This window comes from Hesperophylax consimilis, chromosome 19 (assembly GCF_061612785.1).
Source record: "Hesperophylax consimilis isolate HC1 chromosome 19, BYU_Hcon_1.0, whole genome shotgun sequence".
Classification (NCBI taxonomy): domain Eukaryota; kingdom Metazoa; phylum Arthropoda; class Insecta; order Trichoptera; family Limnephilidae; genus Hesperophylax; species Hesperophylax consimilis.
The window spans coordinates 6,701,470-6,823,365 of record NC_142854.1 but is presented as its reverse complement, the minus strand read 5'-3'; the positions used below and the strand labels follow the sequence as shown (position 1 = coordinate 6,823,365).

Below are 121,896 nucleotides of genomic sequence, written 5' to 3'. Positions count from 1 at the left end.
ATTTTCAATTCATACAATCTTAGATGGATTAATTTGGTCTTAATAAATTACATATACATTACATACAAAAACATATCAACAAAATGCTTGGATTTGTTATTCGTAATTCGAGATCGTTTACTAACGGAATCCTAGAATATTAACTTCATTATTTGGGCCCCTTCTGAACAAACCATAGAAAAGTACAAAGTTTATGCAAAAGTACAAAGTTTATGAGAAAATATATGTACTATCCATTCCATCAGATATATCTATGGATATATCCTTATACAGGGTGTCCGGAAACTCGTAGTACAAGCGGGAAACTGGTGAATCTACATCACATTTGGAGTCGATTTTGTAATATATTTTTTTTTATTTGAGCTTTCGTTATCGAGTAAATCGAGTTTGAAGTTGATTTTTTTTTTTTTTTTTTTAATCAAATTCTTATAAATTATTACTGAAGATCAAAGTACCCAACTAATTAAAACTATTTGAAAGTAAAACAAATGAAGAAACTCGGATTTGAAGCATTATTTTGAAATCACCCTTCATTTAACCCGGTGTAATCATAAAATATTTCTGCTCTGCAGGGTTAAAACATCTGTTATTCAACCCTAAACACCAGAAAAAACTTTAACTCTAAAATAGCCGAAAAATATTTTTTTTTGGTTTTTTTTTTTTTTTTTTGAAAATGCTCAAATCTAAAAAAATTATGTTTTTTTGGGTTCCCCATGTGGTGTAGATTCTCCAGTTTCCCGCTTGTACTACGAGTTTCCGGACACCGTGTATACAGAGTTTTCCAATAAGAGGTGTTATTTTGATATTCAAAGAAACTTTTCCCGTAAAAGATCAATGGTTTCGTTGCTTGTATGGCACGTAGGCCACGTAGCGCCGTCTTGTTGAAAGTAAACGTTGTCCAGATTAATACCATCCAATTCCGGCCATAAAAAATCATTAATCATCTCTCGATAGCGCAATCCATTCACCGTAACTGTTGCTCCAGCCTCATTTTCGAAAAAGTAAGGTCCAATGACTCCGCCGGACCATAAACTGCACCAAACAGTCACACGTTAAGGATAGAGAGGCTTTTCAACAATAACTCTTGGGTTTTCCGAGCCCCAGATGCGACAATTGATGCGATTTATGCATCCCATAAATCAACTATATCTATCCTTGTTCTGGTTTTTCTATATTTATGCTTGTTCTTAACAGGAATGATCGGTTTCAATACCTTGGAACAACACGCCGAAAAATATTATTTTGCAAATATTAAATTTAATTAAATTAAAATTATTTTAAACTATATCGTATTAATCCACTATTAAGAGGTTAACTTACATGTCCCTAACAAGTATAATAGTGGGAGATCCTATGCACTTTTTCATACTCCGAAAGCCAGGACTTCTGCCTATCAGAACGCGGCAATCAACAGAGCGACTCAACTCTGCATTGATGTCACAAAATAGTAAAACTACCCTTTTATACTTCAATTTACCTCAAATTTGTGATCTTCTCCATAATACATTGGTGCATAACCATTTTATTGAGAACATAAATAAATAAATATACCTAAGAGGAATTATTACGATGTAGGTACATGCAAGATGAAGTTATATCGAGAGTTTGTTGAGAGCGCCTCCACTTCAGCCATATCGGGTAATATACAATATACATGTCTACATACGATGTAGGTGTGGATGTATGTGGGCATACTATCATTATCATATCACTGGACGTACACATGTCAAGTCTGCCTGTCAACAGAGAGCTGAGCCATACCAGTTCTGCGGGGTCACCATATCAGCTCAGACAAGCCTTATCACGGGCCCCCGTGATCTCAAAAAATCGCTAACCGGTTTTCACCAGAACTTATTGACTGGATCTTTGCTTCGGGCTGATAAGAGCTACGGCAAACACAAACCCAAACGTCGGATCTCACGCGGCGTCTGCGAACAATATTCACGCGAATCCAACGCAAAAACCGAGCAAATTAATCACATTTTCGCATGCACTTGCAGCAAGTTGATAAGCCTTTATTAGGAAAATATTTGCTTTTGATAGAATCCCAGGGATTTTATTAAACGTATTCGGTTTAGACAAGGATAGATATAACACAGGATTGGTTTAAAAACATCTTCCGGGAAAGCTGTCATTTTGACATTTCAAACGTCAAAAAAGCACCAATTTCCCGGGTTTAATTCGTTACTTTTGCATAAATATATATAGCCGTTGCGAAAGAGATTTTCTAGCCAGCCAAATGGATTCAGAGCGAGACGGGTGCGCGCCCATAGGGGGGCTAAAGCGGTTTTTGTTGTTATCGCGTATCAAAGTCGACATGATTTCGAACAAATAAAAGCTAACAGTGTCGATCCAAACACGTTCATTTGTGAATAAACTTCAGATAAACAACATTAAATAACCGCTTGAAATTGTCAAACCGGTCGAGATACATTTGGAAGTAAATTGAGGACTTATGTAGTGTTTTTGTTTTGGTGTTTTTAATACGATGTTGATGTTCCATGACGGCAGAATGGGGCTGGCGCCGGCTGCAGTTTGTAGGGCCCCCTTGTGGCCCGCCCCGGAGCCCCACTGGTTTGCCCCGCTGCGTCCCCTTGGTCCCGCCATGACGGAGGTCATTGAAGATGTAGCCAGCATCCAACCCAGTTCTCCACAGGTACTTAATAAAATATTATTATAAACCTACTTTAAAAATATTATTTCAATTGCAGAGAGCCCTGTCGAATTAAATAACTATGTCGACAATAAAATAATTTATAATAATTATATATTTATAAATAATAAAATTTAAAAAAAATACAATTAACTAGATTTTTTTTTAAAATGGTTTACTGATTAATATTATTAAAATTATAATGAACAAAAATAATATGCAATATATTTAAAATTAGCATTCAAGTAAACCGGTAGGATCACTCATTAAAAACAATACATCATAATTATTGGATATTTAAAAACTGCCATCTATTGGCATAATACAAAACACTTGGTTATATTTTTAAAAATGACCTAACTATTTTTTTGCCTTGGTAAATTATTTTTTAATTATGTCGTGGTTAATATACATATTAATATTTTGTCTTTTTTATAGAGCGACACCGATTCTTCCCGGTCCAGCTACTACTCGGGTTACCATGTGACGGTGACCAGTTCAGTGGGCCAAGCAGACACAACGCCGTGTTTCCCCTGCAGATGGCGCCAGTGCAGCGGCACCTTCGGCTCCTTGGACGCGCTGTCCAGCCACGTGGCGTCTAACCACGCCGACGTCACCGGAGGACTGTTCTATTGTGGATGGGAGGGGTGTACGCGGGGACATAGGGGATTCAACGCTAGGTAATTATCACACAAACATACAATATCTTCCCCTTGTCTTATTGAACATTAAAAATACGTCCAAACTTTGAACTCCAGTTTTATTAACTTTGTTTCTAAACTTATCAGCATACTTTCCCTTTCAAATTTAATATTAGTACATGGCCACCTGCACAGGTAACTTTGTAAATCTGTATATATTCTCAGAGACAACACGGTGGGGGGCATATAATCATGACAGTGGGAGACGCATTAAAATAACTCACAGTCTTCCAAAGTTGCTTTCCCCCCCGGTGTTACATACAACACATATATTTAAATATAGTTCGTTTTGGTTGCATCTTCATCCCAGGCAACACATGGAAACAATATTTTGAATTTATTTAATCATTTTACTAATGTATATTGTTTTCTCTTGCCCACAGGTATAAGATGCTGGTACATGTACGCACGCACACCAATGAGCGGCCCCACAAGTGTACGCAGTGCGAAAAGTCCTTCTCGCGAGCGGAAAACTTAAAGATTCACACTCGGTCACACTCTGGAGAGAAACCATACATTTGCCCAGTTCAGGTAACCATCTTTCTATCGTTAATAATACTGCTAGATTTATTTTCATAAATTACATTATTTAAAAAGTGTTTATTACAACAGTTACTAATTGTTATTTATCATTTTGTCAACAGGGCTGCAGTAAGGCGTACTCCAACTCTAGCGATCGTTTCAAGCACACCCGGACGCACTCCGTAGACAAACCTTACTGCTGTAAAATCAGTGGCTGCCAGAAGCGATACACGGACCCGTCAAGTTTACGCAAACACGTCAAGACTTACAAACACGCGAACTTACCGGAGATCCACGCAACAGAGAAAAAAACCGACCAGAATGAAATCACCACATCTTTAAACAATCTCCAGCAATTGGAAGCGAGAACTGGGACAACAACCACCGTTCGTCCCAATGCAAGTTTATCAGAAAGCGATAGCTCCGAACACAACATCAAACATTTTCAACGCAAATATTCGTATTCGGAAAGCGATAGAACTCTACAAGTGACAGGTCATGCATTTAAAATCCAATATAGTCCAACACCTTTGTTATTCAATGAAAATTTACAAGACGAAAGCGACAAACTCTGTTTTTGTAAAGATCTTCCTTGCATTCACACCAGTAGATATGTTAACCCTGAATATATCAGGGTGGATTCATTGCCTTATACGTGCCACATCCAATCGCCAGAGATATCATTTACGAGGGAATCCTCGGTAGAAGTCGAAGATAGGAATGAAAGGTTTTTTAGAAGCGCGCCGCTGAATTTGAAACGGACAAATGATTCCCGTTTTGAAGAGATATATGAAAATGGTGTCCTCAATTTAGAAAAGAAAGCCAAGACTGAATTTATCGATAGAGCTATTTCTTTAGAATCACCGTTAGACTTGAGCAAAAAGACTTGTTAATTGAGTAATTTAATTTAAAACACTGATCTCAAATAAATAGTGCTATATATTTCATAGTATGGACCAATAATGCTGAGATTATGATACAATATCCTTTCTTTAACTAATTTGTATGTTTCTGTATATGGAAAGGTATGTATTATATATGTACTCGTTTTTAGTCAAGATTTGATCTCAAATGTTAATAGTTTCCCATAGAGATTTGTGCCAATGACTGGCTGTTAGGTATTATTGAATATAAATTATAATGCTTCAAAAATGTTACAAAGATTGTTAAGTTTTTACAATGAAACTAAACATTGTTATATCTTGAAAAAATATATAAACTTAACTGGAAATAAAATAATATACAAAAGAAATACTATTTCATTATTTCAAATCACGAATCGAAACCTGAATTAATCAATAAAGGAAAATGGAGAAGTTACACCAAGCTACCAGCAGAAAGTCCGTAGTAAACTTTTTAATAAATAACATTAATGTGAGGTTAAAACAACACTCTAGTTGTGACCCCCCTACAACATACAACAGGTTCCCTCCTTCCTTTCCTTAAAAAGTTCCCCACACAGCACCCCCTTTGATGACATAGGCCCTGAGGGAAAAGATTTCCATTGCAACCTCCAATCCTGTGAAAATCTAAGAACGGCACTTTGACAATAAAACACTTATAATAATAACACTCATAGCTCAGAAATGCACAAAAATAATTTGCAAGGCAGATAGAAACATTACACCTTTAAATTTATACGACGAGAATGCCAACATTTTTATAAATCCCAACCAGAAATTATTAGATTCTTGGTCAAATAAAATTTTACACGCAAAACACTTCAATTATCTCAACCAAACGTATGTTGACAAACTTTCGTCAAACAAATGGTTGAGTATTGGAGAGTTGAACGCAGAAATAGAAGGATTTATGCTTGCCATTCAGGATAGAGTCATTAATATTAAAAATTATAGGAAACATGTAATCAAACATACAAATCAAATTGATGATTTATGTTGAAAATTTTTGGCTTTTCCGGAAACTATAGAACATATTATATCAGGATGTTCTGTATTAGCACCGTCCGAGTATACATTTAGGCACAATCAAGTTTTAAAAATAATTCACCAAAGTTTGGTAATTAAACATAACTCAATTGACTCCGTAATATAATACCATATTATGAATACGAACCAAATTCATTTTTAGAAATGGAATTTTATAAAATATATTGTGATAAAACTATACTAACAGACCGAATGATTAGTCATAATAGACCCGATATAGTTTTACCTGACAAAATTAAAAAAATAACTTCATCATTGATGTCGCTATTCCAAATTCCTGTAATATTCAAAAATCTGTTAATGATAAAATAAGAAAATACACAGATTTAGGAAATGAGATAAAAAGAATTTGGCACCATAACTCAGACCATAAAAATATTACCATTTGTTATTTCGGCTACTACCTAGCTCTCTCATTAAAAATTTAGGCGTATTAGATCTATCAAAAAATTTACATATAAAAATGCAAAAATCAGTCATTTTGAATACATGTAGGATAACGAAAGATTTTTGAAATATTTATGTTGAGGGATCAGTAGGATTTATAGGCCCTGTTAGGAGTTCTACCGAGCCGAACCCTCTGATATGAAAATATCTGGAGTCGGTGAATTATTTTCCCATTTGATCTCTGGTGAGTTGATGTGTTGTTCTTGTATTGTTTTGTATTTATTTTGCTTATATAATGCACTTGCATAATGTTGATTGACTAGATCAGAGGTTCCCAAAGTGGTCTATATGGACCCCCAGGGGTCGATATCAGCTTGCTGGGGGTCTATGTCAGCGAGAAAAAAAATTGGGAGTTCACGAGATTCAAATGGGGGTACATACGAGCGGACCCCCATTTACCTCAAGTCAACATTTAGGAGTTCCTTAATGACACAATAGACCTAACACAAATATAATAGACTGAGAAATTACTTATTTGATATTTGCATTTTTATATTTCGTAAAGTTGTTAATTGAGGTATATAAATAGAGTCTACGTTCCTTTTCTCGTCAGAATTGATATATTCAAGCGAAACATTGCACATTGGAAGCTGCGAATTTTCCTAGTTCCCCAACTTGTTTTTGAAAAACGTCCAGGGTAATAATGACGTTCAACATTTAAATGTACTTCACACAGACTTCAAAACTATGTTTGAGGACATTTTGACTATCGAAATGGCATATTGAAGAATCGGAAAACATGTGACAAGAAGAAATGACCGGAATAAGCACTGACAAAGAACTTAAGGGGCAGTTCTGTAGGGCCAGCTACAGAAAGAAATTCACATTGCTTATCCTGCTTCATTTTCATTTGGTGTAATTCTTGTTGTAAAGATAGAGCAACTATACCGCCACCCACAGTTGGGCAGGCAAGGGAAGGGAATATTTTTACTAAAAAAATAAATGATTATCACATGGGACGTTATAGTTTTAGGAAAATTCAATATTCGGCAGGCCGGGGGTCTACGGAAAAAAAATATTTGGCAAGTGGTCTACGGGGAAAAAAAGTTTGGGAACCTCTGGACTAGATGATCATTTGTGGAAAAGTGTGTGGAAGGGTTTAGTTTTTCCTATGGGGAAGATTTAACCCGGACATAAAATGGGAAAATTAAATATTGGACAATTTGTATAGCGCCACTTTTGTGAGATATCACCTCGGGGGCGCAAGGGAAGATTAACCTGAGCAAATAGGTAGCTAAACATAAAACACCGCTGAGTGAATAAGTGGATAAGTGATATAATGTTTCATTTATCTGTTTTATTAGTTCATTAAACTAATATTTTTTTTAATAAAATATTCTTTGGTAATGTGAGCCTCATGGGTACCTCAAGAAAAAGTTTTGTGTTGCCTCTATGTATTTAGTGCACAAAATGTTTATTGTATGCTGAGATGCACAATAGATGGCATTGTAGTGTCCGTGGAGGAAAAACTAGAATAATGTCACAATGTACGTTCAAAAGTTCAAAATCTGCTGCTTATCGTAAATTCGTTTCCGACAGAACTAGTTCGAGATTCAAATTACTTACTAAGATGCCTAATTTTTCTGATAGATGTTTGATCTACTTGGAGTAACCACAGCCTATAACTATCGCAGGAAGGCTTTGCTTTTCAGGTTCTACTATTACACGCCCGAACAGGCCGTCTTGTCGGTGACACTGATAGAGTGATAGTCTTAATGTAAAGACACTCTGGGCCCACATACACATTGTACGCACTGCATTATGATATCTGGACAACTTATAATCCATTCATTTTATATGAAAATAGATGCTTCAGAAACATACTTGTCACACGCAATGCAATCCGACACTCCAATCCAATGCCGATCTGCGCTGTCCAGGTCAGCGTGGGACGTATGAAAGAAAGATGGCGTTAGTGGAAGGCCTTCCAACGAGTTGATTTAGGACCTTTAAGGTTATGTTTGTTTTGGCGTTTACTGACATTTGTTGAGATAAACAATAGATTTGGTAAGATGTTACAAGATGATTTATAAATTACAAAATCAATTAGACATCGCAATGCTTCAATTCAAATTTGCGTAGCGTGCTTAGGACGAGTGTGGATGTTAGACTGGGAACGTAGTAATGCACACGTTAAGTACGTGAGCCCAGTTCATCCTTTAGTGGTTACTCAGTTTTATAGGTGAAAGTGGTTGAAATATATTATTAATTAGAAAGAAAACAATAATATTATAAAAATAAAGGAGAAATTTATTAACAGGTAGTCAACAAATAACAATTTAGTGGCCATTAATAAAAATATTTAATAAACACGTGGAAAGTAGTAGTCTGTAATTTGTTAACATTACATTAGATTTTATAGAAGGATGCAAGTACAATATCTTGTCAAAACTCTTTATAAAAATGGTCCCATGTCAACTCAACACAATGAAAATTCAACACACCTTAAAAAGTCATTAAAAGCAAAGAAAAAACTAACATATAAACCTAACATACGTAACCTATTTAACCTAGTTTTTGTTTCATAACTTTTCACAACTTTATCACTTTTTAAAGGTGTGTTGAATTGTCATTTTGATGAGTAATCCGGTCACCATAAAAAAATAATAACATTTTAAATTTCTGACTAAAAAATAATTTTTTCACTTTACAAAATGTTATATTGAATGAAAATTATAAGTTTTACAAAATATACAAAAGCATGAATTATGATAATGGTAATCTTTGAAAATATTAGTAAGAGATTTATTTCATTTTAATATAATGTTTCTTGACCTTTCAACTGAGATCAACTACTATGTATGTAGTTGGAATAAAAATGGTGTGTACTGAAGTACAAATCTCTTTTCAGTATTGAAAAAAATATATATATATATGGCGTTTGATTTTATTAGTAAAATGGATAATTCAAAGTCACAACGGTAAAGACTCTGCGATATAAAAGTAGTTGTGTTGACCTATAAAATGCCAGACAGATAAAGTTCTGCAAATTTCATGAAATAAAAGCTCACTATTTCTAGAGATTTCAGTGGAACAAACCTTTTCTGCTTTATGATTGAATTAAATTACAAACTTATACTAGTCCCAGCGACAGCTAGTATGTAGGACATTCTCAACCTTCTCACACTCTTATGAAAACAAAAAGACAGTATATGACGTCGCGTACGATCTCTCGCTTGGACTGGTATACAAATTTTTTTTTAGTGATCATATTTACACTCTAACATGTGTGAGGTTCCTATGCAATATCTACATAAACATTAGATTGCTTAGAAGCTATTGGAAAGTATGCTCTTAGCAGTTGTTTTCTGTCATGCTTTAGAAAAAAAAGTTAATCATTGAAAACAATACTAACCACCCTTAAATGAAGAATGTTAAACAGAAAAAGATTCGGTCGCATCTGGGAATTGAATCCAGAATCATTGCCTTGCCGAGAGGCTTTGCTCTCACCACTGAGCTAATTCGACCATATCATTTTCCGTAATTTTTAATTGTATCATAATTTGACTAAGAACAAAACTATATAACAACGAATATTTTTTGGCTGCTATCTTTATGAATGATTGCAAGATTAAACGGCAATCAAAGGCAATGGTCCCGGGATCAATTCCCAGATGCGACCAAATTTTTTTGTCTTTTCTGTTTCACATTTTTTGTTTGAGAATTGTTAATATTTGGTTTTACTCAATAAGTTATTCCATTATTAAAGAAATAACTTTAAAGAAATCTAAAAGTTTAATGAATGTATCATGTGCGCTTTACAGTACCAAGAGTAAGACAATGACTTGTAACCTAAACATTTGCAGTAGCAACACCCCCAACTGCACATACACAATATCAACCAGATTTTCTGATCTTTCATCTCAACCCACAATTTGTTTCAGTGAGCAAATTGAGCATTGTCTATACAGGGTGTATCGGCACGTACCCGACAAACTGTAACCAGCTATTCCTTAGCACATTTGGAGTAAAAAATGTTATGGGCGCTTTGCTGTCCGGTAACATTTTTTTTCCATTAAAAACAAAAAATAAATAAAAAAATCCACACTCCGTCACTGTCATTTGCATTGTTTCTCGAGTTCAACAGCTGTTATTAGCAAGTGTGTCAAAAAGTGTCCTCGCTCTTTCGTACACACTAAATAATAATAGCTAAAAATGAGACGAATGGTGCCGTGCTATTTCGTTGTGATTGTAAAAGCGCGCCAACGTAGGTACGTACGTACATTATTCAACGAAACTCGAACAAAATATTGCCAGATGGGTTTACAAACTTTGACAAAGGATAAAACATTGGTGACATGTGGTGAAAATATGAATAGTAAATTTATTAAAAAAAATGTTACCAGACAGCAAAGTGCCCATAACATTTTTTACTCCAAATGTGCTAAGGAAAAGCTGGTTAAAGTTTGTCGGGTACGTGCCGATACACCCTGTATATAGTCTTCATATATCTGTATATATGTTCAATTCACTTACTGGAACAAATTGTGGGTCGAGATGAAAGATCGGAAAATCTAGTTCAGAACGGATGTTTTTTAATAATGATCGCTTAACTCAGAACAAATCTAAAAAAGAGAAAATGTGAAAATTATCCGACCCTCATTAACCTTTTCTAAGGAGCTATCGCATATATTTACTAAAACATATACATTGTATCAAAAGTGCCGCATGATGGGATAGATTGCGTTAAAAAGGTTTGGAGCAGTTAAAAGGTCTGCATTAAGCGCCGATTTTAGGTCTTAAAAGCACAACTGTTACCTTTTTCAGCTAATCACAACTTTGCTAGAACTAAGAATCAGCATTTTAAATGTAAACAAAATGGCGCTTGTGGTATCCTAGATATTAGTTTGAGGTGCTATTCATAGATGACACTTATAGCAGTAAGGTAGAGTTGTCGATAATACAGAGATTACGAAGGTCGGGACTGCACTGGACTGGCTGTCCAAGCTCAATTAAAACTCTCACAAATAAAATTCCACAGTGAATTGTTTGATCCCAGAGTTTTATTGAAGAGTGATTAGACACTGGAAGTCAAGAAAGCGCTGATTAGCCATTATTTGAATTGATTTAAAACAACCTAACCTGACAAAACATAGTTTGTTTCAGTGCTTTACAGCCCACTCGTCATTAGCACTGTGTATTTGGGATAAATAGAAATGGTTCACACAATTATCCACCTATAGTTATATAGGTTTGTAACACACTATCACTGGGAGCCGTGCACCACTCTGGCCATGCCTTCCTGCACGATGTTCAGGTGCTGCAGGTCTTTGTGCACCGTCTCTATCAGGTGCGTCATGCCCTTCTGCTGCATCCACAGGAACTGTTTGATGTCATCCTGCGAACCTGCCACAACAACATATCATTTTATTAACTTTACATAATTAACAAAAAATTTTACACGCTGCTAATAGTAAGGACCCTATTTCACCAGCACACTATTATTGACACTAGTTGCCAACCAGTAAAATGTATATTTATTTGATTTATATATTGTGAAATAAAGTGAATCCAATAACATTTCACAAAACACAGATCATCATAATATTACATTAATAACATCAGTTGAGACGCAGCCTTGTGTTAAAAAAAAAAATTATGGTCATCTTGAAGTAAATGAAAACTGTCTACTTCAGAAGAAAGGTGGCTTAAGAGTGTAGTCATTCTTCCCAAAGGCATACTCATTGGTAGCTTGGTCCTGCCTCTGTGCTGCCTAGCTCTGGTGACGTTATTGGGGACATAAAGTGTAATCTATTCCAGAACATCAGAATTGCAAATGTGCCTGTTAAGAAGCTTATATGTCTTGACGATCTTATCCTAGCAATCCAACGAGAAAATCCGATGGATGCAAGATATGGCGCTGTATGACAGTTCACTCACTCGGACACAATAGCAGCCCAACTGAGGTACATGTAAAAAGGCATACTCATTGGTAGCTTGGTCCTGCCTCTGTGCTGCCTAGCTCTGGTGACGTTATTGGGGACATAAAGTGTAATCTATTCCAGAACATCAGAATTGCAAATGTGCCTGTTAAGAAGCTTATATGTCTTGACGATCTTATCCTAGCAATCCAACGAGAAAATCCGATGGATGCAAGATATGGCGCTGTATGACAGTTCACTCACTCGGACACAATAGCAGCCCAACTGAGGTACATGTAAAAAGATGCCGAAAATGAAGACTGTGCGGGTGCTCAGTCCGAGGAAGAGGGGGATAGAATGCGTGGAAGAGGATTTGAGCAGGTCGGAAAGGATGTAGGACTAGTGGTGAATGGTGAGGGACCGCGGCCAGTGAAGGAAGCCTAATTCCACTCTGAGATGGAGCGCCGTGATGATGCCAATATCCCACCTCGACGGGAAGAGGGTTCAGATACCTCCGAGAAGTTGAATTAAGTTGTTGAACTACGAGACTTGGTCAAATCCAAAGAATAGATAAAACATAATGAATGCGAACAATGCATACCTTTATCCATAGTGTATCTATCAGAGGATTGTGTGGTTGCTTGACATCTCTGCATTCTCAACTGTGACAGGAGTTCACTAAGGCGGCCCTGTGAATGCACAAAAAAAACGTTGATTTCAGGGATAGTTTATTTATATCTCCGCGCGCCTACGCATATTAAGACTCATAAGCATAAAAGCGAATAGTTATTGTTGCGACTCACGTTGAAATGCGTGGGGGCCGCCAGCTGCGAGTGCAGTCCCTCCAGGCGCCCCTTCAGCCCCTCCTCCTCGGGGGACATGGCCGCCCCCGCTCTTCGGGAGCTCTCCAGTCTCACCACCACCTGTACACAAATTGCAATGTTATTTATTTAGATACAAATACTTCCTTTTACGATTCTGCCAAAATATGTAATAATAAAAACAAAATTGTAATAGAATAAAATAAAATTAATTAAATTTTACAAAAAATGAACAAAAAAATCACTAATGAACATTTTCACAATCACAATGAAATATTTAAAATCTGCACGATGACATTTGCATAGTGTCACAAGTCTAGAAATTTAGAAAAAGTCGAAAGATCCCGGACAGGAACTTAGTACCTACATAGATAGTTACATGTTAAATTTCTACCTCATCGTGTGCAAATTTTATTACCACCCAGTGCTTATTTTTACAACCGGCAAATACCATTAAAGTACGAAAGAAACCTAATAAGATGATAACCTCAGGCCTAGACATTCTGAGGTGTGAGGTATACTAACGGATAGCAGGCGGTGGTGCAGGTGCATCTGCCTGCGTGTTTGGACCTCGGAGGCGGCGAGCAGGGCGGCGTGTTTGGCCTTCAGCTCCGTGATTTCTGCGGCAGCTTTGGTCAGGAAGGCCACGTGCAGCTGGGACTCGTCGCTCTGGCATTGAATGCGGCGCTTTATCTGCAGGCACACACATACAATAATAAATATATCATTTTTAAATCATTTTTTTAAGACAAACATAAAAAGTTTAAAAATGGCTAATCTTAAGTTTTTCGTCTAAACACTGAACTAAAATTGTCACCTCACTTGTTCGTATATATCTTTCATATAAAAATAATTACCTAGAAAATATCACACAAAGTACCAAATTTTTTCTTAAATAGCGCTAGGAACCTTTGGTTTCATGAAAGTGTACATTTTAATTTATTATTCTGTGGTTAACTCCTAGAATTGAATATAAGGCATGGTGTTTTCTCTTTCTAAGACCATTTAGATAATATTTCTTACTATGAGTAAAGGAGACACGATGATTACTAAGATTCCATATGAGCTTCTCCCAAAAACAAACACACTGACTCTAAGGGTAATAGCTATTTATTAGTTTTTTTTCTGCTGTAAGCTACTGTGAAATTTAGATTTACATTAGGAATATGTCAAGAGGTTAAAAATAGATTAGAGCAGTGATTCAAAGGTGAAATAACCTAACAATTCGTAATTTTAACAGTTTAACAGCTGTAATTGAGTGTAGCGTGACGATTTGAAGAGGAATGAAGTGGCAATGCTTGATGCAAGCCCGCAGCTTTGGATGTTTTGTCAACTTACTTCACTAAATCCGACCATGGGCACCGGGAGATATTTCTCCGGATTGGGGTTGTCCGCTTGCGCCTGTTTCCACAGTCGGGGGTCGATTCCTGCAAATAAATTCAATACCATTTAGAAACATTCATTATTTTTATTATCCATTATGAAACATTCACACATTTAAATTACATTTCTAGTAAAGTCCCTTTGTACAATACCTCCAAAGATAACACGATGTTTGAAGTATAAATATATATATTTATTTTTTATATACCTATTGAGTAAATTATTTTCATGTTTTCAGTCTTACTGGTTTGCAACAAACATGAATAATTGTATGAATATACAATGTACTTACTTTGTTTTTGAAACATAGCTTCATTTACAATATCAGGTGTTATTTGGATTTGATGTTAATCTTAGTATTAGCATTTGATTTTTATTTTTTTTGTATATAGTTATGCTATTATCCATGTGTTTTTTCAATTCCTCTGTAAAAGCCCGATAGGGCGTTAATGAATAATAAATAACAATAATAATAAATAAATTTCTGACATTGCAATATGAATAATATGATAATCTGTGTGCGGTTTCAACTAATGGATGCCATCCAAATTTAATTTAAGTCCTCACCAGGTGGCGGAGTTTCCAGGTACTCCTGCATCTGCCTGGAGTCGGGCTTGGTGTGCGCTGTGGCGGCCAGCACGCCGAGGGACGCCAGCTGCTGGCGCTGCAGCGGACCAGCCAGGAAGGCCGCCACCTCCGAGGCCGGCAGCCGGGTGCCCGCCGCGCCGCTTCCCGCCTTCTCCGTCACCGACAGCATGGCCTGCGCTGTCGTTCCAGACAAGGCCTTCACCGACTCCAGGCAAATTGTAAGGTTAGGTTTGTTGCCGAACAGGGCGTTCAGCGAAGTCTGGAGCTGGGCTTGCTGACTCCTGAAATTGAGCAATATCAATATAGCAACATGATGATAAAAGTAAATAACCCCTTGGTTTTGAATTTTGTCTTATTTAAAAATATTCCCGGTTGATATTCATTTTCAAATAGATTCGCTGTTATTTTATCATATCCCAAAATGAATTCAGATTCGTGAATCAAATGTTACATTCGTTCATAAATTGGTGTTACTCGGTGTTGCCATAGTAATGAAAATAATATTATTAAATTTGTAAATTATGCATTTTGACACGCTGAAGTGGTATAGATTCTGCTTAGTTGTGGATAGGGCAATGTTAGAGATATTCGATTGCAAGGCCACTTACTTGAGTTCCTCCTCGGTCTTGTTGAAGTGCAGCTGAACCAGTCCGTCCTTGTTGGAGAGTGTGGGCAGGCGGCTGTAGCCGATGGCCTTGAACCTGCACAGCGGGTTGTGCTCCGTCAGCTCCAGGGGCGGCTGGTTGTTGGTCCGTGTTAGAGATATGCGAGTGCAAGGCCACTTACTTGAGTTCCTCCTCGGTCTTGTTGAAGTGCAGCTGAACCAGTCCGTCCTTGTTGGAGAGTGTGGGCAGGCGGCTGTAGCCGATGGCCTTGAACCTGCACAGCGGGTTGTGCTCCGTCAGCTCCAGGGGCGGCTGGTTGTTGGTCCGTGTTAGAGATATGCGAGTGCAAGGCCACTTACTTGAGTTCCTCCTCGGTCTTGTTGAAGTGCAGCTGAACCAGTCCGTCCTTGTTGGAGAGTGTGGGCAGGCGGCTGTAGCCGATGGCCTTGAACCTGCACAGCGGGTTGTGCTCCGTCAGCTCCAGGGGCGGCTGGTTGTTGGTCCGTGTTAGAGATATGCGAGTGCAAGGCCACTTACTTGAGTTCCTCCTCGGTCTTGTTGAAGTGCAGCTGAACCAGTCCGTCCTTGTTGGAGAGTGTGGGCAGGCGGCTGTAGCCGATGGCCTTGAACCTGCACAGCGGGTTGTGCTCCGTCAGCTCCAGGGGCGGCTGGTTGTTGGTCCGTGTTAGAGATATGCGAGTGCAAGGCCACTTACTTGAGTTCCTCCTCGGTCTTGTTGAAGTGCAGCTGAACCAGTCCGTCCTTGTTGGAGAGTGTGGGCAGGCGGCTGTAGCCGATGGCCTTGAACCTGCACAGCGGGTTGTGCTCCGTCAGCTCCAGGGGCGGCTGGTTGTTGGTCCGTGTTAGAGATATGCGAGTGCAAGGCCACTTACTTGAGTTCCTCCTCGGTCTTGTTGAAGTGCAGCTGAACCAGTCCGTCCTTGTTGGAGAGTGTGGGCAGGCGGCTGTAGCCGATGGCCTTGAACCTGCACAGCGGGTTGTGCTCCGTCAGCTCCAGGGGCGGCTGGTTGTTGGTCCGTGTTAGAGATATGCGAGTGCAAGGCCACTTACTTGAGTTCCTCCTCGGTCTTGTTGAAGTGCAGCTGAACCAGTCCGTCCTTGTTGGAGAGTGTGGGCAGGCGGCTGTAGCCGATGGCCTTGAACCTGCACAGCGGGTTGTGCTCCGTCAGCTCCAGGGACGGCTGGTTGTTGGTCCGTGTTAGAGATATGCGAGTGCAAGGCCACTTACTTGAGTTCCTCCTCGATCTTGTTGAAGTGCAGCTGAACCAGTCCGTCCTTGTTGGAGAGTGTGGGCAGGCGGCTGTAGCCGATGGCCTTGAACCTGCACAGCGGGTTGTGCTCCGTCAGCTCCAGGGGCGGCTGGTTGTTGGTCCGTGTTAGAGATATGCGAGTGCAAGGCCACTTACTTGAGTTCCTCCTCGGTCTTGTTGAAGTGCAGCTGAACCAGTCCGTCCTTGTTGGAGAGTGTGGGCAGGCGGCTGTAGCCGATGGCCTTGAACCTGCACAGCGGGTTGTGCTCCGTCAGCTCCAGGGGCGGCTGGTTGTTGGCGTAGTACACCTTGCCTGGAAATATACTTCATTATGCACTATAAGCCGGAAGAAGTATTTAGCGTAGATATATAAAATTCTATAAGTCTGAAAACAACTGAGGTAATGCCTTATATAGCATTAAATCGTTGCCACTCTACCGCGATTGCTGAAGATTGACCTCCATTCAAGTCTACTGCTGCGTCAGCGATTTTGGAAATTTCTTCATATTTCAGAAGAACCATGAGCGATTTGGTACTTATATATAAATTAGTTAATAGCTTAATGGATAGTACCAAATCGAAACACGAGACTTCCAGGGTTGTTCTTTGTTTATTCGTTGAAAACAAACTACATATTTCATTCATTCCCATGTCCAAAGACTATAAAGGCTTGGAAATAAATTCAGTTGATATTTTGAAATTTTAATAAGAAATTTCTAACATTTTGTTTCATTAATAATCTGTAGTTAACTTTTTATGTGGATTATTTTCTATCTACTGTAGGCAGGTATACAATCTTCTCTTCTTTATTTCCTGTACTTAATTATGTTGATCCATTTTTTTCCTATCTTATTTTTTTTAATTCTATTGTTTGCTATAGTTCCGTTATATAGTAGCATGGATAAATTGAATTACATATCCCATTCATGTAGCGGGCGATAAAACTATTATTGTTAATTTCATACTCTAATGTAATTGTATAATATGTAATAACATAGCATTTATATAGAGCACTGTAGTGTCATTTCACTTCAAGTGCGCTGTCCAGAATTATATCAACATTTTCAAATTAAATTGATATTTACGTAAAATTGAGAGGGCGTAGCTAAACACCCGACTACGAAATCTTTAGTTACCGTGTCGCCGACACATAAAAGATATTTATTTAAATTAACTCTATCTAATACAAAGCCATATGTAATTGGTGAAGAGTATTAAGTGCTGATATAATAACAGATTCTGAAAAACATCTATCTCTTCACCCGGAGCCACCAGACGAGAGAATGACCACCGCTAAAGAACTGCCTCAGTATTTACGTTGTCCCCCCTCCACTACTCAGCGGAAGAAATGTGAACTCTCAATGGCCGAAACCTACAGCCAATCACAGCCAAGGAGCATAATTACGAGATGACATAAATATTGAAAAAAATTCTAAAAAGAGAGTCCAAATAAACACAAGATTTCATTTGAAAAGGAATCTTTACTGTACCATTAAAATGGCCAAAATATATACGGATATATCTTACCAATCCCCCACTTGGCAAGTATGAAGTTCCATTTGGCCAGTATCTGATCTCGTTCGTCCCCAAACACGTTGACGTTGAATACGGCGCTGAGCAGGGCTTCATTTGGATTGGGGGCCTGGGGCTGCGAGACAATACAGATTAACTCTACAGACGTTTGCAGATTATTAGAATCAAACGATTTTTTCTTTAGTTTTCAAACTTTAATAATATATAATTACTTTAATTACAATAGTGGTTTATATCTAGTGTTTGGTGAGTTCCTTTGTTATTAAGAAGCAATTTAATCCTAGTTGGCATGCTTGTACCAAATTAATGTGGTTATCTTGACTGCACCAATTTATGGTGGACCGGTTCCTCTTTGTTATACTTTGTGTGTTCTTCTAGAGGATTAGTGGATGATCTTTCGTAGTATAATAGATGGGTATGTCTATAAAAATAAAAACCCTAAATCTCCCAAAGTTCTTTACCGATTGCTTTGAAACTTTGACACAACATTGCATTCATATACGTGTGTTTTTAAATCTATGACAATGTAAAAACATGCCTTTTTACGCCGACAGGTAAAAATGTGCTGTTTTGAAAAACAGCGCCATATGTTGAACAAACATGCTTTTTTAAAAACAGTGCCAACTGTTGGACGTAAAAGCAACATGCGCTATCGTTTCTCTGTCTGCAGAGCGAGTCTGAGCCACAGCAACGCGTGGCGGGGTACAACTAGTATACGATAATACTAAAGTAATACTGGTACAAGTTAACTGAAGGAAGCTTGCTGGTAAAAAGACACAAAACAAACGCAGACAAAGCCATTTATACGAGTTGGCACAATCATGCTATCTCTATCATACATTTAGGTATACGTTCATTACAAGTTGTTTTTGTTAGTTGCAGCTGTTTTTTTATTTCTTGGTTGTGATGCCATACTTGAATGAGTTCTTCGATGAGAATTTTGCTTGGTGGTTATCTTTTTTTCCTTCACAATCGACCATAGATGTTCTATAGCAGGGGTCACCAAATAACGGACAGCGGTCTGAATCCGAACCGCCGACCTATTTTGTGTGGACCTTGTATTAGAAACACAAAATATTTTGTATTGTTAACACATGGAGCAATGAAACTGCAAATATTTTCGGGAGTAATAAAGCTGCTCTCCAGATGGAAATGATCGAAGTTTCTTGTCATGAGTTTTGTATAAAATTTGTTTGTGGTAATAAATATGTACCCAGAATTAAAAGAAATAGCCTTGAAACTTCTCACTTTGTTTCGGTAAACGTATGTTTGTGAATCAGCATTTTCCGGGGCAGACTTACCGATGAACATCTCCAAGATTTAATGACAATAGCCTACACAAACTTTAATCCAAGCTTCAGACGAATAGTCCAAAGCAAAAAATGACATTTTTCTCATTAAACTTTGTTGTCTTTGGGGTTGTTAGGCTTTTTACTTTCCGGACCGCGACAGTCATGTATTTAAAAAAAACGGACCCCTAATGTGGACAACTTTGGCACTGTGGAGACACAGCCTTGCAGTGCATGAATTTTAGATGATGAAACGGAGGTAAAACTTACCTCCTAAGATGAAAAACCATGCTTTTGGGTGTAATATTCTGCAAATGTCCGTACATACATATTTTATACACACACGCATTAGACCCGTAAGCAAGTGAAAGGAAGCGGATAGACGTCTTCAAGCCAGGCGCACTAGAATAACTGTCCTAAGACACTAACATATCCAGTTGCTCGCCAAACTGAAAACTTAAACCTGGAGAAACGCAGTCACTGGAATAGTGTTTTGCGAGAGAATGCGTTGGAGTGACCAAATACCATCTATATTCAGAACTAGTGTAGGAGCCTTATCCACCAGGGAAATTGGAGTGGGGTCACAATCCTCACCAATGAGGAAACAATTAAAGAGTTAAATAATGGAGCGTTAAGCTTTAAAAAGTTAATTTAAATAAATACCTGTTGAGGTTGCTGCGGTTGCGCGAACATATTAGCGCCAAACCCAGCAAAGCCGGTCGTAGCGGCCGGAGCACCCAGCGGCTTTCCACCGAAGTTGGTACCGAACCCCCCTGTCCCGCCAAACCCAGTGTTTGCTCCCCCCAAGCTACTTCCGCCGCCAAACGACGCACCGAAGCCAGTGTTTTGTGTGCCAAAGCCTGTGTTGGGAGCGCCAAAACTAGTGTTGGGCGCTCCAAATCCGGTGGTGGCGGCGCCAAAGCCGGTGTTTGTCGCGCCAAAGCCGGTGGCTGGCGCACCGAAACCAGTGTTCTGGCCGAAACCAGTAGTGGCAGGTGCTCCAAAGGCACCTATTCGAAATAAGAAATAATATCAATCAAATCTATAATGTTAAATAACATACACAGAATGTCCGGAAATGTAGTACAAGCGGAAAACTGATGAATCTACATCACATTTAAAGTCGATTTTGTGGGATAACTTATTGATTTGAGCTTTTTTTTCGAGTAAATTGAGTCTGAAGATGAAAATTTTCAGGTTAAAATTGAAAAAAGCTGTTTAATTTTTTTTTTAAATGCGTGGAAGCACAAAAACAAAATTCTCAGATCGAAAAATTTTATTCTCTGTAATGTAGGTTCACCAGTTATTCGTTTGTACTACGAGTTTTCAGACACCATGTTATTGTATTACACTCATTTGAGAAACTGTTTTATTCTTTCAGTGACATTTTAAATCTGGGGAAATTTTTATCCAGAAAAAAAAAGTAGGGTATTCTTAATCTCAGTATCTAATAATTATTCTTAGTAAAATATTTACCAGTAGTGTTTGTGCCAAAGCCGGAGAAGGCGGATGTGGTAGCTGCCGGGGCTCCAAAGCCCCCAAACAGAGAGGGTGCTGACGTGGCTTGAGGGGCTCCAAACCCTCCAAACGTCGGGTTGGCTGTGGAAAAGTAACATGTAGGATTCTCTGATAATCTAAGCTTGGGGTGTTCCAAACGCCATTTCAATACCTTTAATTCCACAATGCGAATTAACCCCTCCGACTTTTCGCGAACTTGAAGCTAAAATGTCTTAATAATATCGTTATCGTTTATCGGTAATAAAACGTTGTGTTATTACCGCCTCACAATCAAAGCTCTATAAATGAAACATTACTGAACGGAGCCGAATAGTAAAAACTGTTTTAGAAAGGTTACAAAATAGGCTTTCAAATTGTTGTATCATAAATAAATATTAACATTTGTAAATATTTAAATTTAGAATGGAAACATGAAAAAATTGTAAAAATGACTCACCTGTAATGTTTTATGTAAAAACGATACTAAAATCACGGATAATGTAAAAAAAAAACACTTATTTCATCGTACAAATGTACAATAAACAATTCTGTCACTTCACTTTTTGACCATTTCATACAAAATATATTTTTAAAAAAATAATTAAACTTGCGAGGCGGGTCGGCACGTCAAACGGCTTTCTTGGCGTCGTTTTACGATTTGGCGGGTAAAATTTGCTTCCACTGAGTAGGTCTTTTTACGGGTTTCTATGGATAACTTTGAATAGAGATGTGAAGCTTCATTCAATACGAATATTCTACTTTTTGTTTTAGGGATGTCACTAGAAGAATAACGGAGTTATGACGATTTTTGTGGAAACACACGCGTTGACGTGTAAACACGCTTACTGTACTTGACTGCTATCGTTATTTTATCGTGTATATCTGCTTACGTTGCTGACCGGTTAATTACATTTGAACGTTCCCCGTTAAACTTTATACGGGTTGTTTTGCAGAATTTGAACAGTTCATCAAATTTCAAAGTTGATTTTGAAGTTCTATTCAAGTTCTGTTATTATATCATTATTGGCCAGTTGTGTCACAAAGCTGAAATGAAGAACTTGAATAGAACCTCCACAAAACTTAAAAATCAACTTTGAAATTTAATGAATTGTTCAAATTCTGTGAAACAAAGCGTCCTTAGTGTTAATTCTCAGCCCGTTTTAGGTTTTGTTCAAATCAGATCACCTGTCAAGCATAAGGTCAAGTTGTTATGCTTTTCAAATGAACTGGATGGAGGGGAAGATACAGGACGATCAAGAGAACCAAATACTTGAGTTGGGGCATGTAGATAGTCAGAAGGGTATGTATGAGACGATGTACGAACGTGAACGAAGGAAGGAGTGTGTGCCAAGACCGACCAAACAGATCACCTGTCAAGCATAAGGTCAAGTTGTTATGCTTTTCAAATGAACTGGATGGAGGGGAAGATACAGGACGATCAAGAGAACCAAATACTTGAGTTGGGGCATGTAGATAGTCAGAAGGGTATGTATGAGACGATGTACGAAGGAAGGAGTGTGTGCCAAGACCGACCAAACAAGCCGACCGGACCAAAATGAGTTATTGGCAGTTCATCCTCTCTGCCTACCCTTGCGGAGAAATGCCATGATGATTTTTTACCCATGTGACCATCATATGTCCATTAGCTTTGATGATATAATTTTTAGGCCGGGTTGTTTCACAGAATTTGAGCAATATATCAAATTTCAAAGTTAAAATTCAAGTTCAGTGAAAGTCCTATTCAAGTTCTAGTGTTATCCAAGAATTGTGAAACAATAGACCCATGGTGAAATAATAACAGAACTTGAATTTAAACTTAAATTCTGTGAAACAACCCGTCCTTAATCTCCTCTGAAAAATAAATAAATATGTTTACCTGCGCTGGACACGGCCGTTGTGCCAAATCCTCCGAAGCCCGTGTTGGTGGTGGCGGGGACGGCCCCGAAGCCCCCAAAGCCTCCGGGGGCCGCCGAGGTGGCAGCATTAGAACCAAACGAGAAGGACGTGTTTCCAAAAGCTGCTGCCAAAAATGGAAAAAAAACTATTATTAAAATAGATATCTTCTACGTTTGGTTTTAGTTAGGTGACAATCTCTGCTTACAAACAGAAAGATTTAAAATATATATATATATATATATATATATATATATATATATATATATATATATAGGTCCCACAACATTTATTGCGTCCGTGCGTAAATCCGTCTTTGGGCGTCCAGCACTTCTAGTTCTTTTTTTAGATTGTTTTTGTGAATATTGCACTATGTTTTACTCACGATAATCGCTGATATCATATTTTTTTAATATTCATAATAATGCAGGTTTTGATGTTTATTACACTTTCATACATTTCTAGCGTCACGTACATACTCACGTCCGGGTGTATATTTTTTGTATATTGAAGGTTCCTTTTAATATAGGTTTCACGTCCGTTCACTCTAATTTAATTGTTACGTCTTCCATATATTGCTGACTATTCTAATAAAGGTGTCACGTCCATACTGAATATTTTATTCTGGCGTCCGAGTGTATATTATTTGTTTGTTACATGGCGTTTTGAAGGTCGATTTCATTTTTACGTCTTCCGTATATAAGGCCCTTAAAACTCTTGGATTTGTTTTGAGAGTTTCAAAAGGTCGATTTAGGCCGTTGTTATGCCCCTTATATTATAAAAACCCTTAGAATTGCATGACTTATTCTGATATGGGAGATATATTTCACCTTAAAAATAATCAATTTAAATATTGTTTATTTTAATTCTTTTATGTATGGAGACAAATAGACATCTTTAATTTTTGCAATCTTTTGTTTATTTTGAATATCTACTTATGTGAGACTTCTTATCATTTTTACCAACGTATCTTATTTTATTTTACGCTTTCGTTGTAACATTTTTTTTTCAATCTATTTTGTTTTCTCTATTGTTTTAATTTTGAAGAATTTATAATAACTGCGATACTCAACTATTAAACTAGAATGTAAAAGTCTATTAGGTGTAATAAATAAATTAACAAATAAATAAACAACACAAAATATTTCTTACTCTTCTAGTGAAGTTTTCACGTTCATAGTGAATTAATTAATTAATTACAGCATCTGTGGTTGAGAGGTAAGACTCGCAATCCGAATCCCGTAATCTGACGGTCAAACCCGGCGTGCCCAAATAAATTTTTATTTGTTCGTGTTATTTCACAATTAATACATTAAACACAATTTAAAGTGTTTTTGCAACACGTTCCAGAGTGAAATATACTCTCAGTATCGCCCTGGTGTGAGACAACCATTCCGAATGGAAACGTTATTTCTAAGCTTTTGCCGTGTTTGGTGACCAGATATTAATATCCAGGTACTTTTCTACATTTCTATTCCCCATCTTCTTTCCCTCGCCAATACCTTCACCCTAGTACTCAGATTGGGGATGCCAGTCTCGCTGTTTCAGACGGGAGCGGTTGAGACTCTTGTGCGGTATATAAAAAATATATGTATTTATATATGTGTTTTATTTTTTGGCATCCAGAAACACACCAGACCTGACAACAAACTGTCTATTGATAGTGAGAAGTTTGAATGAATATCTTGTTGCATCTTGTAGATGTGGCATCGTTGTAAATAAACTAAATGTTGCCAAATCTAGCGTTTTGCTTCACCAAGGGCTCAAACAATACATAAAAATGTACAAATTCGCAAACGGCCATGGGGACGCAATACTATCGACGTAATGCGTGGACGCAGCACGGCCGTCGTTATGTATACAAAATAATATCTACTCGTGATCGGTCACGAGGATACAATACCATCGACGCAGCACTTCCGTCGTTACGTATTTAATATAATAATATCTGTTTTTATATTTAACTTAATTAGTTTAACCTCAAATTGTAATATTTTAATTAATGAGCTTAACTTATTATTATCATTATGTTAAAAATAAAAATATTTTTATTTATATTTCTTAACATCTTTAGTGTTACAATATTTACAACATAATATTTCAATCACTTTTCTGATAAATCAGATGCTTGTGCTAAGGAAAAGACAACTATATATTTTTAGATATATTTATATTGCAAATATTATTACAAAAACTATTAATAACCTTACAAGAAAATACAATAAAAGTAATAAAACAGGTTATTTATAAATAATACCTAGGAATGATAAGCAGAAACATAATATGTGGAGTTTATTAAAAATAATTGAAAAGTACCTACACGGCACACACGCTCATGTAATCGATTTACATAAAGAAAAACACTGTAAAACCATTTCAAATAAAAATTCTTGTCTTAGAAGAATATGTTCAACATATGTATAATAACATTCTCTCTGATTCTATCTTCAATGTAACCAAAATAAATATAAAAACTCAATTAATAATGTATTAAACGTGTACTAAACTGCATAAAATGTAATGACATATATTATGTAGTATTATGTTATAATAATCTTCTGTTTTAATAATCTCCTGTTATAATAATCTCATGTTATAATAATTTCCCTCTTGAATAACTTTACATTTTTTACAAAAAAACGAAACAATACTTCTTTTTAAACCACTTTACATTTATTTAACACAATATTTGGGTTCAATCCAAACCGGTCGACGAAATATAAATTAAAATAAAGTGGTTTAAAACAAAGTATTTGTTTCATTTGTATAATGTCAAGCCACAAAGTGTTTGCTTTCTTCGATAAATTTAATATTTTTTAGATAAATTTAAGTATAGTGTTTAAATTTTTAGATGCATTATAGAATAGTATATTGAGGTAATCTGTAATTAGTTTTTCAGTTAGGTAAATTACACATGTATAAATGAACCACATTGTAAACTGTTGAATTCTCTGAAATAAAATAAATAAATAAATAATATCAAACAATAAGAAAAGTTATGAGGTGGTATTAGAGATTTTTAAATTGATTTTTTTTGTAACTGTTATAATTTTTCTCAGATATATCTAGGAGTAATTTATTAAAAAAAATTATACCGTTAAATAGTGATGTTGTGCTGTTGTAGTTCAAACTAGTGGTACGGTTAGTCCTCCAATATAAATAATTATTTTGCTTAAAATTAATTGTGGAATATTATTTTTTCAATGAAATCTTTATGTAATTGAAGTACTTCCAATATACCAATCCTAAGAGAAAGTCCAGTTATATTCAATTTTTCAATGAAGTCCTAAATCCTGTATCTAAATTTCGCCAATAAACAATTAGATAATGTTAATTAAGTGTTAATCTCAAGTGACCTACCAGGTAAGTATTGTACTGTATATTTTCTCCATATATAGTTAAGTAATAACATAGATCACTGTAGAAATGTATTATAAGTTTGTACAGCGCCCTTGAGGTGTTTTTGCACAAAAACGGCGCTATACAAGTCATCCAAGTATTATCATTATTATTTATTATTACTTAATGTAGGAGTATTTTTTTCTTAAATTTTTTTGAGAGGGGGAACTGGGAAACCTTGGAAAACATGTATTGTTGGATAGTAATATGGCTTGTTTAAGATAATTTTTATTAATATTTTTTGAATTGTCGCAAATGGAAGTAGGCATGATTTATATGCACCCCCCCCCCACCACAAGCCACGATTCCATATATTGTAGTAGTGTAGAATATGCAAGTGCAAAATAAATATCTTTATGTATTTTTAATGATACAGTATTTCTAAGTCGAAAAAATATAAAGATGAGTTTTCTCATTCTGTCTACTGTGGAGTTTATTTGACTTTTCCATTTGATGTTATTATCGATAATTATTCCAAGATGTTCACACCCTAAGCACCCTGATCAAGTTTCTGAAGGAATCGCTTAGGTACCTGCTCACGCATTTAGTTCGAGTTGAATCCTGCAATCATACATAAAGATAGCAGTCAATAAAGATACGCGTTAAGAAAATTAAGATTACGTTTTATTTTTATAGTGAATTCCTCACAAGAGTCCCAACTGCTCCAGTCTGGAGCCAGTGAGACTATAGCATCCCCAATTGGGGTATATTGTGAGGCTGTAGGTAAGTGGGGAAGTGGAAGCGATGGGCAAGAGAAAGGTGGGGAAGACAAAGGTGGGAAAGTACCTGACTATTCAGATATAGTCACTAAACACGGCTAAAGCCACTTGGAGCAAAGTTTCAATTCTGAATGGTGGTCTTACACCCGGGCGATACTGGGAGTAACTTCCACTCTGTTGATAATTCTCAGTCGAAGTATATTACAGTAAATATTACCGAATCGGATAGGGACACATTATATCAGTTGGTAGAGTCATGGCCTGGAAAACCAAAGGTCCTGGGTTCGAGTCCCAAATTTGACAGTGCCTTTTTCAGATTCTCGATTGAGTTTCGCTAATATTGTCTTCATTAATTAAAAATAATACCTAATCTAGATCGGCCACGGGTTCGCAATACTATCGATGTAATGCGTGGATACAGTACTACCATCGATATGTATTAAAAATAATATCTATTCGTGAACGGACGCAATACTACCATCGTAATGCGTACACGCAGCACGATCGTCGTTACGCATTAAAAACCACGCAGGATGCTTCTTAGTTCTGAGTGTCAAGCGGCATCGTTGTAAATTAACCCAATGTTGCCAAATCTGATGATTTACTCAACCAAACGCTCAAATAATATACAACAATGTACTCGCGAATGGGCACGGGGACGCAGTACTATCGAAGTAATGCGTGGACGCAGCACGATCGTAGTTATGCATTAAAAACCACGCAGGACGCTTCTTAGTTTTGAGTGTCAAGCGGCACCGTTGTAAATTTACACAATGTTGCCAAATCTGATGATTTACTCAACCACCACGGGGACGCAGTACTATCGAAGTAATGCGTGGACGCAGCAAAATCGTCGTTATGTATTCATAATAATATTTCAGCGTGATGGGCCATGGGGACGCACTACTATCGACGTAATGTGTGGATGCAGTACGACCGTCGATATGGATATAAAATAATATCTACTCGTAATCGGTCTCGAGGACGCAATACTATCGACGTAATGCGTAGACGCAGCACGATCTTCGTTATGTATCGAAAATTGTATTACTTCGTGGACGCGGCAAGATCGTAGAAATGAATAAAAACATACACTGCTCGATATATACATCGTGTAGCGAACCTGTCGGCAAAATGTCAAACGTTCAATATTCGTTTCCAGACATTCTGAGAGATTTTTTGCTTCCACAAAAATTTTTGCCATACGATTCTACATGGGGTAAGCATCGTTCTGGCCAATTTTGAGCTCAAAACATTGTAGCGTCCGTATATCGGACGCTGTAAGTCGGTGGACGCTGCAATGCTATGGAGTTTTTAGGGGTCGGACGCAACAAATGTAGCGGGATATATATATATATATATATATATATATATATATATATTTATTTTTTTTATTATTAGTAAAAAAAAAGATACATGATTTACATTACACAATATTGAATATAGTACAGTTATTAATTACATAATATATGTATTTGATGTACCCCCATAAATAAGCAGGGCTTGTGTGTATGGGGGTGTTGTTATATTGTTTTATATTTGATATGATTCAGTTCAACTGTTCAGAATACTTTTTAAGGTGGCTTTTGAATTCGTTTATATTTGTATTTATGTTTCTAATTTTTTCTGGTAATGAGTTAAAAAATTTAACTCCGAGATATTCATGGTTGAACTGTCCTATTGTTTATTTACATTTAGGAGTAGGAAGTATTGACGTTTGTCTAAGATTTCTGTTATTTTTAAAGGGTGCAATTTTATTTTGAATATTGTTTTTATAAATTTGTAATGTTGCATGGTAGAAGTATAATGCACTTAATTTTCTGACCTTAAATTGTTTGAATAAAAGTTCGGACGAATATGAATAGGGTTTTTTTAATATGGTTTTTATTATTAGTTTTTGTGATACGTAAAATGTTTGTGTTTGATTTTTATATGTACCGCCCCAGCCTATAATGCCGTATTGTATAATTGATTGACAGAAAGCGAAGTATGTGGTTCTAAGTAATTTTTCGTTTAAAATATCTCTTAAACATCTAAATATCTATGATAGTTTCCTTATTCTGTTGTTCAGAATATTTATATTTATTTATTTATATATAATTTGTACATTTATTTATAACAATTACAGGTAATAAAGCCTAAGACGTTATAATTGTACCATTTATGCAGTGTATATGCAATGCCAAAAATCTCGCAAATGCGCTATAGGACACAAAAAATAAATCTAATTTCTTATCTACCGCATTCAAAAAGCACGTAGCTCTCCCTACAGGTGAGTTCATAAATAAATTAGTGCGGCTTGCTCTACTATATAGAAGATTGTGATGACGTCCTCGAGAGTGAGACTCTGGTACTCTGATATGTGGGGACCATTTTAAACGCTGGTCTATTGTTATGCCTAGGTACTTAATATCGGTCTTGCTTTCTATGTTTGTGCATAACATTTAGCATTTGTGGTTTTCTGTATTTTTCACAGAGTGGATAATTATGTTTATTTCTTTAGGTGTTACTTGTTTTTTAATGAAAAATGGTAAATAATAAGAGAATTTAAAGTCAACAGGTTTTCATGAAACCATAATTTTAGTTAATTAATATCTGTATTTGCCATGTTATTTAATATACAATGGAACCTCTCATGACTCTCATAATGGGTGATCACACGCAACACTAACCTGCTAGCGGAAACTTATTAGTCTAACAACAGTTAAATTTAATAGGTCATTCACAGAGAGAGGGTGAGTATATATTGTTAAAACACGGAACAGGAAGGAGTTAATGAATAATAAAATGTTCAATTTAGGCACAATAAGAATACAGTTGTTCGGGTAAAACTTTACCTTTCCCGAATAATTGCCTAAATGGGTAAAGTTAAAATAATATTGGTAAATATTCGGAATCGCTGGACACGGATAATACGAAATATTTTGAAATAAAATCTTCTGATTTACCTTAATTACTATAAAAGGAATCTGACAGCATTTGGGAAATTTTTAATTATAGCATTTTAATTTTTAATTACGTAAAATGAAAATTCGTTGTACTTCTTTTTTTGTTACCTGGCAAAATGATTGTTTTATTAACATATAATTATTTTACATATAAGTACATGTCAGATTAGACATTTGTTGGCTAATTTTACAATCAATGAAGCGTTTCTAGCTTCCGATTGTGTTTCATGTTATTTTCTTGGGTTGGCAGTGCCTATACTTTCTACAAATACATGCGTATTATGCGTGAACTTCACATCCGTGTTCTGTCAAAATGGTGCGAAATTATTATTTACGTAAATAATAATTTATATGCATTTACAGAGCGATATACAAATACGTACAATTTCATTTATTCAAACAACAGTAATTATTTACGTACGTTGAATCAAATGCTTGTTTTATTTGCAAATGCGTATTCAAACGGTAGTTTTACGTAAATAATTACCATTGTTTGAATAAATGAAATTGTACATTTTTGTAAATCGCTCTTATGCGCTCTGTCGGCCAATAGGGAAACTACTCCAGCGACCGGTAAAGGAGGGATTGACATTTTCAAGGAACCTTAGAATGTTTGATTCTTGATGAACGTCAAATATATAAAATGTAATTGTGGATAATTTTTACTGTAATGTAATTAATCCAATGGATTTAACTTTCTAAAACATATTTTCTTCGATATTATCCAAAAATTATATGAGCAGAAACGATGCTTTTGAAGAAATCTCGTATTACATGAGGCGATCTTATTTTAGTATGAAATCGGGTCTTAATTTTCAAGTTAGCGGAATTTACCCGAAACATATGATTTGAATTCAACCAATCAGAGGGTCTAGACCAGTGTTTCCCAGCCTTCTTTATGCCATGCCCCACCGTAGTCTTTTCAAAAGTCAGATGCCCCACAGGCATCTTTTTTAATTAAACAGCAGGTAAATTTTCAAATCATATTGTAATATGTTTGTAAACATACGAACCAATCATGAAATTAAAGAAAACCTATTCTATTACATATATTATAACGCTTGCTACAAATAAATTTTATGTACGGATCTAACTTGGTTAATTTCAGTCTTAGGTCCCCTTTATTAGTTATATTCAATCGATTTCGTTTTTTAGTGAGTAAATCGCTTATGGCGCTAAAATCACATTCCACCAAATAAGTTGAAGGAAACGGTAATAATAATTTTCTGGCATGCAAAGTAATATTAGGATATTTTGTGTTAGTTTCTTCGCAAATCCTTAGTGTAAGTTTCTTCTTTAAGTCTTAATGTCACATTCGCACTCACACTGACCAAAAACCGTTCTCATGTTCTTACTGTAACTATTCATGCTCACAAAAGACAAATTTAATGACTCACATTCGCATTCACACTAAGGATAAACCATTTTCATGTTCTTACTGCGATAATTCATGTTCACAGAAGTCACGTTTAATGATACACAATAGCACTCATACTTAAGAAAAACCATTATTTCTGTAATTATTCATGTTTATGGAAGTCAAATTTAACCATACACATTATCACTCATATTTAGGATAAACCATTCTCATTTTCTTAATGTAACTATTCATGTTCACAAAAGTCAAGCTTAAGAAGGCACATTCGCACTCATACTAAGCAAAATCCATTCTCATGTTCTTACTGTGATCATTCATGTTCACGGATATCCAGCTGAATGTTACAAATTCGCACTCATGCTCAGGAAAAATTATTTATCATGTTCTTATTGTAATTATATATTTTAATTTAGGAAAATTAACAGTTACTTGGTTGGTTTATACATGTGCAATTTACTTATCTGAGTAACAAATTATAGATTTCCTCCTTATACTTATACAATATGTATAAAACAATTGGGCAGTATATTGTAGATGTTGTATTGTACCAATACAATATCTACAGCAATATCCTGCACAGTTTTTTGTGTTTTTAGATAATTATTGAAATTGTAACGGGTTTCATTCTATTTTAAGTACAATTTGGCGTATATTTCAATTTTGTACATCTCAGGCATTTTTTTTTGTATGACTGATGAGTATTCCACTTTATATGTGGAATGCCTACGTGTCTCATCTCTGAAGTGTGGTGCCCCACCTCTGAGGCGTTGTACCCCACCGGTGGGGCGTACGCCCCACCGTGGGAAACACTGGTCTAGACCGTCCAAACACTAGCATTATAATACTATCAGATAGCATAACGTTAAATAAATATATATATATATATAGACAGTGGAAGACACTGAGGGAACTGGTAGGACTACTAATGGAGACACATGCAGCTGTTGGGAGTGGAAAACACCAATAGATGCAGGAAATGTGAAAAAGATGAAGAGACTCCAATTCACCTGTGGTGCCAATGTCCCGCCCTAATGGGAACAGGTTCGGATACCTAGGAAGACACATTGCGAAACCTGGAGACATTTCCAAATACTCAATGTCAACCCTGGTGAACTTTATCAAAGATACCGGGTTACTGTTAAAGGAATGAGGTGAAATGGGAGACAGCACAATAGGCCCATGGCCTGAGTGCTCACGGGAACCATCCGTAACCACCGTAAACCATCTCAGCTTTAATAAATAATAAGCACATAACGATGACGCAACATTGATGGTTGTATGTCCACGGATTTTGATAAAGTCAACGGTAAAAACCGACACTCACGTCTACTAATCACAACAGGATATTCTGAAACCACAAGGAGAGATTACGCACTGAGACATTGTTAATTGAAAACTGATTATTTAAAAAAAACTTCTAGCAGATTTGTTGTATGTTAAATGTCCAAAGAAGTGAAGCTAGCAGTCCACAATGGAGTCCTGATAGCAGCCATAATGTATGGCACTGAGGAATGGAACCGACAGAGGAAGGATTAAACACTTTGTATGACCATGTTAAAAATGAGAAGTTCCGGAAAGAATGCGAATATTTGGACATGAATGAATGAAGAAAGGAGTTCAAGGAGAATATATGAAGCGGAAGTTAATGTCAGAAGAAGTCGGGGATGCCCGAGGAAGACATGGCACAATCAATTGAATGAAATACTTGAGTCGGGTCATGTCCAAGAGTCAGAATAACAGAAGAGCGTGTATGAAGGAAGGAGTGTGTGCCAAGACAGAGTTGTTTGACGACCCATCTTCTCTGCCACCTATGGGGAAATGACGTGATGGTGAGTCAGTTAACCTTAGTAAAATGTGGCGCTCATCAAGCTAGAAGCATGTGTAAAAATGCATAACTTAGACCATTAATTTTTTTAATTATATTTGGTTTAGTTAATTTATGTCTCCTGCAAAACAATGAATTTGTAAAAACAAGTTATTTGTAAATATGTATTATAATTATTTTCCACTCTCATAACTAAAAAATATCATAAGGTTGACCGCAGTTCTTCTTGGAGAAAAATTCAGTCATTCGTATCAAATTTTCTTTGTATTAATATTTAATTTAATACTATCAATTTTATGTATTGTGAGAACATCTATGATAAGATGTAATATTTATAATAGTTCACTTTAAGGAAATGGCACCGATGTGTCTTCACAGGAAGTACACACTTTGTGGTTTGACATTATACCCAAAGAATCAAGAAAACTAAGGATATTAATAAAAAGTATAGGTAATGTACTAACCAAAGTTACATATTCTACAGTGGGTTGCCATATTAATAGGGACACCTATGGAAAATGTCTTTTTCACACATTGTGTTCATTAAACAAAGATGTTTATAATTTTAGGTGCGGTTATTATTATTTATTAACAAGGAAATTGAATTTTGAAAATTATATACACCGTATTTGACCTTAATCTGCGATTATTTTATTTTTTTTATTATTTTTAAACATTATCGAACAAAAAGTTAATATTTCATAATTTCGCCTTTAGCCGCAATAACAGCTTGTACACGCCGTGGTATACTATCAATGCACAATTTTGCAGTAATCTTTAGTTCAGGAGAATGATGCCACACCTGGATGAGGGTTTCGATGAGCTGCTGCTTCGTTGTGACCACCTCCTTGGCAATCTCCCTCTTGGTGAGCTCCTACAGGTTTTCAATAGGGTTCATGTTAGGGGAATTCCCCGGCAAAGGTAAAACCGGCACATTTTTTCAGCCAGGAGTGCAGTGACAGTCCTGGCTTTATGACAGGGTGCGGTGTTGTGCATATAAACGTATTTCTGGCCACCAGGGAACCATTCTCCGACTTGAGGCAGTAATCGATTTTCCAGTATTTGTCTGTACAGATCCTGCCTCATAGTCCCTTGCATGATGTGGAGGCGCCCCATCCCTTTGGAAGAGATGACTGACCACACCATGATACTGGTAGGGTGTTTGATCGTCTCTAGAAGGCAGTCCGGATGAAATTTCTCTCCTGGGCGTCGTCGGACGAACGATGATTTATCCAACAAAATTTGGAATATGGACTCGTCAGAGAAGCACACCTAAAAAAAGGCCATAATCAAGCTAATGGGATTATTTTAAAGTTTGATAACCACAAAATTGTTAATTACCATATTCCAGTTCTCTATAGTCATGTTTTGGTGTGCGTTGGCCCATTCCAGTAGTTTTTTCCTCATATCTACTGTGAGGCGAGGTTTTTTAGCTGGCCGATGACCAATGAGGTTCTCCTCAGCCAATCTCCTCTAGACTCTCCTTTGGGAGACTTTGATATCATCTTCGTTGATCATCAAGGTCAGGCGAGCCACACTCTTTTTGCGGTTTTGAAGACCACACTTTAAAATACCTGTAATGATTGCTATTTCCCTTTAGGAATGTCGAGTGTTTAACAATAGTGTCTTCACTTCCGCACATTTTCTTGGGGACGTGTCTGAAGACCTACCCATACTGAAAAAACAGTAATTGGACTCAATATGGAAAAACTATTCACTGAAATAAGATATGAAAAAAAAAATTACAAAATTAATAGATAATTAATATTTACTTACATTTTTGTACAGCTAAACCGTTAAAACTCTTAAATATAATTATTATGTATATTTATTTACCAGAACTTCAATCACGAATTTTCACAAAAATGCTGGCCACATGGAAAAAACCTTATATTTTCGAGGGATGTGGCACTTTGCGAGTGTTGCCACTTCTTAAAAGTGTCAGTGGTGATACCAGCAACAAAAATAACGAAGGAATGGCCATCATATCCAAGTTATTTAGAAGTAGAGACAACGTAAACATAAAAATTAGGAAATATTGGAACTGTCCCTATTAATATGGCAACCCACTGTAACTTACATGGGAACTAACTTAACAACAGAAATCTTTAAGCCGCTCAAAGTCCCAAATATACTAAAAAAAACACAACACATAATCCTAAAAGCAGAGGTGCTGCTCGTGCCAGTGACGGCCAACAGGGAAACTACTCCAGCTGCTGCGGTCGGCAAGGAAGGGATTGATTGGACCTACTCGAACGGGGAACTACTTAGCATTTTATTATTGCTAATAGTTTTAAATTAAATTTTGTTGATAAGCATACTTCAATAGAAATTAAGCAATAGCATTACCATAATTTTTTAAAATGTAAATACCGCAAGAGTCTCAAATGCGCTCAACCATCTGGAGCCAGTGAGACTATGGCACCCCCAATTGGGGTACGTTGTGAGGTTGAAGGTAGCAGGGAAGGGAAGGAGATAGGGAAGAGAAAGGAGGGAAAGTACGCATCTATTAAAATCTGGTCGCCAAACACGGCTAAAGCCATTTCAAGCAAGGTTTCTATTCTGGCTGGTTCCAAAACGTGCCACAGGTATACTATATATTATTTTTAATGAATTAATTGTGAAGCAACAAAAAATTAATTGAATAAAAATGTTTAAAATAAAACATAAACAAAATACAGAAATTATGAAATTTTTTGTATTTTGCATTTTAACACATTGTCGTCGGACACGGCATTTGCCGTTTTAGGCGGACTGTCGGTCAACTGCGGGACACGGCAAATGCCGTTTTTGTCGACTGTCGGTTTTTGGCGGGAAACGGCATTATACGGGTTTGTTATCAGCGTGAAATAAAACGTCTTGAAGGGTAATTTGCTACCTGGGTGCTAGGCTACAGTCTGTCCACGTTATTTGATATGCCTTGTCCGGATTCGCTAGTGTGCCGCTTGTAAAGGCGTCGCAACAAATCTAGAGCTTTTATGCAATCTCAATCTCCAGTTTAGTTTGAGTCATTTCACGTATTGGACTATTTTTCATACTGCTCACACTGTTTGGTATTTTATTATTTGAATATATTATCATTGTATAGGACTTTATCCCTACAAAAATGTCTTTACAAGCCAATGATACATGCACTTATGGTGTGTGATGGATTATCAACATATGAAGTGTACTGATTCCTTGAAAGAATAAATACTATCATTCATAAGTGGAACGGGCTCTTCAATTAGGCGAGGCAACCGCAAAAGACTCTTTTTTGACAAGAAGCAATTAGACTTATGAGTTATTGAGTGTTCGCCTTCGGCCTTAGGCGACACTGTTCAATATTTACGCGATCAGATTTCACACATCCAGCGATTGTAAAATTGCGGGCATGGCAAATATATATTATTATTTAACTATATGATATAAATAAACATGTTATCTTTTACATGAAATTTTCAAATATTGAATATTGAATGCTATTTACTGAATTAATATCAGGTTTTTATATTCAGATTTGAAATGTGGTGAAATTATGATGTAATCAAAGCTATTATAATTTATTTTTGATGATCAAATGTCATATCTGATTTCTTTGAAAAGTTCAATCGAAAATATTATTTTGTTTAGAAATTTTGTCAATTTTAAGAAAAGGATATATTTTAGCGCTAATCGCGAAAAACACCCGCTATAGGCTAGAGTCTATTGTTTGAAGCGCCCAACTACAATGTGTTAAGATGTTTTTTTATTTATAATTTTGTTTGTTCAATCTGGTCCGCCACCAAAAACAGTTGGAGACCCCTGATCTATTACATTAATGATAAATTGTTTCATATGTCAAGGGCATTTACAGAAACATTTTTATAATTCCTTATAAGGAAGTATTGTGACTGTGTTCCCAGAAGCTATGCTTAACACCACTTCTGAACATATTTAACTTCCTGAAAGAAAGCGCATAGATTAAATACATCCTACATAGTACAATAATCTTAATGCCTACGTATGTTAAACTCGAAAAGTAGTAAATCAATATCGCTGAAAATTTCAAAGTTTGTTCTTATTAGTGACAGGAGTGTTTAGAGAGTGGTTTTAAGGGTACAAGAAGTCGGGGACGCCCGAGGAATACTTAACGCAATATCTCTGCACCAGAATGAGATACGGAGTCAAATTAAATTCAATGTAATGTAGTTTTTTAACAGTAACATTGTGGTATACAGTAGTGAATGGTGGAAGAAGTCGGAGACGCCCGAGAAAGACATTGCGGGGTCCACTAGTAGATGACCGGATAAATCATCAAAATGATAATTCATCACATCTTTAAAAAATTATATAAAGTCATGGAAAGTGATGAAACAAAAACTTTATTAACTGGGTTAAGTAGGTTAAGTTAAGTTAGGTTAGGTTTAAATTTTTATTTTTTTTTATCGTTTTTAGTGACTTTAAATCACTTTTTAAAGGTGTATTGAATAGTCACTGTGTTGAGTTATCATGAAACCTCACTAGTAATAGATGAAGTACCAACATAATAATTTGTTCTAGCACCTAACTATGTAGTAATCTTAGTTAATATTTGCAAATCCAAATTTAAGTTTTGTATGAAAAAGGCGGCACAGCCATTCTTCTTAAGCAAACTGTCAAAATTACAAATATTCAAAATGTGAATGAAAAACAAAAAATGCTAAATGTCGATTCATAGGATAATTTCAAATTTTTCTGGAGTTTCGTTCCGTGGTATTCTTTCTTTCTAACACTGCTTAAGGCGATGCACTACGTAGTAATGCAAAATCATGTGTTTTTGGTTTGAAAATTTGGTCGCCTAGAAATGTTTCAGATGCTTTAATTAAATAATGCGAGTAGAATACATCTTGGCCTTTGAAATAATCGAGTATTTTTTAAACAAGTCTTTTTATAAGCCCAGAAAAAAATAATGTATAAGGCCTATGAAAACTGCTTTAAAGTTCAAAATTTCCTAATTACGAACCCATTTTCGGTTATGATTTTATTGTATAATGTGGCAAATTAAGTTATTTATAAAATTATCGGAAAAAAATTAAATATAAATGCCTGAACATCCACAAAATAAAATGAAAGGCACTTTTTGGTCATGTTTTTTTCTTGCATAAATCAAAACAGGCGGATGGTGTTAAACGGGAATTTAAACCTTATCGCCATCTACGTAAGGGGTGCTATTGATACCGGCTCGATTTAAAATATTACACGACGTAGTGCATCGCCTTAAATCATTTATCTTACCATTGTACAAAATGGGATAGCACGAATTTTATGAGTCCGTAACAGGCTGGGAGAAATATCTTACAAAAAGGCTCTTTGGGTATTTGACATCTGAGAGAAATATCTCTCAAAGTTTATACAAGTTTGTTGGAGTAGGAGATCTTATTCATTATGGCAATTTTGACAGGCAATAATAGGTCATTTTTCTTACTCATTATTAGCACCTATACATACAGAGCTGAAGATGTTATTATATGGTATCTCTGTCTGGTGACCGAGAGGGAAAAATAATTTTTCAATGTGGTCATCTGGAAACGTGAATATAATAAGTGGAAGGCAACGTCAGTGCAATGTTTGCCTACTGGGAACTGGTAGCTCCCGGCATACTTTGTCAATGTGGGCAATGGTGCACCCATAATATATTCCAGGGGGGGCCCGCCCGAGATCAAAATATATAACAAATGAAAATATGTATTATTCAATTTTTCGCAATGGTCGAGTGGATAAAGATGTTGTCCCGGTAATACATAGATCTTGGGTTCGATTCCCGTTGAGACGGTTATCTTTTTATTTTCTGTGTCTTGTTCTGTTTCATGTTTAGTTTAGATTCTTCAATGATATATTACATTGATGGGTATAGCCATCAAAAGTTAAAGAAAATTTATTCTAATAAAAATTGAAATATTATATCCACGGGATAGGAATATTGACTGTTTCTAAATATTATATTTAAAAAAATGTTACTTTGAAATAGTATGTATGTATGTATTCCTGTTTATTTATTTTTATTTAAGTACATAAAACAGGCATGGTGCCCAAGAATTTACATACATGGATGTTTAAATACATAATACTAACAAAAATAGTAACAAAATGAATAAGCTAAATATGTAGAAGTAAATAACAAATAAGAATGGGTAAAAGGTAAGTACAAATATTATGTTCATAAACGATTTGTTATTGTCACACCTGTACTGGTGAGACACTGATTAGGTAGGTACAATATTACTTCCTTTGAATAAAGGGCTTCATCACAATATCAGCTTAATATGATTATGTATAATGTTATAATTTCTTAATGTTCGCGGTACAGGGGAAAAATATCCTGTATTTGTGTGGTAGGCTTTAATATAGAAAATGTCTTTCATCCTCCTTGTTGCTTTTCTTGATGGAATATTGATGTTAATTTGGGATAAAATGTTTGGTGTATCAACTGATGCATGTATAATTTTGTGTAGGAGCAGTACGTCAGAAAGTTTACGTCTGACCGTCAGTGAGTGTAGTTTGTAGTGCAAAATTCGGTCATTATATGTTCCAAATTGACCAGATAAACCTTCACGATAAGCAATTACACGGGTTAGTTTCCTTTGTATGGATTCAATCCTATAATTATGAATCTCATAACTGGGAGACCAAATTGTTGATGCGTATTCGAGAATACTTCGCACAATTGATTTATATAATGTTAAAGTTAATTCTGTACTTTTAAAACAATTTGTGATTCTTAATCTGTTCTTCTTTATTGTCAAAAAATACTTTGGTCCTCGCAAGGCGCAGTCCAATTCCCTAATTTTCCCACTGTGGGGTGCAACATAATGTAAAAATATAGACAAAATACTTTGGTCCTCGCAAGGCGCAGTCCAATTCCCTAATTTTCCCACTGTGGGGTGCAACATAATGTAAAAATATAGACAAAATACTTTGGTCCTCGCAAGGCGCAGTCCAATTCCCTAATTTTCCCACTGTGGGGTGCAACATAATGTAAAAATATAGACAAAATACTTTGGTCCTCGCAAGGCGCAGTCCAATTCCCTAATTTTCCCACTGTGGGGTGCAACATAATGTAAAAATATAGACAAAATACTTTGGTCCTCACAAGGCGCAGTCCAATTCCCTAATTTTCCCACTGTGGGGTGCAACGTATGTCCATAAAAGTTGTGAGAAAAAGATTGCTCTTGAATTACACTCCCATAATGCACTGCAATTGAGTCAGTAGAAGTAAATAAAAACTAATGCAAGCATTATACGCACATACGCTGCACTTCTTCTATAGTTATTTTGTTGTTTATTAGTTTAGTTGTTGGAGCCAGGCCTACTGGTGGTTGCGCCGCTGCAATGTGGTCATGTAATCCATTTGACTGAAACGCAACGTTGGGGCAAGGTTCACCCGGTGGGGACTTTGTGGGAAGGAAGTTGTGGTTTGGGATGAATCACGGTGATTAAAATGGAAAACCCACTAGGATACCGAATACCAGCATTCCTAATATAGAAGCCCGGGGAATTGCAGAGCCACATTCAGTCGGTGCGTTATTGCAGACAGTGCAGGTTCTCTGGATTAACTCTCAAAACTTCAAGTGAGTACTTTCAACATTTATTATTAAGCCCTATCTCAACAAATGGATTGTAATCTTAGCATAGGCGTCGGGTGGGAATGCTACCTTTGTTCTACCGGTATTTCAATGGGGGATGCTCCTAGGAACTAGCGTCATTGATCCCTTTGGCATCGGTGCACAGTTGCTATGCCAAATGCACGCCTAATATTTGTACACGAGAATGAGTCATTTTTGAATGATTTGCCAGCCTCTGCGTTTCCTCCCTCCTACGAAATAACCCAAATTCAGTTATTCTTTCTAATTCGTCTAAAAGTAAAGTCGATTCTGTTTTTACACGGTTTCAATAGAACACAGTCAATACAAAATGTAAATAATCATTCTTATTAGAATTCTCGTATATTCCAATACATAATGTTACTATAATCAATACCTAGGAGGTATTGCTATAATGCACCGTTCACGAAGGTTATCTTTTTGACAGGCCCCCTTCCACCTATGATATCCGAACAGCTCGGGAAGTTTTGAAGCAAAAAATTGACCACCACCTCGAGATAGTTCGTGCCTGGGGTAAGGCCAACTTCGTCAGTTTCAACGTCTCAAAAACCCAAGCGTGTCTGATTTCGGCAAAGAGGGAGATCAATGACTGTCTGGTGCAATTTGATGGGAGCACTCTCCCCAATAAAGACTCCATTGAAATGCTTGGAGTTACTATATCAGACCAGCTCAAGTATCGGGGATCCATAGAAGCCAGAGTAAATCAGGCCTCCAAAAAGTTGGGCGTCTTGTACAGGGCTAGGAGATTCTTCAACAGTGACCAGCTGCTGACCCTGTACAAGTCTCAAGTCCGCCCAACTATTGAATTTGGGAGCCACCTTTGGGCTGGTGCCCCAAAATACTTAATAAACCTGCTTGAATCTGTGCAAAGGAGAGCGATCCGTCTGATTGACAATCCGTTGTTAACAGACCGATTGCCTTCTCTAATGCATAAACGCAATGTAGGCATGCTGTGTCTGTTCTACAGGTATTTCAATGGAGCCTGCTCCAAGGAGCTAGCAGCATTGATTCCTGATGCACCGGTGCACGTGCGCGAAACTCGACGGACACGAACTGAACACCCGTTCACGGTTGACGTTGGCTTCATGAGAACGGGCCGTTTTTACGACTCGTTTTTGTGTAAGTCGGCTCGTATGTGGAACGAGCTACCGGTATCTGTTTTTCCTCCCTCCTATAATCCGAGCCTCTTCAAGGCCCGTATTAACAAATCCCTTCCTACAGCCCCTACCTTATTCCGCCTCACAACGCCGCCCAACCGGGTGGTGACATAGTTCCCCTGTCTGTACACTGCACAGGCAGGGACACTCTTGTGAGGTGTCACATAAAAACTTGTGTTCTTGGTAACAACCTTAAAGGTACCCGGTGTTGCTGGAGGTTATCCTTAGGAGATAGACATATACCATGGTGGATTTTTCTGTAGGCCTTTTTAAGATATACAATTCCGTAGTACATTATTTTGAGGTATCTCATAAGGTTTAGCCGTTAGGTCAGGTTAATGTAATTTAAAGTATTTCTTTTACGACTTAATTACAAAACATTGATTTTTATCTATTTTCTATAAATATATAAACTTTCCGGAAGAAATTTTCTAAATGATAGTGAAAACCCCATCAAAACCCGTTGTGTAGTTTATAAGAACTAAGCGCACAAACAGACAGACATGGATACCCACTTTATTTTATACTATTTAGATTGCAGGCTAATGCATCTGGTGATTCTTAATGATTATCAGGAATTCCAGGCACTTCGAATTAGTTAGCCTACTTTTACATTCCGTGCAATTATTAATGGTTATGATCATTCATACGTAATATGGGAATAATTATGTCTCAAGTCCACATTTCATAAAAGTGGAATACATTATTCCAGAGGGTGGTTAAAACAGTTTCTACTAAGTTTGTTGATAATACAACTAGTAAATGTCTCCATAGTTTGAAATATTTTTTTAAATCACGGAATAACAATGAATTTTTGTCAAAAATGTGATTTATTTACTATATACCAGTTATTATTAATTAACTTTTTTTGTCATTTTTTTTAATATTAATTATCCTTTTGCCTCACATAATGTTGTCATTCTTTGCCTCTGTTTTAAATTGCAAAATTAATATATTATCATTCTAATATTTCATATTCTTTAACCTTTAGAGGTCGGTGTCCTGCATTTGCAGTGTTGAAGAATCGTGGCCATGCACGGTACGAAGCACTGCAATTGCAGTGTCGACCTTATAAATTCAATTTGCCTTCGGATATTGCCACTAGGTTAGTTAAGGCATAAAGAGGTCGGTGTCCTGCATTTGCAGTGTTGAAGAATCGTGGCCATGCACGGTACGAAGCACTGCAATTGCAGTGTCGACCTTATAAATTCAATTTGCCTTCGGATATTGCCACTAGGTTAGTTAAGGCATAAAGAGGTCGGTGTCCTGCATTTGCAGTGTTGAAGAATCGTGGCCATGCACGGTACGAAGCACTGCAATTGCAGTGTCGACCTTATAAATTCAATTTGCCTTCGGATATTGCCACTAGGTTAGTTAAGGCATAAAGAGGTTGGTGTCCTGCATTTGCAGTGTTGAAGAATCGTGGCCATGCACGGTACGAAGCACTGCAATTGCAGTGTCGACCTTATAAATTCAATTTGCCCTCGGATATTGCCACTAGGTTAGTTAAGGCATAAAGAGGTCGGTGTCCTGCATTTGCAGTGTTGAAGAATCGTGGCCATGCACGGTACGAAGCACTGCAATTGCAGTGTCGACCTTATAAATTCAATTTGCCTTCGGATATTGCCACTAGGTTAGTTAAGGCATAAATAAAAATGTCACTTCATCAAGTCGGTATTGTCTACATGTTGGCTTTAATGAAAAAATCTTTTTATTTATTGAAGTTTCTTGCCGTTCTCCTACAGGTTAAAAGGTATTCCTTTATGTAGGATTTCACTTCTAAGATTCTCGATATTTATTTATTTATTAATGACCTTTTTATTGGCATTTTATAAACGAATTTGTTTATTATACATAACTAAACTGCCTCAGTAACAATCTTTTGTATTTGTCAAGTGATAAATTAAAGATATCCAGTGATTCGGTATAATGATTTCCCTCCATAAGTATTCTGGACAATGAGGAATACATATGGTAGTTAGTCCCAGAATTTCTGCATTGAAATAAATCCTGACTTCTAGCATTATGCAGTGGAATACCAAAGCATATCAATGCAAGCAATTACTGGAGTAGATTGATGATCATCAATATTGTCACTCTCATTAGAGAGTTTATTTGTAATACACTTCATTAACGCATGTTCGACATCTTCAATTTAATCAAATGTCAACCACAATGGAAAATCAGAGAGGCCTTTCAAACACAATATTCTTCCTATTAGAGCATGTCAGGTTTTTAATTTAAAAATGATTCTCATTTCCGATCTTTTCAGATTAACTTCAGTGAACCATGGTGTTTTAAATGGTTCCTTTTTTTTAATTTATTTTATATTTTCACCATTTAATTAAGTTCATTCATGTCTTTTAAAAATATGTTTTGACTACAGTATAAACATCCACAAATACAATGTTTATTTATGTATATTATCAAAAATAATGTCCACATAATGTTGAATATAAACATCTATTACTAAGAAAGGGTAAATATTTAATCATTGTGGTTTCCTCGATAGGTAGCTTGCAAAATGCAATCTACATCATTGGGCTCACCTCAATATATAATGCCATGTACAGGATATGACGGTTTACGTACCATTACTATTATTTACATAATGTATTTCACAAGTCCGCGAAATCTAGAATAATTGCGTATCCGTTGTAAGTCCGAAAATGCCATTTCTCAGGACAGTTTAAAAGTCCGTGGTGTTGGTGAATCCTTTGTGCGTATGATATAATTATCATTACAAGAAGATATACAATGAAAGCGTGTTCTCTATATAAAATTAGGTTAGGTCTATAAAGAGGCGATCACTCATACGATGAACTTGAAATAAAATTAAATGTTTCTTCATTAGAAAAACGTAGGAAAGACTTTGATCTCATCTGCATTTTCAAAATTATTAACAGTATGATTGACTCACCTACTTTGTTTCATCTCATCCCCTTCAATATCCCTTCCCGTAAACTCAGATTTGTTTTTCCTCAATCAACATTCCACAAATTATGGATACCATTCACCAATGTCCAGAATGTCTAGACTGGTCAACTCAAGTCACCTTGAATTTTTTGGTGTAAGCCTAAATGATTTTAGTCAGTCTACGTGAGTAATATTTTGTATTGATATGGCTGAAGTCGTGAACTCCATCAAAACCTTGATCCTGTCTTGACTTGACATTATCTCTATTGTTTTTGTGTCCTATTTTTGTCATGGCATATATTATTGTACCATTTCTGTTGAATTAACTTTGTGTAATATGTAATGTGCTAATTGGACTTGGTCCGTTAGTAAATAAATAAAATAGTGAAATGGAATACGTTTTCACAAAACTACCGTTTTCGTTACAATAAAGTTTGACTTTTTTAATTACAGCAATCAAGATCCAAGATGGCTCCATACAACAGTCACAATCAATACCAGTTTAATGAAGACGCCCAACAGACCCACCAGCCGTTCGCCTTTCCCGGAATCTCAAAACCAGTCACGGTAGAGTCACCGATAACCGAAGAGATCATCAACAAAGTCACCCAGATCGTAAACGAATTCATCCCCAACACGACATCCGTTTACGACAATATCGATGAGGCCGCAAATGCCATGGGAGTGGACGGGAACTCAAACAGCGCAGGTGGTGCCGTCACGGATAGTTTGTTACCGGATATCATCAACCAGGCAGGGAACGGAATCGGAGAAGCGGTCACGGAAGTCAAGGAGCTGACGACTAACTTCAACGGAGATTCCGTATTCGGTGAGCGATTTCTTGAATTAATTTAACCCATATGGGGCCCGTCCCTTGAATTTGCAGTGTTAAAGAATCATCCCCACACACTTTACGAATTACAGAGTCCACCTTGTACATTCATTTTGCCTTAGGATATTAACTCTACAAGGTTGGTTAAAGATAAAAACTAAAATGCCACATTATAAGTATGGAATTGTCTATGTGTTGCCAGTAAAAAATATATATTTTTAGCATAAGTACAGTTTGATGCTTTGTCTTAATGCAGAAGAAGCATATACTTTCAGAACCCGCAAAGTAGATTTCCCACATAACAAGTTTTCATTAATTTAAATTTACCCTTATGTAAGTTTAGTGCCCCACATCTGGTGAGACTCGTTTTCCCAACCTTCGTTCTGCTATTATAATGTAAAAACACTATCACCGAGTGACAATCAACTTATAAATATTTGTCTTCTTCCGACGCAGAAACCATCACCTCTACCGTCCGCAGTTACCTCAGCGGCAAGGAGGAGGACCATGACTACCACGACAGCATAAACGGGGGAAGTATGGAGCACCACGATGCCAAGGGCAACCCCTACCTGTACCTGGTCATCGTGCTGGCCGTGCTAGTGGTGCTGGCCACCGTGGCGCTGCTGCTCTACATCCGCCACAAGCGCAGCGCATCCGCCAAGATCAGCCCCGGAGTCAGCATCGTGGGCAAGAACTTCGAGCCACATACCTTCGGCGACAAGACCCTGGCCGGACAGAGCACACGAGGTGAACAATACGGCGCTTGCGATGACCCGGCACAAGCCCCCAAACCGAGCAAGAAATGATTGATAAACGGACGATGATTATTATTGTTTAACTATAATGTGTATTATTCCTATAGTATATTAATTATGTAATTTTAATATAAGATGCTATAAACTGACAGTGTAATTAGTTCTTAGTGTATTACTGATCATCATCACGGAGCTACATTCCGAAAAGCAACTTGCATAATATATTATAACCCACCTTGATCGCCAAAAAATCGTAACTGAAAAAAACTAAATTTTACAGGAGATTTATTTTCATCTCTTTTTAAGAAATATACGAGTACCAAACTTTATAGAGAATACTGTTTATATTTATTTTATTTATCCTGAGTATGCTGAAAAACTGGACGTTCGAAGGACTCCATATATTTCAAGACTTAATATTCCACAGTTATTCTGTGATTTTAAATAAACAGAAGCTAACATATAAATAGTTTTATTTATTGTTATCAAGAATATTAGCAGAACTGTTTATAAATAAACTATTTTCATATAAACATTTTTATATAATAATTGGATAATTTGTATAGCGCCGTTTTTGTGAAATGTTCATATTATGTTTATCTTTTCCTAATGTTAGATATTACAAATCATTGAACATTTTATAAAACACACAGTAGCTTATAATTTAAAGGGAATTTTACAAAATGGCCAGCCAGAGATTTTAAAGAAGAATAAACCTAAAGTATTGTATTTAAAATAATAAATTCGCAAACTGAAAATGTAGTATTTTATTCGCCGGAACAATTTGGTTTACGTCAGATTTGCGGTAAGAAATGTAAATAATAATGGGTAATGAGACGAACGACATAATATTGCCTTTCATATTATGTAGAAAGATGTTTTATAAAGTTGCCCTGGACTAATAAACACCATATACCAAATATATATACACTTTTAACACAACAAAAATAATATTCTCCAGTGAACACACTTTTATAAAATTTAAAAAAAACATCTATGTTGTAATGTGTGGTGCTTACTGTCAAAAGGTTCAGAGTAAAAGAGGTGACAGATTACATTATAAGTTCAAAGCGTTTTATATAAATCTATATTGCTCGTCAAGGTGACAGATCCCATACAAAGAAATGATATTCCGCGGCAGTCCCCCAATTTATTTATTTATCTATTCACTTATACATACAGTTTATAGGTATACATATTGACATTGGGTGCAAGTAATACAGATAGCTGTTCCATATATAAAACGTGGTAGTAGAATGAAATGTGATATGCAACTGTATATACATGATTGAAGCTTAGGTAGTAATGTTCTGTGAACACCTCACTAGGAGAACCTGTGCTGAGGTGTTCGCATGGGTGTTATTCTGCCTTCATAGGTGGAAACACAATTTCCTCCTTGGAAGTCTCCACCGTAGTTCCACCCATGGTGGCTGTATTTTACATTATTATGTTAAAAGTTATCTGACCCCCTCTCCAGGGGAAGATTATAGCGTAGTGTGTCAGCCCAATATATAATATATACATGCCACTCCCAATTTATGCGTGTGCAATAAAGCGTAATGTGTCTAAGGCTTAAAATGCACTTGGGGTGAAATTTCACAAATATGCATTGTAAAAGTGTTATATCATTATTTAAAACGGGTTGCTGGAATAACATTAACATGATTAGACCTGGGATTATCGAGACATCTATAAGTTGCGTAAAGAGATAACTGATTTCCACAGTAAAATTGGATAATTTGGTAGCGTTGTTCGTACATAGGTCTTTTTATAATGATTTGCCAGACTATACTGATCATAAATTAATGTAAAAAATTGAATTAAGGTAAATCAAAAGGTTTTTTTTAAATCTTATTAAGTGTGGCCAGAAATCCCGAATAATTATCAACTATTTAATCATATTCATATGTACGGGCGCAAACAAATAATTTGTCTTAATATTTTAAAGCATAGCTTGCAAAAAGTGTACTTTAATATAATCTTACATTCGCACAGAGCGCACGCAAAAATATAGCTCCACAAAGATCATCTGAATTTATAGCCTATAATATGTAAAAATCAAAAAATATCGGTAAACATTTTCATGAAGTCAGTGCAGTGAAATATCTACAAACTGTGAACTCTGCGTAGTCTCATTAATGATTTCAAGTGAACAAACAAAAGATTATATAAAATGAAAAATTTACAAAACAATACATTTATAGCCATGGAGAGAGGTTGTAGATATAAATCAAATCATAATAGAGATATAAACAATAGAGATATAAACAATAGAGACATAAACATTATTCACAAACCATCAGAGAAATATTCTTTTATGGACTGATCTGCCTTTTATCAACTATTCCAAAATTGTTTGAGAAACTTCTTTTAAATAAAATCATTCACTGTATCAAGCCAGTAATTTCACCTAACCAACATGGTTTCACTTCAGGAAAATCTCCTTTGTCCAATCTTTTAATTTACCAAAACTATATATATCCGAATCCATGTCTAAAAAGTTACAAGTTGATTCAGTCTATACTGATTTTAGCAAAGCATTCGACAAAGTTAATCACGATCTGTTGTTAAAAAAGCTTCATAAATTAGGAATAGCAGGGTATTTATACATGTGGTTTAACAGTTATTTAAGTAACAGGCAATTGGCTGTTAAAATTGATGGCTTTATTTCTTATAAATTTACTGCAACCAGCGGTGTCCCCCAAGGGTCACATTTGGGACCAATTTTATTTTTGATATTTGTGAACGATGTGCTCACTATATTCAACGATGTCGAAGTTTCAATGTTTGCGGACGATATGAAAATATACAAAGCTATAAGAAAATCGAATGACCGTCAAACATTGTCAAATAACTTGTTTGGTGGCAAGAGAATTATCTACAACTAAATATAAACAAATGTCTAATTATGAGATTTCATAGAATAAAAAATCCAATTATTTATGATTACTCCATCAATGATGTAGTTATAACCGAGGTGAATGATTTAGGTGTAAACTTTGACCAAAAAATGAATTTTATAAACCATTTTGAAATTATATAAAATAAAGCTTTGAAAATGTTGGGTTTTGTTTTAAGAATTTGCAGTCAATTTAAAAATATTCAAACCTATAAAAATTTGTATATGTCATTGGTTAGGAGTCAAATTGAGTACAGCTCGACAGTGTGGGCACCTAGTTACGCTAGTCATTCACTCACGATAGAAAGAATTCAGAAAAAATTCTAAGATTTATTAATTTCAGAATGGGTATTACAAGGGAATGCGTCAACTATGATTTGCTACTATGTCAACTCAATTGATTAAAATTATCTGAACGTAGAATAGTTAACTCTTTGCACGCAGCCGTATCAACTGTTGTTACGGCAAAAAGTCTATACTCACACGCGGCTGTATCAACAGTTGATACGGAAACTTTGATGGCCGATATTCCAGTGCTCTTTCGTCATAAATGTATTTCTTGCTCACTTGGACATTCGTAGAACTATCACGATGCTGACATCTACAAGAATTTCTCAAAAATAAAATTGTATTTCATAAAAAAAGATCGATAATCAAGTGCGCCTCTTCGCGCCTTTTAGTCATTTAGTTTACATTTTTGTTAACGGATGGCGTTAGTACTAGTTTGTCATTCACAACTTTTCATAACTAAAAATGATAAGTGATCATGGTATCCCACTTGTGTCTATCAACGCAGTGGCCTAAGTACACACACGCCGAGTGAATGGCGGGACCACATTCAAAAGATACGGTACGTCTTTGTATGAAATTTTATGTTTTTGTTTTTATAAACATCTAAGAGTGTTGACACACGAGGATTATAATACTGTGGAGAATAATCTGTTCTGTCTATATAGTCCAATAAATCATGCCAGAATGCTATAATTTGGCATTTAATTGCGTGCATAGGTATATTAAAATATGTACCGCGTACGGGTATAGATAAAACGGAGCAAATTAACGCGTTCAAAAGGTTAATGACCTAAAATGTTTATATAAAATCTTAAATTCAATAATTGACTGAACTATTATACTTGATTTCTTTATATATACCTCGCAAACCAAGATCGAGGCATTATCTACCGTTCTATTTTGATAACTCCAACACAGAATCTCAATTCTATACCCCCGTTCGCCGTATACAAAATTTGGGTAGTGACTATAAAGATGTTGTTGATATATTCAACACATCATTCACCAAATATAAACAAGTCATTACCCAATTTATTTCAGAAAGAAGTATATCAAATATAATATAATTTAATTATAGAAACTACGTAGCTCTGTTTATCTTACCAAATTTCCTAGTATTGTATTTTTCCATCTTGCATGGTGCAGTGTCTAGTTTCCACTTTATTTCGTTTTGACATTGTTTTTGTTTAAGAGGTTGTGTTTTATTATGTCTTCTATTTTCTTTTTGATTTTGTTTTTTGATTTTACTTTGATTTTGTTTTTTTTTTGTTTTATTTTGTTGTGTTTATTTAGATATTCTTTGTAAAAAAATAACGGAACATGCTGTCTATCAGTGCCCTCACTGTTTTTTGCGCTAAAATTGTCAAATTAAGCCAAATCTCGACGGTGTGAGAAGTAATTATGAACTTACCTTGGGGCAAACGTATTATGCTTCATTTTAGTTGAAATAATAAAGGAAAAACATGGAAAAAAACAGAAAATAGTTTGAGAAACAAATTATAAGCGGCCATGTTGATTTCGCTATATGCACAGCGACTAGTCGACAGGGGGCGTGGCCAACATATCCGAGCATACCCGAGGTGTTCCGAGTTGCAAAATCAGTGAAACGCGGTGGGCGGTGAAACGAAACGTCAGAAATGGCGTTGTAATAATATAATGTAAACAAACCTTTTTAGAACTACGCTAGGTTTGTGATACAAAAGAAAGTGCCCCCTTTATAGCGCCTGCTCGCGTCAAGGCAAGAAAAACATCCCAGTTTTCAAGTAGTTTAGCGGCTACGCTAGGTTTGTGTAACATGGTTTGTGATTCAAAAGAAAGTGTCCCCTTCATACCGCCTGCTCGCGTCAAGGAAAGAAAAACATCCCAGTTTTCAATTAGTTTAGCGGCTACGCTAGGTTTGTGTAACATGGTTTGTGATTCAAAAGAAAGTGTCCCCTTAATACCGCCTGCTCGCGTCAAGGCAAGAAAAACATCCCAGTTTTCAATTAGTTTAGCGGCTACGCTAGGTTTGTGTAACATGGTTTGTGATTCAAAAGAAAGTGTCCCCTTAATACCGCCTGCTCGCGTCCAGGCAAGAAAAACATCCCAGTTTTCAATTAGTTTAGCGGCTACGCTAGGTTTGTGTAACATGGTTTGTGATTCAAAAGAAGTGTCCCTTTTATACCTATACTTCACTTCGGGTATGCTCGGATATGTTGGCCACGCCCCCTGTCGATTAGTCGCTGTGCATATAGCGACTCCCATCAAGTTCCCGGCCAAAAGTACGATGTAAAATGGCCGTGAAGTGGGATATTTTTATAAATATGTCATATTTATTTTGAGTGTAAAAATGAAACGAAGTGAAATTTGTTCTAAGTGAAAGCTTTGCGCCTGAGAACAATACCACGGGCACAGTTTGAGATCATCAGGAATTAGTAATTATGTCGGGAAAGTGTTAAATTTTACTGGGCACACGTAGTCAGCATATACCAAAATAACATGTAAAAGCCCAGCCGGGCGTGAATTTAGAAATAAATAAATAATAATTAAATTAGCGCCATCTATGAACGTGAATATTGTGATGTACGCTACGTTTACCTTTAAGATAGATCAACTCAGGAACTTCTAATTTTCTTGATGGTAATGATGACATGTTGTGCAAAATAATATATAATTATGGTGTGATACGTTATATTTAATACCTACAATGACGACAAAAGCGTCGATTTATAATTTTAGAAATGTTGCGACCATATCAAATCAAAGATTTAATAGTAATTTATGTATGTGGGCACTCTTCCTTTGAGGAAAATCATCAATGATTTAAACAATACAATGAACAAGGATAGCTCAAATATAATATTTTTTTAAACACAGTTGACCAAGACGTCTTGGGAATTCAAAGGATATTCACATTCATTTACAGATGTGTCAATATTTACAAGGAATTTCGGATAACGAGTTTCTAACCTAAAACATAATTAAATAGTTGAATACTAACGTTTTGCCGCACTGCCGAAACCCATTTGTGGCGTGGACGTATTGGGGGTGCCGAAATTGAAAGCCATGTCGCTTTTACTAAGCTGACTTTTAAAATGTTAAAATAAACCAAACACAAAAAAACTCGAACTTCAAACGCTTCACAAAATTGACAAATTTAACCATAGACTAATTGGAAAGAAACGTCAAAGGACAAATTCCTAAGAGAAATCATTTCCGCTTACCATAGACTACTAAATGCTAAATATGCTGCTAATAATATTTTAAAGAGGGGTATATCTGAACACGTTTAACATAATATTATTTTGTTATCGTCATATTATATATTCATTTGGCCTATAGCAAAAATAAATCTTTTAGTCAAAAGAGTTTCTTGAATAATATTACTAAAATCAAATCGTATTCGACAAACATTTCGCACAAAAATAAACGCTATAGTATTCCCAGGCAGAGTCATGATCCATTCAAAAGGAACGTACGTCGGAATTTAACGGGTATCAATTCTGTCTAGACCGATGAATAAAATACATAATATTTTAGGCGGTTTTCATGGAATCGAAAAAAACGCGAGTTGGTACTATTTTCATTTACATACGCGCACAAGTTTATTTGTTAAAATAAATTATTTACATTTTAAAAATAATTAACCAAAAAATCGTCAAATGACATTTTCAAAAAAGAAAGCAATAAATATATTTTTTATCAAAAAAAATGTCAAGCTTTCTAAAAATTTCGATATTCAAAATTGGGTGGTCAAATTACCTTTTCATTACGGATCACCTTCGAATTCGAAGTGTTAGAAATCTAGAAATAAGTTGTCCCGGACCGAAACTTAGATAAACTTTATTACGATAATATATTCCTTAACTATTAGTTTTAGGGTATAGTTATTAACGAATAAGAAAGTAATTAATGTTCAATATCTACCTCACCCCTTGCGAATTTTATTACCATTGTGTGTGTTTTATGAAATGGCTTCATCGATGACGTACGTACGATAACAAAACAGTATTTTAACTTATCTATCTGTTTTGTAATAATTTGAGCACTACTTAAAAGTTTATTTACAGTGAAAATATTATTATTTTAAAATTGCCCATTCAAATGAAATATTTCATAACACATAAATAATTGTCACAAATTAATGCCATGTAAATTTTAAGTGTAATGCTAAAAATAATATATGTAATGAGAGTATCTACAATCAAAATTAAATACTTCGGGGAAATAAAAATGTTTACAGTTAAAATACGTCTTTAAACTTTAAAGGGCCCTTAACCTGTTGAAACACGTTTTGCTGTTCGCAACTGACGAAGTTTAATCAATCACTAAAGGCTTTACATTCTTATACCTAGATGGCGTTAGTAATCTACAGTAGTACTATATATTAATTTTGATACAGATATTGATAAATAGTATTAATAATTCATTGGTATTGACATAAAAAATCGGTAATATTATCTTATGCAACTAATTTCTATTATTTATTATTTTCGTCATGAGAATGTTTCATCATCGGTAAGCAGGTACCTACATCCATAAAGTACTTACCCGAGAGGAAATAATTATATTTTATTTTGATTATTTTATGAATGGAATGCATTTGAAATGTTTGAATTCCCGCACCTCTCATCTGTTTGCAGTATTCCATCTTTCATTGCAGATTTTTGCCGCCGAGAAAACAGTGTCTTTTTTCAGTTTTCACCGGATAGATTTATTGATTAAATTAAATAATCATAATATGTCGCTGAGATCCTTCCCACCTTCCTCGACCTTCATTCGCATTTCCCACCACCAATCTAAACGAAGTAAGACCACAATGATTACTAATGTAATGATATTTATTAATTTTCAAAATTTTCAGTAGTTAGCCATTTTATTTAGAACGATTATTTTTCGCAAGTCATATTTTCAATTGATTTTTATTTGTAACTTCATTTTTTAATATATGTTTTGAGATGGTTGCGGGCTCGATACCCGCTACAAGCACAGGAGCGACGTGCATATAATATTTATATTGGTAGGTATATGAGTGGTTGAAAATCAAAAGGTACTTAACCACCATTTTGACTTTTTTTGAGATTTAAATGCCAACACGTTCTCCTGGATCATAGCCATGTTTGAAATATTATTTCAGTGCCAAAACATGGTTAAATCCTTAGTTATAGCTTGTTAAAAATCGTCTTCAATTTCAAAACGTACTTAAATCCAAAATCGTTTGTTTTCAAAACGTACTCAAATCCAACAACCAATAAGGGCCATGGAATTGGCAGCCATATTGGTTTTTTAACCAATCAATGGGCTACTTTCTGTGCAACGGACACCATAACAAGAAACACGTTTTTGGTGAGTGGTTTTGAAGTTGATTTGGTCGTGATTTTTTTGAGTTATTAACGGTAATTTTGAAAATTAAACAAAAATGAGAGAATCAATTTGTTCTCCAGTTGTACCAGCACGCACTGGAAAAGGCAGAAAGCGTTTAAGGCGACCGGAAGAGTAGACAATCAATAAACAAAAAGTTATAAGATGAGTTCCATCATAAATAAACCAATCAAGTTCCATCATGCTACTAAGTAAGACATCTGTGGTGTATTCAAAATTTTATGGTTTTTGTCAAAAAAAAAATTGTTTATATAATAATTACCTATCTTTTCTATATTTTATACTTCAGTGGAGTATTTTTGTACTACCGAAGTAGGAATATTTCCTGTAGGAATATTTTCCGTGCCATATATATTTTCCTTCATTTGTGTCACTTGAAAGTACTAGTTTTTTTGGCGGTATTTTTATTATAAGCTTGAAAATCAGTAAATATGTTTATAATGATCCATTTATACCATAGTGTTATCATAATGTAAATACATTAGTGGATGTTTGATCATTACAAAAAGGCAATTATCTATCTACAACACTTGAATTAGGATCTAAAGTCAATGATTTATTTACTAATTTGAAATTTATGCAGAGTTTCCTTTCTCTTAGGACCATATATTGGGTTCAAACAAATATTTTCTGTACACATATTTCTAAATAATATCCTTCTCTTATTTTTATATATTCTGCTACTGAGCCTCCTAGATATCCGTTACTCTGCAATCATCAGACAAAAGCACTCAACTGTCGCGCTTTGAGAATGGTGAATCTCAAGTAGAAGTATCAGGATTTAATGTATGAATCAATTTACAGTCATTTTGCATGCAAGGATTTCTGCATTGCATTGTTGAAGTGAAACTTCTTTACGCGCGTCATGCAATTTCGAGGAGTAAAACCAACTCATGACCGAAACGAAAATGCGGGACCGATTAAAGTTCATTTGATGTAGTAAAAGTTTTGAAGTAAAATATAAATGCTTCTTAGCTCATCTCGACAACTGGCGTTGGTGGTGTAATGGTCAGCATAGTTGCTTTCGAAGCAGTTGATCCGAGTTCGATTCTCGGCCATGGAATATTATTTTTTTGTTTTTAAGGAATTTTTTTTTTTTAATGGTTGACCATAATATCAATCCACTAAGTAATATTTTAGGCCTGTAGCATAATTGAAAAGTTAAAGAATGATATAAAATTTTTTATGATGTTAACGATAAAAAAATGAAAAAAAACATAAAATTAAAATAAAAAATGGGCCAACGGCACGCGGTGTTCCCAAGCGGTCACCCATCCAAGTACTGACCGCGCCCAATGTTGCTTAACTTCGGTGATCGGACGAGAACCGGTGTGTTCAAAATGGTATGGTCGTTGGCAAAAGTTAAACAATATTAATTTCTATTCTACCTGCCAATAAATATATGAAAATTAGTATAAAAAAGCCCTAATAATATTGAAAAAATTAGCAAGGTGTGTGCGAGGTTGATAAAAATAATCATTACATACGCGCTTGAAAAAGATCGTAATTACATTAATAAGTTTGTAGGAATTTTTTTTTTCAATGGTTGACCATAATATCAATCCACTAAGTAATATTTTAGGCCTGTAGCATACTTGAAAAGTTAAAGAATTTTATGATATTATTAATTATAGTAATGATAAAAAAATAAAAAAAACATGAAATTAAAATAAAAAATAGGCCAACGGCACGCGGTGTTCCCAAGCGGTCACCCATCCAAGTACTGACCGCGCCCAATGTTGCTTAACTTCGGTGATCGGACGAGAACCGGTGTGTTCAACATGGTATGGTCGTTGGCAAACGCTAAACAATATTAATTTCTACTCTACCTGCCAATAAATATATGAAAATTAGTATAAAAAAGCCCTAATAATACTGAAAACATTAGCAAGGTGTAAATATTATATACCTAGTTTAACTCACTCTCCTAACTCATCTTCGCTGTCTACAGGCAGAGCGCACGACTGTGGTCGTGAAGAACCGAGGTTCGATCCCCGCTTTAACTAATTTTTTTTTTCTTTTTTTATAACTTTTAATTTTTTTTATCACATGCTACTTATAAATATGTCAATAGACAGAAAAAAAGAGAGAATGAAATGAAAAGAGAGAGAGAGAAGAATACTAGAAGTTTCACTTCTGTCTTGCGTAGGCTTGACACACCCATTTTTTATTTTTTAAATATAGTGCTTTCCATTTCATAGAATCTAAAATTTGTTTTTGTTTAATGTATACACGTTAATCTAACCTTTATAATATTATCATTTATTAAACCTTTTTGCAAAAGTTTTTTACCCACATTTAAGGTATTCGCTTGCAAGGATTTCTGCATTGCGTTTTTTTTTAAATGTAGTGGTCTCCATTATATAGAATCTAAAAATTGGGATATTATCTTTTTCTATTTTCCTGTGTCTTGTTCTCTTTCATATTTTCGTTTAGATTATTATTATTATCTTCTTCTTCAATGATAGACAAATTGGTCTATTTTTATTATCCGCAGGTAATACTCTATTTTAAAATAAATAATGTTTGGCTTTAAAAAGACATTTATTTTTTTGTTAATATGAATATTTCATCTATGCATATACAAATGATGTAATTTCTTCACTACACCCCTGGCAGAGAAGTATTATCAAACACAGTTTATGAGTTTCAAAGACTTCACTTTCAAAATGTATCTAAATCCATGGTTCAATATCAAAATGTATCTAAGTCCATTTTTAAATATTAAATAAGTAATTAATTATCTATCAGATTTTTATTTCAAAAACAGATTTAAAATGTTTTATTTTACCTTCATTTTTACAAAACATTTAATTTTACTTTATTATACTTAAATGCTATGAAACAGTTTTCTTGCTTTTGCCAAAAATTTGGTTCGTGGAGATAAGTACGTTTTGATATTATACTACTCATATAATGTTATTTCCATCTGTATTATTAATCTATTGGGATTGGTTGTTCTATAAACCCACGAAAATATCCTTGTAGCTGTCATACGAGACGAGACGTGACGTAGTTCAATTTGTAATAAACTACACTCTAAAATATGTTTTTATTTCTTTCTCAACGACGCGCAATGGGAAAAAGAATGTAAGAAACTTGAGATAGGATATTGTTTTCGCTCTAGCGACGGGAAACAAAAACTGATTACTATTAGTTTGAGTGCGCGCTACTAGATGGGGACTACTGTAATTTAACTGGTTTGATTTTCTTCTTTTACCAAAATAACAAAAATAAAGCATTGTTAATCGCATTATTACAAAATGTTAAAAATATATTTTTGCATGTACTTACTTACCTAGATTCTTATTATATAAATGTTATACGTCGGTCCATTTGTAGAGGTTGTTAATTCATATTTATAGCAAATGTATTCATTTGATTTCGAGTCGAGAGGTTCATGGATTGATTTCGCTCTCAGATCATTATTGATCCGTGATTTCGCCATTCCAATATTCTGTTTGGTATTGAAGTGGATTTTTCTACGTATTTTTAAACCCTTTTGGCCTGGGTTGTGAAATGTTGGAAATTATGTTTTACTTACAGTATTACTTAAAGTATTACTTTTAAGATAAAAAATGCAAAGATTTTTTGATGTGAAACATTTTTTGGCGCGCCTAGGGGGGTAAAATCGACTCTTGCGTAGCAAGACGGGACGGCGCTCTTGCACGGAATCAAGCTTCATTCGGCCAGACTCGTGACTCATCGGCTCTTTCCGCCCGGCCGCCAAGACACTGTGCGGGGTAGACTCATCGAATAACTTTCTAAGCTCATCTCAAAGATTTTTCTTCATTCCAAAGTAAAGGATGGTATAACGCATTGTTTTAATGTACAATACTTTTTAAATTTTTAATATATTTCACATCTGCCAGGCGTACCGTGAAGCCTATTTTTTTAAATGGAATATTGGTGATCCATGAAATAAAAAAATATACATTGCTATCAAAAACATGTTTTTAATGATTATTTTTTTTGTGTGTCCCCAGTCAAGTACCCCTTCTTCCTCGGGCTTGACGACCAAGGGCTTCAGGGTTGCGGGGGTGGGGGGGACCCTGCCTCTGGAGAGCTGACCAATTCAGGTAAACCTTTCTATATCTTCTTCTGACTTACAACTTACATGACTCCTTGACCAAGTACATATCAGATACAGACCTGAGTGGTAGATATAATCATTATCGCCCTGGTGAAAGACCGCCATTCGGAAACGAAACATTGCTGGATCAGATCTGAATAGCCGGGTAATTAATTCCCAACTGTCCTTTACCAAAGGCGGCTCATGACTTTTGAGTGTGATAGAGTGGCTAAGTTTGAAAAATTCGACATTACAATGTTGTTTAGTCCAAAATGATTTTTTTTTTTAGAAAAAATTCTTTTCTCGATGAAGATTTTCAGGTAATCGGTGCGGCGCACTGCCAAACTGAAATTTCCTGTAAATCTTTGTGCATTTTTTTTCAGGAAAAAAAAGTTTTTGGCTACAACAACATCTACAATGCCATTTCTTTATTTTTATATTAGTACTCTTTTTTTTATTTTTTTTTTTTATTTATTTTTTTTTACAGTATTACCGCACAAGAGTCCCAACTGCTCCCGTCTGAAGCCAGTGAGACTATGGCATCCCCAATTGGGGTATGTTGTGAGGCTTAGGGTATTGGGGAGGGGAGGGAGATGGGGAAGAAGAAGGTGGGGAAGTACCTGGCTATTCAGATCTGGTCACCAAACACGGCTAAAGCCATTTCAAGCAACGTTTCAATTCTGAATGGTGGTCTTACACCAGGGCGATACTGAGAGTATCTTCCACTCTGGAACGTGCCGCAAATATACTATATATTATTTTTAATTAATTAATTGTGAAATAACACAAATTAATCAAATAAAATTTATTTGCGCACGCCGGGTTCGAACCCGCGACCTTCGGATCTGTAGTCAAAAGCGTATACCACTAGACCACGCCGGCACGGGTGTAAACTGTGCACCCTAAAGTTTAAGTTTAGACTTACGGAATTCAATACTTCGTTTGTGTGAAAGCACTATGAAACTCTAGTATACCCAAGTCACCAGCCGCCACCACCTCTTTCCCCTTTTCTTTCCCTTCCCACTCCTTTCAGTCTTACTCCATACCAGTGGCGGCTCGTGACTTGTGATGGTACTAGAGTGCTAATATTACAAAAATGGCATATTGATGTTCTTGTAGCTGAAAACAATTTTTTTTTTGAAAATTCGATTTTTTGTAAGAAGATTTTCAGGAAATCCGTCAAACTGGCCAAACTGAAATTTCCTGAAACTCTAAATAAAAAAAAAATCGAATTTGAGAAAAAAAAAGTTTTCAGGTACAACAACATCAATAATGTTATTTTTTGTAATATTAGCAATCGAGAAAACACAAAAGTCGTACAATTCAAGTCAATGATGCGCTGTACATTATTAGTTTGAAAAACGTTAAGTAGCCCAAGATCCGTTGGCAACACTGCTTCCCGCTATTTCATTTCACTGTAAACAAAGGAAACCGACGCCATTATTTAAAACGTGTTGTGTGAAACGATGTACGGACAGTGATATTCGACACAAGTTTCCAACCATAACTAGATAGAGAGTCCATTTCGAGAATAGTGCTGGAGATTGTAAAAATTTGAATACATAAACTTTCCTTCATATGCATCAGTTTGTGGTTGTCATTTTAATATCAGCAGCCGGCCAGAAAGTTGATTTATGGAGCACATGTTCAATGTTTATTTACGCTTCGTAAGTTGATATTTTGCCTGAGAGCGTTGACAATCTCCCGATGCACAGGTAAATACTAAAATACAAATAGATTAAAATCTGTAGCAGTTAAAATGTAACATTATTGTAGAAATAAAGTAAATACAGGATAATTTCAGGTAAATATTTCTTCTTTCTACGGCCTGGACAGTTCGCTGCCTTAGTTCTTGTATGTTCAATAGACCATTTAGCAAATTTTACAGGAGACGTTTTTTTGTTTTTACAGGCAAATTCTAAAAAATTCTCGATTTTGGTCATTTCGTTTAATACATATGTGTAACAGGAAATTATTAACGATCATTTTTCGAAGAATGAAGCTATAATATGCCCATATTATGACTTTAAAGGTGGACGTTGAACATGGCTTGAAAATGATGAATGATTATTTTGGATATTGAACATATCGTCTGGAGATTGAACAATTCAGTTCCCATAAGTTTGAGGTATTTTTTGTTCAATTAGCCAATTAGTGGTAAATTGTATATACAGGATGATTTTCAGATTTCAAATACTTTACTTTTATCTTAGTTAGCAGTTGACTTAAAGTATTACTTTAAAATATGCAAACAGAGTCCTTGAGTTGATTTTTCACAAAAACTGCTGTATATAAATCATCCAATATTTTGGAAGTTTGAAAACAATGCACAAGTACAAAGGTACCTACCGCTAATATACTACTATCGGTTGTCAGTGCATGCGTGATGTGAAATATTCTTACATCGTACGTATTACGGCCTCCGTGGTCTAGGGGTACTCTTGACTAGAAATCCGGAGGTCGCGGATTCGAATCCCGGCGTGCGCAAGTAAATTTTATTTGACTCATTTATGTTATTTTCACAAATTATTCATTTAAAATAACATATAGTCTATTTGCGGCATGTTCCAGAGAGGAAGATATGGTGTAAAGACCACCATAAGAATTGAAATGGCTTTAGCCGTGTTTGGTGATCAGATCTGAATAGATACTCACATACCATCTCTTTTCTCCTTCATCCTCCTTCCTCTCTTTCTCCTCTCCATCTCCTTCCCCTCCACATTACCTTCAGCCTCACAATATACTAATATACCCCAATTGGGGATTCCATAGTCTCACTGGCTCCAGATGGTTGGGAGCAGTTGAGACTGTGTGTGGTATTCCATAAAAAAAATCCCGAGTGATGCGTAAAACTATTGAAGTTCAATTTTCAGTTGAAAATTTGTTTTATTTTTATTGTTTCGTTACCTACATTTGATAAATGTAATTTTTAAAGTTTACTTACTTTAGAAAGATTTTTTTTCTTTCTTAACCTTCCAGCGGGCGCGTTGAGAAATTTCCCTTGAGCGGGCGCTTGTCGTAAATTTTACGTCATCAAGTTTTCTCCGTGTTAGTGGTGTTTTCTTTATACAAACGTTAGGGAATTTCTTTAAGGATATGAAAAATCATAATAGGCAGTACTTTAAAAAAAAATATTTGACTTTCTTAAAAAAAACGAAGCAACACTCTAAACATGTTAATATTTCAAAACAAAATATTTTATCGACCTATTTAGTCAGAATCAATATTCTCATCCTTACAATTGTTACAAACCACCTCAACTGAAGAATGGTTCTTGCATGTAAAGGACTGGCAACGGCAACACTTCATTGATGCTGAGGATCTTTTCTTATCCAGTGCACATAACCGACAAACACCGCATTTTGGAAAGCTTCTGTTTTATTCTTCTGTTATCGGTTCAACTGCCCTACCGTAATTCACTTTGAGAAAAGCATTTATATTTTGCGGTAAATGTTTGACATTTGATTTGACTCTAGCATAGCTCGAAGCTCGATGCTTACAACTAAGTCGCAAGAGTGGGGGAAGCGATAAGGCGCGTTTGTCGTAAATTTTACGACAGCGCGCACGCTGGAAGGTTAAGGTCTTATTTGCCGTGAGCTTATTATTTTATTCGACTTTTTTCACATTTCCATGTCCTGGGTCTTTTGTTGTATTTCTTGAATAAAAATAAGTTTTAATGCACTAATATAATTTATTATTACTCATTTTAGGTAAAAGTCCTAAGTTTGTAAATAAATAATTGAATAAATAAATAATAAATGAAGCATCCTGTATATTTGCATAGCAAATTCAAGAAGTACATGTAAAATACGGTGAAAAAGCCTATAAATGACATAATTTTAAGACTTACCTTTCTATTTGAGCTACTGTTCTAAGGTTTATTGATTCTGGAGTCGGTGAAGTCATTTTTTAGTTCAATAACAGTATATATTCGCAATTAAACGTATTTTTAGTGGAACAATTTAGTTGTTAGAAAACAACTAAAAATCAACATGGCCGCACATTTTAACTAGCCGGCTCCTGATTGGTTGACAGTGGAGATTGAACATTCAAGACCTCAACGTTCGGCGGGATGTTGAACAAATATCTATGAACTTTTAAAAAATATTGTATTCATAACTTTGAGTGTTTGAATGTTCAATATCCAGGAGATTGAACAAATAAGAACTGAAACATTATTCCGCGAGTGGATATTGGCACTCGAAAAATGCTTAAAATGTCACTTAAAAACCAAAAAATATGGTTTTTTTGAGCTTCATTAATGCGCAATATGCTAATGAACATATTGGCATTCATAACTCAGTTTTGCAAAAAAAGGTCTATTGAACATACAAGAACTAGGACAGCGAGTTGTTGTTTGATTTCATCCTGCGTCTCGCAGCTCTTGTGATCCGCTGTATAATAATTAGACATCGGATTATATGCATTTGCATATTTGCATATGCAAATGCATATAACTCTCTAATTACGACGTTAATGCATATTTCAGCCTTTTTTCCCAAATCGTGCATATTTCGTTTAGTAGCGGGAGGTATCATCTACGTATAGGGAGCTAGGTGACTTGGTTGCCTGTAAAATCCTAGTAAAAACAAATCATTCAACTGTTGCTCGTTTCATAAATGATTCCATAAGATCTTTGTTTCCCGATTGTTCTGTGGATGAAAAAATCTACATGTTTGTTTCTGATGCTGCGCCATACATGGTGAAAGCTGGCCAAGCCTTTTTATCCAATTTTACTACACATTACCTGCTTAGCTCACGGGTTTCATCGCCTTGCAGAAGAGATACGGCAACAGTATGGGAATGTTAATAAATTGATTTCCTCTCCGTCGCGTGTGCAGTCTTATAAAGAGCAATTGCCAAATCTAGCGTTGCCGCCAGAACCCATAATTACTCGATGGGGTACTTGGGGCTAAAGGCAGTATTATTCTATGCTGAAAATTTTGAGGCCGTAAAACAAGTAGTTGGGCAATTTGACAGTTCTGAGGCCATTGCAATTCATTCAAGCAAGCTAGCATTTGAAGACGCATCCATTAAACAGAATATCGCCCTCATCTCAACACATTTCCACAAGTTACCAGATACCATAAAAATTTTTGAAACAAAAAACCTTCCTCTAATTAAAGCAATAGAAATACTGGAAACAATAATCGAACTCGCCAACGCCCTTCCTAATTCAATATCAGAAAAGATTCGTAAGAAGTTAGACTCTATTTTGCTTAAAAACCCGAGTCTTGAAGATATGAAGAACATTAATGCCTACATCAACGGCACAGGTCACACCCTGCCTAAACAGATATCTCCAGAAATGGCGCCAAATTTTAAATTTTGTCCAATGACGTCAGTTGACGTAGAGAGGTCGTTTTCGGCGTACAAATTAATACTGGGTGACAAACGTCACAAATTAGAGCTCGAAAATTTGGAAAAATACTTAGTTGTATATTGTCACAAAAACTATGCATAATTTTAAGAATATATCGCTGTTTTTGTACGGTCTTTAATTAAAATATATTAAAAAATAAATGGTTTTTGATTTTGCATTGTGCATATTTTGGGCAAATCAAGAGTTTTTAGTGCATATTTCGGCCTTTTTTAGTGCATATTTGCATGCATATTTTGGCACTTTGTTAGTGCATATAATCTGATGTCTAATAATAATAGTAAAAGTAAACTTTAATCGATCGATTTGATGCGAGTTATACGGATCTGATGTGTTGTGTGTGCGCGCGGGTGTGATGTTTGTTATTATTTATTTTCGTCATCTCGATTTTGCCGCCTGCATCTGACATTACGTGAGTGAATTCCGCTTCTCCGGCGACTATACACCCTCGAAACCCCGGTTCGCCTTTTTCGCCCCCGTGCCGTGCCTGCCCTGGCGTCCACCATCACCTTCTCCCGTCCCACCGTCGTCGATTATCTATCGTTAAATAATAAAAATCATAGTGTTATGTCTTCGCGCGCGCAACTATCCGAACAAAAATGGCTTGTCGTTGTCCGAACTTCTGCTTTGGCTTTTCATTTCGTCATATCGTTTCACCCTCTGAGCCCCGCCGCGAGGCAGACTCGTCTCCGTCACTTTTCACCATTGTCTCCGTGCTCCTTCACCGGACCCCCGAACACCTGAATGTCCGCCCTCTCTGGGGTGGGTCACGCCGGACGGCCATCATAAATAATTACCAATATTTATTATATGATATTCATTGAACATTTCAATTACCCAGTTAGTAGAGAAATCTCGGGTCTAACTGGGGAGCTATTTACTAATTAAATACATAATATTTATAAATAGTTAAGGTGGTCATAAATAGTAGGCATCGTTATTACAACAAAAATACAGTATCTAAGTATTAAAAAGACAAAAGTAAAAAAAAAAAACAATACATAAATGAATTGCAACAGTGTATATCTGAAAATCATCAATCATTGTTTAGAAAAGGTTCAGTTTAGGTTAGGTTCGAGAAATCTGAATCTATTAAATTACTCTCATGGACCTCATGATTATTACTGGCAATTACGGAGTTTATTTTTTGTTCTAAATTTTAACCAACATTAGCAAAAAAATGATTAAATAAATTTGCACATTGATTCGGCTCGACTTTTATGTCTATAGAATTACCATTGTACGTTAGTATATGTATTTCCGACGTTTTGCGTTTCTTATCAATAATATCATTTATTGTTGACCACATTGTTTTTTTTATCATATTCTGCTTGGGCTATTTTTGTTTTATAATACTGTTCTTAAGTTATTTTTAAATATAGAATTGAAAGGATTTTTTTTACAAAGTATGAATAAACGTTGTTTTTCTCATACAGATTTCACCAATCCTGGACTAATCCACGGCTTCACTGGGCGGTACTTAGATAATAACTTGTGTAACTTGGAGACCGTACACGCCTCTATATGTTTTTCTCATACAGATTTCACCAATCCTGGACTAATCCACGGCTTCACTGGGCGGTACTTAGATAATAACTTGTGTAACTTGGAGACCGTACACGCCTCTATATGTTTTTCTCATACAGATTTCACCAATCCTGGACTAATCCACGGCTTCACTGGGCGGTACTTAGATAATAACTTGTGTAACTTGGAGACCGTACACGCCTCTATATGTTTTTCTCATACAGATTTCACCAATCCTGGACTAATCCACGGCTTCACTGGGCGGTACTTAGATAATAACTTGTGTAACTTGGAGACCGTACACGCCTCTATATGTTTTTCTCATACAGATTTCACCAATCCTGGACTAATCCACGGCTTCACTGGGCGGTACTTAGATAATAACTTGTGTAACTTGGAGACCGTACACGCCTCTATATGTTTTTCTAAAATTTCCTCAAAAAGGCAAGAGCTCTGTATAATATCCCGACTAGCTAAAACACAAGTCCAAGATTCCCTAGAGATTTTTTCTCGAAGAAGCTCTTTATTTAACACTAGTTTAGTATATTCTCTAACTTTAATTGGATTTGTTCGCGTTATTGCATTATAATATAATAAACACATATAGTGGTCTGTTATGCTGGTTTTATATATAATTAATTGAAATCTATTAGTATTATTACTGTTTACCCACATATGGTCAATACAGGAAGGTTTTTGACCAGAGATATCACCAGTAAAATCATTAAGATAGATGGGATCGATGATTTTCAGATATATCTAAATTAATATCGCCAACCAACACTGTAAACAAGTCGCGATATTTGTGTAGAATTTCTCTTAATTGACATATGAATTGAGAAAGATATGACAAGTGTGTCCTATAGATTGTAATTAAATTAATCATCAGTTTATTTATGCACAATTTAACACGCAGACAGTTTACTTTGTTAATAACAACTTCCTCAATATCCCGTACTACGAAAATATTTCTAATAAACAATAATATTCCTGAATTCTTATTGATTTCGAGTGTTGTTGCAATGCAACTATAGTTTGGTATATCAAAGTGGGTATTATTATTGGAATGACATTCTGTTAACACTATAACTCCCGGCGATTTTTTAATTGATTCTAATTGCACTAAAAATTCACCAAAATTTTTATTTGCACTTCTGATATTCATGTGCCACCAAACAGCGGATCATACTCATACAGAATTTCATTGCATTCATCGCTGGTATCACAAACATTTTCATTAATTTTACATCAATATTTTGCATTAGAAAATCATCCATTTTAAGAGTCTATTTTTTGACGAGCTATTGACAACATTATTTGTTTGTACTCGCAATTGTCACTATTCGCACTGTGGTTAGTTGGTTTGTTAAGTGATCTAATGAAATTGTTTAAAAAGCAAGTTTTGCATTTCGGCAATCTTGTTTTTTTGAAATGTATGATCGCCTGCACAATGTGAGCAAGATGGTTCTTTTGTTTTGTTTAGACATCTTAGGCTCGTAAGGTTAAATTTAAGGCAATGGTAGCGTTGTTCAGTTGGACTGCTGTCTTCTACCTTTACTTTATAATATCCAAGATTAACAGTGTGATGATTTGTCCCACTAGTCCTGTTAGCATCGTCCATTTCGTGAGCATTTTTTATATCTTCATTTTGTGCGTTTATTTGCCATTTCATTTTCAACTCAAATAATAAACGCTTTTTTTTCTTCTTACGTCTTCTGCTGTTATGTCGATGATATTTGTTTTCTTATTTATTTCCATTTTCAGTTTTTCTGAGTCTTCTTTCGTTCAATTCAATATTTAAAGACCCACCAGGTTCGTTCATTTTTTGGAGCAATGTTTTAGGTCGCCCCTAATTTTAACCTCGGTTATAAAGGTGTTAATATTTTATTACTGGTTAACAGGTACACTTTGCAACAACAATTCAAAAACGTCTAAACGGGCTAGCCAATAGACTGAGACTGAACATAGCCGCTAGACAGACTAACATTTGATGGTAAAATAGCATCCGAGAGTAGAGTTACAAATAGGGCGGGCTGGCTAGATTCACCACAGAAATAACTTAATTATCATTTTACGTGAATGAGTTATGTATTAAATAAATAGCTAGAATATCTGAAAAAAATGAGGCCAAGAAGCTAAACCACCTTTTAGGAGCCGATTACCTGTATTTAGGTCCAAAAGTAGCTTTAAAAGCAAAAATAGCTGACTTGGGAACGCTGATGCTGTTTGTGTGAAAGTTTGTTTGGCGGCTGGTTGAGAGGAGGTGAAATTGGGACAGTATTGTCCTATCTTCTGTGGTGTCCTTGTGGGAACTCTGCATTAGTCTAAATGATTTTCGTCGGTCGCTATACAAATAATAATATATTTTTCTATAATTTTTCTCAATTCTTGAACTCTCCTACGAATCCTTGTTGACTTGACATTATTTTATTTAGTACATTTTTGTTATTGCCCTATTTATGTATTTGTGCTCTCCTTCCACCATCATTCAGCACTTTTTATTAATGGACAATTTGGTAAAATTATAATATGTTTGAATATTGATCAGATTGTCATCATGCGAAGTGTGCAACGCCACGGATGCCAAATATACCTGTCCCAAGTGTGAAGTCAAGACATGCAGTTTGAATTGTGTAAATATACACAAAAAGGAACTCCAATATGATGGAATTCGAGATCGGACCAAATTTGTCAGCTTGAGGGATTTCTCCAGTACAGACTTGTACAGCGACTATGTGTTTCTTGAAGAGTGCTCCAGATTCGTCTACGGCAAACAAAGGAATGTTGCCAAGCGTTATACACACATCGACAAGCCTCTGCCACACGTGAGTAATAATAATATATTATATGATAATTAAATTCTGTGGGGGCAGGTGGTGCTTGTTTTATACAAATCTATGAGCTCACTCGAACTTCAAAACAAGAGGAAGGTCACTGTCTAAGTCTGATTTCGAAAAACCGTAAGGATGGCTTGTTTCGCAGAATTTGAACAATTCATCATGTTGACGCAACTATCAATCTTCCTTTAACATTGTCCTTTCATTTCCCATCCTACCTACAAGTACCTATCATTATCTGTGTGACTGTCAAACCAGTTTATTGATGGAGCCTGTTTGATGAACATCTCTTGTTATCAGTGCTGTTATTAGTATCGACTCAGTGTGTTTCGTATTCAACCTGGATGTAATGGAAGCTTGTGTGCGAAATCATATCTCCTGTGAGTGAAATCATACCATCATTTTTTTTTTTTTTTTTTTTACAGTATTACCGCACAAGAGTCCCAACTGCTCCCGTCTGGAGCCAGTGAGACTATGGCATCCCCAATTGGGGTATGTTGTGAGGCTGAGGGTATTGGGGAGGGGAGGGAGATGGGGAAGAGGAAGGTGAGGAAGTACCTGGCTATTCAGATCTGGTCACCAAACACGGCTAAAGCCATTTCAAGCAACGTTTCAATTCTGAATGGTGGTCTTACACCAGGGCGATACTGAGAGTATCTTCCACTCTGGAACGTGCCGCAAATATACTATATATTATTTTAATTAATTAATTGTGAAATAACACAAATTAATCAAATAAAATTTATTTGCGCACGCCGGGTTCGAACCCGCGACCTTCGGATCTGTAGTCAAAAGCGTATACCACTAGACCACGCCGGCCGTCAAATCACTCGTCAAATCATGATCTTTGAAGAACATCAAAGGGTTAAGTCGGATTCCTTCCTTACTCCATGTTAACCATCTCCAACCATAGTTGTGTCAACTTCAAAGTTCAACATTAATATTTTACAGTCTACTCTTGATTCGCCTATTAATAATGATTGGATTATTTATATAGCGCCATTTTCGTGAGAAAATCACCTCAAGGGCGGCTTAACAACTTAATTTATGCATTGATCACTTAGACTTAATTACTTTTGGTTTATAACTAAGTTTCATAGACAGAGAGAGACTTATGTCGAGTGATTTACAACTAAGACTTTTAACAAATGACTTAAGCTATACAAAGGCCTTGGCTAGGCGCTAGCGTTATGAGGCAGGTTATGAGGAACCTCAACTGCCTCATAACGCTAGCGCCTAGCCTGTATAACTAAGTTTCATAGACAGAGAGAGACTTATGTCGAGTGATTTACAACTAAGACTTTTAACAAATGACTTAAGCTATACAAAGGCCTTGGCTAGGCGCTAGCGTTATGAGGCAGGTTATGAGGAACCTCAACTGCCTCATAACGCTAGCGCCTAGCCTGTATAACTAAGTTTCATAGACAGAGAGAGAGACTTATGTCGAGTGATTTACAACTAACGGCCGTTGTGGCCAACAATTTTGATGGATTATCAAAGGAATTCTGAGCCTGAGCCAGGCGCTGCTCAGTTAAGTGATCGTAGTGATTTGCTCCATTTCGCCTCTAGCCAACATTTTGATCATAACACCTCGTGTGTAGCACTGTTTATTTACATAGACAAAAAAATGACGTCAAATTAGAAACTTTACATTTTAAATTAATACCGAAGCATTAATTAATTGTATTTATTATTTATACAGATAATTTACTTTAAATAGTGTAATACATAAACCGACATTTCATATTTTTAAAACAAACGTATTTAATATGTAAAAAATAAGGTGTTAATTGACTTAACTTTTTTGTTTACGTCAAGTTTGACGTTTTATGCAGTTGAAACTTTAAACGGTATATGGCAGTAGACCCAGAATTGGCGCACTCAAATAAACCCTCACTTTTAGTACTACCATTACGTAGTGGAATCCAAAAGCTTGTCAATGCATTGTCATTGTAGTTCAACAATAGCTGGAAAGCGCACATTACTTATGACTTGTTCATGTTTTCAGTTGGTTGTTGGTCATTCACTGACCCATAAGGGTTGGGAAATGGAAGGTTAGGTACATTTATAAATTAAACAATCTCTTCTTGCTATACAAATGTCTCATATATTGCAATAAATGAATCCACGCTACTAGAAAAAGCTTTATTCTCTTTGTGGATGGATTTGGCAGTTAATTTACTGATTTTAAATCTATTTTTGCTGTCATGTCTCTCTAAACTATCGACCAATGAAAATACATGCAGTTTTGTTAGGTTTTGATGAGCAAATATTAAATATTCAGTACTCGACGTAAAATGTCTTACGAGGTTGAATTTTTGAATTAAAAAAACCGACAAGAGCGTGAACTGATGACAGATGACAGCGATGACAGATCGATTGCTTTCGCGTATTTCGCTCTGTTGTCAGTTTTTATAAGTAGGTCTTCCTTAAGCGTCTTTAATCCACGAGGTTAGCTTCCTTAAATTTGAGTGGTGTGGCGATCAAGTGCTTTGGGCAAAACGGATTTGGGCATTTCAGCAGGGTTGAGTCGAGTATTCGGCTCAGATTAGATTGGCCACAACGGCCGTAAGACTTTTAACAAATGACTTAAGCTATACAAAGGCCTTGGCTAGGCGCTAGCGTTATGAGGCAGGTTATGAGGAACCTCAACTGCCTCATAACGCTAGCGCCTAGCCTGTATAACTAAGTTTCATAGACAGAGAGAGAGACTTATGTCGAGTGATTTACAACTAAGACTTTTAACAAATGACTTAAGCTATACAAAGGCCTTGGCTAGGCGCTAGCGTTATGAGGCAGGTTATGAGGAACCTCAACTTTTTCTGTTTTGTTACATATTGTTATTTTATATTTTTATTTACTACCTAATTTGTAAACAAATGTTTACTATGCACAATTAGTGATGTAGACCCGGGAATATTCCCCGACCTGAAATAAATTCCCGAAAACGGGGAATTTATTTTATTTATAATAAAATGGTTTCTACACTTCTGTTGGATGCTTTATTGGGTGTTAGCAGTTATCTAAGACGACATCCCCTGATCTAGGGACTTCCCTACCACTTATGCTCCTGCTCCCGTTACTTCAGCAGCCACTGAGAGATCTTTTAGCACGTTTAGTCGCATTCATACAACACGGAGGAATCGTCTAACGGTCTAACAACTCAAAGAGCAGGGAAAATAACATTTGTGGCACACAATTGGAAACTTCTTTCCTCTGAAAGAGGCTCTCAAGTTGCTCCCAAGAAAACCCTTTCTTCCACGGATGAGCAGATTGCTTCGCATCAAACGCAAACATCCAATTGACTGTGCTGAGGAAGAAGAAAACGTAGATAATCCTGAGTCGGCAACAACTTCGTCCGGGTCGGATGAAGAAGAAGAAGAAGAAGAATATGAAGGTGAAAGTGGAAGCGAAGTTGATAGTGTCATTGTCCAATCGGTATCATCAGATGAACAGTAACGATCTGTGAAGTTGTGTCATTTTTACAGTTTTACGATTGATTTTTTATATGTACCGTTTACTAGCATAAAGTGTATATAGGCTACTAATACTGTACAGTGTACAATTAGATCGGTGTTTTTTTGTTATTTTTCTCTTGGATCCTATTCCTATATATATGGGAATAGTTTTTATGGATCTATCCTGCTCTATATTTTTTTTTTTTTTTTTTAATTTATTTATTTCATCAAAAAATTACAGAATATATATAATATATCATTAGTAAGTTGTATAATTATATGTCAGTTAGAAACAATGAAATTGATGAAAGAATAATGTTACAATAATACGGCAGTTTCTAATATAAGAAAAAATATATATGAATGTAAGAATGTACCTTATGTGTGTATATTTTATTTAATAAATATTATTCTTTTTGAGGTATTATGTTGTTAAAATCAAAATTCCCAAAATTCCCCGTCCAGGGGAATATTCCCAAGAATATTCCCCAGAAATAAATTCCGGAGAATTTATACATCACTATGCACAATTAACATGTATACTTGGTTATAGTTGCATAATTTCTTACAATAAAGATATATTATTAGTAGAGACCGGATTATATGCAACAAAAATAGCCCAAAATATGCAATAAAAATAGCTAAAATATGCACGAAAATCCATAAAAAGGGTCAAAATATGCAACATGAAATAATACAGGAAGTCGTATTTTTACATATTTTTTTTTATTTTAGTAAGCTATTAGTTCTCAAGGATAACAATTATATTTTCGAAAATATCAATTATAAAATGTATTTAACAATAAAATTAAGATTTTAACTTTAAAAACGTATATGACTAAGTACTGTTCTAAATGTTCTGTAGACAAATTGTGTCTACGATCGCTTAATATATTTTTGTAAGCGGAAAAGGAACGTTCTACGTCTACTGATGTGGCTGGACAGAATTTAAATTTGGGTGCGATTTTTGAACTTATTGTTCCGGGCAAAATTTCACCTGCCCCGTTGATGAAGTTATCAATTTGGCACAAAGGTTCAAACCCTGGGTTATTATTCAGTATGTTTTCAAATTTTTCTTTGAGTTTACTCGGGAATAGCTTTGGCAACGAGGAATTCATAAGGCGAATTTCCTTCATAACCTGAATAGATGCATTCAACGCCAATCCATGAGTTTCAAGCGTTTTTATACTTGCAGGTATGTAGGCGAAATGAGTGGTAATCATAGCTAGGTTTTTTTTAATACTGGCGTCGTCAAACGATTCTTTGCACTGGAAAACTGCCAAAGCCTCTGCACTATCGAAGTCATTGATAACACCCTTGATGGCTTCAAAATGTTCATGGTAAAACATCGCAGCTTCGATCCATGTACCCCAACGTGTTATTACTGGCTCAGGAGGTAAAGGGATATTTGGCAGTTTTTCTTTGTAGGCCTTTATACGAGCAGGCGCCTTAAGAAACCCTTTCTTTGCTGATGAAATCAGGTTATTTACATTCGCAAACGTGGATCTCACTTCTTCGGCGAGTCTGTGAATTCCGTGAGCAAAACACGTCACATGAATCAAATTGGGAAATACTTGGATGGCGAAGATGAGAGAGGTTCCCCCCCACACCGGCCGCCGGCCGTAGCGATCAGTAAGATCAGTTATCAGTTCTCAGTTCTTCGCTCAGCTTCGCTGGCCGCGCGCCTTGCTATCTGACGTCTATAGTGTCGCTATGTGAGGCATCTGAACGATATCAAGCGTAAATATGCAAGATCTCAAATTATTTGCTAAAATATGCAACTACCGCTGAAAAGGGTCTAAATATGCATTTGCATATGCAAATGCATATAATCCGGTCTCTAATTATTAGTATTATTAAATAATGGAGCATCATTAACAATCGGGTACTTAATTAGTTTATCCCCTCGTTCCATTGGAGTGGAGGACCCTCGAAAAGGCGTATCCAGCGGGCCTTGCATGACCATATGCGGACTAATCACTAATATTAAGACTTTAATGGTGTCCATGTTGGGTTTAATGGTCACCTCATATAGCCTCTGAGTTTGCTTTCCCCAAGTTTGAACTCACAAGATAACATTGTAATACCTTTTTGTATTTTTCAGTACCTAAACAGATTGAAACGGGCCGCTCGGGAGCGAGGAACCGTGTTGCTGTTCCTTCCGGAACATTTCGTTTGCCAGAAGAACAACACTAGCCGCATAGCCAAGGGTCAGCAGATATTGTGGAGAGTCGACTGGCTGTTTGTAGACTACCTACTACCAAACAAGTAGGTCTAAACTCAATGCCTTTCCATCCGCCAAATACTTAAAGCAGTTAAGATTACAAAGACAATATCAAATGAATATGTAATAGGTGACATTATGTAGCATAGGCTTTATTTAATTAAAACCTATAAAGTGAGATAAACATTACCATTTTGCAGCCAAATCGACGTTTCTTACCAATTTCGTGTGTAATTCTTAGTTTAAATTTCCTGCCAATGTCCAGTTGTCAATGTCGACCGGTCAGTGGTTGAGTGGGCATAGCGCTTGGGTCTCACCCGAGCGTCGCGTGTTCGATTCCTCGGCTGGCTAAGTCCTCCATCACAACACAAGCAACATTTTCGGCTTTCTGTGGTGGTAGTAGGAGATTTTCAAACATTGTTGGGTTATTCGTGACCCGGGAATGTTTGTCTTTCTTTTAAAAAAAAAAAAAAAAAGTCACCTGGCAGTCCCAAATGCATCCGTCAGGCGCCCTTGCCCATAAAATAAATTATTTTCATCAGTTGAAATACTAGAGTTTGAACTTAACTTACTTTGTGCATGACCTAAGTGTTACGCTTTAACCTTTTTCAGGGGTGGTCCATTGGCGAGACGACGGTGCTTAGACGGGTGCTCCAGGAACGACTGGAGGAAAAGGACCCCCGGCTGGATTGCTACCGGGCTGCGGGGGTGCCAAATTTCTTAAAGGTAATAATATATGTAATATTAGTTAATGAGCAGGCAGCCGTCTGTTGATGCGCTCATATCTATTTTCACAATAAGTCGATCCTTTCCTCTCTCCAAATGAGAATCCAATCTTGAGCTTTAAATTGATTTATATTTGTGGCATCGATGACATGTTGTGGAAGTTTGTGCCTTGCTTCCACCACTCTGTTTGCAAGGAAGTGATCCTAGGATTGGATACAAAATTTGTATTGTTAATTTTTTTGTATCCACAGATTTATATTTGTGTTGGTGGTGAAAATTTCTTGAATACAGGACAATTATAACGTCCAGATAAAATTTTGAAAGTCTGAATCAAAACTTCCCCTTCTTTCATTTAACACTATATGGTTGGGCATTTTCCCGCCAAATCACGGTGTAGCGCGGATGTTTTTTTAAATTTTAGACTTTCCGCAAAATATTCATATCTTATGATTAGGGGTACATAAATTTCGCAAATAAAAAAAACTCAAAATAGAAAATTTCGCATTTATTTCGCAAAAAAAAATACAGTGTTAAAAACTCAATTAGGCTAGCATTGTTGTAATTTCTACATTTTCATCTTTCATTGTTTGCCTGCGATCAGTTACGACAATGTTGTAGATACTAAAGTACCTCTCGGCATCAACACTATTGACAGGGCAATTGAATAGCTGCTTTTGCAAATCCAGGGTAGCAAGATTTTGATGCAACTAAAAGTTGCATTACATCCACAGGAGCTTCTTGGCCGACCAATCCAAGTAATTGTCTGCGAAAATGAGAGTACCCATCAATTAGTTCTTCTTGTGGTACACTTTTGAAAAACTGAATTTTTGCGAAGCTTTCCACTATTGAATTTGAATTGACAGAAGAAGAGGGCACATTTGCTGCTTCCGATGGACAAAATAATCTGCCAATGTGCTTGTAGCACTCATTTGTTGGATTCGGCCCCATGTGTACCAACAATGTGCTTGTAGCACTCATTTGTTGGATTCGGCCCCATGTGTACCAACAATGTGCTTGTAGCACTCATTTGTTGGATTCGGCCCCATGTGTACCAACAATTTATCCAAGCTCTTTTGAGTTGCTGTCTTCAACATCATTTTTTAAATTTATTTATTTGTTAAGACATACACAGTACAATAAGATACAGTTAGATATTTTTAGTTATTACATAGTTAATCATACGTAATTTCGCCTGATTATCGATAATTTGGATATAGGTCGATAGTTTGAGACGTCATTTTTACTGCCATTTTTATATATTGGGGTAATCAAGGCTGTTTTCCACTTGTCGGGAAATGTTCCTTCAGATAGCGATAGTTTGAAAATAACAAAAATGGGGGGTGTCAATTGTTTACTACAATAATTTATGAAGATCCCTGGAAGTTGATCATCCCCTGGTCCCTTTTTGATATCAATGGACTTAAGGTATTTGAATGTGATGTCTTCATTGATCTCGATTGAGTTGATTATGCTATTTGAATTAGAGCATTCCGGCTACTTCTCTACTGTCATTAGCAGTTTTTTCACCGTAAATCATATGATCAGGGATGGCAGGAGATTTTCTTTGAGAATTGACGTAGGACCATATTTTTTTAACATTATGCTGTATACCGGATTCTAGCGTAGAAATGTAGGTTTTGTAAGCTGCTGAAGCGACTGTTGTTTGCCTTTTGCGAAGCAATGAAAATGAGAGATAATCAAGGGGGTTCCGATGGCGCTTCCATTTTCTAAAGAATTTTAATTTTACTTTTGTTATTTTTATTAAGGCTGCCGTGTACCATAGTGGGTATTTTCCAGATTTCACAACTTAGGAATAAACTCTTCGATAATCTGTTCAATTAAAACATAAAACGAATTTAACGCTGTATTTACATCCGGTGCATTTATAACGGTTGACCAGTCGGTTTCTTTCAGTCTCTCATTGATCTCTGCATAATCTGCTTTATGGAATAATTTTATTGTTGGAGGAGTTGAGATGGTTGCAATAGTGGATGGAAATTCTAGTTCTACAATCAATGGAGCATCTTCTTTAACTAATGGGTGGTCGGCAAGCCACACATTAACTGAAGTGTTACAGAAGACGAGATTAAATGGTTAAATTGGGTTAAATTTGCAAAAGATAAGCAGTTAAGTAACGCGAGTGCGCATTGATCTCTATTACTTGGCATTTGTTGATTATTCCATTCGATATTGGGCATATTATAATCGCCAATGATTAAAAACTTGTCTTTGGGAAAACGGATTTTTAAAATTTTTTTTTTTATATTAACTACACACAGGAGGCCCTGAAGAAAATAATTTTCTTTGGATATATTTTTCTAATTATCTTTGGAGATGCTGTGTGGAGGGTCTTTTTGTGGAGAAGAAGGAGTGAATATGGGTCTTGAAGAGTCCCATGTTGTAGGAGGGAGGAAACACAGAGGCCGGCAGTTCGTTCCACAGCCGAGCTGTTGAACTTAAGAACGAATCGTAGAAGCGACCCGTTCTCATGTGACAAATGTCAACTGTGTACAAATGTTGGGTGCGCGTTTGGCGTGTATCCCGACTACGCACCGGTGCCGAAGGGATCAATGACGCTAGTTCCTCAGAGCATCTTCCATTGTAATACCGATAGAACAAGGACAGCATACCTACCTGACGCCTGTTCTCTAAAGTTTGCAGTCCGTTTGTTAAGATTGGGGAATCTATCAAACGGACCGCCCGTTTTTGCACAGAGTCAAGAGTTTTTTCAGGTATTTAGGGGCTCCGGACCAGAGATGGCTGCCAAATTCGACAGTAGGGCGCACTTGCGATTTGTACAGGGTCAGCAGTTGTGTACTATTAAAGTATCTGCGGGCCCTGTAAAGTACGCCCAGCTTCTGAGAGGCCAACTTTACTCTGGCTTCGATGGAGCCCCCGTACCTGAGCTGGTCACTTATAGTTACACCAAGCATATCAATGGAAGGCCTGTTCGGAAGATTGCTTCCGTTGAAGGAGACTAGATTATCATTTGGATCCCTTTTAGACGTAATCAGACAGGATTGGGTCTTTGAAACATTAAATTCGACGAGATTATTTTTACCCCAGGAGGAAATACTCTCGAGATAACCGTCCATTCTCTGCTTCAAAGCCCTCCGAGCCGTTGGAGTTTGTGTGCCCTTTGGGGGCTTGTCAAACAAAAAGCTATCATGAACTGTACTGTCATCCGCGTAACAATGAATCGGTGCACATGTCAAAAGGTCATTGATGTGCAACAAAAACAAAGTCGGAGACAGAACCGATCCCTGTGGGACGCCAGCATTTATGGAGTGTGAGGAAGAGGTGAAACCGTCAGCAACCGCCTGAATCGACCTATCCCTTAAAAAGTCAGCAATCCACGTACACAGGGATGCGGGAAGTCCGTAAGAAGGCAATTTGTTGACAAGTCCTCGGTGCCAGACCCGGTCAAAGGCCTTGGATATGTCTAGTGCTGCCGTTTGGGTCTCACCGTGACGTTCCAGGCACCGCCCCCAAACATGCGTCACATACGCGAGAAGATCACCGCACGAGCGGTTCCGCCGGAATCCGTATTGACGGTCGTTGATAATTTTGTTCTTCTCGAGGTATGTGAGCAGTTTGTCGTTGATCACACGTTCCATCACTTTGGACAGAACTGATGTGATCGCTATGGGGCGGCAGTTGGCCGGGTTGGAGCGGTCACCTTTCTTGGGAATAGGGTGAATGACCGCTTTTTTCCAACCAGAGGGCACAGTGCCACACTTCAGTGACATTTTGAAGAGCTTTGTCAAAACTGAAACTATTTCCGCAGCACACTTCTGCAATACCAAGGCAGGTATTCCATCAGGTCCACTAGCTTTGTTAACATCGAGCCCCCGTATAACGTGGAGTACATCCCGATGCCGGATCCTCAGCTTTTTTATATAGAAGCTGCAGTGAGGAACCGACGGCGGAACAGCACCTCCGTCGTCGAGGGTCGAGTTTTCCGCAAAAATTTTCCATAATAGGTTAGCCTTTTCGGTGGCGGTGTTTGCTAGTGAGCCGTCAGGTCTGATAAGAGGTGGCAAACTGGGTTTGCAAAAATTCCGACCTATTGAGCCCGCAAGCGACCAGAATGCTCTGCTGCTATGCGGGCAGGCAGCCAGCTTTTTGCTGATCTGCAGGTCGTGTTCGAATTTTGACCTATTAATGATTCTCTTGCATTCCTCTGCCGATTTGAGATGTGTTGAAGGCTCGGTAAGCCGCGTTTTTTCGTCGAACTGCTTCGGAGCATTGTCGACTGAACCACGTCTTTGAGCCCACATCTTGAAAGGTCCGAAGTCCGAAAACAAACCACGGAAAAGCGTTGAAATGGGCCCGCATACCGAACCAATCTGCTGACCTATAGTGCCACACTTTTCTCCTCAGCCTCTCATTGGTTGGTCTGAGGTTAACGGGGATTGATGTCGTCACTAGGCAGTGGTCGGATGATTCCAGAGGCGCTGCGACGTCAATCTTATAACCGTGTGGCACAGTAGTTAAGAATAGGTCTAACAGATTGGAGCGGTGAGTCTGGACATCAGGAATCCTTGTAGGCTCCTGAACCAGTTGCTCTAATCCGTAGCAAATGGCAAAGGATTCCGCCTGTCGGCCAGCCGAGTCCGTTGGGCCTGAGAACTTCAACCATGGTTCGTTATGAACATTGAAGTCCCCCAGAACAATAAACTCGGCCGAAGGGTAGCGGGGCAAGAGATCATCAATAGTATCGCTCAAATGTTTGAAGAGTTCGGAAGTGTCTGATTCGCTATGGTTCGGTGAGCGGTATAGACATGCGTAGAATCTTGCCGTACTGGCAAGATTGACGCGCACCCATATTACGTCGAATCTGGAGTTTTCCAGACTCAATAGTCGTACACAGTTGACGTCAGCTCGACTATAGAGGCAGACTCCTCCTTTGAGTCGGAACTTGCTTGCAAGGGTAAAGCCCGGGCAGTCCAGATAGGAGGAGTCTGGCGGCTTGGCTATCTGAGTTTCTGATAGGAAAAGAAGGTTGGGACAAAAGATGGTGATGAACAGAATTTAAATTTGTGTGCAGGCCGCGAATGTTGGCAAAATTTACCAGCAGTTTTGGCCCGCACCGGGGACGCCTGCTACTCGCCGCTGTAATGTTAAATTTGTTTTGTTGTATATTCATGATTTTAAGTTTTTTTTGTTTTTTTTTTTTTTTTTTGTAAAGGTTTGAGGTGTATGGAAGGTCTGGAAAGGAAAGGAAAGGTAAGGTATGAGGGGTGGGTAGGAATCTGGGGTTCAGGCTGTCCAGGAGTGATGGGCGTTTGGTTCCAGCCCATCCACTGCGGTGCTAGGCGATAGGCTGGGAGAGTCCGGCTGGAGAGGGCATCCAATGCGCCCCAAACGCTGCTGCTGGGTCCCCTCCGGTCACGAACCGGCACAACAGCAGTGGCGGGGTTTTTTCACTTGCTGATGGGGCAGCCCACCCTTAGTCGTGAGCCTGAGGGTCGGGCCCCTGTACTATCGAGCGGCCCGGACAGCGTTAACCGGTTGTAAAGGGTCTCCCTCAACCAGCTTCTCCCAACCGGCCCGCCACGCAGAAGGTGGGCCGACGCACCCGCCACCAAGACCCGGGCAAACCTTAACCCATGAACCCGGGCACCCCTGCTAAGTCACCAAACGTAGCGAACCACTTGGGGTGACCTGTGGCAGAGGTGTTGGTCATCCAATAAATGGTTCCCAGGGCGGCGGTACCCATTCCCGCCTACCAAACAAAAAGTTACTACCAATACTATTTCTGTTAAGTCAGAAATAGTATTGGTATGACTGGTAAATAATGCGCTCTGATGATATTAATTTTGGACCGACGCTAGGTAAATACACGCAGTACATATGAATATTATAACAATGACGATTCGATTTTGATGTATTGACAGTTATCCAGACAGTCTCAGCGTCTGATTTCCAAGAGCGAGGGGTAACAAAAAATTATTTTTTAATTCCTATGAGTACGCCTCCGCCAGTTGATTTACTAGTGCGGTGTATCCCTATCATTTCTGTAAACAGAATAGCGATTATCGAATAATTCCTCATCTCGGATACTATCAACCAACCAACTTTCGGTAATGAAGATCAAGTCATAATTATTGAGCAGTATTTTGATGAAATTCCAGTGTTTTCGAGCGCAAACCTCTTGAATTTTGATAAAAAATTATTAATGAATCATGCATTGAGAATTTTCGGTAATTACATTATTATGTTCGGTTTCTGTAGAATATATTTGAAGAATATTATGTTCTAGAGTAATGTTATTAGTCATGAGTCCACTGGGCTTAGCAAAGCACAACATACTATTATTATCAATTAAAGTGAGTGAGTATATTATAGAATGTAGTATGTAGTATGTAGTGAGCAGTTAGGCCTGGTTCCCACTATGCCGGACCGGCAGATCTGCCAGGCCGGTAAAACTGCCGGAAGGGCTAGTGGCTGTACAATTTATATGTAGCTATTCACATTATCCCGGGTCCGGCACTTTTGCCGAGCCCGGCATTTTTACCGAGCGTTTTGTCACTGCGAAAGTGCCGGTAGAACCACCGGACCGGAGTAGTGTGAACGAGTTTGTGCCGGTATCCGGCTGTCCCCGCGCGCCGCGCCTGTGCTCCGGGCTCCCCTCGCGTCATCGGCTCGCATTCTTTGAAGAAAGTAGAAAGTAGAAAGTGTTCGCCCTGCTCGTTTAAATCTTTTTATCAGTATTCAAATGTGTACCTCCATATGGACGTAGGAGATTAAAGCCTTCAGACACTCATTTTCATAAATCCGTCATTCTATCCAAATATTTCTTTTTTTTCATTTTTTTTATACTGTAATTGTTACATTATCTAGCGATTCCATTCATTCAATTTTTCTATTGACTTGCCTACCAATGGATAATGGACAATATCAGCGGGAACATAACAAGTCAATCGGTTTAATTGTTGGCAGATGAATCATCTAAATGCGTTTAAGATTGACGATTGATTTTATTCATTAATTTCATTCATTTAACATATATATCCAGCTAACAATAAAAAACACCCTAATATAATAGAACTTCCTTATTCTTCTGGCGTTAGTAAGATTAGATTTTTAATATTAATTTTAGTTGTAAGTTGCTAAATATGTAAATACTCGTATATATGTCGTTAATATAGTAGTTATAGGCCTTAGTCGTAAGTCACTAGATATAAGTCTTAGAGATAAGTCAGTAGTTCTAGTATTAACTATTTAAGAAATATATTTGTACAGCGCCCTTGAGGTGATTTCTCACGAAAACGGCGCTATATAAATCAGCCAAATATTATTATTATTATTAGTTTAAACGGTAATTCCTCGTGCAAGTTTTCATGAAGCGGTCTAGGCTTTGGTACATTTAAAGTACCATCATTGATCTTTTACCAAAATTTACTATCCTTTAATATAGTAGAATCGCATTCCTTGCCGTATGAGCCCACACTAATAAAAATAAAACGGTACTCTGAATCAACAACTTCCATTAATACAAAAGAATAATATTCCTTGTAATTAAAGAACATAGAACCACTCTCGGCTCTTTCAAAATTCTAATATGTTTGCCATCTACTGCTCCAAAACAGTGAGGAAAGTTGGCTTTTCTTTGGAATCCTGAAGCGATGTCCTCCCATTATCTCTCCGGCTCCGGTGTAATGTGAACACTCTTGTCCGGTGTCCGGTTTCCGGCAGATCTGCCGGTCCGGCATAGTGGGAACCCGGCCTTAGTGTAATTATTAGCATGTGGGGTTAATGTAAAAAGGGTGATAATGAAAAAAATACTTCTAATATGTTTGCCATCTACTGCTCCAAAACAGTGAGGAAAGTTGGCTTTTCTTTGGAATCCTGAAGCGATGTCCTCCCATTATCTCTCCGGCTCCGGTGTAATGTGAACACTCTTGTCCGGTTTCCGGCAGATCTGCCGGTCCGGCATAGTGGGAACCCGGCCTTAGTGTAATTATTAGCATGTGGGGTTAATGTAAAAAGGGTGATAATGAAAAAAAGACGAAAAAAACAGTAAAATAAAAACAATATTTGGATGATGATCTGGCGTGTAGGTAGCACAGATCATCTAGGGAATATAATATTTCCCTATGAAAAATAATTTGTGGATTAATAACTTTATCTCTGCAGGGAGAAAAATAACAAACCAGTCACCAAAATACAAATGAACAGAAAGACTCACCCAGATAAATGGTACTCGCAGTTTAGGTCTTCTATTTTGTCATCAGATTCGGTTTCAGGCAGCAATCAGCAATCACTTTGCATTTGCACTAGATAAGGTTATAAGGAACAACCAGCTCACAAGAGAGAAGAATTATTAATGTCTGAGATGAATCAGCACACTCATTGTAATAATACACACAGCCGATTTTGTGACATTTTATTTTGTCAAAAAATATATTTGAATTATTTTTATCTTAAATAGACCTCTTTTGACGAAATATCACAATCTCAGATGAATCCACTGAACAGATGTAAAAGGTGATCGCAATTTGCTTATCATTCACCTGCAGAGAAAATACTATCCGAAATTGACAAGAGATGTCTCTTTATGTCCATTCTATATCTTAAAAATTAATTAATTAATTTATGTTTATATATTAAAAATAATTTTAAATTAAGTTTTAAATCTAATGCTTCTCCATACTCCCCGCCTTGGAAGTTCTCAGAACTTGCAAAGGAGTAAGAGAACAACGTACAAATAAATAAACGTCAAATCATTTCAAGTGACTCTATTCACATATAATATCCAAGAATTACGTCGGAAGGTCACCAAAAAAAAACTTTCAACAGAACGAAAAGTATAAACTTAATAAAGTTCAACTGACAAGAGTACAATTAACTGTAACGGAATATCATGGCATAGTCGGAGATAATTTGAACTACCAAAAAAAAATAACAAAAAATAAAAACAAAAAATAGAAGTAAGCAAATTATTGAGTCGGAAGGGGATATAACTTGATAACCGGTCGTTTGAAGAACCCAAATCGTGTCTTCACCGTCGCAACGCGAACAATTTTGTCCAATCCGGGATGGACCTCAGTGATTACACCCAAAGGCCAGTTCAACGGAGGGGAATCTTCCTGTCCCACTAGAACGACAGTTCCGATCTCAATCGGATGATCAGGGGTAGCCCACTTCTGCCTGACTTGCAAGGTGTGCAGATACTCCACACGCCATTTTTTCCAGAAAGACTGAACCATACTATCCAATAATTGTTTGCGCTGAGCGAAATTAATTTTACTGCCCGTCGGGATAGATGCAGGTAAGTATTGTAATGGTGTAGTCATTAAAAAATGCGCAGGTGTTATGATTTCCGGATCAGGGTCGGAAGATACAGCTGTGAGCGGGCGAGAGTTCATTATGCACTCTATTTGCACCAACACAGTCTGAAGCTCCTCATAAGTGAGAAGCTGACTTCCGATCACTCGGTATAAGTGAGTTTTCATGCTTTTCACGTTAGACTCCCACATACCTCCGAAATGGGGTGCGCGTGGTGGAATCATTTTCCACTCGATACGACGCTTGGCGAGTTCTCGTTTTAACGCGGGCTCATATTCCGATTCAACTAAAAACTTGTAAAGGTCATCCAATTGTGCCTTTGCACCCACAAAATTGGTACCATTATCCGAATACAAGCACGACACAGGGCCACGCCGTGAAATAAAACGGCTGAAAGCAGCCAGGAAAGCATTTGAAGTTAAGTCAGAGACCAACTCAATATGAATGGCCTTGGTCACAAGGCATACAAACAGACAAATATATGCCTTCTGCGAATGTTGTCCTCTCCGACGAGCAAGCGTAATACGTAGAGGACCCGCGTAATCAACACCGGTGTGAACGAAGGCTTTTGCTTCAGTAATACGATATGAAGGTAAATCTGCCATCTTTGGGGTAGGATGTGATGGATTTGAGCGGAAGCAGCAGTTGCATTTCCGCACCCTTGCCCTAATAACCGTCCTAGCATCTAATATCCAATAGCGCTGACGTAATATAGACATAAGAAGTCCTGGACCGGTATGACAGTTCATGACATGAAAGTGATCTATGATAAGATTTACAACACAGTCATGTTTAGGTAGTAATATCGGATGTTTAACCTCAAAAGGTAAGTCCGATTTAGAAAGGCGTCCCCCGATACGTAACAAATTGTCCTCATCAAGAAATAAAGACAAACCCTGAAGCCTTTTGGAGTGGAATTTGCCTTTCTGAAGTGCAGCAATATCATTTGAAAAATGAGCATTTTGCACGGAACGAAGTACAGCCTTTTCAGCAGTCACAAGATTATTGACAATTCCAGAGGAAGGTGATATCTTTTTTATGAATCGGAGGATGTAAACGACACTCCTTAGTAGTTTATCCCAAGTGGATATACGCTGGGCCAGTTCACCCAGAACCGATTGTTCACCCAGAACCATTGCAGTGAGCACATTAACTTTGTGTTCAGGCATTTCACCGGTATTGGTGGGGCGAAACGGTTTTACTGGCCATTCCGAAGGTGGGTGGCGAATCCATGATGGGCCGTTCCACCATAAATCATGTGAAACGAGTTGAGAGGGTAGCATGCCACGAGAAAGGCAATCGCTCGGGTTTTCAATACCGGCGACATGGTAAAAATTTTCCGGAGACAAATTTTCCTGGCACTGAGCTACACGATTGCTAACAAACACCGACCAACGATGCGGTGAGGAATGTATCCAGGAGAGCGCAATGGTAGAATCTGAAAACGCGTATGTTCCTGCAATAGAAAGACGCGCACGATAACTATCTTGAACCGTCCGTATCAACTTTGACATCAAAACTGCGGCACAAAGCTCCAAACGAGCGAGAGTTGTCACTCTCGTGGGAGAAACCTTTGATTTTGCACACAATAACCTCACTGAAATATTTCCAGAGAGATCAGTGGTGTGCAAATAAATCACGCAGCCATAACCATTCATGCTCGCATCGCAGAAGGTGACAACGAGCACTGTACTGTCCTTTAGGACGCCAACATGGCGGGGAATTTTTACTGTCGAAATTAAAGGAAATTCCTGTGTGAGAGCCGAAAACCTTTGAATAACGCTCTCAGGGGGTATATCATCCCAACCAATGTTACACAGCCATAGCTCCTTAATAAGTAATTTCGCATACAGAATGACAGGGGCGACCAAGCCGAGAACATCGAACAAGCGGGCTACTATGGAGAGTATGTTCCGCTTCGTGCACTTCTCCTGAACATAAGAAGACGTAAAGAAGAAGCTGTCATCAGCTGGTTCCCACGAAAGGCCTAACACCTTAGCGGCATTGTTAGAACCAACAGTAAAGTCCACAGGGCTTCGGTGCGAATCTGGAAGATTCTCAAGTACCACTGAAGAATTACTAGTCCATTTTACCAAATCAAAGGCACCGGACTTAAACAACGAGATCAATTCTCGCGACAGACGTACGGCACTGGGTTCATCTACAATAGAATATACCAGGTCGTCCATATACAACTTAGACTCTGCCACATTGGCAGCGTCCGGAAAATGTTGTCTCATATCCTGGGCCAACTGTCGAACAGTGCGCATTGCCAAGTATGGACTAGCTGTTAGTCCGAAAGGGACCCGATTGAATTGAAAGGTTTGTATGGGATCGTTGTCCGCGAACCGAAATAGAATTTTCAAATATTTGCGATGCTTGCTTGGAACCTCAATCTGCAAATACATCTGCTTTATGTCTGCAGTAATAGCAATGGGAAAAAGACGAAAGTCTAACAGAAGCAAAAAAAGATCGGCTTGCAAATTCGGACCAGTATAAATCACGTCATTTAATGACAATCCTGTATGTGTCTTAGCGCTCGCGTCAAGTACAATCCGAGGCATAGGTTTATCCGGGCGAGTGACAGCGTGATGCGGAATGTAATATCCGTCATCGGTAATATCCGACCTTGAAACTTTTGCTAAATAACCGTTTTCAATGTACTCATGAATAACTTTATTATAATTCTCCCGCAAAGCCGGTGAATGTTTAAATTTTCGCTCCAAAGCCATAAATCGGCGCTGAGCAGTAGCAAGGGAATTACCCAATTGCTTCGGGTCTTTACAGAAAGGTAAAGCAACAGAATACCTTCCGTCGACGGTGCGAGAAATGGATGATATAAATAAATTCTCACATTCCGTCTCTTCCGGACTTAGAAAGTGCATGTTGGGTATTTCCTCTAACAGCCAAAATTTTTGTACTAAGTCATTAAGCGCAAGTGCTGAAAATGACGTACTTGTATTAAGCACATTACTAGGGTAGTCACCCATTAACACAAAACCGAAAGCTGTTGCTAATGCCGGAGGTTCGCCGTTACCAGATTCAACCCTGTTCCCTAAATAAATATATGGGAACAGTTGTGCACCTAATACTATATCCACGCATCCAGGAATATTCCACGTTAAGTCAGCGAGAGGTATACCCTTTAAGTAACTCATATCACCCTTGGTTATATAGTGATTAGGTAGCTGATCTGTAATACTGTCAATGACAAGCGCATAAATATTATATTTATTATTCGGGTACACGCGGGACTCAATGTCCAAATAAACGTAACCCAAAATTGGTTTGGATGCTGAACCGATTCCTTTTACAAAGGAATTGTTTAAAGGAATTATTGGTAAGTTGAGGATCTTGCAACAATCAACAGTAATTAAATTGTTCTGTGAACCGTTATCCATTAAGCACCGAACAATAACTTTATTTCCATTTTTACTCTTTGCGAATACTTGCGCGGTTGATAATAGAATCGTATTATGTGTCGCTTTCACAGAAAGGGAACATGAGTTATTTATGTTTAGCGGAGGTTCTTCAAATTGTGTATCACAATTTTCGGATGTCCCTGTAGATGTTCGCGACGTGTGTGCGTGGGTACTTGATGGAGTTTTAGCATTGTTATCAGCACTGCCAAAATGCAACAAAGTGTGATGACGTTTTTTACAAAACTCACAAGTTAAAACCGATTTACACGCGTTTATTGTATGCCCTCCACTAAGGCAATTTACGCAAGCATGTTTTGACTTTATAAATTCAAAACGCGCCTGTGAAGAGCTCATATTTTTAAATTTAACGCAATCTTTAATTGTATGATTAGTTTTATTACAAACAAGACAACAATTTGTGCGCGAAGCCGTAAACCGAGGTACATTCTCGTTGCTAGCAAGGAACGATTTAGAATTTTTATTAGAACGAAATGATGACGTGGTGGACAGTTTTTTACCGGCTTCATTTGAATTGCCTAAACGTTCTAAAATCTTAACCTGATCTTGAACAAACGAGACTAAATCGTCATATGTCGGAATCTCTTTATTCCTGACTGACAGCTCGAAAATCTGTGCGATTTGAAAATCAATTTTTCTAAATGCACAATGAAATAAGATAAAATCAGTTAAATTTTCAATCTCTAATTGTTTTAACGCTGCTACTGATGCAGAAAAATTTTCAATAAAAAAGTCAAGACTGCCAGATGTATTTGTACAATTTTTTGCATCAAGAATATTATTTAAATAATGTGTGCCTAGTGCACGTTTATTTTGAAATTTGTTTACCAAAGCATTCCAGATTATATTGTATGTGTCACCTCCAGGTACAATGCCTGAAGTAACCTTTAAAGCGCCGTGTGTCAATTTACCAATTAAATATTGAACACGCTGGGCGTCGGTTAATTGTCTATTATTATGTACATTAGATTTGAAAGCTTGGTAGAAAGTAGGCCAATTTCCCATTTTACCATCAAATGATGGTAATTCCAAAGGTGGCAATTTAATAATACAATGATCCCGCGAATCGTTGCGTGACGCGTTTTGAAGGTTAAATCGACTTCGTTTGACCTTCAAATAAATATCATCAAATGCATTTAATTGTTGGAAATCCGGTTTAAATGAGTCGTCCAAAGTCAACTGACGGTCGTTAAGTCCATCAATAACAGTTTCAAACTGAACTCTCAAGTCTTCAATCATATCCGACTTTGTCATGAAGTCTTCATTTTTTCTTGACTCGAAGGTAGATAAATTATTTGATAAATTATACAATTCATTCATCCGCAAAAAAAGATTTTCCTTTTTTGCCGTCAAAAGTGTCAACGTTCTATCCTGAATATCTCCAGAAACTTCTTCAGCAATTCTCGGCATTTTTAATGAGATGACAAAATATTCTTAACCAAAAAAAGTATACAATAATGTTGTAAGTATTGTAAATTAGAATTCTCCAAAAATTACGACAATTCCAATATATTATATGTTTCGAATATACCAAAGAATACGTAAAAAAACGAAACTAAATTCACTATACCTAAATAATATTAAGTAATTTGACTTTAATGAAATTTACCAAAAAAAATACGCAAATTTCTAATGCTAGAAAAATTATTTATGTATGCTAGAAATTGGTACTGATAGGTACTTCTTAAATCACCAAAAAAATTACGTGAATAGAACTTCCATTTATCATGTGTCCAAATCTAAATCACTAAATATTAATTAATCTTCGCTAGCAATATATCCGAGCTACGTGGGACCAAACTTATGGATGATGATCTGGCGTGTAGGTAGCACAGATCATCCAGGGAATATAATATTTCCCTATGAAAAATAATTTGTGGATTAATAACTTTATCTCTGCAGGGAGAAAAATAACAAACCAGTCACCAAAATACAAATGAACAGAAAGACTCACCCAGATAAATGGTACTCGCAGTTTAGGTCTTCTATTTTGTCATCAGATTCGGTTTCAGGCAGCAATCAGCAATCACTTTGCATTTGCACTAGATAAGGTTATAAGGAACAACCAGCTCACAAGAGAGAAGAATTATTAATGTCTGAGATGAATCAGCACACTCATTGTAATAATACACACAGCCGATTTTGTGACATTTTATTTTGTCAAAAAATATATTTGAATTATTTTTATCTTAAATAGACCTCTTTTGACGAAATATCACAATCTCAGATGAATCCACTGAACAGATGTAAAAGGTGATCGCAATTTGCTTATCATTCACCTGCAGAGAAAATACTATCCGAAATTGACAAGAGATGTCTCTTTATGTCCATTCTATATCTTAAAAATTAATTAATTAATTTATGTTTATATATTAAAAATAATTTTAAATTAAGTTTTAAATCTAATGCTTCTCCAATATTTTTTGTTTAAAACCACGATTTTTTTTTTATTAATTTTAAGACCGACCGGTTTCGCTACACTCGAGCATCGTCAGGGTACAAAATTAAACTAATCAAAAATACAAAATGTGTCATTATATATACATACAGAGGGAGATAGAAAGTAAAATCAAAATGAAACAACAATATATTAAAAGAAAACAATTAGTGTACATAAATATTATAATAATAGAGAATAGGCATTAATAATTGTAAGGTGATTAAGGGATACTGGGAATTTTACAGTTTATAGGGAATATTACCAGTATTGGGCTTTTTGACAAATCTAATTGATTATTCAGAATTAGAATTAGAAGAAGCACAGATTTAAACCAAGAATTCCACCTGGTTACAACAGGCGTAGGGTAAAGTTTTGGAGTTAATTGTGGAGCATGCTGTCGTAGAAAGTTTAAATAGGAACTTTTCATTTTTCTAGAATGCAAAAAGGCTGACTTTGTCTTGGCTACAATAGACTCCAGTTCCTTAAATTCTTTTATAAAAATGTCACCCACAAGATTCACTTTGTGCGCCCAGCATTTTTAGCAAGTTGAAACATGCACCCATGTACCTTGCAGAGTCAGACACTAAACCATGTACATGAGAGTATTGAATTTCGTATTCTTTCAAAGTATCAATTATTGCTTGAGAACAAGTGGAAGCATTGGCAGTGTCTAAAAAATTTACACTTGCTAAGAAACATGGGTAAATATTCGGAATCGCTGGACAAGGATTATATGAAATATTTTTAAATAAAACCTTCTGATTTACCTTAATTACTATAAAAGGAATCTGACTGCATTTGGGATATTTTTAATTTTTGCATTTTAATTTTTAATTACGTAAATCAAAAATTCACTTTCGTTGTATGGGATGACAGCTGGAATGATTTCTGTTGATGACATTTTCTCTGGTTGGTATTCTTGATACGAGTAGCTAGAATTTGAATCATTTCGGAATGCAAATTCTAGTTAGGTACTGTTTTGGCCAAACTCGAAAAATAAAATATTTTTATGTTACTTATAAAACTTAAATTATTTATATTTAGGTAATATTATAATTATTGTTTTATTTAACCTAACCTATAATAATCAAACCTAAACTAACCTAACCTATAATAATCAAACCTAAACCAACCTAACCTATAATAATCCAACCTAACCTAATCTAACCTATATCCTAATAATAATCCTACCTAACCTATAATAATCCAACCTAACCTATATCCTAATAATAATCCAACCTTACCTAACCTAACCTAACCTATATCCTAATAATAATCCAACCTAACCTATAATAATCCAACCTAACCTATATTCTAATAATAATCCAACCTAACCTAACCTAGCCTATATCCTAATAATAATCCAACCTAACCTAACCTATATCCTAATAATAATCCAACCTAACCTAACCTATATCCTAATAATAATCCAACCTAACCTATAATAATCCAACCTAACCTAACCTAGCCTATATCCTAATAATAATCCAACCTAACCTAACCTATATCCTAATAATAATCTAACCTAACCTATATCCTAATAATAATCTAACCTAACCTATATCCTAATAATAATCCAACCTAACCTATATCCTAATAATAATCCAACCTAACCTAACCTATATCCTAATAATAATCCAACCTAACCTATAATAATCCAACCTAACCTAACCTATATCCTAATAATAATCCAACCTAACCTACAATAATCCAACCTAACCTATAATAATCCAACCTAACCTATATCCTAATAATAATCCTACCTAACCTATAATATCCAATCTATCCTAACCTAACCTAAATCCTAATAATAAACCAACCTAACCTATAATAATCCAACCTTACCTATAATAACCCCACCTTTTTTAACTTTTCTATTTTATAAAACATACCTAAATATCTTTATTTTATTTTTCGAGTTTGGCTAAAATAGTACCTACCTAGTATTTGCACACGGTAAAAAATATAGCCACTCGTATCAGGAATACAAACAAAAGAAAATTTTATCAACAGAAAGCATTCCAGCTGTCATCCCATATGACGAAAGTGAATTTTCGATTTACTAATTAAAAATTAAAATGCTAAAATTAAAAATATCCCAAATGCAGTCAGATTCCTTTTATAGTAATTAAGGTAAATCAGAAGGTTTTATTTAAAAATATTTCATATAATCCTTGTCCAGCGATTCCGAATAATTACCGAAACATGACTGCTGTGGTTCTGAAGAGACAGTTTTAAGTAAAACTGCAAAGACACATCTGCCTTGTTTGTCAGAAGTTTCGTCGGCCACCACAACTACAGGCTGATCCTTTAGTTTTTGTTTCACTTCATCTTTCTCCGAAACACCGCACTGTGGTACGTACTTACGTCTCAAATTATCTCCAGAAGGCAGGTTACCCGAGCCAGGCACATATTTTTCCATGTAACTGTGAACAGCTGGATGATCTAGTTTATTCAACGGAATGTTTGCTTTCAAACACATTTTTACAGTGCCAAGCACAAATTCCTCTTTTTCCGTTTTGGCACGCTTTTGCACTTCAAAAGCACCAACTATTGTGGATTGCCTGTTTATTCCAGAGGACGAGGATCAGTATCAGATTTCTTTCTTAAATAAGTAACAGAAGTCGTATGCTTCAAAGTATCTAACTTCTCTCCTTCCAAACGCACGTTGCAGTATTTGCACATTACGATGTTAGTATCGCTTAAATACAAGCCATCCTCTTTCAACTTTTTTACTCGTTCAGATAATTCTACTTTCGGGCGGCCCATATTGACGTTAGTAACACAACAATACCATACGCGCATGAGCGAGTGACTGATTGAAAGACAAAAGATGGACGGACGCCAACCCACGTGCCGATAATCACTCGCTCGCTCCTCATCTACGCAACAACTCATGCCGTCTCTGTCTGTTTTGAACAGAGTTGTAATAATTGTTAGCGCGTCTGATCAACATTTGAAAGCACATAACGTAAAAAGGTGCGAAAGTATTTAATTTTCAAATTTCGCTTTTATCGCAAATAAAATGCAGATTTCGCTTTTATCGCATCTATTTCGTAAAAACAAAATTTACATACCGCTACTTATGATCTATTTGATATTTTTCGATGAAACTTTCAATGTTTTACTTTAAAAAGATGTTTCTCTATTTATTTACTTAGCAATGTATGTGTCATTCCTTTTTTTATGAACAAAAACATTCTAATTTCTTGGGAATCATAGAAAAAACAGTATTTCACAATCGAAACAACTTTATTCATACAAAATCACAAGATTATTTAGTAATTTTCAATACATATAAAAAAAACTATAACCTAATAGTGCTTCAATGTGTGATAGCATTCGAAACACTTTCCTTTATGCAGGGGCACATTGCAAAACTTGCACATGTACCGCGTTTCACTGCGTAGTTTGTGGGCGGAACATATGCGACAACGAGGTAAAACGTTTTTATTTTTGCCGGTTCCGACTAACGGTTAATAACGGTTTGATTCCTCCACAAGGAACGCAAACAAATTGTTGTCGATAAACAAATTTACGGCATCCACCACGCTGTCAGGAACGTCCTCGGTATTTATTCCTGGCTGCCCTAAAAACTCCTCCAAAACTGGTGAAGTATCTCTTGATGACCATTCTTCGCCATGGTCTAAATCAAGATGAACTTATTCGTCTTCGGGTAAACGTTGATGGAAGAGGAATAACATCTTCTTCACAAGGATCGTAATCGGATAAACTTTCTACGTCACTTTGGCAGGAACAATTAGATAAATTGTCAGCAAACAATTCATCGTCACTCTCGTATGTATCTTGATTAATTTTCGGGGAAAGTAAAATTATAATCTTTAGGAAAGTTAAATTATGTATAACATTAAAAAATAATATTTATCAAAAACAATATCACTCACCAACACAAAATAGTTCTTAGGTATTTAATACGAAAATTAATGAAAGCAAAATGAACTCAGAAACACGAATATAAAGCGGTATAAAGCCGTTACTGGCGAGACAAACGAAAATGCAAAAACAAAATCCTTTCTTAAAATTATCAGGTATATCAGGTAATAAAATAATTGTAATGTTCTTACTGTTTATTTTTACCCTTGTTATTTTTTGTTGTGTTTTAAACTCATTGTATTGACAGGTAGATAGATCGGGTACCTCCGACAATAGAAAACACATGACGCCGACCCATTTAGAACCCCTTGTTTATAAGTTTCCTGCTCCTTACCGCTTTGCGCAACAAAATGAGTAAACTCGTCTCCCGCGTCTTACTGTATAAAGGCGTATGACGAGTTTTCTCGTTTCCCTAAAAGAATGTGTTAATATTGGTAATTTTAGTTCCTTTATTTGATTCCATATTATTTGTAACATGTCCGGTGTTAGATCAAGGAAGGTTCAGATTGATAAAAATCAACACTATTTATTGTTTCACATTGAAGGCAACATTAACCACTCTCAATCAAAAAATGTGATTCAGTCGCATCTGGGAATTGAAACCAGAACCTCTGCCTTGCCGGGGCATTGTTCTAACCACTGAGCTAATTCAACCATACCAATTTCCATCATTTTCAACTGTATCATACTTCGATTGAGAACTACCAATATTATCTTCATTTTCTTAACGAAAATCGCAGATGCCACTGAATCTTTTTCTTTTTTACATTTTGTTAATTTTTGAATGGTTAATAATATTGTCTTTAATGGTTAAATATTACAGTTTGACGTTTTACTCAATAAGTTATTTTATATGTATTTATCGTTTTCCCTGTGTTAAAATAGAATGAATTGACCATACGCTGTATTTATTTAGTTTAGCTGAGCGCATCCCAGGCTGCTGCGGCAAATATAAGGAGCTGGACCCGGAGATGACCATCCAGCAGAACCTGACAGGCAAGTGCCTTGTGGAGTACCCAACGGTGCACGTCCTGCTGAAGGACCATGGACCATGCGTATGCCCTGGACCTTGTCAACTCGGGTGAGCTTAATACAATAGATAAGTATGAAACCAATTCTACTGACGGCGGCCCACCAGCCTTTCTTCCTACACACTAAATGGACAACTTTCATAGTTTGGTCATAGCTCCATGCCGTATCTCCCTGTGCTTCTATTATCTGCGGTAGCAATACTATTTTTATTAAATTCATATTAAAGTCCAGCTTTCCGGAATTCTGTGAAACTATGACAATCCCAATATGTATTATTATAAATATTCACTCTACACAGATGATCATCGGAAACTGAATATGGATAGATGGAGTTTGTAGTTTTTTTTTTAAATATTTTTTTATCAATAAAACGGAGACGATTTACAGTTTCCGTGAGCACTATCTCCCTAATTTTTTATCCTAATATTCCTTCTGTAGTGCCCTCTCCTATCGGAGATTGGTTGGTTGATGTTAAAATTGACAGTTTATCAAGTGTATTCTAATTGTATAACTTCTACAGATGATGAATTGGATAATAAGGATGAGCTGATCTGCCACACCTCGGATCCTCCTCTCAAGAGAAGTCACACGGAAGAAGAGGGTGCTGTGGACACTAAGAGACACAAGGAGTTGACCACGGTGCGGGTGGCGCGCGAGGAGCGCTACAAGATCCAGCAGCAGGTGGAGCAAGAGCTGAAGCAAAAGCCTCGGAACCTGCTCTTCGTCACTGGCTACTCATCAGATGAGCTCTCTGGTGAAGAAGACAACACCTCAAACTAAGGTTCAATGCTGACTTTATTTCTGGTCTAGTCCTGATATGTACTATGTTTTTAAAAATATTTTCCATTTTTGTTATGTGAATATAGCCGCCTTTAATTTTTGTGAATACTGCACTAGAGTCCCAACTGATAACAACCGTCTGGAGTGCAACTATGGCATCCATGTCTGCGATTATCAATGACATGCATTTTTGCCAGTTTGATTGGTAGTGAGTGTCTTTCGTTACAGAATCGTAGAATTCTATTTTATGTCTGAATATGAGTAATATTAAATCATTAGGTTTACTATTGAAATCAACATAATGGGTAGAAGTAAATAGTACTAGTAGCTAGTACACTCGCCGGGTTACCCCGTGTCGTTTGCGGTGCATTTATTTCCCTACCTGAGGAGATATTCCTTTCTTGGCTTCTTCCACGGCGACGAAGCACTGGGATATGTGCAGGCAATCGCCTGGCCATTTCACCTGAGATATTCCTGAATTCTTGATGAAAAAACAAATAAATTTAAAAAAATAAAATTTCTTTCAAAATAAATACAGTAATTAATAATTACCTTGTTAATTCGAAATCCACGGGACATAAAAAATCAAATTTCGAAATTAACGAATTCTCATGTAATACGAAATTTTGGCAACAAAAAAAAGGGTGGATGTAATTTTAATTTATCGATTTTCCTATTAAATTTTGAATAGAGAACGAAAAAATATTGGTTTACGTCTTCGTGATAATAATATGTAACAGTAAAACTTATTTTTATAAAGAATTTATGTATCCAATTTTCCGCTGTTTTAGCTCTCTCTTTTAGACCTCTAGTAAATATATTAATTACATTCGAAACCGATATACAACATCACAAAACAAAGATCGCGAATTGCAAATACTTACATTATAACACAATTGTTGGTTAAATGTTATTTATTTAAGGCGATCCAATACCAAGTAAAGCAAAATCAGATGTTTTTGGTTTGAAAATTTGATTGTTTAGAAATACTACAGATGCTTTAATTAAATACTGCAAGTAGAACACATCTTGGGCTTGTCAGCAAACGATCATTTTTTTGATAATACCTTTTATAAGCCTAGAAAAAAAATAAAGTATCAGGTCTAAAAAAAAACTGTCTAGTGCAAAATATCCCATTTACAAACCCATTTTCGGATATTTTTTTATTGTATAATGTGGGAAATTCATTTTTTTATTCGATTATCAGAGGAAATTTACATATATATACCAGAACTTCACAAAATATGCATTTTCGCGTTGTTTATTTTTACACGAATATTGATCGATTTTCGGGGAGGTAAACATTGAATTTGCCATTATGAAATAAACTCTATGCCGTCTACGTAAGGGTTTCACGCTTTTGTATTTAGTTACCGCCTAGCGCTGGCGGTATGAAGACGTTCTTTATCTTAGTGCCGCTCTGTTCTGTGAAATTTTTTCAACTAAAATCAGTTTACATGTAATCGTTTTTTTTTTTAATACCTAGTTTTATACAATAGGGAGGAAAGATAATAAAAAACTAAGTACGCTCAGTGGCCTAAAACAAAATAAAAAACATGCTGGCATATTTGGGTTAGTTCAAATAATTTTTTTCATAATTAGGTACCTAGAAACAATAACGCAAGAAATATTTTTTTATTTTATGTTATTATGTTTGGAAATCAAACAGATATACATAAAGAATAATAACAAATATACATTGCAAAGTGAACGCACGATAAAATAAGTTACAATCATTATTTAAATTTACAAAAAAATTATTATAAATCGGTCATCATCGATTATCGAACACAATTAGACTTTTAGGTAAGATATACTCATGGAGTAGGAATTAATTATTATTTTTTTTGATGCATGCAATGTCTTTTGTAATGTAATTTATCTAAATGTTTTTTACAGGCCTCTACGTAATCTTTCCTTAAAAAATTTTTAAAAATACTACTGTTTCAATAATTCCTAACTATAATTAGGTATTGTAATTTATTTAATTTAGTCGATTTAAATGATAATACTATTTGAAAAACAACCATGCAATAATTTTGTTGCCAAAAATATGTAAATAACGCAGCTGAACAAAACAAAGAGTAAAGAGTGTAGAGTGTAAAACCAATTTCAAATTACGCGCGCTTTTGCGTACCGAAGCGACGCACAGTGGTAAAATTTAACGAAATTTGGGACGTATTTGGTCTTAAAAGGTTCCAAGGGTTAAGTTTATTACTAGGATTGTTAAAAAGTGGTCATTTATTGTCAATTCACGCATTACAGATTGCTTGTGTTTTATGTTTTATTCTAAATGGTCAATGCAGGTTTTGGAATTGTTCATTTTTCGAGTGAGTTCATTTATAAGGCTTAAAAAAGACCATGTTATTGGAATGTTATTCCTATTTTGTTGGAATAAATAACCTACCTTATATATTTGGACCCACCTAAAAATTTACTTAATAAAAAATGATTTAAAAATTGTTGCAAAATTTTATTACAAAAACTACAAATTTTAAGTACATTTCTCTCTTCAAAACCCGCATTAATAAAACCCTTCCTTCAACCTCTTCCTTAATCCGCCCCGCAACCTTGCCCAACCAATGGCGATATAAATATATATATATCTGTACAGACAGAGGCGCTCTTGTGAGATGTCACATAAAAAAAATGAAGAGTTTAAAAAAGATTTTTTTGTGCCTTCTTTAAAATTTGATAAATGGAAGAGTTGTGCATTATGCCGATATTATATGATACCGGATTTTTGATAAATTTTACCAGTGTGCGTTTATGGGCGTAACTGGGTAGATATAAATCTGGCGTTCGGCTTTCTCTGATTGGTTCTCAAGTTTTCTATAACTAACACCAATAGGCCGCGCCCCTTCTGAATTCGAAGGTCACCTGGAATATGAGATCGCCTTAAGGTAAGTTCACAGATCACATATAGTAAAAATAGTCACAATGTATCAAATCACAATAATAATTAACTGAGCACGGGATCGGAGGGAACCTTGCCGATTAGTCTTTGGGAGCAACAAAACTGACTTGTGCCGTTATGGTAACAGGCGGCGGCGACTGTGTTCTGCTTAGAGGGTCGTACCATAGGACGAAGCGCAACTAAGGCAGCAGTCGGGGTCTGGTTGGTGCTTTGCTTATGGAAGTAGAATACTCCTTAGAGGGTCGTGCCAAAGGACGAGAGTGCACTAGCCAAGTGCGGGCTGCAGACGAACTGGCTGAATTAAGGTCCGCAGCTCTTTATATAGGCCATTCCTTGTGGCGGGGCGTGGTTTATGTGGCAACTCGAGAGTGGGAAATGCGCAGAGGGCGTTTGCGCAGCCTGGTTCGCCTAGGTTTGGGTGAGCAGGATGATACGGGGAAAAGAGATGGTGTAGTGGCAAGCGTAAAAACGGTGCGCTACAACATTCAATATTCATTGATCAAGATTGTTCACTATTTGCTGTCACATGCGGCAACCAAAACCAAAGAAAAATCATAACAGTGTAATTCTGGATAGAGTTGTATCTCTATCTCTCCTACATAAAATGAAGAAGAGTGAAGAATACAACTCTATCCTTTCAAAAAACTAACAGGTGCGAGCGCTTTGCTCGCATCGAATTGTCAAATAAAGCTAGCACTTGCATATTGAATAGAAGGGTAAACCGCTGCCTTTGCTTATACTTGAAATACGGCGGGTGGAAAAAACCCTTTTACTTAATACGAAAATATTTCCTGGAAGCGGGGTAAACCATTGCCTTTGCCTACGGTTGAAATACGGATGGTAGAAACAATCTTTTTAATGTGAAAATATTACTCGAAAGCATTGTCTCAATTATTTGTGTTCATTTTCGTCTGCAAATTTTAATGTAATCCATTAGAAGACCAAAGGTCTGCTGCCTACTAAAAGTAAACTGTCCTCTGTTGACAATTGAAGCTCTAGCCAGCCCACTCACTACATACTTATCTTGTTAGCAAATAATAATAATAATGATTGGATTATAGCAGAGAGCTCTTCTCAAATATACTTTTAATATTTTATTAAAAAAAACTATTTTTACAGTTGTCGTGACAGAGATTTACGTATATCGAATAATCCATGATATATTATGAAAACATTTAAATTAACTTGTATTTCAATATTCAAATTATCATCGATAATGTCTATACCATTAGTATTTGTTTAAACTGTTAACACGTTCGCGGGCAGTGAGTCACCCTACTTTGGCACTATTTTTTTGTATTAGATTTTTGCGAATGCTCTAGCATTTCCGTCATGATACGTACCAACCAACACCATCAAGTGCGACGCGAATGCTCTAGCAGACGTATCTCAATACATTTGACGCATGCTATAGCATACGTAACCACGCGGGGTACGCCGGGCGAGCTGTACGGGAAGGGGTAAACACTGTTTTATCTTTGTGTGCAGAAAAGGTCTCATGTGACAGTAAGCGATCTGTGCTTGTGTCAGCAGTGACAGCAAGAAATAGACTACCTATATTTTATAAGGATAAAGCAACTGCTCAAGCATATCTGACAAAAAAAACTCAATAAACTTCGAATGCTATAGCATCCGCGACATAATTAAACTATCCAATGCGAATGCTATAGCATGCTCGTCCGGGAACGTGTTAATGTTTTCCATGATTTATATTCGGTATTGACATAACACAAACAATAGATTATGGGGAATGCAAGTAGGTACATATTGATGGGCCAACTTCCACAACTTTAGAATTTCCTGCGAAGTCGTTAACATATTAAATTTTAATTATTGTTGACCTTCAATATTTACCTACATTATTTTTTCAATATTAATAAGAATTTAAGTCATAACATAATAACTGTGGGCAATTGGTGTACAAATTATATGAAATAAAAACAACAAGAATTTTCAAAAACAATTGAATATTTAAATTCATTTGTTTTTATAATATTAGAATAAAATAATTTCTGTTTTTCAATAATTACAACTTAAAAAAAACCTTTAACACAAAATTAAATCAGCAACAAAAAAGACATCACAGATTCACTTAAAGTAATCCTTTATTGTGCCTTGTTTTGTTTTATTCATTGTATCGTCATTATGACGAACAATAATTCTAATGAAGGCATTTAAATGCATAAACGCGGCAGATGGCAACTGCGGGCTCACCGATATGCTCCACTGGAGAACATGTAGGGCGCTGAAAACATCAGAAGATTGTGGTGGCTTCATCTTCACTGCCTTCTTCGTGGCTGACCTCGGTTTCTTCGCTGGATGTGCATTTCAGACCAGTGGCGGCCGCTGCCCTAAAAAGGTGGTGGTTCACTGACAATCCAAAATAAAAACAATATGACAAAAAGATTATGGGTAAAAATAATTATTCCACCTACCTTATTTGTAGATAAGGTCTATTCTACGTTGTTTGTGAAGAGCAAAAACTTCTATCACTTTGAAGTGAAATTTGGGATTGTTTGCAAAAAAATTTTTTTCAATACTAAGTACAGATAAAGCATTCAAACGGTCTTGACTCATTGTGTTTCGCAAGAATGATTTAATTCGTTTTAGGGTAGAAAAACACCTTTCGCTTTCCACAGATGTCATAGGTATTGTACATATTATTTTTAAAAGCTTCACACACTCCGAAAACGACTCGACTAAATTATTTTTATAAAAAAGTTGCAAGATTGCCACTGCACCACGGCGTTAGAGAAATCATTTCTCCCGTATATATCACATAGTTCATTTTTCAATTTAAATTTATCTAAAAAGATGTATGTGTTCACTGTTTCATTGAAATCACTTTGAGGAAAGTTTTCTTTATATTCAGTAAAGTGTTCACAATCAAATAATTTTGATGCTAATAAATGGTTAGTAAACTCGAATCTGTCTTTGATCTGTTGTAAGATAATATCACATACTTCGATGCAAGTTGCACAGTTCACCGTTTTATTTCTATTTGCTTTGGGCTCACCTGTTTGGTCTATGGAATCACGAACTGTCTGAATGCATTTTTCGAATTGATATATATATATATATATATATATATATATATATATAGGTTTATGATACGGCACTTTGTACATCTTAGCGTCTGCAAATAACCGGAACTATTGGATCATTTCGACTTACTTGATCATTGAGCACTTACTTGATCATCGACAAATTGAGATTTAAATGCCATTTTAATCGTCTCGGCGAGACGAGATCAGTGGCATTTTCAACTCAATTTGATGTGACAAGTGCGATTTTCGTGAGCATTAGATATGCTCCTATATGCGATTTTATCTCAGATATTCAACCTGACTTTGTTAATTATTTCTATCGTATGTTAAACTAACTTCATTGATCTCAAAAAGCGACGTTGCCATCGTTATTTGTGTCAAACGCAGGTGTACAAATAATTTTCTAAAGTAATTAAATGTTTTAACAATTGTATGCAAAAATAGCCTCTAAAGTAATATTATTTAGAGCTTATTATCGTACGACATTGCGTATTGGTCTAAACAATATTCGAAAGGAACTATAAGGCTCAAGAATTGTATGCAAAATTAACCTCTAAAGTTATATTATTTAAAGCCCATTATTGAATGATGTTGTTTGCTAGCACAAGGCTGGTTTGTTTGTATTGGTCCATTTGAAGCTAGCTTCAGGTTAGTTTTCTGAAACACTTAATGACTTGTAACTGGCTAACAGATAATATTAAATATTACCGTTATTCAATGTTCGTATATCACGAATCAGTTGACAGGTTGATTTGTTTTTGCGTTTTATTAGCTTTATTACGAAGGAGATTTAATAAAATCTTTCAGCTTTGCGAAATGGATTTTAAATACGGTAAGCTATTACATATTTCTAAATAGGTAATAACCTTAATTGTAAAATATAGAATTAATATAATAAATATAATATTAACAATTTTAATCTATGCTTATCAAATGAGTACAGAATAATTACCGTATTTTATTATATAGGTCATGATTTTTTTCTTTCTTTTTTGAGAACCCAAGCAGTAAAATTATTTTGAATAATAGATATATATTATGTATTAACAAAATTCAAAAAAGCTAACCTAACAACTTGTGGTAAAAATGTCAAATCAAACTAAAGCCATATTCCTATACTAAAATATGCATTTAAAAGCATGTTTTGTTTTCAAACAGTTGTTTCTTAAAATAATTAAGTTAAAACGAAGTTTTACACGTCGGATAATCACCCATTAATTTGTTCATATTCAAATTAAACAAATTCCTTTGTGGAAATAAAATTTGCAAAAACAGAAAACTGCAGGTACATATATGTATGTTTCAATGTGTTTGTTCTTGATATTTTATAGATGTTCCAAGAACCAGTGATTTACGTACATCAATAAACAGTACTGACGACATGATCTCGTCTTCACCCTTTTCGCTAATTTCCAAAGGACAAAGTTTAATCATGAGCAATATGCAGAGCATACTGGGCGAAGAAATTAACCATGAAACTTCCTCAGATTCAGGTAATATTCACTGATAATAATCTGAAATATTACAGAGCTACCTTAGCTTATAGTAAATTGTTATAGGTAATATCAGAAATGCTGCTAATTAAATATTCCGTTGCAAATGCTTAATTAGTCTGTTGTTTTGTTATTATATTAGGTTAGGTTTCATATTTGTGCACATGACTTACTTACTACATTGAGATATTATTATTGGATAAATATATAATATATTTTTTATTTTTTATATATTCAATAATATTGTTATTGGGTTTATAAAAACAGTTTATTTTTAAACAAGTTCTGCTGTGTAATTATTATTACGCGTGACAGCTGTTTCGCCCTCTGAAGGCATTATCAGTTTGATAATGCCTTCGACAGTTTGATAATGCCTTCAGAGGGCGAAACAGCTGTCACGCGTAATAATAATTACACAGCAGAACTTGTTTAAAAATAAACTGTTTTTATAAACCCAATAACAATATTATTGAATATATAAAAAATAAAAAATAAAATGGAGTTCTACAAATTAAACTTAATAACAATAAATATATAATATATTATGCTTTATTTTAGAAACCAAAACTGAAGTAATGTTAGAAAGGAGTCCGCCGACGTCCGAAGATGATTCACTATACAAACCGAACAACGTTACTTCTTCGATAGAATCAGGTATCTACAGAAAACATGTTTAATACTCTTGAAACAATCAATACGTAACATATAATTTGATTATTATATGGTCAGAGGTGCGGCCCAGAAAGCCGAAGGTCCGGTGCGAGTCCCAGATGTGACCGTATCTTTTCTGTTTCAGATTTTAGATTGAGTGATGCTAATATTGTCTTCATTTAATTAAATAATTTAATTTAATTATAATTATTTTAAAAGCAATAATTATTCGCCTGAAACACTCATCCACATTGAAAAATCTCCTGATAAAAGATACTTTATTTATTTATTTATTTATTTAAACGCCCATAGGGCTTTTACAGATAATAATGTACATCTTTATTTATTTATATATTTTTTTAATTATACAGATCTTATATCTTATATGATAAATATATGTTATACAAAATAATATAAGAAAATATCCGAGTTAACAAAATATAGGTACAAATAATTGAGATTTACATAACGCCAACGGGACTCGAACCCGTGTCCCCTCGATTTCCGGTCGACAGCTCTGACCACTGAGCTATGGCGGCTTATCGCTTATCCGCGAAATAATTCAATATATACTAGTGTTTCATTCAACAATGACTGCTTTCTTATAATTTGAGGTTTTACTAATTAAGTTTAAAGAAAGCTAAATAATGTATTGTTACTTTTTAGATATGAAAATTTCCAACGCCGATGATGAGCAACATCATTTAGAGAAGCAGGAGGCAATCGAAGTGTCATCGACTACAACTCGAAGCACTATTTCTACTAGTAAATGAGCACGAGTGCATGACCGTAAAAACTCATGTCCATATTGTACTAAACTGGTAACGAACATACCTTCAATTTCAACCTTTGATTTAGCGTTTGACCCTGTGCATTTTGATGTTTTTATTAAAGCCGTACAAATAAATAGTGGTTACGATGAAATTACAGGTTCTGTAAAAATTCCTAGCATGCCTCAACGACTTTGTACAATCTTTTATAGCCGTACAAAGTCGTTGAGACATGCTAGGAATTTTTACAGAACCTGTAATTTCATCGTAACCACTATTTATTTGTACGGCTTTAATAAAAACATCAAAATGCACAGGGTCAAACGCTAAATCAAAGGTTGAAATTGAAGGTTTCTGTTCTTTAATAACTATATACACCTTGGCTAAATCCCTCATCTTCGATGTTATATGTGTATTCAAATGGTGTTCCGTGTGATTACTTAATAATAAAGACCCATATGAACATATTAATGGGTCAGACATTGCTATTTTTGCAATATTATCATTTTTAAATACATGAAATATTTGAGTTTCTTAGAGATTCTGAAATTTCAGAATTGTCTGGGCATAATAATATAGAAGATGATTTTAGTACTCTAACACGATTATGTGGATTTTTCTCAGGTAACGTACTTTTTGTACATTTTAAAGATAATTACCTCTGTTTCTAAAGGATGAGTTGAATTTGCATTTTCTGGCTGTTCTGAAGGATGAGTTGAATTTGCATTTATTGTAGTGTCTGTAAAAGTTGGTTTTCTAAATATTTCAAAAGTATGTTTATTATTATTCTTTCCAATTGTTAGATCTAAAAAAAATATTTTAGCTTTGATCTCATGTTCGACTGTGAAGCAGATTTTATTATTAACAGTGTTGGTCCAATTAATAAAGATATCTAATTGACGGTTGGTGCCTTTCCAACATATTCAGATATCGTCTACATATCTGACATAGTATATTATATATTTAGCTAAGGGAGACTTAAGAATAATATTTTCAATATGATCCATAAATATCTCCGCTAGAAGTGGGCTTAAAGGGGATCCCATGGGAAGTCCGTCCAATTGCTCAAAATATGTATCATTAAAAAGAAAATAATTTGTTTGTATGCTAATTTTTATGAGCTGGAATAACTCTTTTCTTATTATTGGGTTGACATTAGATTTTTCTAGGATATTTTCAATTATTTTAAGGCATTCTTTAATGGGGATGTTGTTAAATAAGGATTTTACTAAATAAGGAAAATTAATTAGTTGAAAATGAATGCAATTTTTTTTTAAGTGTGATTTATTTCTCTATTTTGTTAAACTCTGATAATGTCAGTTTGGTATGACGTTTTCCATATTATTTTAAACTGAAATTATGTAAAAATCATTAATTAATTATTTTTTAAGTATGTTTTATTTCAATCGATTTTGCTATTATATATTTTGTTAATATCTGATAATGTCAGTTTGGTATGACGTTTTCCATATTATTTTAAACTGAAATTATGTAAAAATCATTACTTCATTATTTTTTAAGTATGTTTTGTTTCTCTCGATTTTGCTATTATATATTTTGTTAAACTCTGATAATGGCAGTTTTGTATAACGTATTGTATATTTTTTAAACTGCAATTATGTAAAAATCATTACTTAATTAGTTTTAAAGTTTGTTTTAGTTCTGTTGAATTTCCTAATGAAAGTTTTTAAAAATGTCTGAAAATAAATAAATTAAAATGTGAATTTTTTCAAATTTGTTTTTATTTTACCAAACAATGAATTTGTGCAAAATTTTATTAAAACACAAGACTTGTTCAATATGTGGCTATGGTAGATTATACTACAGCTACTGCCGGGTACATTCCAGAGTGGAAGACGTGACTGGTAACCCCATGGGGAATGGCGACCATTCAGGAAAGTATCTTCTAATCTATTTACAATTTGGTACTGCCACCCCGGGAACCATTTATTGGATAACTACACCTCTGCCATAGGTCACCCCAAGTGGTTTGGTGACTGTGCCCGGGTTCATGGGGTGAGGTTTGCTCGGGTCTTGGCGGTGGATGTGTCCTCCAGCTACGTGGAAGGCCGGAGAGACAGGTTGAGGGAAACCTTTCAGGCAGAACTCTTTGGGAACATCGTCTTGCACCGCAGTGGGAGGGATGGATTCATACGTCCGTCACTCCTGGACCCACAGACCCCACCCACCCACCCCTTATCCTTCCTCTCCTTCCCTTCCTTTAAAATACCCTCCACACAGCATCTTCAAAGATGACATAGGCCTGAGGGAAAATATTTTCCTCAGGGCTTCCTGTGTGGAGCTATTGTTAAACAAACAAAAAAATGGCTCAGTAACATAACTAGTTCGAAGGTCGCGGGTTCGAACCCGGCGTGCGCAAATAAATTTTATTTGATTAATTTGTGTTATTTCACAATTAATTAATTAAAATAATATATAGTATATTTGCGGCACGTTCCAGAGTGGAAGATACTACCAGTATCGCCCTGGTGTAAGACCACCATTCAGAATTGAAACGTTGCTCCAAATGGGTTTAGCCGTGTTTAGTGACTAGATCTGAATAGCCAGGTACTTCCCCACCTTCCTCTTTCCCTTCCCCACTTACCCTCAGCCTCACAACATCCCCCAATTGGGGATGCCATATTCTCACTGGCTCCAGACGGGAGCAGTTGGGACTCTTGTGAGGTATTCACTATAAAACAATTCACTATAAAACAGTTCTGAATATTTCAATTAATTGAGGTTAATGAGGGCGTACTGTACAGGGCCCGCAAATACTTGAATAGTACACAACTGCTAACCCTGTACAAATCACAAGGGCGCCCCACGGTTGGATTTGGCAGCCACCTCTGGTGTGAAGCCCGAAAATACCTGAAAAAACCCTCGACTCTGTGCAGAAACGGGCGGTCTGTTTGATAGATTCTCCCATCTTAACAAACGGATTGCAATTTTTAGAGCATATGCTTGCTCTACCGGTATTTCTATGGAAGATGCTCCGAGGAACTAGCATCATTAATCCCTTCAGCACCGGAGCATAGTCGGGAAACACGCCAAATGCATGCCCAACATATGTACACGGTTAACATTAGTCGCATGAGAACGGGTCGTTTCTACGACTCGTTTCGGTGTTCAACGGCTCGGCTCTGGATCAAATTTCCGGCCTCTGTGTTTCCTCCCTCATATGACATGGGTCTCTTCAAGACACATGTTCACTCCTTCCTCTCCTCAAAAAGACCCTCCACACAGCATCTTCAAAGATGACATAGGCCCTGAGGGAAATTATTATCCTCAGGGCCTCTTGTGTGGAGTAAATGTAAAAAAAAAATCAAAGATTTATTCCACTAAAAAATAATAATAATATCTTTATTTAGGAAAGTTTACACATTACAACTATACATACATATTATGGTGTACATTGATTTGTAACTTTTATATTTAAGGTTATAAAATTAACAAAAATGAAGAACTATTAATACAAAATATGTATTAATAGTTATTATTATACACCAGCACAAATATTGTGTACAAAAATCGTTTTCTGAAAATCATATAATAGGTATTTTATAATAAAAGGAAAGAAAACAACTCAAATAAATCAGATTTTATAAAATATACTTCCAATAATACTGTAAACACAATACTAATATTATTGAACTTTGGTATTTTAATTGTAAATCAATCTACATTTTCAAATAATAAATTAATGCTATTAAAAAGATAGAATATCTTATAAAAGCCTGTTCTACAAAACTAATTTTAAAATAATTAATTCAACTGTAAACGTAATATAAATAAGTTTTGATTGTATAACTTTACTTTTAAATAAACCCGCAATTTTAAATATTCGCGCCAAACGTTCCAATGCATTACGTATTTTCGAATATTCAACCAACAAATAAATCTGTTCAAGTCCGTCCAAACAGAAGCTCGACAGAAGGACAAAAGATTTGGCAACATTGCATATCAAGTAAGTGCTTTCATAAAAAAGATCAACATGCGTTCATGATTTAATGATGAAAATTTTGTGAGCATATGCATAAAATAGCTGTATATATAATAGCTGACCACATTTTAAATTTATTTCACAAAAAAACATGTTGCCACGTAATTTACAGCGTTATATATCACATGTGAAAGGATGATCAAGAAAGGTGGTTTACTCAAAGATGTTCCAATAAGTGTTGTCCGATATAAATATATATATATATATATATATATATATATATATATATCTTAATCATGATGGTATCCAAAGAGCGTGATTGTAATTGTTTAAACAAAATGTCACAATGGGGTAAAATCTTGTTGAAGAAACCTAACCAATATATAAACTGTTCATCCTTAAGATAATGCAATAACATACTGGCCTGGTTTATAGTATTCGAATCATTATTATTTTGGTATAAAATAGTTTCCATACATTGTATCAACAATTCTGAGTATGCCGAAACAGTTCTCACAGTTTTTATGTTGAAATTCCATCTTGTTGGTGGGACAGAAGGGATTTTCTTTTTCATTACATCGTTTAACACGTTCATTCGTTTAGGAGACCTCGAAAAAAAAATTGTAAATGCGTGAAGATGTGCGAAGAAGGTTTTTATTACATTGCTTTGTGAAACACAAATTCAGCTGATGAGCATAGCAATGAACATAATTAGCAAATATTTGAACCCCTCCAACCCTTCCACTCATAAATGAGGCTCCATCATAGCATTGAGCTATCAATTTATTTGAACTGATGTTCAAACCTTGAAGTTCTTCAGAGATGGCTGTATACAAACCGTCAGCGCAATGCGAGGTTGGAATTAAATATTTCCAAAAGCGTTCATAAATATTGCCCTTCCATTCATATCTGATGATCAAAACCATTTGCGTCGTCGTAGAGACATCTGTAGTTTCATCTGCTTGAATCGCAATAAATTCACATTCCATAATTTGTCGTTTCACTTCTGTGCTTCCATTATAGAATCCAATATGTCATTTTGAATAGTCTTTGATGTCCCTTTAAAATCAGTGGCACTATCTAAATGTTGTTTTAATCCTGCATATAATTCTGCTACGAAATCTATTAAGCCGCGAAATACACCAGGGTTTATCGAATCAGGGGTTTCGTCGTGACCGCGCAATGCCAAATCGAATGCTCCAAAAAATATGACACAATCTATTAATTTAGACAATATATCGTCGGTATACTGATAAAACCCACTAAGTGCATGATTGACGATTTTGAGAAAAATCAATTTGAAAGTTTGACTGTGTAAAAGTCATATTCGCATTCTAAATATTCAATTCTGTAAAATTCTGTTATATTTATAATTTAATTAACTTATAATTTTCATAAATCATTTCAAGTTAATACATTGTTTAACCCCAAAAAAAATTTCTAAAGATAAAATGGTGGGATTTTGACTGGTTTTATCAGTACACGATATAAGCCAGTACTTTGAATTTAATGCTCAAGAAAACGTTAAATAGCTTCAGAAGATTTAATTTGTAGAGAAATTAAACCATTATTCAGAGAATTTTATTGTGTATTAAAACAAAATGTTAAAATAAATACAAAATGACATTTTTAATTATGTAAATCATAAAAAGCGTTCAAAGAAAAAATAAAATAATGAAACTATTTCGATATTTAAAGGTAACATTAATTAAGGCAAGAATGAATAATTCTTGAGTACCATTATCTTCAAGCTCACATTCATCATTAGCGGGCTCCGGAACTCGATCCTTTAGATCGATATTAGTGCGGAGTCCATTGTACCATCCATGTAATTCTTCAGGGATAGTTCCCTTTTGACACAGTTTCAGTAGGTCATTTTTCTTGGCCTGACTTATCGCCAGTGGTTCATCATAGAGTGGTTTTAAGTGAGCCAGGTGAATTAAGAGAAGATTTTGTAATTAATTTTCTCTTAGGTGCTTTAAAATTTTCTGCAATATTTATGTGATGAAATGTGTCAGACATGTCATAATTGAAGAAGATTTTTTCCGTTTCTCCTTTCACATACCTAATTTTTTTTTATTTTTAACCATCTAACTTGGTTGCCTTGGTCATCCTTCGTTCTGTTTATCATAACCTTGTCAGCGAGGTCTTTCAAGTCGATGAATTCATCATGTTTGAACTCTTTAACTTTGTATGGCTTGACGGCAACTATTTTTTGGTCAATTTTGCATTTTTTGTGATCTAGCTCATTCGAAGATATTAACCCAATCATGCATAGTATACCAGAAGAGTTTTTCTTAACATGTTCTATGCTTTTTTTTTTTTTTTTTTAAAGTCGGAGGCGGTTTACTTACGTTCCCCGCGAGCACTTAGGCCATAGGCCCATTGTACTATCTCCCATTTTACCTCATTCCCTTGCCAGTAACCCGGTCCCTTTTATGAAGTTCACCAGGGCTGTCATTGGATATGTGGCGATGTGTTCTGGTTCCACACTGTGTCTTCCCAGGTATCTGAGCCTTATTCCCAGCAGAGCGGGACATTGGCACCATAGGTGAATTGGAGTCTCTTCCTCCTCTTCACATTTCCTACAGATGTTGGTGTTTTCCACTCCCAACAGTTGCATGTGTCTCCTGAGATGGCAGTGTCCAGTTAATAGTCCTACCAGTTCCCTCAGTGAGTTTCTGTCCATATCGAGTAGTTGCCTGGTTCGGTTAGGGTCCGGTCCGTTTATGAGTACTTTAGATTGCCTCATTCCGGGTGCCTTCTTCCATTCCTTCCAGTGTTGGGATTTGACCCACCTCTTGATATGTAGTTTGGTGTGGCAAGCTGCTACTCCTACGGCCGGCTCAGATCCCGCAAGTGGTGCTTTCGCCCCTTTCCTTGCTAGTTCGTCAGCCCGCTCGTTGCCCTCAATACCTTTATGTCCTGGTACCCAGAGCAGGGTTACTTTATTGATGGTCGCCAGTTCTATTAGGATAGTCCTGCATTCCATCACCAGTCTGGAGTCGCATCGGTTACTTTCCAGTGCCATTAAGGCCGCCTGGCTATCCGAACATATGTTTATGTTCTTATTTCTGTACCCGATACTCATATTCTCCTGTGCGCAGGCTAAGATGGCTTTCATCTCAGCTTGAAACACAGTGCAGTGCATTCCTAGAGGTATACTGAGTTCCCTCTTAGATCCCTGTAGACAGACCCCGGCCCCTGTTCCTTCCTCCATCTTGGACCCGTCTGTGAACCAGATTAGGCACTGATCCTTCTTTGGTACGAAGAAACTTAGATTGTAATTCTTTGAAAATATTCATCGGTATGTTATTTCTGTAACAGGTTTGGTAATATCCGTTTCTTTGCAATGCTCCACGTATAAAGCATGCATTTTTCTTATGGACAGAGATCTGTCCAAATACTTACGATTTGACGATTTTCTCACGTAGTGAGACTCCATGCTTGGAAATGATTCAATGTGATTTCACATGATTACAGATGTCCACCTTAGTTTTATGTGGAGGCTCTTTTTGACTTCTCTTGTCATCTTGAGTGTAAAATCCCTGTGCATTTTTATTCTTGATTGCAAGTTTTATAACATCTGGTGATATGCAAAGAGTTTTGGTCATGAAATTTTGGCAAACTGCTATCTTGTCATTCCCTTTGAGAAAAAACATTTTTTTGCATACAATCTTTGTTTTTTGGGTCTGATAGCCAGAATGCGTTTTGGTTCTTGAATGTGCAAATTTGTTAACAAGAAATTTTTCTTGCCTTTGAAGTCAAGCTGCCAGTAGTGTCTACAAAGTATATTACGTTCATCCGAAGTAAAGTTCTTGTTGCATCTGTACTGGCATTTATCACAATTAGATGGCTTGGGCACCTTAGAAGGTCTTAATTTTTTTTGTGTCACATATGTTAAACCTTCAGCCCTTCTCATTTTATCTCGATTCACAGCCCATTCACGAGGGTCCGCATCACGCCACCACTTTAATGGCCTAACATCCGTTGATACTCAATCCAGGTGGTCTTTTAAAACATCACCAATTATTTGTTTAGCATTCAGAGTATCCAGTATAATAACTTCATCCATGAGCGGTTGTTTTTCACGTTCCGGTAGTACTCCAAAGTCCCCCAAAGTACTTAAACTGTCTTTAGAACTATCAGCAATTGTGGAGGAGTCATGAGGTTAGAAGGATGGGTCGTCATCTGAAAAATCGTCTCCAAAGAGTGATTCAAGTTCTTCAACAATCAATTGTTGTTCGTCATTAAGTTCTGAAGAGTCGCTGTCGTATGAATAGCTGTGATTTGGAATTGTCTGATCTGCACCTTAAAATTAATATTAAAGTGCATAAATAAATACCCTGTTTTAATTTTAATTACGAAAAAAAAAGCCGTAAAAATGGCAATTTCCATAATTTAAACGAAGGCAATTTGCAACTACACGATTGCTTGAAGGGTCTCTATCTCCTTCAGTTGCAGATGCTTCTTCAGAAGTATGCTGTGCCGATTTTACGCAGTGTAATGGACTGGCATGGCTTTGCCGTGAGGCATCTGCAGTTCCTGCCATTTGCATCCTGGAAATAAAAAATAAAGTTAATGACTGTGTACAATGAATGTAAACACAGCAGCTGAGAACTCATTTGTCGTTAGAAGATAATATTTACATATCAACATTTCTTGCTACAATAATATTGCAGCAATTATTGCTGAATAAGTTTAAAAATAACTCTGTTTCACATAAGTTGGTTAAAGAGAAACCTAATAGTAAATCAAAACATAGTAAGTTCACTGACCTTTTTAATATGTTGCCCCGCCGCTTAATAAGCTCCTGCCTTCGTTTTAATAATGACTGAATGTGCTCCAGATTATCCATAATTGTAATTAATTGCACTCACTAATTAAGTCGGAGACACAAACAGATGCACACGCAAGCCACAGTGGACTGACACTCACTGAGAGCATAGCCGCGGCCGCATCTTAGCTCTGGTGTGTTAATTTACGGCGGTGCGGTCAGTACGCGTTATGTCTCGTTCACCCACGATAGATATTCCATAAGAGTGAACAAGACGGTACGAAACCTAAGTAAACGTGGCAAATTTAGGACTTTTCCGTCATTATTGATATTCCATTAAATCACAAACCCAGATAGTTTCGCGTGAATACTACTAATCAAAGCACATAATGACCTTTAGCTTATTTCAATAGTCAATGCTTAACCATCTAAACGTCGCTATAACAGTCTGTTGAAATCACTTATTTGCATTTAACGTATTTTAACTGTCAGCACTCTTCATTTTAACATCACCAACATGGTCCGTTCAAAAAACCTATAAGACTTTAACTGGTTTCAACTGTTAACAAAAATCATTTCGTTCATCCGTGTTAGGGCCCGTTCCCACTTCCGTTTTCGAATCGGAGGCGGGTCCCGTTTTAAAAACGGATGGCCAATGGCCCTGTTCACACTTCCGTTTTAAAAACGGACCATACTCTACGAAAAAAAATAGTTGTAGATTCAACCAAAACATGTTATTTGCTCATTCTTCAGTAATGGTGCGCAATGGACGACAATGAAGCTCTTGTTGTCATGTGGTACTTATTAAAAAGAAGGAAAAAAGTGAAAAAAAAAATTGGGTACACCCAATCATAGCTGAATGATTTTCTGTAGGAATTTTCCAAGTGTTAATTGGTGAGTTGAGAAGTGATGAACTAAAGTTCTTTAATTATTTTAGAATAATGATTGGATTATTTATATAGCGCCGTTTTCACCGTGAGAAAATCACCTCAAGGGCGCTTAATGGCTTAAGAGAATGTCTATCACTTCCTTTAACCATCTACTGGAATGAGTTTCAGAGAGCTTAACATATCAAAATACAAAATTGAGAGAGTGCATTTGTCCTGAAGAAAGGCTATCGATATTTTAGAAGAAAACAATAACAACTCAAATATATTTTTATTATGTGTTTATTAAACTAATACGCTCTTCCGTGCATCGTGCATCTCATTAAAGCTTTAAAATTAAAAAAAAGTAAACTTTTAAAAATTAAAATATAAATTTTGATATTCAAAAGTTGTGTACACCAGTGTTTTGTTTTTATTTAGTTAAAAATAAAATATTACTATACTCTTTCTTCGACCAGTGGTATTAAATTTTCGGGATTTATTTCCTTATCCATTATTGTAGTTTTGATTTATTTACTTAACAAAATAACCAAATACAAGCACGCAGCGTGCCTGCTTCCTTGCAACTGGGAGGGGTCGGTGTGTGGCGGGGACTCTGCCGGAACGAGTAGACGACAAGTGTGAACAGCTCCATACAACACTATGAGCGAGCGTGTTCCGACACGATTTGAAAACGGACGTGCTGCGCTGGCGAGCCATCCGACAAAAAATGTCGGATCCGTTTTCAAATGGTGTCGGACAAGTGTGAACAGTTCCATACAGCCACTAGGGCATCAGTTTTTAAAACGGGACCCGCCTCCGTTTTTAAAACGGAAGTGGGAACGGGCCCTTAACATATCATACCGGTTATAGTAATTTAGGGTTTTTTAATTGAAATTATTTCCTGTGAACGTGCATGTAATGAATAAATAAATAGCGCTTAAGTCATTTAAATGGTTTTACGTGATATAATATTATTCGTTCGGCAAAGTGAAACATACCCATAAAAAAAATTAAAGTGTTATAAATTATTTTCATAGAAGATATTTGAAAAAAGTTTCCACTAAAGGGATTTAGTTGTTTTCAACGGAATACATTTTTAGGTAACAAGAGGGTTAGAGGTTTTTAGAAAATTCTAACTTTAAAACGAACCATCGAAGGATGTTGTGGGTTTGAACTGTCGATAGAGCTCATAAAACTGAACAAAACGGCATTTTTAACTCATTTCGGCAAGTTTTGTCATTTAGCTGGTTTTACCAGTATACCGACGATATATCTATTTTTGTCAACCATTGCATTATGTTGTTTAGTTTGCTCACGGTATCCAGAATCCAACTGTTGACGAATGTCAACTGTATCTAAAACGGCTAAACTCATAACATTTTGTAAATGTAAAGTAGATGAATTGTGCTTTTTCAACTTCTCTGATAGATGCGTTAAATCATTAATCCCACTCAACGTCCAAGTTGCATCTCCACCAAACGCAAGACACGGAAAACAAAAAAAGCGATTAACTATGTCACAACCACACAACCAAAAAGCTTTATCATAAAGTTTTTTGTGAAACACTCGAGTAAAAGCTCTTGATTTAGATTTACACTCTTCCTTAATCACGAGCACTGGGCAAGGTGGACCGGAATTTTTAATAAATAATTTATTTTCAAACAAACTGTTATTATTTCTTATATATTCGACACTGATTACACTCATTTTTATTTCTTATAAAGTTACAAATTAAAAGGATTATGTTCAGTATTTAGCTTGATCAAATTACTCGATAAATCAATACCAAAACAATGACAATAATTCCGTCACGGCTCGCGATAACGACGCTAGCTGATCTGTGATCTATTGTCCACTATCGATGAAGTTCGAAGTTCGACGAACTTCGGATGTATTCGTGTAACCTCGGGTCAAGGTTCATCGATCGGTAATCTTCGGCAATGATCGGGTTATGTCGGCGGCATGTGTCACACGAGAATCAGCTAATTCCTGGTACAAATGGCTAGATTGACGCGCTTCCAGTGTTTTAAAAAATACATACAAAAAGGTATTTTCGTCCGTTTGCAAATCTGTGCACACGGCCGATCCGAGCTTTAACCATACTTTATACTTGGTGAGATTAAAATCGCTCTCCCTGATAATATTCATTGCATTTAGGGATTGCAATCCCGCGGGATCCCGCATCTTTGAAATAATGTTTAAAATCAAATTTAAACTACAGATTTTTGGGTAAAAATCAACTTTTATTTAACATTTCTAACACAAACATTAAAAAAAATAACAAATCATTGTTTGAACAACATTATTCATTAAAGTGAGAAAAGAAAAAAGAAAAGAATGAAAGAATAAAAAAAAAAATAATAAAAAATTTCAACCTATGGTGATAAGTTTTGAAAGTACGCTCTTAAAAAGCAAATGGCATTAATTGTGTCATCTCCGAGCCTGCTTCTGAGCGAACTACAAATATAACCTGCTGCTGAAAAAGCTCTCTCGGCTTCTACGCTAGTAGGCTGCACCGTCAGGATATACTCATAGGCGAGCGTCAGGTACTCTCCTCTGATACCTTCGGAGTCAAAGACCATCATTTCCTTCTTCAAAATTTTCTCAAAGTCCTTTTTTTTGCTGTCTGGCTTTTTCTTGAATATTTCTTTTTCTTGTAGAAGTTGTTTTTCCAGTTCGTCTTTTAGCGTTAGAGTGGGAATAGTGGAATCTGTATCAGTAGCAGATGTATTTTCGAAGTCATCTGTATATGTTTCATTTTAATCGTCTTGAACTATGACTCTTTCTATTATATTCTTTATTTCTTGGCGTATTGCAACTTTTCTTGGCATGAAGAATGTATAAGTACGGTCTGTATTTTTAGCTTCTTCGTCGTACTTTTTCGGATTTTGCAAATAAATCAAAACTCCTGTTAAATCAGTGCGGCGTTCTTGAATACGTTCATGTAGAGTCTGTGACAACTGGTTACTCAACACCGTGTTTTGTTGTTGCAATTTATCCAAAATAAATCGAACTGTTGTGTCCGCAGTTATAAGCGTTGACTCTCGCCTACAAAGTGCCTCAACTCCTAATTTAAAAGGCTGCAAGTTAGTGATGAGATCTTTAATTATGAACCACTCATTATTGCTGATTTTAATCTCAGATTCAATATCGATTAATGCTTTATCAATACAATTCTTCAAATTGTAGAATCGTTCTAACATATTCAAAAGGCTATTCCAGCGAGTACGGCAGTCTAATATCAATGCCAATTCTTTTTTAGAACCTTCTTGTTCCTTCACATATTTTTGTAAGAAGACGTCATTTTTAGTTGGTGACCGCTTAAAAATTTTTACCACTTTCCGGACTTTCTTCAAGAGATCGTCATATGTTGTAGAAATCATTTCAATTGGCAGTGAATTTATATTTACAGTCACACCCTGTTCATTGGCGTCCATAACATCGTTATCATCATTATCAGATTCCGTCGTAAATGCTGCTGCTGGGCATTCTGATATCGAAGAATTGCTTTTCTTATACAGTGCATCAACCACCACTAGTTGTAAACCGTGTGTAAAACAAAGCTGCTGGGAACAAGGTAAAAGTCTGCCAACCTTCACCATCACACTAGCGCCGTCCGTTGTAATTGCGATAATATCTGTGTCTAAGTCTAGACCAAAACTCAGGAGGCGTTCTTTCACCAAGCTAATGCAATGTTCTGCGGTAGCCGAGCCATGTATATGGACCAAACCCAGATTAAAATGGTTTTCTTTCTGGTGGACGTTGATATTTAAGTATCGATGATTCCTTTGTGACGTCCATTCGTCAAATGTGAGTGAAAATCTCTGTTTTCCTTTTTTGAGACGCTCAAATTCAATAATCATGTCAGCTTTAACTGTGTTATAAAAATTTGTTACGATAGATCGTATTGTATTTGGCGAATTGGGTAGTGTGTATCCGCTTTTAGAAAATAAATTTCTTAAATCCGTAGATGTGCAAAAGGAACTTAAGGTGAATCCGTCTTTACATACCATCCTAGAGATCATTTTTTCCATGTTCATGGGGTTTTCTTTAATAAGAAAACTTTCAATTTTTTTGGTTTTCTTCTTTGGTACTACAGGTAAGGATTCCTCTTCAATGTCGTCGTTTCGAGAATCGATATCGATATTGTGTTTAGTCTTTAAATGTATTTTCAAGCCTTTGGTAGAACGTTGACTAATTTTTAGTTCATTTGAACTTTGAACACAGAAGACATTTGCCGCCTTTGTCATTTTTCTTGAAATAACGCCACAGACTTTTTCCAAGTTGGCTGATATCGCCATCGCCATCACCGTCGCCTTTTTTCTCTTCCCAGTTTCAATGTACTTCCACATGATTTATTAACTCGTTACCTGCAATTAATAAATAAAGTTTATTGTAAGTATAGATTTAGATTAATTTATTTCACTTTAATACCATTAAAATTGATTATTATAATCGATAACCATATCCAAAAAACATTTTTCCCAAAAACCACTTTTAAGTCATAATAATGTTTCACACGAACGACGTTATATTGCTATAGATTTATCTTCATTTATTTAGTTTTTACACCATTAAAATTGATTACGATCATCGATAACCATATCAAAAAACTTTATTAACAAAAACCACTTTAAGTCATAATAATGTTTCACACGGACGACACTATATTGCTATAGATTTATATTAATTTACTTCGTTTTTACACCATTAAAATTGATTACTATCATCGATAACCATATCAAAAAAACTTTATTAACAAAAACCACTTTAATTCATAATGTTTCACGCGACATTACGACATTATATTGCTATAGATTTAGTTTCATTTTTACACCATTCAAATTGATTACTATCTTCGATAACCATATCCAAAAAACTTTATTATCAAAAACCACTTTAAGTCATACTGTTTCACGCTATATTACGACATTATATTGCTATTTACGGCACAATCTGCTTTAAAAATAAAACAGAACAAAACTGAATCAAAAACATTAAAATTTAGGTACTTACATTGAACGCCGGTCGGTGAATACGAAAACACTCGTCACCTACAGAAAGACGTGCGCTTCGCAGTACTATTTATGAACAACTGGCAGGCGCCGACAGGATTCACAGGATACTGCCGTCAACCGCTAGTGGCGCTAGTCCCCGGCCAATCCTCTAGTGGCGCAGGCGGGCTATCTTGTGCTAAACGGTAACATTGCGCTCGTGCTACTCTCGATTTACGCGAAAGTTTTAGCGCCAAATTTTTAACTTGCGGGATCCGCGGATCCCGCGCTTTGAAGGTGCGGGATTGCGGATTAATAAAAGCTGCGGGATCCCGCGGGATTGCGGGATCCCGCTTTGCGGGATTGCAATCCCTAATTGCATTGTATTGGTAAGTAATATTTTAAAATGATTTTTATAGATTTTATAGTCTTCAGCAAGATATTATAAATTAATTTTAGCCATTACAATTTAGATAGTGCTGCACACGAACGCACTATGCGACCAGCCGCCACTGTTTCAGACGTTAGAAGATGTTCGTCGACATTTATAAAAAGATAAAGTTAGCCTCCCCGAGTAGAAGCGTTTCGCTAGCTGTTATTTCTTTTACAGGGCCGCTACTTTCTTCTATACGAATCCCACTTTTTCGGAAGCAATTTTTAATCGTCTCGGCATCACCGACTGCCAAGTCATACACATTGCTCTGCAGGCGTCTAATACAGACCACTTTCTAAGATTATCAGATGTTGTACCACTATTTATTTGTACAATGCAGGAATGTAGCAAACTTTTTCGGAAATTACATTTAAAATTTTGGATTATGCCCGCTGGAGGATTCTGGTGGTATTTGGCGGCAGAAAAAGAATTTCCACATTACGAATATTTATTTGGGGAGTGTAATGAGCCGAACAGTTATTTATTTATTTATTTATTTATTTATTTATTTACACATATACGGCACAACACGTGCCATTAACATAATTGACATACTTATAATAGTACAACAACATGAAGAATAACAGTATAAATGTTAGTAAAATTTAAGAAAATAGGTAAAAAGTAAGGTAATAAGTAGTGTATAAAAACTATAATGTATAAAAGTAAATTGTAAAGTGAATAGTTTAAAATATAAAGTATTAAAGTACAAACCATAAATTAATAGGAAAAAGTAAAAATAAAAATTTAAATATTGAAATAAAACAATAAAATGTACCAATAAGATACCTATCTCAAGGTACCGACAAAGATTTAAATATAAAAAGTAATAAATCCTGGATTATGTTAACCGATATGATAAATTTTACAAGTACTTATGATTTCTAGTGCATTAATAGTTTTAGAAGTACTGGTAGGCATATTATGTTTACATGATGTATTTACGTGGTACTAGCAAACAAATTTAGTTTAACGCATCTTTTGTATGAAGACAGATTACCGGCAGCGTGATCAATATTAGCATATTCATTGCCTAAAATATGCAAGCGATTTATGGTTGAGTTTTGTTCTGCGTTCGTCATAGTATTGTCACAGTGGAAAGGTGTTTTGAGTCGAGTCGGTCTACTAGGTACATGGTAATTTATTAATGAGACCAGTTCAGGGGAGTCAAACCAGTTATTGTTTATTTTAAATAAAAAAATAAGATCATTGAGTATTCTTCTATCTTTTAACGATAAGAGTCTCATTTTTTGTAATAAAGATTCATAGTTTATGTCAACCGCGGGAATACCTAATTTGAAATTAATTGATCTGAGAAATTTGCGTTGGATTCTTTCAATGGAGTTTGCATGGCTTTTGTAGAAAGGGTTCCATATGGGGGAATTGTATTCTAAATGACTCCTAACCAGAGTTGTATATAGTATTTTAAATGTTTGGATATTTTTAAAATCTTTACAAATTCTTACAATGAAGCCCAGAATTTTCATTGCTTTACCAGTTATTATATCAATGTGATTGGTAAATAGTAGTTTAGAGTCAAAGGTTATTCCAAGGTCCCTTATTACAGGTACTGACAATAAACTGTGATTGTTAAAAGAGTAACTATATTTGATAGGGTTTTTAATTCTATAGAAACTCATGATTTGACATTTTTTTATGTTAAGTGTAAGTTTGTTAATGGTACACCATTCTACGAATTTTATAAAATTGGATTGGAGGGACAAGCAGTCGTATATATTTTTTATGATTTTATATATTTTCATGTCATCAGCAAATAGTAATATGTTAACATCAGTGAATA

General features: G+C 36.0%; 4 protein-coding genes and 2 non-coding genes across 6 annotated transcripts; 3 read left to right on the top strand and 3 right to left on the bottom strand.

Moving 5' to 3' along the window:
* Positions 1-2,248: 2,248 nt before the first annotated feature.
* On the top strand, positions 2,249-5,114 carry LOC149414732 (uncharacterized). Its single transcript, XM_089642872.1, has 4 exons — positions 2,249-2,656; positions 3,092-3,333; positions 3,738-3,885; positions 3,999-5,114. Exons 1-4 carry the CDS (start codon positions 2,489-2,491, stop codon positions 4,767-4,769), a joined length of 1,329 nt encoding a protein of 442 aa, XP_089498998.1. The 5' UTR covers positions 2,249-2,488; the 3' UTR covers positions 4,770-5,114.
* A 3,424-nt stretch (positions 5,115-8,538) lies between these two features.
* On the bottom strand, positions 8,539-52,876 carry Nup54 (nuclear pore complex protein Nup54). Its single transcript, XM_089642873.1, has 12 exons — positions 52,717-52,876; positions 22,997-23,140; positions 21,100-21,222; positions 20,287-20,633; positions 18,329-18,449; positions 16,958-17,114; positions 14,905-15,206; positions 14,293-14,381; positions 13,480-13,647; positions 12,937-13,056; positions 12,735-12,822; positions 8,539-11,618 (listed from the first exon to the last, which is right to left on the bottom strand). The coding sequence occupies exons 1-12, from the start codon at positions 52,781-52,783 to the stop codon at positions 11,479-11,481; spliced, it is 1,866 nt and encodes a 621-aa protein (XP_089498999.1). The 5' UTR covers positions 52,784-52,876; the 3' UTR covers positions 8,539-11,478.
* On the top strand, positions 40,730-47,262 carry LOC149414731 (uncharacterized). Its single transcript, XM_089643234.1, has 3 exons — positions 40,730-40,850; positions 45,410-45,785; positions 46,245-47,262. Exons 2-3 carry the CDS (start codon positions 45,425-45,427, stop codon positions 46,595-46,597), a joined length of 714 nt encoding a protein of 237 aa, XP_089499360.1. The 5' UTR covers positions 40,730-40,850; positions 45,410-45,424; the 3' UTR covers positions 46,598-47,262.
* Positions 52,877-56,335: 3,459 nt separating the features above from the next.
* LOC149414729 (5S ribosomal RNA) lies at positions 56,336-56,454 on the bottom strand. The gene has a single exon (XR_016303958.1). It is a non-coding gene; the product is annotated as a 5S ribosomal RNA (ribosomal RNA).
* A 322-nt stretch (positions 56,455-56,776) lies between these two features.
* LOC149414728 (5S ribosomal RNA) lies at positions 56,777-56,895 on the bottom strand. Its single transcript, XR_016303934.1, has one exon. It is a non-coding gene; the product is annotated as a 5S ribosomal RNA (ribosomal RNA).
* A 3,888-nt stretch (positions 56,896-60,783) lies between these two features.
* On the top strand, positions 60,784-98,714 carry LOC149414727 (box C/D snoRNA protein 1-like). Its single transcript, XM_089643380.1, has 6 exons — positions 60,784-60,884; positions 68,625-68,901; positions 74,476-74,639; positions 75,208-75,303; positions 95,306-95,460; positions 95,942-98,714. Exons 1-6 carry the CDS (start codon positions 60,877-60,879, stop codon positions 96,199-96,201), a joined length of 960 nt encoding a protein of 319 aa, XP_089499506.1. The 5' UTR covers positions 60,784-60,876; the 3' UTR covers positions 96,202-98,714.
* The last annotated feature ends 23,182 nt before the right edge of the window (positions 98,715-121,896 follow it).

Excerpts from the sequence above, each read along its gene's own strand:
- LOC149414732 (XM_089642872.1), top strand. The coding sequence starts at position 2,489 with ATGTTGATGTTCCATGACGGCAGAATGGGGCTGGCGCCGGCTGCAGTT. Across the intron at positions 3,334-3,737 it reads CATAGGGGATTCAACGCTAG|GTATAAGATGCTGGTACATG; the intron begins GTAATTATCACA and ends TCTTGCCCACAG. Across the intron at positions 3,886-3,998 it reads CATACATTTGCCCAGTTCAG|GGCTGCAGTAAGGCGTACTC; the intron begins GTAACCATCTTT and ends TTTTGTCAACAG.
- LOC149414731 (XM_089643234.1), top strand. The coding sequence starts at position 45,425 with ATGGCTCCATACAACAGTCACAATCAATACCAGTTTAATGAAGACGCC. Across the intron at positions 45,786-46,244 it reads CAACGGAGATTCCGTATTCG|AAACCATCACCTCTACCGTC; the intron begins GTGAGCGATTTC and ends CTTCCGACGCAG.
- Nup54 (XM_089642873.1), bottom strand. The coding sequence starts at position 52,783 with ATGGCTTTCAATTTCGGCACCCCCAATACGTCCACGCCACAAATGGGT. Across the intron at positions 21,223-22,996 it reads AACGGCCGTGTCCAGCGCAG|CCAACCCGACGTTTGGAGGG; the intron begins GTAAACATATTT and ends ACTTTTCCACAG. Across the intron at positions 13,057-13,479 it reads TGCACCACCGCCTGCTATCC|GTGGTGGTGAGACTGGAGAG; the intron begins GTTAGTATACCT and ends ATTTGTGTACAG.
- LOC149414727 (XM_089643380.1), top strand. Across the intron at positions 68,902-74,475 it reads TCGACAAGCCTCTGCCACAC|TACCTAAACAGATTGAAACG; the intron begins GTGAGTAATAAT and ends TGTATTTTTCAG. Across the intron at positions 74,640-75,207 it reads GACTACCTACTACCAAACAA|GGGTGGTCCATTGGCGAGAC; the intron begins GTAGGTCTAAAC and ends AACCTTTTTCAG.